This window comes from Acipenser ruthenus, chromosome 5 (assembly GCF_902713425.1).
Source record: "Acipenser ruthenus chromosome 5, fAciRut3.2 maternal haplotype, whole genome shotgun sequence".
Lineage (NCBI taxonomy): Eukaryota > Metazoa > Chordata > Actinopteri > Acipenseriformes > Acipenseridae > Acipenser > Acipenser ruthenus.
The window spans coordinates 59,075,489-59,219,667 of NC_081193.1; positions in this window are offsets into that span (position 1 = coordinate 59,075,489).

Consider the following 144,179-nt stretch of genomic DNA (forward strand, 5'->3'; position numbering starts at 1 on the left):
ATCATAGAGGTACAGTGTAATGTTGGTGCCACTATTCTGCATCCATCTCCTACTAGACCTGCATAAGCAGTGCCCAGATATACACGACCCCCCAACACACTGGCATGGCAGCGGACCTTATACACCTAGTGGACCATGATGATGGATGTCTCTTGTGTTATCTGCAGAGTTGTATGTTGTTCGTCTTAACTGATGATATGGTTGCTTGTGTTGCCTTGCCCCTTCCACTGCTTGTAAAGGGGTGGGAGGGAATGCAGAGTTATGGTTAAAAACTTTTTGTCATTTTAATATCAATCCTAACTGATGCAGTAACAAAGTTTTTTGTAAAGAATTTCCTTCCTTTTTGAGAATTTATGTATAGCTAGAAAGCCTGTATTTTCTATTATAGAGCACAAAAATAAAAGTGACTACATTTGTAAACTTGATTAAACACATCACAGGTGTCTATATGTTAAACACTAACACAGGTTTATATATAATACACATGATTAGTTTTTCTTCACCTATTCACACAAAGTGTTTAACAATCTTAGCCCCACCCCCTGCCGGCACTGCGATTTACTGGGCTTTGGTGCAAGACTGTGAAGTAGTCGCCACCCCCCCCTGCAGCACAACCAAAAGAAAACCTTTAGAAAGTAAGTACATCAGCAGCAAAATCTGAATTGGTCAAAAATGTATTATTTTTCAACAAAACATATTCTAGCGTTATTTTAAGATGACTGTGAACAAGACAGCAATCAATCAAGTAACTGTATATTCAAACATTTTAATAAATCAATTGTGTAAGATGAATCATTTTGATTAATAACTCGATTTAGTTAATATTGAAACATATTAATAGGTTCAAATTAGTCAAAAAACGTATTAATCTTAAGCATCAATTGGATTTTGTAATTAATGTTATCAAGTACAAAAGTGAGTAAGAAAACGTTTCTATAAAAAAAAACACATGTGAACGTCAAAACCTAGCCTACAGTACAAATTCATTTGTTACAACTCATAAGCAAAAACATAATTCTATGAATAAACTTAACAAATTATCCCAAAAGCATGTATTTTTTTTTTTTAAATAATGAATTTTAACCATAAGTTGGTAATATTCAAAGTTGATGGAATTTTGTGAGGCAGGAAGACTCAGACATATTCAGCTTGTTCAATGAGGAACATAAACAGATTTTATTTAGCCTTTTGGCTGACAGCCATTTGGGGATGCTGCTTGTGTATTGTGGAGATTTTGTTTAGACAGAAAGTTCCAAGCAGTAGTTACATCACATGTAATAAACTATAACATTAATATTATGGGTCAAATATAGAAACACATCTCGCTACACAGTACAGACCATCGTAAATGTAGGCTTTGTTTATTGTATTTTTCCAGTATTGCATGTACAGGTGTAATGTATCTATTAGAATACAGTGAATTAGGAGTACAGCTATGGCCCAAAGTTTTGCATCTCCCTATATAATTGAATAATTTTGCTTCACAGAGTCGAATGAAGCCTGTGGAATAATGCTACGTTAACATACTGAATTACATACCGCTTTGTAGTTTTCCATACTGAACAAAAAACTGTGACATTTAAAAATGTGACATTTCGAAATCCAGCATGCCTTAAATACTACTGTACAACTATTATGGCTTCCGGTAGACTTTTGCGATGTCATTCTGTAGTTTCTTTGATTACATGATGTTAAATAAAACATCTAAATTATCTTAATCTAGGCTTTAAAAAAATTGATGCTGTACTATCTCTCTTGGCAAAAAAATTAAAAATATGTAAAAATGTAATAGTTGATAGTTTTCAAGCGAGGACGTTTAATTTTACTACAACCATTAAAATATTTAATATATAAAATGTAATACGCTGTTAGCATTTTGGCTGTTCACACTCATGAACAAAAACTAATAAATTATGTTAGTATAAAAGTATAATTAATATTAAAAACAAAAAAGTTTTCACCAGTTTTCGATCCACTGATCTTTGGTGTGTTATGCGAACGTGCTAACCTCTACAAGACTGGCTCCAGCTTGATGCCCGCCCCTTATTATTAGCCAAGGACCTGGTGGCAGTTAATGGTTGTTTTTTCGGTTTTCACTGGAAAAATCAAACAAACTAGTCCCATATTCCAGTAGAGGGAGTTTCAGAGGAACAAAATGAGGGGTCTCTTGTAGTTATCTTGAACAGAGGCTGAGATATCAGCAATTCAAATGTAAGGGAGGTACCTCACGCTGCTGCCCCAGGAAGTGCTGTCTGTCTCGGGCAAACCTCCCCCGAGGAGTCGGCGGTCCACAATCATTTTTCGCCAGAGTACATATTTTTTCGCTAGAACGAAAGAACCTCACAAAGAAATTACATTCTAAATTCATTTTTCACCAGAGTACTTCAGAACAGCTGCTTTTTTCGTGAAAACAATTCCTTTTTCATCAGACGAGTGGTGAAAAAAGATTTTAAAAGGTAAAATAAACACATTTCCCACTCACAAAATGAAGACAACGTTGCAGTCAATGTTATGGAGTCCCAATTATTAACAGACATGTAATGGTTTTAAAGATATATGATTTTCAGGCAGTTTTTTTTTTTAATTGAAAACAAAATGTTGGCCTCACGAACAAATATTTTTTTCTGATGAAAGAGGAGTAGATCCTCCCGAAAAATGATATTTTGTCGTGAGGCCAATTCCTTTTTTGAGATCAAACATCTAACTGCAAGAGCTGTACTGAGCACGCTATTACGTTATAGACTGTCGCAATAGCTACTGTAAATTGAGCCAGCTGAGTTTTGACGGCAGTCGCAAAAGAAACATGTGCGTCTGTTTGGTTGTAACAGTAAAGTGCCGTTCCTGATCACTAAATTCTGTCTTGTGAATACATAACAATGGCATCCAAGCAAAGCATTGGGTGCAATTTCTTTACCAAGCAGGACAAAACTGAATTTGCAAACTCTGCCAAGGAAATGTTTCATTCAAAGGAGGAAACACACTCACTTAATATGCGCCACGTTATTTTATTTTTATTTTATTTACTTGCTTATTTATTTTTACATAAAGGCTACTTATTTTATCTTTTTTGATAAGAAACTATATCTGTGCAATAACTGTAGATAAAGTATTCCGTATTACAGCGTTTCTCAACCGTTTCCACCTCAAGGCCCACTTAGTTATCTGGCCCACGAGTGAAGGCCCACACATGTGATCAGAGCCTCGTTAGCACCCCCACCAGGCATAAATACATTAAAACTCTGATTTCTCTATTATTATTATTTTATTTTTTTCTTAGCAGGCACCCTTTATATTGATGTGTTGTCTATTATTTTGCACTAAATCGAATTGTACAATAACTTAGTTTGTAAATCCTCACAATAACTAAAATATATTTTTTATAGCTACTTAACAGCAGTTAGACTAAATTTAGTCTTTGTGACAGTCACAGTTGAAAATCCTGACTCACACAGGTGGTGGTGTACGGCAAAATAAACTTGATTGCCCTCTCTTATAGTTCTGGGTATTCACTTCCCACTGAAATCCAAAAAGTAGCAAGGTCAGCTTTTGAAAACTGGAGTTTTAGGCTGCTGTCAGCTGATAGTTCCATCAGCTGGGTTTCCAAGGCTGTTAAGAGGGCAACGTCTGAAGCAACAGGATTTACTGAGAATGCATCTCTGCACATTCCGTGCAGTTATAATATCGAATTTTGTTCCCCATAGCAGCACAACGGAATATCCACTAGAAACTGTCTTCAGGGCATCAGATGATTCTTAAGGGTTAGGTTTAGGGTCAGATATTGGGTTAGGGTTAAGGTTAGGTTTTAGGGCTGGGGTTGCTTAAGGTTAGGGTTGGGGTTGGGTTAGGGTGGGTTGATGTTGGAGAGGTGCCGAGTTCAGGAAGTGAAAGGTGGGAGTGCTTGGCAAATGCCTTAAAATCTGCGCTGAGGACAGTTTCTAGTGGATATTCCTTTCCGCTGCTTCCCCATAGAATTAAGTGTCCCTTGCTAATTGTGCATGTGCAGAGCACTCTTTTTCCAGTCACTACACGTGCTCTGCTGATTTTGTCAAAGCAGGTTCACGGCGATTCAGCAGCTCCTGTGGTAACGCACAGCGGCTGCCATCGATCAGCAGCTCCTGAAATAAACACACAGTGAACTCCATACTTTTTTAATAATGCACCAAAAATACACAACATAACATTGAAAGAGTAAATTGAAAAGCACAGAAGTTGAAAAATGATCGCATTAAATCGACAAGGCAGCAATGCAAATTATTAGAGCTGGGCGTTTATTAAACATATGCTTACAGTGCCTTGCATAAGTATTCACCCCCCTTGGACTTTTCCACATTTTGTAGTGTTACAACCTGGAATTAAAATTGATTTAATTGGGATTTTTTGTCACTGATCTACACAAAATAGTCCATAATGTCGAAGTGGGGAAAAAAATCTACATATTTTTCAAAATCATTTACAAATAAAAAACTGAAAAGTCTTGATTGCATAAGTATTCAGCCCCTTTGCTGTGACACCCCTAAATAAGCTCTGGTGCAACCAATTGCCTTCAAAAGTCACATAATTAGTTGAATGGAGTCCACCTGTGTGCAATTAAAGTGTCACATGATCTCAGATTAAATACACCTGTTTCTGGAAGGCCCCAGAGTTTGTTAGGAAGCATATCTAAACAAACAGCATCATGAAGGCCAATGAGCTATCAAAACAAGTCTGGGATTAAGTTCTGGAGAAGCACCAATCAGGGTTGGGTTATAAAAAAATATCCCAAACTTTGAACATCCCCCGGAGCACCGTTAAATTCATTATTGAAAAATGGAAAGAATATGGCACAACCGCGACTCTGCCTAGAGAAGGCCGTCCACCAAAACTCAGTGACCTGGTAAGGAGGGCATTAGTCAGAGAAGCAACCAAGAGGCCAATGGTAACTCTGAAGGAGCTGGAGAGATCCACAGCTGAGATGGGAGAAACCGTCCATGGGACAACTATAACCCGGACGCTCCACAAAGCTGGGCTTTATGGAACAGTGGCAAGAAGAAAGCCATTGCTGAAAAAAAACCCATATCAAATCCTGTTTGGATTTTGCCAAAAGGCATGTGGGAGACACAGCAAACATGTGGAAAAAGGTTCTCTGGTCTGATGAGACCAAAATTGAACTTTTTGGCCTTAGTGCAAAACACTATGTGTGGCGCAAAGCCAACATCGCTCATCACCCTGAGAACACCATCCCCACATTGATGGTGGTGGCAGCATCATGTTATGGGGATGCTTTTCATCGGCAGGGACTGGGAAACTGGTCAGGATTGAGGGCAAGATGGATGGAGCCAAATACAGAGAAATTCTAGAGGAAAACCTGTTTCAGTCTGCAAGAGACCTGGAACTGGGGCGGAGGTTCACCTTCCAGCAGGACAATGACCCTAAACACACAGCCAAAGCTACACTGGAGTGGTTTAAAAACAAGAACCTGAATGTCTTAGAATGGCCCAGTCAAAGCCCAGACCTCAATCCAATTGAGAATCTGTGGCAAGACTTGAAAATTGCTGTTCATCAACGGTCCCCATTCAACTTGACAGAGCTTGAGCAATTTTGCCAAGAAGAATGGGCAAAAATTGCAGGATCCAGATGTGCTAAGCTGGTAGAGACTTACCCAAAAATACTCACAGCTGTAATTGCTGCCAAAGGTGCTTCTACCAAGTATTGACTCAGAGGGGTGAATACTTATGCAGCCAACAAATGTCTTTTTTTTTTTGTTTAATTAACTTTTGTGTCACAATAAAAAAAAAATTACACCTTCAAAGTGTTAAGTATGTTGTGTAAATCAAATGGTAAAAATCCCAATTAAATCCATTTTAATTCCAGGTTGTAACACTACAAAATGTGGAAAAGTCCAAGGGGGGTGAATGCAAGGCACTGTATATAAAGACATGATCTTTCATGATGAGTCACATATCTTTGTAATTTGCCATGTTTGTTTGTAATTATGTAATTGATTTATGTTTGAATTGTTTGTATTTAAGGTATTTTTTCTTCTTGTACTCTCCGATGAAAGCAAAGCTGGCTGAAACATAGTACTTTCTTTTTTATGTAACAGTTAATAAAATAGTGTCCTTTACATCATGAGTGTTGCACTTTTCGTCTCAGTTGTATATGTATTTCAGAGCAGACATTTATAAACACATTATTATTATTATTATTATTATTATTATTATTATTATTATTATTATTATTATTATTATTATTATTAATAATTTATTTTTTTAATTGTAATATCTGAGCTTTCTAAATAAATGAAAATTTGCCACCACACTGCTTACAATGTTTGGAATCACTTATATTTTTATGTCATATGTGGTAAAGTATGGGGTAGAACAGCAGAAGGGAGATATATTGGTCCCCGTATCGCCAGGAGCGTATACCCCATGTGCCACTGCAAGTGCAGTGGAGACGAGAGATGTAGTTCAGAGAGACAGAAAACTAAATCTCCCAGAAGGCAATGGTCTAATGAGGCCAATTTGGGTATAACAAATTAGTTAATTGTACAGCTCGTTACAATTAACTAATAGGGGCTCGTATAAAAGACCAGTGTAAACACTCCTTTGTTGGTGGTGTTAGCACGGGGTGTGGTTGTAAACACTGCTGAAGGAAACAAGGAGTTTTTGTAGCTCAACTGGAAATAAAGGTAAAAACTAAAAAGATATAGCCTCCTGGTTTAAGAAGCAGAGCAGGAATTAGTCTTCTCCTTTTATAGACAGCGATTAAATGAGAGAAATCACCAAAGTTAAGGTAGAGCTCAGAGAGAGCTAGGTTTTTGTTTGAATTTTGTACACAGTTTTTTTCTTGTTTGGATTTAAAGGGCCAGTCGCCCTATTGCCGTGTTTTGGACTGAATAAATAAAACACTTATTTACTGCATATTACGTGTCAGTAGTCTGCCTACAACCCGGAAATTACAGAACTGCGTGAGGATAGCAGCCTCGCCATACTACCAAAAGGGGGCGCTATCTCACATGGTAAAACATTTTGTCAAAAAGATACATGTTTATGTATATATATATATATATATATATATATTGATTGTAAGATAGCAGGGAGGGGGTTAATATCCTCCGTGCATGAAACCCATGTGCAAATGCACATGGGTTGAATGTAATTGTTTAATTTAATTGTTTTATTGTTTAATTATTTGTATTAATTGTTTGATTAGTAATTATCCCCTGCACCTGGCTATCATTGTAAATTAGAGCCAGGAGCAGGGTATTTAAATGAAGCAGCCAGTCTGTTCAGGGCTGCTGTGTAGAAGGAGACAGGTAGTGTGTTCTGTGTCCAAGCAGTCAATGGAAAAAGTAAGTGTTTTGTTAAAACTGTGTGGTTTATTTTTGTGTATGCCAGGTAAACGGCTTAGCCGTCCTGCAAGCTAGTCAGGGACCAACATACTGTGTAGTAAGCGCTCCGAAGGAGCTAGGTGTTTGTTTTGTTTGTTTTTGTGATAGAGAGAGAAAGGATCGATGCTGTAAATCTCCCTCCAGATTAGAAAGGGCGCTGTGCAAGGGGGAAGGTAAGCTGCCTCCTAGATCTGCCTCGGTGGTAAGTGGAAACTGGAAGGTAACCATATTAGGAGGGGCGTGTAGCTGCAAGTACTCAGGACGATTCCATTGCAGTCAGATGCGGGGCAGCCCTCTATTGGAGAAACCAGGCGACGCGTTGATTGCAGGGAGTTGTTTTCTGGGTACAAAGGGGAAGCAGCTACATCAGTACCTCCCCTTGCGCTGAGACAATAATTGACCAGCCGGAGCTGGTGTATGTTTGTTTGTTTTGTTACGTGTTTGTTTTGTGTTTTCGTAGAGGAGCAGGAGGACGAGAGGCTGTCGCTACCAAGCCAGCACTAACCCCAGAGCACTCCCCTCATCACACAGCACAACACAGCACAGCGCACGCACCACAGTCCCCTTTGGAGAGAGCACAGTTTAATGCACGGAGGATTGTGGTTAAGGAGTGTCTTTTTGTTTGTTATTTTTGAAACATGGACCTTGTTTTGTTTTGCCCTGATTACCATCGCTGGTATCAGGGTGTATTATTTTCCTGTTTGGATTATTTTTGTGGATATTTCTGTTCTTGTGTGGATTATTAAATTACTTATTTTGGGAGAATACATTTGGACATTTGCAGTCTTTTGCACCACATCATTCATCCTGTCACAGTTTTGTTTTTGTGTTTATTTATTATTAAAGAAAAATAGCGCGTCAGCGCTGGAAAACAACATTTCTGTGTCCTGGGTCAGTGTTTTTAAAGGGGCAACAAACCCGAGTGTATGTGTGTGTGTGTGTGTATATATATATATATATAATTTCCAGCAGGCATTTATAAACACTGCATAGCCTATAATGTGATTCTTGTATTGAAAAATAAGGGGAAAACATTTTTCACAGCTAGATATGCTGTATTGCAGCCATGGCAAATGGTCCCCCCTAGGAAGTGCACCTTCTAGGGCACTTGGAAATGCAAAATGCACACTCTTCACTTATATCATTCCAGCAAGCATTTATAAACACTGCATAGCCTATAATGTGAATTTTGTATTAAGAAACCAAGGGGAAACCATTTTTCACAAATGCAATATACAGCATTTCCCCTTGGTTTCTTCTTGCCTTCATCAGAGAGTACAAGCAACTGAAGAAAAAATACCTTAACCCTTTGCGGTCCATTGTCGGACTGGGTCTGACATTGCAATTATTCCTCACAGGTCCTTTGTCGGACTGGGTCCGACATCATTATAGCAATGCAATAAACAGATGTCTAGTCGTTTTTTCTCCGGAAAAAGCCGAGAAAACCATTCAATTGCCGAGTGGGAGCGACAGGAGCCGAGACAAGTCGGGGGAAAAAAAAAAAAAAAGCCTATCTCATGAATAGTCATACATGGTATCAGGTATCAGATAACGGGGCGGTCGTAAGTAAACAAGTTGGCTGACTGAATCAGCGCACAGAAAACACGGACATTTGCAGAGCTTTTTTGAGATGTTATAGTAATAAAATAATGACTTGGATCGCATTATTGAGGAGTTTGGTGATAAAACGAGTGATCCGGAGATGATTGATCGGTATGTACGACTATTATTATTATTATTATTTATTTCTTGCATAGGTGAACGCTATAGCAAACGAAAGGGTGGGGCGGGGCTGGAGATGCCTAGTGCGTGCTTTGTTGATATGCAGGGCCATTTAAACCTGTTTGACTGTGAAAAAAAATACTTTTAAACAGCGCGTCTAAAATTAACTGCGCGTGTGAAAATTAATTAGACCTGGCGTGCCTGATGCGCAATTAATAAATGGACCGCAAAGGGTTAAATACAAACAATTCAAACATCAAGCATGTGTTTTATAGGATTGCCAGCTCTGGGCATTTATTTAGAAAGCTCAGATATTACAATGGAAAAAAAAAAAAATAATATTAATAATAATATTTGCATTGCTGCCTTCCCAGCTAACAATTTATCGTTGCCACACCATTACACTTTGGTTGTGGCAACGTTTTGGTAAAACACTGCAGCAATGTTCAAACCGATGGTTTGTTTTATGTTGCCACAACATTTCATCATAACGTTATGGTACAGCATTCTCACAGCCTTATGGCAACATTCAGATATCAATACAAACAAGATACTGAGCTTTTGTTAATGACATTTATTTTACACTTTACATTTCTTGTTTTATGGAATTCCAAATCATTAATCCTCATTGTCCTCATCTTCAGAGTTGATCTCCACAGTGGCTTCTGAGGCGGTTGGTGTCTGAAAAATATAACAAAGTGTTTTAACTTGGCAAGAGGGGAAGAGGTTATCATTTTTACACTTGTCCAAACACATGTAATTTTTACTGGTTTGGAAGGGGCTCTGACTTTTTTTTACGTCCGAGAGCGTGGTGCACAATTTTTAATTTGTGTTAGGAATTTCCCCTCCCAAGGCTTATAATTTTTTTAATTAACATAAACAAGTTTTGTAGGTTATATATTTAAACCACCTTTCCTGCATGTGACAAGTAGGTTTATATTTGAATGTCTTTTACCTTGTTCTTTCTTCCTGCTTTGTTTGGTGCATGCTTCAGTGTCTTGCCGATCTCTAACTCGATTTCTGATATTTTGGCCTTGGGGTGATTTCTCACACATGCTCCTAAAAGGGAAACAATGTAATCTGAATATTATCTTTATAATAATGTGCATTTGATAAACAAATTATCAAAACAATTTCTTGTAGAGAACAAAACTCAAATTAAATATTCACTGATGAACTATGGTGTCTAATAGCGAGTGTAAATTTTACTGAGTGCCCCACCTCATGAACTTAAGAATAATGTTTCTAAGACCTGAATCCTTCATAATATAAAGAGCATGTAGTTTATCCTTGTGAGGAGACCACATTTGCTTGTGTATGGATACATCAAACACCATTAATCTGCCAGAAAGATAACCCATTTGTTATATTAACATCAGTCTTAAAGAAAGCAACAATGAGTTTAATGCTTTTCCTTTGGCAGGGGGAGCACTTTCAGATATCTCCACATCTTTTATATTATTGACAGTGCATCACTTCGTAAAGCGTCCTTAACGTCACACTGAAAGGCGCTCTTTGATTGGCTTAAATTTTCGGAAGTACAGAGTGAAGTCATACGCACCTGTATCAGCCATCCACGTCATCACACCATCAAGCCGCTCCAGCCAGCGAAACTGAACAGGAACATTCTCGCATCTTCAATGAAATAAAATCCTGGGGGAATTAGTCCTTGCCTTCACCATCTACAGAGATGTGCTATGTTCAGCATACTCAAACCGCAGACAAGAATTGGATTATTACGAATTCTATATAGTGGAGCTATCCGTCAGATATGAAGGAACCATGTTTTTGATTACCACAAATCATTTTCAGCAAAAGAAGCAGCTATTTTGGCAACCATCAACCACATCATTGACTGGGCACAACCTGATTTAGGCCGATTCAAACAGGATTTTCAGCGGTCTCAGAGCCAACTCATGCGGGGTCTGCGCTTCCACTGGCCACTCAACCTCTCTGCCTAAAAGCTGTCATAGCATCAACCTCCTCCAGATGAGCAGCCTGCAACACTCCTCCCCATTTCTCTAACAGAATCTCGATCCCTAACTCCATCCATTCTTCACCACCACCCGAGCAATCTACAAGAGAAGATACATTCGGGCAAAGAATCAGATACGCAGGAGGAAAGCAAATATGTAACAATTTCAATTTCGGTATCTGCTTGATGAGGCAAAAACATCTATATGTGCAGCTTCTGCAGGGATGCCAATTCAAAAGCCATCTGCCCAATAGCTCCAAAGTGACTTTCCTCAACACTCATAGTCTCCACTCCTATTAATATTCCCAAATTGAAACAAACTTCTGGATCATCCAGATAAAATATTTGTCAACTATTTACTTGACAGACTAAAAAACAGGTTTTCAACCGGACTCAGTCAAATCCCTGCCATCTCCTTTCAAAGCAAAAACCTCCATTCTGCTACTCAAAAGCCCAAGACAGTACAATCTCTTATTCAAAAAGAATTATGGTCGGCCCATTTGCAGCTCCCACATTTCCAATATTCAGGATTAACCCCATCGGCATCGCCACTCGGAAAATGTCAGGAAAAAAGCGCCTTATCATTGCCCTGTCAGCACTACGGGGATCAAGCACCAGCAGCATCATTCCTCATCAATTCTCTCTACAGTACATTACCATATCAGATGTAATTCATTCAATTAAAATGGTATTTCACCTGTTCGGAATATGCAGGAAAAATTTTATTTTTCTATGCAGTTACCTTTTGGCTGCCGCAGCAGCCTGAAAATATTTGATACTCTCTAGGAGCCTTTATGCTGGATACTTCTCAATTCATATCATGTTCCATTTCTGCTCTACTTGATGATTTTCTCTTATATATGATATCTCCACCCTCAGATCCACCAGCAGAAGCAATCACCGGTCTTAAAAGTTTATTTTCAGAGGTTGGCGTCCCCCTTTCAGAAGAAACAATCGGCCCCCTTCATTCACTGGAATTTCTAGGAATCATACTGGACAGAAAAATTTGAAGCTAGCCTCTCTGTATCTAAACTCAATAATATTCATTCCCTTATCCAGAACTTTCAGATCATTAAAACAATCAGAAATCGCGCACTACTCTCGTTGCTTGGTTTGGCAATTCGCATTATCCTTCAAGGTCGGACATTTATATCTGGATTACTCTCGCTTTCATCAACAGCAAAAACTTGGACCCTACATCAATTTTTCATCAGAAGCCAGGAAAGGTCTGCTCTTATACAGCAATGGAATGGCCTGTCCATGTTCTATGAGGATTTCATTTCAGCACCGCACAATCTGGATTTATTTACGGATGCTTCATTCACAGGATTTGGAGGTCTTTTAAACAATCGATGGTTTTCTAGTGCATGGCCACTAGAAATCGAAAACCTACCACCGCATCTAAAATCCATAACTCTTCTCAATGTACCCAATCGCGGTAGAACACCTATTGGGTCATCTTTGGTCAAAGAAATCAATACTTTTGTGATAACAAATCTACAGTTCATATTATCAATAAAGGCTATTCCAGTTCACCTTTTATCATGCAATTACTGCGGCGATTAATATGGATTTCAGTATCAAATAATGTTCTAATCCAAGTGCGCCATCTACCGGGCATTGATAATAATGCAGCTGACGCACTTTCTCGTTTACAGATTTCCAGATTTCACAGTCTGGTCCCTACATCTCTGCCAACTCCAGCAGCGACACCCCAGTTAAACCAGCTAATTTTTAACTGAATCCAACTAGCAGCGAACTTATCAATACAGTACAAGCATACATGGCTGCAGCACTTGCCCCTTCTACCAGATCTTCTTATTCCACCGGCTGGACCACCTATCTGACTTTCTGCTCTCAAAGCAAGATTAATCCGACCCCATTCAACCAGGACTGGATTATGGCTTTTATACTGCATGCAGAGGACTCTTTACATCTTGCACCAGCTATAATCAACCACATCAGCAGCAAGAGCAAAGATTAATCAGCATCTAATAAAAATATGGGGCGCTGGATCTCATCAGCAGTTGAATCATACATACGTTCTTCCCCAGAGATATCTGCACGTGAGTCTATTGCTAGTATTTCCGGAGTGGGGACGACCCTTCCGCCTGGGCCACCAAAGGTTTCCTGCTAAAAAAGAACGTTTCTTTTTTCCTTTCCACTGAGTGGAGGGTCTTCACAGTCAGTAGGAAGCCAGTTTCTAACCTTCATTTTTGTTAAATGTTTTCTTTCATGTTCTTTCTTAAATGTATGCATTGGCAGTCCTCTGTTTGCCTGCACATATATAAGAGTCTTTAGCGGGGAGCCCGGGGTCCATTCTTTGTGGGGTTAGTGATCTTTCTTTCACCAACCCTTTGGTTAAGCTCTGCTTCCTTTACCCCCACAGAAGGGTTCTCCATGAGTCAGAGGGGACCCCTGGCCAAACCCATCCTTTTAGCATCTCATGATCTATCACTACCCTCGCTGTCTGAGGGGCTAAGCGTATTCTTGCTAAACCTTGCTGTAGGAGCTCTACCTTCATAACACAAGGCTCTCTTCTCATTTCAGGTTTTCTGGGGGTGAGTCTCCATCCTAGCTTTGGAAGTCTATAATTCATCTCATCGAGGGCAGCTCTCCGAGCCAGAGTTTCCCCTTTTCTTCCTTCCTTTCAGGTTCTCAAGCCCCTATTATGTGCAGGGCATCTCTCCTGTGTGTCCGGTCCCCAAAACTGTGGGGACCCCCCTTCTATATTTTATGTGCAGAGGATCTCCCCTTTGTGTCTGGTCCCCGAAACGGCGGACACCCCTTCTTTATGTTTGGCCTTAGCAAACGGCAGGCCCTCTCTTATATGTTTCAGTCTTTGCTAACTCTAAGAGGTAGCCTGGGTCCCGCCCCGTGAAATGTAGGCTGCCTTGTCTGGTGACCAGTCACCGCAGCAGCGACATCTGCTCACTCTAGTTCTCTAAGTCATCAGATTGTCTTACACCCCTCATCATCTGTGGAGTCTAAAAATACAAGAGTATTGCAATATTTCAGGGATGAAGTATGAAAACTACTAACCTAACTTTATGTAGGGGCAAAAAAACCCTGAGATCAAAAGCTTACACTCAGGAAACAATATCCTGGATTCTAGGTGTTGTTTTAAGTATTGCTCATTTGATTGCATTGTTGTTGACAAAGATCTTCAAATACAACTTAGCAAGTACAGCATCCACAGAATGACTTTGCAATATGATAGTACATGTATGTGGAATTAAGATGCACTCTGCACATAGGCCATCTTTACCAACAACAATTTAGTCAATAAAGACTAGACCTAGTCAGCACAGGTCACACTTATACTCATATACTTTACTGTTAAGTAGCAGCACTTTACAAGGAGAATATTTGTCTAAATATCACATCAAGCTTTTGAATGAACTTTGCGTGATCCGAATCAACGATGATTGAAGAAGCAATTATACTATTAGAACTTACTACTGATGGTTTCTGATGTACTTGGTGAGTGTGGTACAGTATATAACAGTGCCTGCTGATGTCTTTGCAGGTTTGGTCCTATCTTCATCAACTTTGTCTAATGTAATTGTTAATAAAACAGAAACAAGAAATTGAATAGAAAAATACACTTTAAGGCACACCTCCATATACATATAAAAGTAGACAAAAACTAATTATTTCAATGACATACATTCATGCAGTTTATAAAATCTTACTTACACCATCCACCTTCTCCAGCCATGTGTAGTGGACCACCTCCATAGCCTTCTCCCTCACAAACTCTACCACGACAAATTCTTTGACGGGCATCTAAATCATCAAAAAAAGCAAAATCAGCTTCAAAATTTATGGACATTGCACTGTGTCAGTTTATATTATTTAGAATAGTGTTTACATGTTATTTTGGAACTGTATCCTAGTTTCAAGATGCAGCATAGCCATGCAACTTATTATTAAATTAGTTAAAAACAAATCTAAACAAGTTAAATTAACTTACTGATTACAATTCATGGAGAATTGCCAAGAACACAGCCTGTGTGCCATGGTGCTCTTGAACCATCATAGCCTTTCTGTTGAGGAGGTTTTCCAGCAGATACTTCATCTGAGCATTCCGTGTATGAACACGATACACACCAACAATTCTGGAACCACATGGCTGCACAAAGACAGGCTGGGGTCTCTCATACACCCTGCACAAGAACATCCTGTTCTCTTCATCTCTTCTCTTGGTGACAGCCACCACCCCACAGCAAGATGAGCCATTCATGATGCAGGTGTTGTTTGGATGGTGCATAGAAATTGAGCTGGACTTTCCTGGTGCTTGGAAGTTCTCAACTGCATCAAGCTCACCTATTCTCTTGACCTTCTGGGCTAGCGGGTTCTTCCCTGATTGTACCATCCTCTTCAGCCACTGATTGTAAACTGGAAAGCCCCACATGCATCCAGGCTACCAAATTCCTCCACATCGTCCGCAATGTGGAGCATGCTGTGCACATTGTACACCAGAAATTCTGGACCATACCTTTCACGTCCTCTGGTGATGAAGAACACCAACAATGGATGGGCATACTCTAAGTGCTCTGATGCTAGCCTGGGGCAAACAAGGATGCACATAGCAACACTGAATGCCATGAAATGCTTGTACAAGTCTGCCCTTAAAATGTCTTTCAGCACAAGTTTTCCAGTGTACAGCATGAATTGTCTCAATTCAGTGGCCTTCCACCGATCAATCTCTTCTAAAGAGCTTGGCTTCCATGCAAAGATGTTTGGGACACAACTTTGTAGCTCCATTAACCTTGTGTTCAGTTGAACAATCTGTTGTGCAGACATTCTAACGGTTTTGGGTCCCCTCTCCCAGAGCAGAATCTCCCGTTTTTGAACTCTGAGGCATTCCAGGTGCATGTAGTCCAGAGGAAACTGCTTTATCATGTCTATCTGCAGATTCCAAAAGGGAGACACACCATGATGGTGTTCTTCCTGAGCCTGATCTCTGAATGACTGATCAGTCTGACAAACAAAGTTGATGTCTTGGTAAGTCATTCTTACCAACCACACACCTCTGTCACAACCAAAGTAGCCAGAATACAACTTGGTGAGCTTTGACAATGACCTAGCAGGTGCATCACAAGCAATACGCCTCAGTTTCACTGGCACTGTCTGGCCAGCACACTCCAAACACTGTTTCATTACTTGGTCCAAGTCTCTGACAGTGTCCGGTAAAAAGTCTAAGTTGTTTGGTTTTGTATTGCCGCATGTGAGTGCCACTGGAAAAACCTTAATATGTTTCAAATGAATTGCACACAAGATTGGCCATGTTGACTTTTGGGTGCTTTTAAATAGAGGCACACTATGTTGAAAGATATTTCCAGAGCATCCATGTTTTTTCTGGTTTCTGATGGATATTTCTCAAAGTTCTTCACCAATTCTTTCACACCAAAGTATACATATTGCATTCCTGATTTGATCTCTGTTGGCACATCTGTTACAGTTTTCAGCAATGTTCTAGTTGTGGTGGGCAAACTGAAATTAACAACCCATTATAACTGTATATACAACATGCAAAAACAGGTTATTACTACCAGACTGTATATATATATATGCATTTTTTTAATTTCATACATGTGTAACACTGTACTCACTGTAGTGTAATTATAGCCTAGTGTGTGTGTGTGTGAGAAGGGAGAGTATTAAAATCTGCATACCTAGTAGAATTGAAAAAGCAGCTGAAAATTGAGTTTGTATAATCTCTGACACAGCTCCAGTTGCTGGTTGTACAACAAACAAAAAGACCTTCATTATAAACATGTACTCAATACAGCTGGACAATCAATGCATTACACATTTATGTTATGAAGGAAAAACCACCATGCTTGCAATGATAAATTCAACTAAATCTACACATTGCATGTATTTTTTGGTGCATTAAAAGAGAAAATGGACACACCATGCCATATTACATATTTCTTTAGAATTGACTCCATGGATATCCGTGCTTTCTGATACAAACATGCACTGAGCTGTACTAAGGCCTTGTCAGTTTGGAACTTGTGCTATATGATTGTATTGGATGTATACCTTTCTTGTATATAAAGTGTTTTTGAATCAAGAACCATTAGTTCATTGGCTCATTGGCTCAGCTGTCTGTCATAGCAAAGCGGGCTAAATGTTTGGTTTAATTTACTTTAGATTTATTTCATTTTTTTCTTTTCTTTTTTAATTTGGGTTTCTTCTTAACAGACTGGGAGGAATAGTGCAATTTTTTACCTGAAAATTGCACTGATATATATGCATTAAAAAAATCAATGTACAACATCGATTGGGGAAGGGAATTTCATTGTTTGGGAGGATATTGTATATTATTAGGAAACAAAAAAATGGCTGACAGACTTTTTACTTTCGACTGTGGATAAATAAAACAAGCAAAGTCAATTAATTCACAAAACATTGATAAAACGTTGATAAAGTGTTTTTAAAACATTTTATCCACAATGTTTGTCCAATACCTAAACAAGACATTTACATAATGTTTTCCTACATTTATATAGCAGGGTTTTTGTAAAACGTTTTTGCAATGTTATTTCTGACATTACCTTATTACAACCTTCCAGCAATGTTGAACACGTCGTATAGAATTATTATTTTATTGTTTGTTTTTTAGTAGGCGGCACCGGGATGCTCCAAGGGATGAGGCTGTGCTCCAACTACTTTATTTTTATTTCCCATTGTTTGGGTTCAATGTTTTTGGAAATCTGTAAGATTTTGTATTATAATAAAGGTGGTTATTTTGTCTGCAACTGTGTGTGTGCGTATATATGATCTCCTACCACAGCTGTATAGTACCTCACATGGGGGAGAAAGAAAAAAAAATTCCCATGAGAGCCTAGAACTTCTGGTGGAGGAGGTTCTTAAAAACAAGCCGGATTTATTTGGCCCACAAAAAATAAATATTTATTTTAGAAACAAATTGTGGGACCAAATTACACACAAAAAATAAATACACTAGGGTTCACCACCATCAGAAAATGATGCAAGGTACAAAAGATGTACTATGACCTACAAGAGAAGGTAAAAATAAAATATTAAAAACTGAGGCAGGGGTACCAGGGTACAGGGGGTGGAACCCAGCCCTGCTCTCCACTGACCACCACTGAAGAACAGATCCTGTCCACCTGGGATGTGCGTGCTCTAGAGGGGCTTGGTGGGATAGGCATTGCAATGGAGGGTAGGTGGAAGTCAGAAAACAAAAAGAAATTTACAAAACTAGTGAGTAGTTACCCTTCATATAAAGGTTATTGGTTGTCCATGAAAAGGGGTCTGGCTACTGATTAAAGAACTTTGAGACACATTTGGGTACTTTAATGAACTGACAAAATATAAACTTTTGTTTTCTTTTTTCTTCTCATATAAAACTAACATTGACTGTGCAGCAAACTGATCCTGGACAAAATCTGATGGCCAGTGTCTTGCCCATATTTAGTCACAGCCCCTGAACCCCATTCCCCATTTTATTCTCCACTTCATTAATGGGATGTGTTCATGATAAAAAAATAGAAATTTAAATTAATAGGAACAAAAACCAAGTAGGCCCGGAGGCACCAGCGCTTGGTTTGCAACCTCACACAAGATCCTCTCATAGGAATGCTTAAGCATTCTTTAGCTTTAGCTGGCAGCCATGACTGATCTGTAAAACAAAAGTGATAAACAATAGAAAATACTTGCCCAATTATTATGTTTATTTATTGGAAAAATATTAACATAAAAGACCTTACCTAAAAAAAGTAAACATATCAAGGTAAAAGACAAGTGTTTCCACTTGAATAATCAGATTATCAACTAATCTCTACACACAAGAAGGAAAACTTTGAAATATTGAATGTATTAAAAAATATATAATAAATCATTTAAAACTATACTTGTACTTATTATTTTAGGTGAAGAGGAGTTGGATGTTGAGTTTTGATGAGACAATGTTTTTTGCTGGAGTTGCAGTGTTGTGGGGAAGGAGATGTAGTTGCCTGCCCTTCTCACCAAAGATTCTGTCACTTGATGAACCACGTGTGACATGGTTCCCCCAGTCTCTGGAATGATCCGCACATATAGAAACCCATTGCCAGTTGGATCTTAATGTGTACTGGCAAGGCATGGCTTCTAGCAGTCTGGCTTTTCAAAGCCCAGCTTAATTCCTCGCACAGGTTAAAAATTACGGCTGAATCAAGTCTGAATCTTTTTACCTCCTCATCGGGCATGTTTAGGAAAGAAAACCTTTAAAAATGCTAGGATGGATTTGCCGCAGTCTCGCTGCTTTGTTGAGCCCGATTGTTGTCAACCTGTATTGCAGCGGTGTTCTCTAAAACTGCATTACCTGCCAACGCTGCAAAGCCATTGGATTTTGCGTTGTCTGCTGCCATGCCCCATCCATGTTTCCTTTGTGTTTAAGAGGTCAGAAGTAGTGTTAACTCTGACTGTGAAAACTGTCCTTCTTTACTCCAAAAACATTTCATGAACGTGCATTTTTCGACTTTTATAGTCAATGAAATGCAAATTAGAAAAATGAGTGCTTTTACCAAACTTTTGGGTTGTGGAAAACAGTTGCTTTTTGGTATGAAATGATGTCACACAGTTGTTGGGGAGAAAGGAATGTGGCAAAGTCATAGCTTGACACTACATAAATTACAGGAGGTTAGGGTTAAAAACCTCTGATTTAGATTAATTTATGTTGGTCTGGATTTTGTTTGGGGGTTTTTTTAATAGCACTTTGGATTGGCGATGCCTCAGAATGACACATGGAGTCAGGTTTCAAAAGAAAAGGTGCAAACATGTTTATTTACACACACAGACAAATGGTGCACAAAACAAAAAGACTGTCACTTTAAAACACAAAGGCTTGTTCACAGGATTTAAAGCTGTATTACAGTAAAGATATGGAGGGTCTGCTAATAAATAAATAATAAAATAATAATAATGGAGGATTTAAAACAGAATTGCAAATTGTGGTGAAATGTAAAAAAAATGGCTGCACACACAAACCCCAGAAGAATGTACCCGTGACCATAAGGATTTTGTTGTGGAACACAGCAAAGGAAAGAAGGTACAACTTAAGTGTGCAAGTACTGTCAAGTTACTACTTTTAAAAAAAAAAAAAACACTCATTTCATACATCAAAAATGAAAGCCCCGAAAAAAAACGATTTACATAAAACTCGAAAATAGCTAAAAAATAAGCACTGAAAAATAAAATGAATAAACACCGAAAACCAGAAGACCTAAGTATATATATAGCTTGTGTCTTACAGGTTGGGGCTAAGTACGGTAGCCGAGAAGTGCGAAGAGATAGCCATAAATTTCAATTTTATGCTAGAAATGATGTTTTTTGTTTTTCTTGGGTACAGCATGGAAATATTAAAAATAGACAAAGGCATTTGTTTCTGTTTCACACTGCAGCGTTATTCAAACTCCTTTATTATTTCATTAAACTGATTGCTGGTTTAGTTAAAATGACCATATTTATTAGAGAATCAATTTCTGAGATATAAATAGATAAATACTGAGATAAAACAGAAATATTGTTGCACTGATAATATTGTAAGTCTCGCTGACTCGTAAATATGGTGGCATTCACCAGAACTTTGCTGTACCCCACCCCCCACAAATTTCTGGCATAAAATTTAACTTCCAGCACACCCTTTCTAAACGATGTAGCTGCAGTTTTTTAGATGTCACCAACCCTTTCTTTGATGTTACGACCCCATTTCAGCCCCCTGATTGCAGCTATATATTTGTGTAGATTTGTTACACACAAATTTAAAACATACATATGTGTTCTTAGTATGTAATACTATTCACTTAAATATGTAAATATGTCACTGTAAAGCAATTATGTGTTTGTTTGTGTTTTTTTTACTTAAAGGTTTGTGCTTTTATGTGCATTTTATTAGGGGACACTGCACACATTCCCAACTTTAAATCCCAGAACTCCTGCTAAATCTCATGTGAAAACAACACAATCTTTTATTTTATATACCATAAATTCAGGTTTGCATATACCTTTCATCCTACTTTAGCACTGTGTGCGACAACCCTTTGGCCCAAGTTTTCATGTCGCTCCTCCATAAATCTCAACTGGTCCCATGTAAACTGGAACACTGCCATTAATCCCAATCCTGTATTCCATGTAAATGAAAAAAATAAAGAACAGAACACCAAACTCTGATTCACAGAGGAAGTGTTAAGGTCAAATTTAATATAAACTTTTAAGCTAGAAAATATGAGATATGAACAAAGATATTCACGTATTTGTTTAATCTTAGAATAAAACTGTCCTTTTTTATTTTGGATGTAATGTGTAATTCAGACCCCACTAACTAAGAAAGTCCATTATAAAATAATAATAAAAGGCATATAGCTAATTCCATAAATCCTACATTTCATTCACTCCATTCGTTATGTAGTTCACATGTGTAGTTTTAAAAGAAACACATGTTATAGCAAATCAGAATAGGTTAAAGAAAGCTCTCAGTTTCCATACCTTACTTTCAGGTAGTCTGGTACACTTGTACTTTCTGATCATTTCAAAAAGGCAATGGTTTCAGGGTCAAAGCATGAGGGAAAGCAGATGGTGGGGGGTGGGTGCTGACTTAAGAGCCCTATACCTTGGCTGGAGTGGGGATGTGACGTTTCTGCCCAGAGAAGCCACCTCCTCCTCTTCAGCTAGCTCTGTGGGATCCTTACTGTCCTGAAAGCAGATGGTAAATGTCAGATGAATTACAAAGAGGATGCCTTATATTTGATTTACACTCTTATTCAGAATTGGTGTTTTGGTGTTTGTTTAATGCTGCCTGCGGTTTTCATTAAACGAACAAACAAACAAATAGTTACTGTAGGAACATTTAAAAAATAAAAATATATAGAACAAACAGAAAGTAAAACACATTTACACTTTGTAACTTCCTTAGTTAAAGGAAATGCATAGTCTTAATAGTTTATTTTCGTCTTTAATATATTAAATACTGCAAAAATGTTAACATATAAAAATGTAATTGCAAAAATAGACAAATTATACAAGAAAGACTTGGAACTTTTTTTAATGTATTAATCTTCAATTCAACAAAATGAACAAAGGATGGAGAAATGTATCCCAAATAGCTTTGTAATGTTGACCTTTTTAATTTTTATTACTATATCACATATTTTTACATGTGAACTGTATAGTACAATGTTATTGTAGTTGTATTCTAGATATATTTATAATTATTTATGTAATCAAGGTCTGCACTCCAGTCTTAGGAACAAATGATTCTCCAACACATTTTCTCTGTTAACCCTACCTGCTATTAAGACTTTTGTTTTCTAATATACTTGATAGCTCACCATGTGATGCATTTTCGAGATAACTGACCAAACTAAAAGTACTCTCCTTCCAATGCTACTGTTGCTGGAACCTTGAGATTAAATATACAGCCCGACCCCCCCCCTCTCTGTTTAGGCCAGGCAATGGGCCCCACAGGCTGGAGGTGGCAGCTCAGTCACTTTGTGAAGTGGAAAGTTTAATGAAGTAGCCTGAGAGAGTATGGAGGGGATGGTCGTCACTGCACAGATGGCTCTTTGTCATTGCTGACACCTGCCATCTGCTTGTTTATCTAAATGATGTTGGAGGGGTACTGAGAGCCCAGTCTACTAAGCTGCCTACACCAGCTCAGAGTGACCTCCAGACCCCTGTGTCAGACAGGTCCAGAGAGTTTGTTCTTTCAGCTCAGTAGGTTTCCATTTTGTGTTTACAGCCTCTTCACAGCTTTAGAAATGCAAGAGCAGCTGCCTATGCCTCAAGCTTCTCATACAAACATTATGAAACAAGAAGGGTCATATTTTTACTGTGTTTACATACTAGGAGAATGGCTCTCCACACTGCGTTTCTATTTTGACTTTTCCACTTTCACTGTCAATCAAACAGATACTTTCAGCAGTTCAATAACACAAATGTTTTTATTGGATTTACAAACTAAAAACAGTCGCATCAGCCTGACATTAAGCACAGAACCCTGTGCCAAAAGTCTGTTAATCATTGTCTAGATTAGATGCTGTGTGTGCTTGCACTAGGAGGTTTGCTGTTAAGACATTATAAAACAACTTTAAACACGGCAGGCTGGGTGGCTCAGTGGATAAACAACAGATAACAACATCCAGAGAGAGAGTTGTCCAAGAATGAGTATAGGTGCCTGTAGCGCAGGAAACACCACAAAACATGCATTTCCCTGATGTGTCTCATGCTACCTAAACTCAAAATCTGGAGCCTATCCTCCAACAAGTATTTGTACTGAATGAATAACAACTTTGAGTCAGGCATTTCTTGCCTATTTGACCTGCCTCAGAACTTAATATCTTAAATTCTGAGTATATTCCGAGTGGTTCAGTGCAGTTGTACCAAATCTTATCCATTTACTACCAACGCAGAAAGACTAGGTAGGACTTTTGTTCTTCATTTTAGCCCACATGCTGACTATCTATTCAGGAATATCAATTTAATAAGCAAGGCACCAGAGTGGGGTTAAACTCCCACGCCATGTCTTTTTACCTTCATTCGTATGTCCCTGTGCTTTTAGATTATGTAGTTATGTGCTTTGTGAAACATTTGATTAGTTTAATTGTGGCACTAATCAGATAAATGTATTTATTTAACCAGGATATTTACTCATTGAGACCACAGGCTCATTTATTATGGGAGGTGAAAGTAACAAAAATTAAATAATGAATGACAATTCATTAAATGTTAAATTTAAGCAAGTATCGAATATTGAATTTTAGCATCAAATAATAAATACTAGCATTAAATATTAAATTCATGTATCAAATGTTAAATTTTAACATAAAATAATAAATTCAACATTTTGGGACTTAGTGCCCCATTATCACACACAAAGGGTTTGATTGATATTGGGTGTATTTACGGTGAAAAACACAAGGAATACCAAATAATACCGCCATAGACGAAGATATTGTTAATTGTCTAATTTGGTATCTCCTGTGTTTCTCACTGTTAGTACCAATCTTGTGTGTGTACTGTATATAAAAGAAATATATAAACAAATATCTGTAAACAATAACGTTATATGTAATACATTATGCATTTTTAATATCATTTACACGACTTGTGTTTATTCCAGACATAACAGCACAAACCACAGAGCAACAACATTCGTGAAAACTTTCGTGATAATTTACTTTAAACTTTCAAGTTTTGAAATCCAAAAAATATATAAAAAATAGGCTACTTTGAAATCGGCACAATCATTTATAAACAGGTAGGTCGCATAGTTAATACACTAAGCATTAATTAAAGATTGTTTTAACTGTGCATGTTCAATGACGTTTTTAATGAAAACAAACTATAACCGTGTGGCAATGTGTCCCGCCTCTGTGTGCATTTCTGTGTATATGTTGCATGTGGTGTGTAACGTTGGTGTATAGAGATCGCTGCACGGGATATAAATGGGTGTGTGCAGCACAAGTTATTTAAAATGTATAATTGTATTTGGGCACGGGATTGCACTTCACTTCACGTGCATTTAAAGTATATAATATGTGAGCACGAGGTTGCACATAATTAATTCACGTGCTGGGATTCAAGTGAATAATTAATTAGTAATTGAATCCCGGCACAACAGTATATATAGATGCACATTTCATTCACTCGGGGTTGTGTGTTCGGTGTGTGGAGAACGGGTGTGGAGAGAAAGTGAAGTGAAGTGAAGTGAAGTGAATTAAAATTAAAAACAATTGGTATTGTGTGCTGGTAGGACCAGCACGATACTTGTTTCGTTATATATACTCACCGTGTTTGTGTGTCTGTCCATCCACCATTTAAGTGTTAGTCTGTTTTGTTTGTCTGTTTTATTTGGCCTCAAGCGCCGTGTCCTGTGTTTTGTTAAAACCTTTTTATTTATAATAAACCGGCGCAAGCAAGTGTCTTCATCATTTCACCTCATCTGTCCTGTCTGTGTTATTTATCTTCTGGTTCTGACGTCACCACTCAGCCAGCCGTGTGACAAACTGATTATACACATCACAAAGAAATCATGCCGTCCCGTCGAAAAAGTTAATAAATGACTGCAAAATGCAGCCTACAACTGCAGCGCGTGCACATCACTCATATTTTACCTGACACGAGCAAAATAAAAATTAGACGCGCCTGTGTGGGACGACCTCATTTTACGCATGCGCAATGAGCCAGGGGATACAGGTTTCTGAGGGGGTACTGAATTGGTTACAACACCGGCAAACTCACGATGTAACTCAGAAATAACTTAAAATAAAACTTCCACCAACGGGCCGTTCGCATAAATTCCGCTTGCCTCTGAATTAATCAAAATACTTTGAAGCCACTCTAAAATATACAAAACGGTATCATCACTGGTATTAAGTTTCTAGCATATTTCTCGCTAGATACATTTTTTGTCAGGCGTAGTTCTGTAGCTGGGTCGCTACGTCGGGCCTAGCAGCACAGCCATGTGAACATAATAAAATAAAATAAAAACCGTTGTAAAAAGTTTTTTTTACATACAAAACAGGTAAAACAAGAAGACCCTTTTTAATTTCTACAGGCGGCACAAGACAGCTACCATATTTCAGTTTGAAAATCAAAGCCTCTCATTGGCTGAACAGGTTAACAGGTAACAAGGAGGAACACTGATCTCCCCGATGTGGAAGGGGTGGGAATGGACGGGGCAGATGGGATTGATTGACAGTTTGCAAGTGCACACCGAATGGATAAAAAGCACATTGAATGTATAAAGCTGATATTTAATGTTTGATGCTAGTTTTTAACATTCGACTGTTGCATTTAACATTCGATGGTAGTATTTAACATTCAATACTTGCATTTAATATTCAATGTTGAATTTGTTATTTAATGTTAAAATTTAACAGTTGATACATGAATTTAATATTTAATGCTAGTATTTATTATTTGATGCTAAAATTCAATTTTCGATACTTGCTTAAATTTAACATTAATTAATTGTCATTCATTATTTCATTTTTGTTACTTTCACCTCCCATAATTTACAAGGGGGTCCTGGAAAACAATAAAAAAGACAATTGCAAAGTACATACACAATAAAACATCTGTGGTTCAGACTTAATCAGAAGCATAGAGAGATCAAAGTACACAATAAATAATACATAAATGTTAATGTGGACTGAAGGAGAAGCATGTGAACTATATGAAATATATGAACCTTGCTGACTTAAGAATTATTTCAGACTGCAAATAAAATCTATAGCTTTCTACTCCCTATACAGCAGTTAGAATAAGTTGAAACTGAAATTCTGTGTCTGTATAATAACATGGACACATTCACTGAAAATATCCAGCAAACAAAATCTCAGAGCAGCTGTGTAGAGAAGGTTATAAAAAAGAAAACACTGGCACTGCCACCTTGCTAACACCTGATTTCATTGAAATTGTGTACAACAAGCAGGCTTTCTTATTCTAATGATCACGCTTCCACATTCTGACCCCAAATGTTAAAGGGATATAAGGAAAATGTCCTTTTTCTACTTCAGGGTCTGTTTCCAAAAGATAAATGTACAGCTGTAATTTCTGCCTCATCTAAAATTGTGGTTTTATATTTTACTAACATTTTAAAAATGAACACTTGCCACAATTGTAGAGCGGGCAGAGATCACAGTTGCACACCCACGTGGTCATTTGTAGAATCACTGCACTTCAGAAATGCATCTTTTATGTCTTTTTTCAGAATCAACTCTAACCATATCCCATTAGTTAGTAAACCTGGTAAAAATGTATCTAAGAAGAAAGAGCAAACGAAGATTATACCATGCACATAGAATAGGATATCGAACATGTAATAACTAAATACAGTATAGTAGTCTATGGCTAAGAGAACACCCCTCGGGAAGCAAGCGAAGTGTTCTCTAAGACAGAGTTGACCACTGGACACAATGGGGTATATTTTCAAAGGCGACTAAAGGCTGTAGACACGTCTAACTCGGCATTTTAAACGTTGTGTCTAGCGTCTAGTGTAAGAGCTATATTCTAAAGCGTCTACATTCCCACGTTCATGTCCTTAGACTCTCTGCCCCGTCTAACAGCGTCTAGTCTGGTTTTAGCTCATTACCATGTTTACATGTGATTTTCAAACATTTAGACTCTGTCTAAACAGTCATTTAGTCATTAAAGTTAGACCTGCTCCAATGGCGTGTAGAGCATGTCTACAAAAAAAAGGGGATGTTCCGCGCAAGGCAAGAGCACAATGGCAAGAGCACAATGGCAGATCTACTATTAGAACTGGTGTGTGTTCAAGCTGCTCGGAGGAGAGCAAGAAGACTAATTGAGAAGTATAGAGAAAGGGTATATCGTCCTCGATTGGCGTATTTAGACATCCCTGAGGAAGAAGTAGTCAGACGCTTCAGACTCAACACAGAGGCTATAGTAGATCTGTGTGAAATACTTTCCAACAGAACAGAACGTGGACATGCGTTACCTATAGCAGTAAAGGTAACAGCTGCTCTTAGATTTTATGCCACTGGGGGATTTCAGAGACTGATCGGACATATATGTGGTGTGAGCCAGTCGGAAATATCAAAAATAATTACCGAAGTCACAGATGCCTTGGTGAAGAGAGCGGGACAATACATACGTTTCCCAAAAAATCCAGATCAGCAACGTGAGGTGAAACATCAGTTCTATACAAAGGCAGGATTCCCACATGTCCTATAGACTACACACACATTGCATTACGTGGCCCTTCAATCAACGGGAATTCTTAAACCGTAAGAGTTTCCTCTCCATCATTGTCCAGATGGTGTGTGATGCAGATCTGAAAATAACAGACGTGGTGTGGAAATACCCAGGGTCATGCCATGACTAATGGTACATTTTGACTGGGTCAGATGTGGGGCAATACATGGACTCTGAAGAAGTGTCTGGGTGCTGGCTCATCGGTAGGTATACAGAAGCATATGTTTCTTTTTCTGAGTGCGATTATCATATGATTTGTTTTATTTAATTGTTGTGATATACAGGTGACAGTGGCTATCCCCTGAAACCCCACATGATGAATCCCACAACTCCTGCTCAGGGGAGATACAACACAGCTCCGAAAAAGTTTGTAAAAGCATGACAGCGAGTTGCACAACATCGCAGCCATCCGCAATATAAATGTTGAAGATGACCCAGAAATAGCAGACGTGAGGCAAGAAAATATGAGGGCTATACAAATTAGAAACAATGTAATTGCAAATGTTTTTGATATTTAGTTTAATATGTTTGGGTAGTAATAGATAACATACCTACCAAAACATTTTTTTTCTTAATGAAAATAAATAGGCAAATGTAATATATTTCATGGACTAGCCTTGTAAGTTCATTTAATTAAATACAACTAGCCTAGAGGAAAGCCCACACATAAGAGTACAGTACTACAATTATTATAATAAACACCAATATGGCTTCAATAACATTATAATGGCTTTGACATTTTGTATTGCCATTTCTTAATTATGACTCATATTTGCCTTGAATTTTATGTTCATTTGAAAGTGTTGTAAATAGTTGTCCTGGAAGGTGCCTGCTGCTGTCACTTGCAAGAACACAGTGGAAAGCTGAGAGTGTAAAGAGATGAGAGTTGATGAGAGGGAGACAGGTGTGTTGTAAATATCGAGTCAGAATCATGTATTGATTACTGAAAAATAATTAGGTTTGTGTGTATATAGTTAATTATACGTTAATTTATTTTCCCCAAATTTGCATTTTCTGCGTTTTCTCAACACTTCATCACATTAGTTTTTGGAATTTACCAAAAATTACATTCATGTTTTTATTACAGGAAATAAACGTGGCAAAATCAGAACAGTACAGTCTTGATAATGCGATCAATAAGCACGAAAAAGTCCTCAAGTAAGGACTTGCAAAAAATGTTCATTCAAATTAAGTTGCACTCTAACATAAATGTATTTTCTCTGTCCCTTGCTGTATTGCATGGGGGAAAAAAATGCTGTACTTTTAATAGTGTTCCAATGCAATTCCAATCCGATGCTTTTTATTAAATACCTGGAGAGTATCGTAAATGAAAACGTGAGATATTTATCTAATAACAAAACAAAATCTCAATTAAGAGAGTCATTACTAAATGATAAAACATGTAACAAAACGGCTCATGACTCCTTGGTCGCACTCCCTGGTGTTGAAAAACAAATTCCATATTTATTTAGTTTTTCTGAGGCTGAGTCTGGCTACCTTTTGAGCAGAGCATTCGCCTTTCTCATGTGACGCGATTCTTTTGAATGTAGTGGGTTTGTCAGCTCACTTTGAGTTGCAGTACCAGAATTACTGCTTTCGGTGGACTCCCTTATGGCCACAGTGAGGGATTTCATTGCTGTGACCATTGAGCTTTGTAGTTCGTTCAGCTCAGTAAGATTCATGTTGATGTTGCACAGAATCTCATTCTGATGCTGCTGTTCATACAAACATGAGCTTACTGTCGTACCTATGTTGGCTAATGATCTGGATAAGGATGTTAAATGTATAGTTTTTAATTGTGTGTGGTGCTCTAACAGATATGTCGCAATGTGCTCTTCATCAGGAATGGGTCTCTGTGGGGTGGCTATTTCTTGAATGTCAGTTGAAGGGGGGGGACGTGTGGTTTTCTGGGGGGTCTTCATCCTCGTTGGGAACATCGTCGTGGGATTCCGGTCTGGTGGTGGTTTCTGTAAATACAGTTTCTAATACCAAAATATGAATTTAGTGATGTGCAGTATAATCTTGTGGCAAAGTGGTAATGACGTGCAGGTGAGTGCAGTGCAGAATAATTACACAGACAGACGCTGGTACAGGTGCAAGGGTGTTTATTTATTTTTGTAAATGTCCAGAGCCTCAAGGCAAAACCTGTAAATAATAATAGTGCTGGAAGTGATGCAGCGGCGTGTATCACTTCTAATTTATAATCCCGCGGGTTTGACCCGCAACCCCAAAGTCCCGTTCCGACACCCACACTAAACACGAACACAAAAGACAGTGCGTGATTCAAGTGCTAAAAGGTGCAAACACAAAGACAGTTGGTAGTGAAAGGTGAGTGGTGAAGTCCGGGTTTTTCGCTGGCCTGCGGCTGCAGCTCCGGATCGTGCTCAGTAATCTTCTGTGACAAATAACACACAAGACACACAGTGTTAATACACAGACACAGAACACTCACGGCTTATTCACGGTACGGGCTCCTTCTCGGTTATTTAACTTAACCATATGCAAAGGAACAGATCACTCAAGCCATGCCCCCTATTTATACCCTCGCCCATGACCCCGAGGTTAACGAGCGCATCCGCTCCTCCAGTCCTCGGATGCCACGCCGCTTACCGTCTGGGTCACTGAGCTCGGGTGCCATGGCTCTGCCCCCTTCCGAACTGACCGACTTCCATCTACCCTACGGAATATATTGTCGTGCCATTTCATTAAGGGTACTCTGTTCCTCGTATACCGTGCTCTCACAGGTCGAGAGGGAGATCTAACACTAAGACTCATTCGATCTTTGTTACATATCCCACCGCTCAGAGTGGAGCCGAAGGAACACTCGGCTAAACCTACCTTTCCCATTACTCCCCCCTCCCGGGAAAAATAATCCGCATTTTGGTGGTCTTTCCCTGCACGGTGTACCATATGGTACATGAAGGGCTGCAATGCCAGATACCACCGAGTTATCCGGGAATTGCTGTCCTTCATTGTGCTTAACCACTTGAGTGGGGCGTGGTCAGTGACAAGATCAAATGAGTGTCCCAGCAGGTAGTATCTTAAAGAGTGAGTAGCCCATTTAATGGCCAAACACTCTTTTTCGACGACGGAGTAGTTGCGCTCCCGAGGGAGCATTTTTTTACTTATATACAGAACAGGGTGTTCTACTCCGCCTACCATTTGAGACAGGACTGCACCCAAACCGACATCCGAAGCATCGGTGTGGAGGATGAATCTCTTAGTGAAGTCTGGAGTGATGAGAGCAGGGGCCTGGCAAAGTCTCTGCTTAACAGTATTAAACGCCCCCTGACATTCTTCTGACCATTTAATTAAATTTGGTGCGCTCTTTTTGGTGAGGTCAACTAAGGGATTAACCACTGTGGCATACTCGGGGATAAAGCGGCGGTAATAACCGGCTAACCCCAGTAGCGACCGCACTTGAGCCTTGGTTTTGGGGATTGCCGCGTCTACCAAGGCCTGGACCTTGGAGACAACGGGTTTCACCCTGCCATTCCCCATTACAAATCCCAAATATTGTGTTTCTCTTTTGGCAAACGCACATTTTCGCAAGTTAGCTGTCAGCCGGGCTGCCCTTAGAGACTGAAGGACGGCTGTGATCCTAGCCAAATGCTCTCGCCAGGTGGAGCTGTAAATGACCACATCATCAATATACGCTGCCGCATATTCACGATGTGGGTGTAAAACCTGGTCCATCAGTCTCTGGAAGGCAGCAGGCGCACCATGTAACCCAAACGGCATGGTTGTAAAATGAAACAGCCCCTCTGGTGTTGAAAATGCAGTTTTCTCTCTAGACCTACGAGTTAACGGGATCTGCCAATATCCCTTCGTCAGATCCAGAGTGGAGATGAACCTCGCCGTCCCCAGTCTATCTAGGAGTTCGTCGACCCGAGGCATGGGATACGCATCAAACTTGGCAATAGCGTTTACCTTGCGGAAATCAACGCAGAAGCGGTTGGTGCCGTCCTTTTTGGCCACTATCACAATTGGACTGCACCACTCGCTCCTGGAAGGCTCAATCACCCCAAGTTCGAGCATGTCCCATACCTCTTTGCGAACGCCACTCCGTCGACTTTCCGGGATCTGGTAAGGTCTCTCTCGCACTGTGACACCTGGGGGAGAGATAATGTCATATTCAGCGAGGTTAGTTCTACCGGGCGCGTTAGAAAAAACATTGCTAAATTCCTCAATTAACCTACGTAGTTCACGTTGCTGATCAGGAAGTAACTTTTCCCCCATCGAAATGTTCTTTGTGCTAGAGGGTTCTAGCTCGGGCCCTAAATCATCCTCTATATTGCCTGGGGCTATAAATAACACCTCTCTTGCCTGCCAGGGTTTTAATAAATTTATGTGATAAATTTCTTTTTTGTTACGGCGATCGGGCTGTTTAATTTCGTAATTCACCTTTCCTATAGCCCGAATCACCTCATATGGCCCTTGCCATTTAGCACATAGTTGGATTCCGCTGAGGGAAGTAGCAGCATTACCTTGTCTCCAGGTCGAAAAGTTCGGATTAATGCATTTTGATTGTAATGCTGCTGTTGTCGATGCTGAGCCGATCTGAGATTGTCTTGGGCCAAACGACCGACCAAATCTAGGCGATCTCTCAGTAGGAGCACATGCTGCACTACATTTTTGGACGAGCCTTTGTGCTCCTCCCACCCCTCTCTCAACAGATCGAGAATGCCACGAGGCTGTCGGCCGTACAAGAGCTCGAAGGGGGAGAACCCTGTCGAACTCTGCGGCACCTCTCTCACTGCAAAAAGGAGGTAGGGAAGAAGCGATGCCCAATGTTTTTGCTCCTGATTCACAAATCGTCTCAGCATCGCCTTTAGAGTCTGATTAAAACGTTCCACCAAACCGTCCGTCTGTGGATGGTAAACCGACGTTCTGATGGGACGTATTTTTAGTAATTTATATACCTGCTGTAGCGTATTTGACAAGAAATTAGTTCCATGATCAGTCAATATCTCGTTGGGGATCCCTACTCTTGCCATAATCTGCACTAGTTCTTTGGCTATCGCAGCAGCACTAGTGGACCTCAATGGAACTGCCTCTGGGTATCGCGTTGCGTAATCTACCACCACTAATATATGCGTATACCCGGAGTCAGAAGGTAGCAAAGGGCCGACTATGTCCACTGCGATGCGTTCAAAGGGGGTGGAAATAATCGGCAGTGGGACCAAAGGGGCGGGGCGCACTCGACCCGGCGCTACTCTCTGGCAGTCTGGGCATGTGGCTACATATTTCGACACTTCTTTATAAACACCTGGCCAAAAGAATCGAGCCAATATCCGTTCCCTTGTCTTGTCAACTCCGAGGTGCCCCGCAAAAGGGATATCATGCGCCAGCCTCATGACCTCCAGCCGACAAGACGGGGGGACCAATAATTGTGTTACAGGATGTCCTGTGCCCGCGGCCAGGTTTACCCTATATAGTAATTGCCCCTTGATAATGAAGTGTGGAAATACTAGTGCCCCAGCGCCTTCAACATCCTTACCTTCAATGGACTGGACCTGTCCCCGAATGTGCACCAGTGATGGGTCATTGTCCTGCTCCCACACTAGGTTCACATTCGAGTGCCACATGTCCGGTATATTGAGCGGGGCGGGAGTAACATCTGCCCTTGATGGCCCAGTAACCTCGCCCTCTCGGTCACACTGCGTTCCGACCCCCTTCGACTGACGTTTTTCACCGTTATAACAGGCTCCCACCAGCCCCCAGCCTTGTCTCATTAACGCTCCCTCCCATTTCCGCAGCCTTCTCTCTTTGTTTGTTTTTTTCGGCCGGAACAGGGAAGAGAACATTTCCGCTTGAAAGGGAAAAACATTACCAATTATTTCCCCTTCTACTTTTTCTGCCACATTTGCGTGTATGGCCGGGACTGCCCTTAATTTCAATAAATCTTTATAGTTGGGCCAGTCCCGACCCAGAATAATGGGATGTGGTAACCTTTCCGCTACCCCAACTACCAGGGAACGTTTCATCGGACCGACCGATAAATATGCTTTTACTGTGGGGTATATTGCCGTGTCTCCATGGATACAGGAGATCGCCACCTGACCTTGTGGCTGCCACACCATACCGCCCAAGAGAGATGCTCTAATTAAGGTCTGACCACACCCTGTGTCCACTAATGCATGGGTCTTCACATTTCCAAAAATCACCTTAACAATACAAGGCCCCTTCCGACCATTTTTCCCTTGCTTACCCGCTTCAGGTGCCAGATTACAGACGGCCACGTCACACTCCATCGCAGATGGGCATGACCTAGCCTGATGTCCCGGCTGGCGGCACCTAAAACAGGTAGGGGGAAAGGAGGGCACAGTATTAAATGGTCTGTCCCGCTGCTGGTATGGCAACGGGGCAGGGGCAGCACCTCTACCCCAGCTGGGGGCCAACCTTGGTCTCCATGAAGAGGAGGCAAAGTCGCCCATTGGGGTTGGTGCTCTCGGAGGTCGTTGACCCGGTCCTGGTGGTGGGGCTGATGGAGCAGAGAGAGGAGGTGGGGCTCGGCTGCTCCGTTGAGGTAGCGGGGTGAGTAGCCCGGTCTGGGCGGATACCAGGGAGTCCTCGAAGTCCTCAGCGAGCTTGACTGCCTGTTCCAGGGTGTCGGGGTTGTGGCGCCGTATCCATCCTTGGGTCTCGGCGCCGACCACATGACAAAACTGCTCAATAACGATGGCCTCCCCCATCTGGGCAGTTGTTTTTAGCGCCGGGGTGAGCCAGTGTATCATGTGGTCACAGAGCTTCTGCGCGACCACCCTGGGGCGTACGTTCGGGGACCTCCTGTACTCCCTGAACCTCACTCTGTGTGTTTCCTCCGTAATATTCAGACGGCGGAGAATAGCCAGCTTTACCAGGTCATATTGAGCGGCGTCGTCATCCCCCATTGCCTGGTATGCTGCCTGCGCTTCCCCAATCAGGCAGGGTCCCAGCTGGCTTGCCCAGAACTGTCGGGGCCATGACGCGGTGGTAGCCAGCCGCTCAAATGCCACCAGGTATGCCTCTGGATCATCATCCGCCGTCATTTTATGCGTCCTGGCTTTGGGCGCTATGAAGCCGCGTTCCGCTGATGCTGTGGGAGGTATTGCCAGCCCGACCCTCTCGATCAGCGCGGTGTACCTCTCCTCTCTCCGTCTTTCCTCCCCCTCCCGTCTGCTGTCCAGCTGCTCCAGCAGCACCGACAGTGTTGCGTAGTCCATATCCCACTTCTGACGACCACGTGTGGCAAAGTGGTAATGACGTGCAGGTGAGTGCAGTGCAGAATAATTACACAGACAGACGCTGGTACAGGTGCAAGGGTGTTTATTTATTTTTGTAAATGTCCAGAGCCTCAAGGCAAAACCTGTAAATAATAATAGTGCTGGAAGTGATGCAGCGGCGTGTATCACTTCTAATTTATAATCCCGCGGGTTTGACCCGCAACCCCAAAGTCCCGTTCCGACACCCACACTAAACACGAACACAAAAGACAGTGCGTGATTCAAGTGCTAAAAGGTGCAAACACAAAGACAGTTGGTAGTGAAAGGTGAGTGGTGAAGTCCGGGTTTTTCGCTGGCCTGCGGCTGCAGCTCCGGATCGTGCTCAGTAATCTTCTGTGACAAATAACACACAAGACACACAGTGTTAATACACAGACACAGAACACTCACGGCTTATTCACGGTACGGGCTCCTTCTCGGTTATTTAACTTAACCATATGCAAAGGAACAGATCACTCAAGCCATGCCCCCTATTTATACCCTCGCCCATGACCCCGAGGTTAACGAGCGCATCCGCTCCTCCAGTCCTCGGATGCCACGCCGCTTACCGTCTGGGTCACTGAGCTCGGGTGCCATGGCTCTGCCCCCTTCCGAACTGACCGACTTCCATCTACCCTACGGAATATATTGTCGTGCCATTTCATTAAGGGTACTCTGTTCCTCGTATACCGTGCTCTCACAGGTCGAGAGGGAGATCTAACACTAAGACTCATTCGATCTTTGTCACAAATCTATAACACAATATTACGAATCTGAGTTGTTGGTGCAATTCACATGCAATCATGGGGCAACATCACAGAGTCAGTGAGTTTACAGACTTACAAATGTGGCCCATTTTTAAAATTATCATTCAGTGTTGTAAACGTGTGTGGCAGCGATCGAATGACGCTTGGTGTTAGATCTCCCTCCCGACCTGTGAGGGCACTAGATAAAGGGAACAGAGTACCCTGGACTAAAAGGCATGACAATTTATTCCCGTGGGTAGGTGGAAGTCGGCCGGCTAGAAAAGGGACAGAACTACGGTACCCGAACTCAATGACCCGGACGGGAAACGGCGTGGCATCCGCGGATTGGAGAAGCTGATGCGCTCGTTAACCAAGGGGTCATGAGGGAGGGGGTAAAATAAGGGCTTAGTAAAGTAATCTGTTCCTTTGTAAATGGTTGGATTTGACCTTGAAGGAGTACCGTGCTGTACTAAAAACCGTTTGTTTTGTGTTGTTAAGTGTTGGCTGTAACTGTTGTTTGTCTTTGTAGACTACCAGTAACACAATCCGGAGCTGTAGCACAAGCCAGCATTAACCAAGACATCACTTTTCACCCCTGCATTTCACGAAGTACAGTAAATCACATCACTAGCACCTAATTTCACTCACTGTCTTGTGTTTGTGTTTAGTGTTGGTGTGTGTAAAACCTGGACTTTTGGTTGCGGGTCAAACCCAGGGATTATAATTATGAGTGATACAGGCTGCTGCTGTATGTGGCAAAGTGCCCACCCCTTTATGTTTATGTATTTTTCATTATTATTATTATTATTATTATTATTATTATTATTATTATTATTATTATTATTGTTGGTGTATTGTATTTTTATGCAGGCAGACAAAGCTTATTTGAGATGACGGCGAAAAGCTGTGCGCTTGTTTTGTTTATTTATTTAAAAACCTCGTGCAGACGGTGACCATCTCCCGAGTTAATTCATTGATTAATTATTGCTAATCGGGAGATGGTCACCTGTATAAAAATTAGCAGCTTTCTGCGCTCAGGGGAGAGTGTTAGAGGTGAGAGTGTCAGAGGCGAGACGTGAGTCTTTCAATTAGGAAATAACAATTCTGAAATAACAATTGCTAGACATGCTGGTTTGTTAACCAGCGCGATACTTGTTAGGGTTAAGGTTTGTTTGTTTGGCCAACGTGCCCTTTTGTTTCTGTCTTTTGTTTAAATCTTTTGTTTTATTATTTAATAAACGTGCCGAGCACCGGTTCCGCTTCAGTGTTGACCAGCCCTTCTTTGTTTTTGTGTTGTTTCTTCCTGGTTCGTGACGTCACTGCAACCACTCTGCCACATATGGTGTCCTGCGTGGGATAACGCCTCCAGAAGCTGGACCAGGACAGCAAAGTGCTTTTTTGTTTTTTGTTTTTTTTCGAACTTTTTTTTTTTTTGGGGGGGGGGGGGAAAACTAATAAAAGAATAATAATAATAATAAAAAAAATAGGGAATGTGAGGAAAGAGGAAGATGGGCAGAAGACAACCTCCCCAGCGTCCAGCGCCCAGGAAGGAATACTACCGCCTGGTGGAGATGGCAAGTTGGTGCCCGCTTTTTGAGGAGAAGGGCCATTCGATCCTCAACTGCCCCTGGCCAGGAAAGGAGGAGGGACAACTGGAGGGCAACTGGAAGGCTTGCCTCAGCGTGCTCGAGGCCGAGAACCTGTGCCAGGCCTGCAGGGAGCAGGGCCACTGGGTGGTCGGCTGCCCCGCTCTCCAGTAGGAAGAGGAGAAGGAGGAACTAGCGCCCAGATGGGGGGGGGGGGGGAGAACCACGAGCGTCCAGCGCCCAGACAGGGGGACCGTGGGAATCCAAAGCCCGAGAGGAAGCTGTCCCTATCTCCACCAGCAGAGGAAGAATGCCTGATGTCCCCATCTCCACCAGCAGAGGAAGAATGCCTGCTGTCCTCATCGCCACCAGCAGAGGAAGAATGCCTACTGGTTTCGCCTTCAGAGCTGCACCCGTCCCCTGCAAGTGAGGGAGAGCCGCACCCGTCCCCTGCAAGTGAGGGAGAGCCGCACCCGTCCCCTGCAAGTGAGGGAGAGCCTCACCAGTCTCCTGGAAGTGAGGGAGAACCGCAGCAGTCCCCTGCAAGGGAGGGAGAGCCTCACCAGTCCCCTGTAATAGAGGGAGAGCCGCACCAGTCCCCTGCAATAGAGGGAGAGCCACACCAGTCTCCTGCAATAGGGGGAAACTACACGCTGCTCCCACCTTTGTCGCCAGGAGACTACACGCTGCTCCCACCTCCACCGCTTCCACCACCAGAAGGAGAGCAGCAGAGCTGCCTCTGCCTCCACCACCTCCACCGGCAGGAGCTGAGCAGCAGGATCTGCCTCTGTCTCCGCCACCACCAGAAGCAAAGCAGCAGGAGCTGCCTCTACCTCCGCCACCTCCACTAGCAGAGGGTGAATACCTGCTGGTTCCGCCTCCACCAACATGGGAGGACGGCTTGCCACTCCCACCTCCACCAGCAGAGGGTGAATACCTGCTGGTTCTGCCTCCACCGACATGGGAGGACTGCTTGCCACTCCCACCTCCACCACCAGAGGAGCTGGAGCTACCTCCACCACACGAGGGAGAGGAGCTGCAGCTCAGTTTGTCACCTCCCGGGGATGCCTTCACGTCACCGCCCGGGGATGCCTTCACGTCACCGCCCGGGTATGCCTTCACGTCACCACCCGGGGATGCCTTCACGTCCCGCCCGGGGATGCCTGCCTCGCTTCACACAAGGGTGCCTGCCTTGCTTTTCCTGGGGTTGCCTGCGGCTCCGCCTCGCCGGTGGAGCCACCAGTTGCAGGGTACGAGGGAGAAGTGGAGCTCCCGCTGCCACCTCTATGGCCAGGGGCTCCCCTCCCGTTCGACTCCCGAGGGACCGCTGCTGCCGTCGCCACCCGAGGGATCGCTGCTGCCGTCGCCTCCCGAGGGTCCGCTGCTGCCATCGCCTCCCGAGGGTCCGCTGCTGCCGTCGCCTCCCGAGGGACCGCTGCTGCCGTCGCCTTCCGAGGGTCCGCTGCTGCCGTCGCCACCCGAGGGACCGCTGCTGCGTCGCCTCCCGAGGGTCCGCTGCTGCCGTCGCCACCCGAGGGTTCGCTGCTGCCGTCGCCACCCGAGGGACCGCTGCTGCCGTCGCCTCCCGAGGGACCGCTGCTGCCGTCGCCTCCCGAGGGTCCGCTGCTGCCGTCGCCTCCCGAGGGTTCGCTGCTGCCGTCGCCACCCGAGGGACCGCTGCTGCCGTCGCCTCCCGAGGGTCCGCTGCTGCCGTCGCCACCCGAGGGTTCGCTGCTGCCGTCGCCACCCGAGGGACCGCTGCTGCCGTCGCCTCCCGAGGGTCCGCTGCTGCCGTCGCCACCCGAGGGACCGCTGCTGCCGTCGCCACCCGAGGGTTCGCTGCTGCCGTCGCCACCCGAGGGACCGCTGCTGCCGTCGCCTCCCGAGGGACCGCTGCTGCCGTCGCCTCCCGAGGGACCGCTGCTGCCGTCGCCTCCCGAGGGTCCGCTGCTGCCGTCGCCTCCCGAGGGACCGCTGCTGCCGTCGCCTCCCGAGGGTCCGCTGCTGCCGTCGCCTCCCGAGGGTCCGCTGCTGCCGTCGCCATCCAAGGGTCCGCTGCTGCCGTCGCTACCCAAGGGTCTGCTGCTGCTGTCGCCTGGGGTCGCCGGAACTGCTTCGGAACCACGTCGCAGGGGGTCACTGTCAGCCCTGCTTTGCCGCAGGAAATACTGTGGCCAGAACCCCACAAGGGGGAGCTGCCAGCTATAAAGAAGGGGGGGGGAGGTCAGGAGACCAACCTCACAGGCAACCGGGCGGCTGCAAGATTGCCTTGGCCTGAGGAGCTGGCCTCTGCAAGGTCAGCCTTGCCACTGCCAGCAGGAGTGCTGACTGCATTGCCCATTGTGGGCCAATGGACGCCTCCGTGGAGCATGGAGAAGACTTTTGGAACTTTAAGGGGGTAGGTGGCCGTTGAGGCCATGTGTGCTGCGCGTAAGGGGGCGGCGTATGTGGCAAAGTGCCCACCCCTTTATGTTTATTTATGTATGTTTTCATTATTATTATTATTATTATCATTATTATTATTATTATTATTGTTGGTGTATTGTATTTTTATGCAGGCGTACAAAGCTTATTTGAGATGACGGCGAAAAGCTGTGTATTTGTTTTGTTTATTTATTTAAAAACCTCGTGCAGATGACGACCATCTCCTGAGTTAATTCATTGATTAATTGTTCCTAATCGGGAAATGGTCACCTGTATAAAAATCAGCAGCTTTCTCACTCTCAGGGGAGAGTGTCAGAGGCGAGACGTGAGTCTTTCAATTTAGGAATCCGAAATAACAATTGCTAGACATGCTGGTTTGTTAACCAGCGCGATACTTGTTAGGGTTAAGGTTTGTTTGTTTGGCCAATGTGCCCTTTTGTTTCTGTCTTTTGTTTTGTTTAAATCTTTTGTTTTATTATTTAATAAACGCGCTGAGCGCCAGTTCCGCTTCAGTGTTGACCAGCCCTTCTTTGTTTTTGTGTTACTTCTTCCTGGATCGTGATGTTACTGCAACCACTTTGCCACACTGTATCACGCCAACATTTTTTATTTACTGGTGTTTGCCTTCAGGCTCTGGACATTGTTATTCATAAATAAAAGACCCTTGCACCTGAAAGCAATTGTCTGTGTGATTAATCAGATTTGCACTATACTCACCTGTATCCACTCACCACTTTGCCACACGTGGTTGTCAGAAGAGGGGTGGACTACACAGCACTGTCAGCGATGCTGGAGCAGCTGGATAGCAGACAGGAGGCTAAGTAGAGATAGAGAGAGGAGAGGTACACGGCGCTGATCGAGAGGGTCGGGCTGGCGATACTGCCCACAGCAGCAGCAGCAGAACCTGTTATGCTGGCTCCGAAGGCGAGGACGCATAAAATGACAGTGGAGGATGACCCAGAGGCATACTTGGTGGCGTTTGAGCGGCTGGCTAACATGGCGTCATGGCCCAGAGAGTTCTGGGCAGGCCAATTGGGACCCTGCAATGATTGGAGAACCACAGGCAGCTTACCAGACGATGTCTGATGACGACGCCGCTCAATACGACCTGGTAAAGCTGGCCATTCTCCGCTGTCTTAACATCACGGAGGAAACCCACCATATGAGGCTCAGGGAGTATGAGGTCCCTAAATACACGCCCCAGGGTGGTCGCGCAAAAACTCTGTGACCACAAGGTACAATGGCTCAACCCTCCTCTAAAAACGAGCGCACAGATGGGTGAGGCCATAGTGATTGAGCGGTTTTGCCATGTGGTCGGCACCAAGACCCAAGCGTGGATACGGCGTCACAACCCCGACACCCTGGACCAGGCAGTGAAGCTCGCTAAGGACTTCAAGGACTCCCTGGTATCAGCCCAGTCAATGTGATTTTGGGAAATGTGAAAACCCATGCATTAGTGGACACAGGGTGTGGTCAGACCTTAATTAGAACATCTCTCTTGGGCGGTGTGTTGTGGCAGCCACAAGTTCAGGTGGCTATCTCCTGTATCCATGGAAACGCGGCAACATACCCCACAGTCAAAGTATATTTATTGGTCGGTCCGATAAAACGTCACCTGGTAGTTGGGGTGGTAGAAAGGCTACCACACCCAGTAATTCTGGGTCGAGACTGGCCAAACTATACAGAATTGGTGAAATTAATGGCAGTCCTGACCACACACGTAAACGTGGCAGATAAAAACGAAAGGGAAATGATTGGTAATGTTTTTCCCTTTCAAACTGAAATGTTTTCTCCTCTGTTCCTCCAGAGAAAAACAACTAAAGAGAGAAGGATGCGAAAATGGGAGGGAGCATTAATTATTATTATTATTATTTCTTTCTTAGCAGACACCCTTATCCAGGCGCCCTTTAATGAGACAAGGCCGGGGGCTGGTGGGAGCCTGCTATAATGGTAACAAACGCCAGTCAAAGGGGGTCAGAACGCAGTGTGACTGAGAGGGTGAGGTTACTGGGCCATCAAGGGCAGATGTTACTCCTGCCCCTCTCAATATACCGGACATGTGGCACTCAAGCACGGACATAGTGTGGGGCCAAAATAACGACCCGTCACTAGTGCACACTTGGGGACAGGTCCAGTCTATTGAAGGTAAGGATGTTGAAGGCGCTGGGGCGCTAGTATTTCCACATTTCATTGTCAAGGGGCAATTACTGTATGGGGTAAACCTTGCCACGGGCACAGGACAGCCTGTAACACAATTATTGGTTCCCCCGTCTTGTCAACTGGAGGTCATGACGCTGGCGCGTGAAATCACTTTTGCGACAAGGGAGCGAATATTGGCTCGATTTTATTAGGTAGGATTTCATAAAGATGTGTCTTAATATGTAGCCACATGCCCAGATTGCCAGCGAGTAGCACCGGGTCGAGTGCGCTACCTTCTAACTCCAGGTATACGCATATATTAGTGGTAGTAGATTACGCAACACGAACCCGGAGGCAGTTCCATTGAGGTCCACTAGTGCCGCTACGATAGCCAAAGAACTAGTGCAGATTACGGCTAGAGTAGGGATCTCCAAGGAGATCTTGACTGATCATGGAACTAACTTCTTGTCTAATACGTTACAGCAGGTATATAAAATATTCAAAATACATCCCATCAGGATGTCTGTTTGTCATCCACAGACGGACGGTTTGGTGGAACGCTTTAATCAGACCTTGAAGGCGATGCTGAGACGATTTGTAAATCAGGAGCAAAAACATTGGGCATCGCTTCTTCCCTACCTCCTTTTTGCAGTGAGAAAGGTGCCATAGAGTTCAACAGGGTTCTCCCTCTTCGAGCTCTTGTACGGCTGACAGCCTTGCAGCATTCTCAATCTGTTGAGAGAGAGGTGGGAGGAGCACAAAGGCTCGTCCAAAAATGTAGTGAAGCATGTGCTTCTACTTAGAGATTGCCTAGATTTGGTCGGTCGTTTGGCCGAGGACAATCTCAAATCGGCTCAGCACCGACAACAGCAGCTTTACAATAGAAATGCATTAATTTGAACCTTTCGACCTGGAGACAAGGTAATGCTGCTGCTTCCCTCCTCAGAGTTTAATAAGGATGTGTGACTGTCAGCTGGCTAAATAAATCACTAGCTGATCAGTCATGCATCCTCACGAGGTTTTAAAAATATAAAACAATAACAAATACGCGGCGCTTCGCCAAAACATAAAACATAAATCATAATATAAATAAATAACAAACAAAGGGGCGGGACACTCTGCCACACATGCCCCCCCTTGTGCGCAGCAAATATGGCCTTTTTGGCCACCTCCCCCCTTAGTCCCCAAAGACCCGGTTAGCAGTCCAGCCACAGGAACAGGGGAAGCAAGGTGTCTCCGGGGGCAGCCACGGCGGGATATCCTTCTCACACCCAAACAGCTGTAGCGTCCTCCGGCCAAGGAAATTTTGGGGGTGGAGTTATTGTTGGGTCACCAGACGAGGATTATAATCAATAAAACCCGTTTCCAACTGGATTACTTTTTTGTCCCTTAGCAATACGGTGCAATATGCTGTAAACTAGCCTCAAGTAGCATCTGTTATGGGTACCTACCGAGGACAAAAGAAAAATGCCGTCTGTGCCCCAAAATGTATTAAATTAGCATAGCTGGGAATTCGTTGCCAGTGGCTTTATTATTGCTGCAGGCTACCAACAGCACCTGGCTTGAGTGACCAGCTAGAGTTGAACAGAAATCTCTTAAACCTAATTCATTGCGCAATATTTGTTTTAAAAGAACAAAAAAACAACATGAAAGAAAAAAAAAACAACTGTTGGTTCCACGAATTAGTTCAAAAAGACTGGTATTATTGCGGAACAGAATCACAATGTCTGTTCACAAGTTTCGTACCGGTACAGCTGCAGTATGACTCAGAACAGTTCGAGTGTGGATAGGTGGATCGGTATGACAGCAGAATGGAGTGAGACATGCGTACACTACGTCCACGGTATTCCTGTAATGAAATATTATGTGAAATCCCTTAAAAAATTGGCTTAATTGATCCAGAATTCACAATTGTCTTATTTCATTATATAAAAAATCCTTCTCCAATAGTTTAATTAAATAAATATTACGAAACGGCAATAAATTAATACAGGGGTTTGTTTTATTATGTATAGTTTATATATATATATATATATATATATATATATATATATATATATATATATATATATATATATATATATATTTACACAGAAGTTGCAGTAGTAGAAACTAAAAACATATAAAAACAGAATTTAATACCAATAAATCCAATTTTATGATTGCACCTGTCTGCTCTGTACTGTGTGAAGCATTCATCTCTGTTTTGTGCTTATGCACCATCTCTGGTACTGCGTTCAGAAAAGGAATTTTCCTTATATCACCATACCACAGGTTATGTTTCTCATCAAGACATTCTGGGAAAGAGTAAGGCCCTGTCCACACTATGCCTTTAAACCGTATTAGTTGCCTTTAAACTGGCTTAAAAGTGCTAAATATGGTTAGCGTCCACGCTACGCAGCGTTTAATACCGTACTCAAGAACCAGCCTCCAGACCACCTTAGGGGGTAGTCTTGAGTCCAGTTCTAAATTAGATCGCATCAGGTAGTGCAGTTTATCAGAAGTGTGGACGCTGTAATAACAAACTACATTTTTTGTGTATCCTCCAATATGTTGTGATATGTTTGGCTAAATACTCAGAACAGGCACCTGAAGGACTTGCTATCAGTCCTTAAAAAAAAATCTGTCCGCATATCTCTGTTAAACTAGTGGGGAAAATAACAAAAGCACAACGTTAAATTAGGCGATTGCAAAAATGAAATGCAAGTTAAAGTAGGATCGGGGATGAACAATTCACGTAATTGGTCATCTCGGAAATAAAATTAAGGGGACCAGAATTAGGTTCAGGCAAGGTATGAAAGTAAAAGCAAAGATTGTATTGTAATTAACATCAGTTTAATTCTGAAACATAATCAGCTCAATTAGTTTAAAGGGACGTCACTAGATTAAAAAATAAAACCCGAAAACTCTACTTGTGTGTGTGTTCGCAATACTTGTTTTATTTCTTTATAGCAATATCGACCTGTTAATATAGAGCATAACACATTTAAAATAAAATACAGTGCATGGTGGGATACTATCGTATTAATTTCCACTGTTCATTGCACTGCTAGGAACTGTAACCAAACTATTTTAATAGTGGATGTAGACATTAAGCCTGATTAACATGAAACAATACTTTAGTGTGGACGCTTTGAGCTGGATTAATTAACACGTTTTTCGAGTTCTCAGTATCGGTTATGTAGTGTGAACAGGGCCTTTAACAGACTTCACAATTTTTTAAATATTTTTAAACATTGATACAATCTGCTTAAAGCAGCTCAATCCCACACCAGTGGAGTATCTGCTGTAACAGAAGATCTTTGTATATGTATCTATATAAACCATCTTAAATGTGGACAGGTATGTCGCAACAGTATTGGTCTTGTACTGGTGTTGAAAAGTGAGTTAGGACAGAAAGTGGTATCATACGGGTATATTCTAAATTGAAACAAATTTTTACCAGTATCATACAAGTGTGAACACAGCTTTACACAACGAAGTCCCAGAAAGTCCCATGTGGATTAGCATCTACTGAGAAATGTGTTGAACTCATATACTGGATCCCCATTAACAACAATATATATATATATATATATCAATTACCGTTACTACCGTTACTAGTGTTAATGAAAGAACTACAGGCTGTTTGGATAAGTCCGATGCAGGCAGATCGGTAACTGGTGTTCGGAAAACTGGAAATCAGAGTCCAAATAAAAAGAACAATAGAAATTTGAAAATATTTCAGACATTTTAAAGTTGTTATAAAACACAGTATTGTTTGAACTACCGAAGTGCGGCTCTGTCCTGAATTTCAGCAGCACCACTGGATTGAAATGTAAGCAAAGACACTCAAGACATTCAAAACTAGTACCGGTAATTTTATTATTTACGCTAGATATACCCACGCTTGTGGTATAACTTTTATATATATATATATATATATAAGTTATACCACAAGCGTGGGTATATCTAGCCGCACTAACCAAGGGGGCATGGCTGAAGGAACAAAAGGGGATGTGGCTGAACGAACTGCTCTTTGTTATGGTTACGAGAGAACCGCTGAAGGACTGTGATATACCGTGAGTGTTAAGTGTTTGTCATACTAATTGTAAACGTTTGTTCTTGTTAGACGGCTAACACGAACCAGGAGCTGTCTTATAAATAAATCATCATTGCACCGTGAACGTTGTTGTTTGTTATTCCTTGAGCACGACATCACCTCTACATCTGTGCACTGCAAACCAGTTTGCCACATCGTCCTTCTGGGGAACTGTGGCAGTGTGCCCTGCCCCTGTGTGTATTTCATGTTTATATGTTGCGTGTGGTGTATTAATATTGGTGTATAGGTTCACGGGATATAATGTGGGGTTATGTAGCATGAGTGTTATAAAATGTGTATTTGTATTTAGACACAAGGATGGCACAATCACTTCACGTGCAGAGTAAAAGGGATATTTGTATGGAAGCACAGGAAGTGCACAAAGGAGTTCACATGCAGATGTACCGAGATTCCAATCGAATGATTGATTAGCAATCCAATCTCGGTACAGCTGCATAAAAAGAGTCAGCTTTCACGCACACAGGGTTGTGTGTTCGAGAGTGGAGAACAGGTGTGGAGAGGAGAAAATTAATAATTAAAAAAATAAATAACAATTGCTAAGCGTGCTGGCTTTTAAACCAGCACGATACTGTCCACTGTTTGTTTTTAGTGTTAGTCCGTTTTATTTGTCTATTTGTTTTGGCTCAAAGTGCGTGTTTCTTCCAGGGCTGATGTCACCCATACAGCCAGCCTGTTTACAGTCCCCAAGTTTCACATCCCTACCATAAGTGGTTTCGGAGAAAACTTTTTTTTTTTTTTTAATTGTCCACAATATGTCGTAAAATCCAATATGGCTGCCAAACCATGTGACAAATCGCATTCATTCAGCTGTGGACATTAGTTCCCATTGGCGTCTACAACTCTGTGAAATTTCAAGAGTTTTCATGCAACAGTTTTCATTTTATGCAACTTTTAAGGTTTTGTTGACGGGGAAAAAAAATAACTATAATTTGCAAGCAACTTTATGGCTTCCAAGGAGTTATTGTGAAATTTAAGCATTTTGATTGGTTGAATAAAGCATATATGGGTTCCTACATGTATTCCGTGGTAACCATGACCCTATCTGCACTGTCTAAGGAGTTATAAGCTAGTTTTTCATTTGACCTTTGAGAGGTCAGAGGTCACGGGCGAGGACATTTTTTGATAGAGCATATATGGGTTCATACATTTGTTCAATAGTAACCATGACCGTATCTGCACTCTCTATGGCAGCAGTGTGGAGTAGTGGTTAGTGCTCTGGACTCTTGACCGGAGGGTCGTGGGTTCAATCCCAGGTGGGGACACTGCTGCTGTACCCTTGAGCAAGGTACTTTACCTAGATTGCTCCAGTAAAAACCCAACTGTATAAATGGGTAATTGTATGTAAAAATATTGTGTAAAAAATAATGTAAAAATAATAAGATATCTTATAACAATTGTAAGTCGCCCTGGATAAGGGCGTCTGCTAAGAAATTAATAATAATCTAGTTTTACATTTTACCTTAATGAGAGGTCAAGGGTCAAGATCAAGGTCATTTTTTAATAGAACAGACTTTAATTCCCATAGGCCTCCACTACTCTGTGAAGATTCATGAGTGTACAACATTCTACCTTAGATAAATACTGAAATAAATGCAAATATGTGCAAATTGACCACAGCTGAAATTTGATTGGCTCACAGTGGCCATGTTTTTTTTTTTAATGTAGCGACTTGCCTTGAACAAACTTGATAAACAACCTTGCCAAGGCTATGTATGCAAAGTTTCGCTTCAATTAGCATAACGGTTTCAGAGAAGAAGACGTTTGAATATTTTTTGACAAAGCCAATATAGCCTCCGAACCATGTGACCTATGACCTTTGTTTTTCGCTCTGACACAACTTCCCAAAGGCCTCTACCACCTTACCATGTTTCATGAGTTTTCATACAACGGTGCTGAAATATGTGCAAATTGACCATAGCTGAAATTTGACTGGCTCGTGGCAGCCATGTTCTTTTATGTAGCGACTTGTTTTTTTATGTAGCGACTCTCAGGAGTTATAAGCCAGTTTTACATTTGACCTTTAGGAGAGGTCAAAGGTCATGGGCAATGACATATTTTATAGAGCATACATGGGTTACTATATGTGTTCCATAGTAACCATGGCCCGATCTGCACTCTGTAAGGAGTTAGCCAGTTTTGTATGTTGATGATGTCATCCAATGTGGCCACGATGTTTTTTATTGTAGCAACTTCCCTTGAACATTGTTTAAAGACAACCACACTGGGATCATGTGTGCCAATTGTTGGTTCAACTGGACTAGCGGTTTCAGAGACAAAGGTTTTTGTAGCCAGTTTTGTATGTTGATGATGTCATCCAACGTGGCCACCATGTTTTTTTTATTGTAGCAACTTCCCTTGACCAAATCTTAAACACAACCATACTAGGATCATATATGCCCATTTTTTGTTCAATCGGACTAGCAGTTTGGGAGAAGAAGATCTTTGTAGTTTGTGATTATGACATCTGTATCACGTGATTTTTACATCATGTAGCATGGCCGCCATACCACACAACCTATCAGCTTCTTACGAACACCAGTTAATCCAGGACTATCCCTCAACAAGTATACCAACTTTCAGGACTCTGCAATAAGTGTTTTCGAAAGACAAATTTTTACATTTAGGTAAAAAAAAAAATTCAATCCAATACGGCGACCAAACCATGTGACTTACGACATACAGTATGTTCAATTAACATCTACCAACTTCCCATAAGCATCTACCATCCTACCGAATTTTGTCAGTTTTTGAGAACTTTTGGCGGAAAGAAGAAAAAGAATCCCAGGAATAACAATAGGCTTCCAAGCCCTATGGGCCTGGTAACCTAATAACTACACTTGCCAGCAACTTTACGGCTTCCAGTACCAGTACCAGTACCAAACACTTTAGCAAATAGTGAAGAATACCAGTAACAGTACCAAACACTTTAGCAAATAGTACAGAATGCCATTAACAGTACCAAACACTTTAGCAAATAGTGCAGAATGCCAGTACCAGTACCAGTACCAAACACTTTAGCAAATAGTGCAGAATGCATACATGGGTTACTATATGTGTTCCATAGTAACCATGACCCTATCTGCACTGTCTCAGGAGTTATAAGCCAGTTTTACATATGACCTTTAGGAGAGGTCAAAGGTCATAGACACTTACATGTTTTGATAGAGCATACATGGGTTACTATATGTGTTCCATAGTAACCATGGCCCGATCTGCACTCTACAAAGAGTTATTAGCCAGTTTTGTATGTTGATGATGTCATCCAACATGGCCAACATGGCCGCTGTGTTTTTTATTGTAGCAACTTCCCTTGACCAAATCTTAAAGACAATCACACTAGGATCATGCTTGCCAATTTTTGGTTCAATCAGACTAGCAGTTTGGGAGAAGATCCCAGCTTGGAAGCCTAATAATAATCCCAGCAATAACAATAGGCTTCCCAGCCATTCTGGCTTGGAAGCCTAATAATAATAACAATCTTCACAATAGGGTTCCACAGCAACTTCGCTGCTTGGCCACCTAATAATAATACGTAGGCAGTCATTATACACAAGAAAAACCTTAATATGCATTAGTAGAAGCATAACAGTACAGCAGTTTTATATTTACAAAAACATTTTCGGTTCATCACTGAATAAAACCATAACACCATAAAAAACGAACTGGCAATGCCATGTTGCTGGTTTGTTTGGGTTTGTGGTCGTTAAGCCTGTTGCAAAGCAAATTACGCATTGGTGCAAATGACACGTATTACGTAGTGCACAAAATTGATGATTGGTCAGTTGCAATATCTTTGCACACTGCCTGCCTTCTGAAAGCTATTTTCTTTACGTAGAAAGAGGTAGCAGCAGCAGGTGTTGACTAGTTCACCCCCCTAGTCTCTGGATAAGTCGCTTTCTATAAAAGCATCTGCTGAATGACTAATTAATAATAATAATAATAATAATAATAATAATAATAATAATAATAATAATAATAATAATAATAATAATAATAATGTGTGTAACAGGTTTAAATCAATATATATGCAGTCAAAAAATGTTTAGCAAATTTAGATTTTTTGGTGGCCAAATGAGGCAGGCTGCACTTTCAGTGCTTAACACAACATAAAAACTTAGTGGAAACCCAGTTTAAGAAAGCTGTACGATATCAGTCCTATTTAAATGTTCATTAAAGGACTACTCCAGCTGTCAGCTGTAAAATGACACCTGGAGAAACAATTCAATTTAGCACTCTCAAAAAGAGGGACAGACATTGAACACATTTTAAAGAAAAAACTGTTTAAAAAACTGTAAATTAAATATCAATTGACGAAAAGAACCAAAATAAACTGTACAGAGCACGCCATTTAGAGCCCATTGGTCAACAAAGGCTATCATGTTGCCAGCAGACTCCGCATGGGTGTGCTCTAAAACAACCCGGGACCGGACCAGGGCCTAGGAACATGGCTCTGCAGTCAAAGAGACCGTCTCAGGCAATCTTCCTGGTCTAGATGGCCAGTCTACCAAAACCCAGGAGCAGATTCACCAGGAGTTCTCTCGCCTTGGTGGAGCCATGAACAGGGTGCCCGGAAATAAACAGGGTGGGGGAGAAATGCAGCAGGAGGTTCCTCAGGAGAAGAAGGGCTGCAGTCTGGCTCACAAAAAATAAATGTGGAACACCGAGTCAGACTGACCGCAGAAAGGGCAGGTGCCGTCAGTGAAGTGAAGCAGGAGCTCCCCTGACACGACAGCTCTGTGCAACACTCTCCATCCTAGTTCCCCAGTTCCCCTTGGGACTAAGGGGGAATAAAGAGTTTCCCACTGGGCTCTCACCCTCTGGGGGTTGGAGGGGCTCCCGCCAAGCGATGTCCCGGCGGGAGACAAGGGCTAGAAAATGGAGAGTGTGGAGCATCATCGCGTACAGGGATCTCGACACGGAGTGGAAAGGGGTTGAGGAGAAGTCTGAGATCCTGCGCAGGTTGTTCTCGAGGGGAGGCTGAGGAGGGTCCTGCACCTTCAGTTCTATAAGCAGGACCGGAGAGCTGGGGGAGGGGAGTGATGTTAGCTCTCCAGTCTTAAGGACCCCGTCGAGATACCTGACAGTCTAGGTGCAAGGCTGCTTCACATTCCTGGATCACGTGGCGGCCGCCCTGGTGGTCCACTGAGGTGCTCCTGTGGCAAGTGTATCTGGAGCCAGCCACTCTGATAGTTTGTGATCCAGGAGATCCTAGACTCTGGTCACTTTAGCCGAGACCATCTGCTTCCGCATCGCGGGGGATTCCAACATCTGTGCATGAAGATGGGGGTTGTGCAGCAGGGGCCACAAAATGAATGCTTCCCCCTCGGTCGGAACAGAGTCTTGGCTCACTGATAACATGCTCCAGGTCTTCAGCAGGTCCTGGTAGAAGACCAGAGAATTTAGGGAGAGTCGATCCAGAACAGCAGCCGGTCATAGCCCATGTTGGACAGTTGGCACAAGCGGAGGGAGGCCAGAGCACACCATTGCAGGGCCAGGTCTGCGTACAGGTATCTCTGCAGGGTCTGTAGGCAGAAGGTGTGCACCTGGCTCTTGATGCACACCAAACCTTGCCCTCCCTCTGCCAGGAGACAGAGGAAGGGCTTGATGCACAGCGCATATAACCTGTATCGTACTGACATGTGTAGCTTGATTCACAGGCTTGCAGAGATCCGAAATTTTAAAAAGTACCCTGTCGAAGCCGACAAGTTTCATTTGTTGTTCTGTTGTTGCTACCTGTAGCAGAACTACTAGAAAGTGTATTTTGAGAAGTGAAGGTGTGTTTACAGCACAGAAGTGGTACAGCAGACTAGATGCATTCTGTGATACTTACTGGAACTAACAGATACAAGTAATAGTCTTTCTATCCAATGGACTGTTAGAATGGTTTTTTTTGGCATTGTGACAGGATTAAAAGGAGTCCCTGTTGTAATTTGCCCTAACAATCACCAGCAGAGCTGTGTAGGGCTGACTGTGATTGGGTCAGGAGGCTGAACTCTGACCAGACTGGAAGTTCCAGGTCGGGCAGCCATCTTGGCCCAAGGCGGAACCAGGCGGCCGCCAAGTCCCATCATTGCAATCAGGTGTGCTGTGCTTGTCGATTGGCTGGCGTGGGGCAGCACGCTGATTGCAGGGCTGGGACGGCAGTATTTAGGCAGAGTGGTTTTGCCATTCGGTCTCCCTGTCCTGAACTGAAAACACGGAAGAGACACACTGTGCTTTGTTGTTTTGCTTTTACAAACCTGCTGTAATTCACAGAATCCTGAAGCTTTGGAAAACCCTGGTGGATTACCGCGGTGGAAAAAACCCAGGACTATTCTTTATTCCTCGGAAGGGAGCCAAGGAAACCCACTGCAGATGCATGGCAAAACCCTGTGCTTCCTTTGTTGTTGATTTTTGTAACCGCAAAGTTTTTGTTTACTTTTTTATTTGAAACCTGAGTTTACCATTGCTGGTATTCCAGGTAGTTTTCTTGTTTGTTTTCTTCAATACTGGACTGTTTATTTTCGTTGTGTGTTAAAATATAATCCTGCCCAGATACCATATATGTATATATATGATCTGTTATATTGCTGGTAGGGAACACCAAAACTGTCAGTATGAAAGAGGACACGGAAGAGGAAAGAAAAATGCAATTCAAGTGGGCACTTTTATTATTTTACGCCTTGAGCACCCAGCCATCCGGCATTTGAAAAAAGAAAATAAGTAAAAGAAAACCTGCCAACTTGGGCCCTGTCTATACGTTTTGTAGGCCCTATGCTCAGCCTTGCATGAGCTGCTCTCAATGCAAGTAAAAACTCAAACTTATTAAACAGAAACTGTTTGAGTCCAGTCCAGGTTTTCCCGGTCACCACCAGTTAACTAAAGTCACCTTTCTGAGGTCTCCAGGCACAGGTTCACTCAAGGTAAGTATCAAGTTCACAAGTCATTTGGTAACCCACAAGTGTCTGCGTAGTAACTGAAGTTTTGTTCCTTTCAGGTGTACAGGTAAGTAGCTCCAGATTAGGATCTATTTCCACAAGAGAAGTTGGCGCCCCTGTGGTCCAAACAGGAACAACAGGTAAGTTTAGGTTCAATTATTGCTACTCAGTCCTTTCCTTGAGTAATTCACCTTATTGTCCTTGGCAGTTGTTTTGGAGACCCCTACTGGTGAAGAACTGGAAACACCTCCCAGTCCTGGTTGCAGCATCCTGGCTGACTTGTCGGGTAATTATTTCCTGCTGAGATATTGTTTACTTTTTTTAAAATGCAATGTCCATTGGGAACAGGTCTGGTTTACTTTGTTCCAAACCAACAAGCAGCTTAAATTACACACAAGACGTACACATTTAACATGAAGATCCACACAGAAAGCAATGTGTATACAGTCCATGTAAATGCTTAAGCACAACTTTAAAACCGTGCAGCATTTAAAACAGTCCAGAGAACAATAAACAGTGAGCGTGCTTATGCAGTATTGTATTGTGACAGAAATACAATGAGTCTTGGTAGTAAATCTCCCTCCCGACCTGTGAGGGCGCTAAGCAGCGAGAACAGAGTACCTTGGACTGGCTGGCCTGACTGACCCTAAATATTTTTTGCTGATAACAGGCTACACTTTTCGCTATCAATCTGAAAAACTGACCACTGTGCGCAGCCACGTTTTCGCTCATGCTATTTTCCGGAAGCCGCATAGCAAACATGATCTTCTGTTCATATAAAATGTTGTGGTCTGAGCAGCACGGCTGCAGCGTATCGCCAAGTAGTTGTTTTGCACTATGTTGTGGAGGTTTTCAAAACTACCTGTAATAGAGACTCCGTGAAACAGACAAGTTTGAGTAAATGAGTTTAATGGTTTGCAAACCCGAGAACACTCTCAACACACGTGGTGTTAGAAAAAAATCGAGTAGAGTTCTGACTACGCAGAGTCAGTAAGCATAATATATACCTTGTAGCCTACAGTTATTGCGAGCCAATCACAGAAGCTTAGCTCAGTGTACGTTGGATAGCAACAGCTTGGAAGATTAAGATGAGACCAATCATATACAATAATAACAACTTATCTAATTTGCAAGCATGCTGTCAGTTGTACCTATTCTAACTAGGTCGGTGACATTTCTGAGAAGTGTCACGGATGCAGCTTGCGGTTACTGAATTATGACTCTTTTTAGCTAGTAGTCAGTATCTTTCCATCCCTTATATGGGCCGCCTGCACCTGCTACAAGAAAAGAGGAAACATGCACAATAACAATTCTTATTACTATATGATACCTAAATCTTACAACGCGAATTAACATTTAAACCTTAGCATGCCAAACCTAAACAATCCTAGCAGTAGCAACAATGTAATTATCCCAGCACAACTATTGTTTGAAAAATGCAACCACATACCAGAAAAAATAATTATAACCAGTGTTAGACTCGTATACAGTATGATGAATATGAGACATAAATGTAGCCTATAGTATTAATATTAGGTGGAGGGGTAGCGCTATACATAAGAAATAGTCTTGAAGCCCATGTGTTAAATCTGAATGAAGAAAACAATGCCGAATCAATATGGGTCAGAATAATGGCCACAAATTCAAAGGGCATAATAATAGGAGCATGTTAAATATCGCCAAATTCAGATGTTATAGATCGCCAAATAATCTGTTATACAATGACATTAGAAATGCGTGTAGCAAAGGAGAACCCATACTAATGGGGGATTTCAACTTCCCCATATAAAATGGGAAAACCCGATTGGGAGCACGACAGACAAAATTGAAATGGTGGAAATGATAAATGACTGCTTCCTAACACAATTTGTCAAAGCACCGACTAGAGGGGAGGCATGCCTTGATTTAGTATTTTCAAATAACGAAGACAGAATAACTAAAACAGAGGTCAGAGAACCATTGGCAAACTCAGACCACAACATGGTCTCATTTGACGTGAGTTTTAAAACCCAAAAAGTAATGGCTAAAGCTAAGGTTTACAATTTTAGAAAAGCAAACTATAAAGGTATGAAACAGAGACTAACAGAAGTAGATTGGAGTAAAATAGAGAAAACATCCACAGAAAAAGGATGGCTGTTTTTTAAAAAATGTAGTACTAGAGGCACAAAACAATTACATCCCAAAAGTAGTCAAATCTAAATCTAAAACAAAATGGCCAAAATGATTTAATAGATCAATTAAAAAAAATATTCAGCGAAAAAAGGCACCAAAAACAAAGTACACAGAAAGAGTACTTGGAACTGCAAACGCAAGTCAAAAATGAAGTTAGAAAGGACAATAGAGAGAGAGAAATGAACATTGCTAAGGAGGCTAAAACCAATTCTAAAATGTTTTTCCAATATTATAACAGCAAGAGAACATTCAAAGAGGAGGTTAAAAGTCTAAGAGATACAAATGGCAAAATCATAAATGAAGAAAAAAAATAGCAAATATATTAAATGATTACTTTTCACAAGTTTTTACAAAGGAGGATACGGACAACATGCCCCACATGTCGACCTGTTCCTATCCAGTTTTAAATAACTTTAGCATAACAGAGGCAGAAGTGTTAAATGGACTAAGAACTCTTAAAATAAACAAATTCCCTGGACCAGATGAGATCCTCCAAATTATACTCACAGAAATGAAAGAAGTTATTTACAAACTGCTAACCAAGATCATGCAACAGTCTCTCGACACAGGGGTTGTACCGACAGACTGGAAAATAGCAAACGTAATACCGATCACAAAAAGGGAGACAAAACCGAACCAGGTAACTACAGACCAATAAGCCTGACTTCTATTATATGTAAACTTATGGAAACTATAATAAGATCCAAAATTGAAAATTACCTATATGGTAACAATATCCTGGGAGACAGTCAGCATGGTTTTAGGAAAGGGAGATCGTGTCTAACTAACCTGCTTGATTTTTTTGAGGATGCAACATCGACAATGGATAATTGCAAAGCATACGACATGGTTTATTTAGATTTCCAGAAAAGTGTTGAATTTAAATCAAGGGAAGTAATGTTAAAACTTTACAATGCATTAGTAAGACCTCACCTAGAATACTGTGTTCAGTTCTGGTCACCTCGTTACAAAAAGGATATTGCTGCTCTAGAAAGAGTGCAAAGAAGAGCGACCAGAATTATCCCGGGTTTAAAAGGCATGTCGTAAGCAGACAGGCTCAAAGAATTGAATCTATTCAGTCTTGAACAAAGAAGACTATGCGGTGATCTGATTTAAGCATTCAAAATTCTAAAAGGTATTGACAATGTCGACCCAAGGGACTTTTTCGACCTGAAAAAAGAAACAAGGACCAGGGGTCACAAATGGAGATAAGATAAAAGATTAGGAGGCTGTGTGGTCCAGTGGTTAAAGAAAAGGACTTGTAACCAGGAGGTCCCCGGTTCAAATCCCACCTCAGCCACTGACTCATTGTGTGACCCTGAGCAAGTCACTTAACCTCCTTGTGCTCCGTCTTTTGGGTGAGACGTAATTGTAAATGACTCTGCAGCTGATGCATAGTTCACACACCCTAGTCTCTGTAAGTCGCCTTGGATAAAGGCGTCTGCTAAATAAACAAAAATAATAATAATAATAATAATAATAATTTATAGCTGCTCTGGCACACAGTCTCTCAGCCTAAGTGTACATGTAGGTTTCAATACTTGTTCACCTGACACAGTTTTTATTATTTATTTACTTACTCTGTACAGTACAATATGATGCTTTGTTACGCTTGTGAAAAGCTTGAAATGTTAGCTACGATCAGCCGTTCGGTGTGCATTCTGGCAGCTGTAGTTCAAACTGGAAAGCATTCCTAAATGATTGTAGTGTAATGATCTGTGCGTTTGTGTTGTACTGTACTTCTGTGTGTGTGTTTACATGCTGGGTGTGTCTTATGTCGTTCCCATTGTTTGTAATTGTGTTCCCTTCCAAATCTGTATTTCCCGCCGTTTTTTAACCCTCTCTGTTGCTGAATGACCCTAACCTGCGCGCAGGGGCATGGTATGTGTCTCCCCCGTGATTGGTCCCATCTGTGAGTCACTGTGTGTTCAGTGTGTTCCCATTGGCCCGAAGTGTGCGGTTGAGGTCCAATGGGATGTGTAATGTTGAATAAAGTAGCAGGGGCTGGGGTTATAAAAGGCGCAGTGACGCCCTGTTGTTGTTGTGTGTCATGGTTGCCATGGTTCCGGAGTAGCTGACAGGGAGCTGTGACCTGTGTGTGTGCGGAATAAAGCTTTTGGAACGGGAAACCAACATGTCTGTCTCTGTTGTTATTATTATTATTATTTATTTCTTAGCAGATGCCCTTATCCAGGGTGACTTACAATTATTACAAGATATCACATAATTTTTACATACAATTATATTATTTTTTACACATTATTTTTACATACAATTACCCATTTATACAAGGTAGGTAAAGTACCTTGCTCAAGGGTACAGCAGCAGTGTCCCCCACCTGGGATTGAACCCATGAACCCATGAAGTCCAGAGCCCTAATCACTACTTCACACTGCTCCTGTCCATCGTCAGAGAGGGAGGTGCTGCCCGCCTGTGCGCCAGAGCGCGTAGCCCGTGCACTGGAGAGTGAGACGGAGCAGTGGAGTGGCTGGAACCCCTACCCTTCCTGGATCCGGATGGCGGATGGGAGAACCTCTTTGAGGACCTGGAGGACCAGGGTTGTTGCTTCATCTGCGGTGAGTTCAGGCACAAAGTGGGGCTCTGTCCCTGCCAAGAGGGAGAAGAGCTGCCTCCCCGAAAACAGAAGAGGAAGAGGGGTGGCCGTCCACGGGAGTCAGCGAGCCAGCACATACCCCAGAGCACGCCCCTCATTGCACAGCACTTCACAGCACAGCGCACGCACCACAAACCCTGGAAGAGAAGAGCACATTTTCGTGCACGGAGGGCTGTGGTTATTGGAGTGTGTTTTGTTTACTTTTGTTTTGGCGTGGACGCTATTGAGTTTTGCCCCATTACCATCGCTGGTATTGTGGCTTATTATTTTTCCAAGTGGATTTATTTTATGATCTTTTTGTTTGTTAATTATTAAAACCTTTTTGTTATTAGAAGAATTCAGTCTGGACATTCACTTTCTACTGCACCACACCACTCAGCGTGTCACAGTTGGTGTTAGAAGAGGGATCTGGGATGGACGCCGCCGCATTGGGTGCGATATTGGAGGCACAGGAGCGAAGACAACAGGAGGGAATGGCGACCATGATGGAGAGGATGCATGCCATGTTCCTGGAAGCCAATCGGGGGGGACCGGCGACAGAACCAACGCCACCCTTACCGAAGATAAGGGTGGTAAAAATGTCGCTGGAGGATGATCCCGAGGCCTATCTGGTAGCCTTTGAGAGGCAGGCAACGGCAGTGCAGTGGCCTCGGGATTGGTGGGCTACCCAGTTAGGGCCCAATTTGATTGGGGAGGCCCAGGCAGCCTACCAAGCCTTAACCAATGAAGACGCCCTCAGCTATGATAGAGTGAGGCAGGCCATTCTCCAGCGACTCGACATCACTGAGGAAACCCACCGTCGCCGGTTCCGGGAATACCAGTGACCCCCAGGACTGCGACCCCGTGTGGTGGCGCAACAGCTGGTGGACCATGTGACCCGGTGGCTCTGCCCCGGCACCAATAGCGCAGAGCAGGTCACCGAGCTCATTGCCATCAAGCAATTTGTGAAGGTGCTGGGGCCAGACATGAGGAACTGGGTCAGTCGCCACCGTCCCACCACACTGGATGCAGCGGACAGATTGGCTGAAGGGTTCGAGGACGCTCTACCTGCCGCTCCAGTGGTTGCCCCACCTGCTCCTGCCTCCAATAGAGCGGCGACACCACCACCACCACCCCGTTTCACCCCCACTACCCACGGACCAGCACTGCAACGTCACCCCATGGGTGGCCTCCCTCCAACACAGTGTAGAGCGAGGGCGACCCCCAGCGGGGTAAGAGCAGAGTACCCCTCCCCGCTGCCAAACCGGCAACAGGACACGCAGGCTCCGTGGGCATCCTTTCGCACCACATGTTACCAGTGCCAGGAGGTCAGTCACCTGGTGCGGAATTGTCCAGCGGCCATGGAGTGTGGGGTAACCTCCCATTATGTCTTGACAGCACCAGGTAAGTCCAGGGGTAATGATTGGGAGGGGCCTTGTGTTGTTAATGTACGGGTTTGTGAGGTGAGCACCCACACATTAGTGGACTCAGGATGTGGGCAGACTTTAATTAGACAAGCTCTATTAAAGGGGGTACCTGGGTGGTCACGAGGGGTCGTGGTCATTTCCTGTATTCATGGGGATAACAAGGACTATCCCCTCACCAAATTAGATTTGACAGTTGGATGTCATGCCCGCCGCGTAATCGTGGCTGTGGCAGAGAATCTGCCATATCCAGTTATTTTAGGTCAAGATTGGCCACATTTTGACAGCATGATTAATAAAACGGAAAAGTTTTTTTTTCTCCGGTAAGACCATGGGAGCAGCGGGGGAAACTATTGGGAATATCTTTCCGCTGCACACCGATTTGTTCCACTCTCCATTTCGCCCATTGGGACCGACATGTGGACCTAGCGTTGGAGCAAAAGAACGATCCTTCGCTGGCCCACCTCTGGGGACAGGTTCAGTCTATCGAGGGGAAGGATGTAGAGGATAGCCGGCCGCTTACATATCCCCACCACATTATTGTCGGGCACTTACTGTATAGAGTATCCCAAGCCACGAGCACAAGTCAGATTGTAACACAACTACTCGTTCCCCAGTTTTTTCGACGTGAGATCATGCGGTTGGCTCATGATGTCCCTTGTTCGGGCCATTTAGGTATCAATAAGACTCGGGAACAAATATTGGCTCGATTTTATTGGATGGGAGTTTTTGGTGAGGTGGCGCGATAGGTGGCAGAATGCCCGGAATGCCAGCAAGTAGCGCCGGGGCGGGTTCACCCTGGCCCCGCTGGTCCCACTGCCCCTAATCTCAGTTCCCTTTGAGCGCATTGCTATGGACATAGTGGGTCCATTGAGCCAATCTGACTCTGGATATACGCACATTTTGGTAGTGGTGGCTTACGCGACCAGATATCGAGAGGCAGTACCATTGAGATCCACTAGTGCCGCAGCCATTGCTAAAGAGTTAGTGAATATTATATCGAGAGTAGGGATTCCAAAAGAAATCCTCACTGATCACGGAACGAACTTCATGTCACAATGTTTGAAAGAATTATACAAATTGATGCAAATTAAGTCGATCCGAACCTCCGTTTATCACCCGCAGACGGACGGTTTGGTGGAACGTTTTAATCAGACCTTGAAACAGATGCTGAAGCGGTTTGTCAACCAAGAGCAAAACCATTGGGCTAAACTCCTGCCTTACCTGATGTTTGCAGTGAGAGAGGTGCCTCAGAGTTCGACCGGGTTTTCTCCCTTTGAGCTGCTGTATGGGAGGCAACCACGAGGTATCCATGATCTTGTGAAAGAAGGGTGGGAGGAGCAAACAAAAACCTCTAAAAACATAGTCAAATATGTAATTATGTTAAGAGACCGCCTAGCATTGGTTGGTCGTTTGGCACAGGAGAACCTAAAACTAGCTCAGCATCGCCAGGAGCAACAGTACAATAAACAAGCACGTATTCTGACTTATCGTCCAGGTGATAAAGTACTGTTGCTACTTCCCACATCGGAATCTAAGTTGTATGCTAAGTGGCAGGGGCCATATGAGGTGGTTCGGGAAATTGATAAAGTAAATTATGAAATTAGACCCGATCTCCGAAATAAAACCGAAATTTATTAAATCAATTTGCTAAATCCCTGGAATGAAAGGGAGGCCCTATTTGTAGCTGGTGACAGTTTGGAAGAGGATTTTGGTCCCACTGTCAATCCACCAGCTACAACTCATATTCCGATGGGAGAACAGTTACTTCCGGATCAGAAATAAGAGCTCTACCAGTTGGTGGAAAGGTTTAAAGATGTTTTCTCTGACTTGCCCGGCAGGACTAATGTTATTTCTCATGCCATTATTACTCCACCAGGGGTCAGGGTCCAGGAGAGACCGTACCGGATCCCAGAGAGTCGCAGGGTTCCTGTTCACAAGGAGGTGGAGGATATGCTCGAGCTTGGAGTCATTGAACCTTCCCGGAGCGACTGGTGCAGTCTTATTGTGATGGTGGGCAAGAAGGACGGCTCCACTCGGTTCTGAGTGGACTTTCGAAAGGTTAATGCCATCTCCAAGTTTGATGCATATCCAATGCCCCAGGTGGATGAGCTCCTCGACCGACTGGGTAAGGCGCTGTTGATTTCGACCTTGGACCTGACGAAGGGATACTGGCAGATTCCACTGACTCAGAGCTCGAAAGAGAAAACTGCTTTCTCTACCCCAGATGGCTTGATCCATTTCCGTACCATGCCCTTCGGGTTGCATGGAGCTCCCGCCACCTTTCAGAGACTGATGGACCAGGTCTTAGCTCCCCATCATCAGTATGCCGCCACGTACATTGATGATGTGGTGATTTTTAGCTTCACCTGGAAGGAGCATATTGTTAGAGTTTCAGCCGTCCTCCAGTCTCTGCGGGAGGCAGGGCTAACAGCCAAGCTGGGCAAGTGTGCATTTGGCAAACAGTAGACCCAATATCTTGGCTACATTATGGGTAATGGCCGGGTGAGGCCGATCGCCTCCAAAGTCCAGGCGCTGGTGGAGACGGTGATCCTGAGAACCAAGTCACAGGTGAGATCACTACTGGGGTTAGCCGGCTATTACCGCCGATTTATCCCCGAGTATGCCACCATAGTTAACCCCCTGGTAGATCTCACCCGAAAGGCTGCTCCAAAAATGGACAGGGCAGTGTCAGAGGCATTTGATTTGATTTGATCAAGAATCGACTCTGTCCAGCTCCCACTTTGATTTCACCAGATTTCAGCAAAGAGTTCATCCTGCAGACCGATGCCTCCCACATTGGTCTGGGGGCGGTCCTGTCCCAAAAGGTTGACGGGGTAGAACACCCTGAGCAAAAAAATGGCTCCTAGGGAGATTAACTACTCCGTCATTGAGAAGGAGTGTTTAGCCATCAAATGGGCTACTCACGCTGTTCGCTATAACTTGTTGGGGTGTTCTTTCTCTCTTATCACTGATCATGCTCCTTTAAGGTGGTTACATACGATGAAGGGCAATAACGCTTGGATAACTCGGTGGTATCTAGCGCTGCAACCCTTCCACTATAGAGTGAAACATCGTGCGGGTAAGGAGCATCAAAAGGAGCATTGTGCGGGTAAGGAGCAGATTTTTTTTCAAGGGAGGGGGGACCATTGGGGAATGTAGAGTTGTCCGAGTGTTCCTTTGGCATCACTCTGAGGGGTGAGATGTGTGATAGAGAGAGAAAGGATCGATGCTGTAAATCTCCCTCCCGATTAGAAAGGCCACTGTGTAAGGGGGAAGGTATGCTGCCTCCTAGATCTGCCACCTCGGTGCTAGGTGGAAACCAGAAGGTGACCATATTAGGAGGGGCGCGTAGCTGCAAGTACTCAAGACGATTCCATTGCGGTCAGCTGCGGGGCAGCCCTCTATTGGAGAAACCTTGGCGACGCGTTGACTGCAGGGAGGAGTTTGCTGGGTACAAAGGGGAAGCAGCTACGTCAAAACCTCCCCTTGCGCTGAGTTAAACAAAGCGACCGGCCGGAGCCGATGTTTGTGTTTTTGTGATTACGTGTTTTGTTTTGTGTGTCAACTGTGGCAATGTGCCCCGCCCCTGTGTGCATTTCTATGTTGTATGTTGCGTGCGTTAATGTTGGTGTATAGAGATGGCTGCACGGGATATAAATGGGTGTGTGCAGTACAAGTTATTTAAGATGTAGAATTGTATTTAGGCACGAGGATGGCACATCACTTCACGTGCATTTAAAGTATTTAATATGTTAGCACGAGGTTGCACATAATTAATTCTCGTGCTGGGATTCAAGTGAATAATTAATTGGTAATTGAATCCCAGCACAACAGTATATATAGATGCACGTTTTACTCACTCAGGGTTGTGTGTTCGGTGAGTGGAGAACGGGTGTGGAGAGGAGGTAAACGATAACAAAAAGAATAATAATAATAAGAAGAAGAAGTGGTGTTTGTACTCACTGTGTTTGTTTGTCCCTGTTTGTTAGTGTCTGTTCGTTTTGTTTGTCTGTTTATTTTGGCTAAAGTGCCGTGTCCTGTATTTTGTTCAAACCTTTTTATTTATAATAAACCGGCGCAAGCAAGCGCCTTCATCATTTCACCTCGTCTGTCCTGTGTGTGTTATTCATTTCCTGTATCTGACGGCACCACTCAGCCAGTCGTGTGACACAACAGAGGAGCAGGAGGATGGGAGGCTGTAGCCAGCGAGCCAGCACATGCCCCAGAGCATGCCCCTCATCGCACAGCACTTCACAGCACAGCGTACGCACCACAAACCCTGGAAGAGAAGAGCACATTTTCGTGCACGGAGGACTGTGGTTATTGGAGTGTGTTTTGTTTACTTTTGTTTTGGCGTGGACGCTGAGTTTTGCTCCATTACCATCGCTGGTATTGTGGCTTATTATTTTTCCAAGTGGATTTACTTTATGATCTTTTTTTTTGTTAATTATTAAAACCTTTTTGTTACTGGGAGAATTCAGTCTGGACATTCACTTTCTACTGCACCACACCACTCAGCGTGTCACAGGGACCCACGCCACCGCTGACGAGCTGCCCGCTGCAAGCGCTGGAGGGTCCCGCGTCACCGCCAGTGTTGCTACTGTCGGCATTGTCCCTGCTGGAGTGCACCGTGCCACCAACAGCATTGCCACCCTTGGTAAAGGAGCCCCAATGGGGCAAAAGTCACTTGGGTTTTGGGGGTAAGAAGGGGGTTAAATGGGCACACGTTTACAGAAGCCCAGGGGCTACCAGAGGAGTTAAACGGGCGCCCCTGACCGAAGACCCAGCCTGGCAGAAGGAGGAGAGGCGCCTGCATCACAGCGCTGCCCGCTAAGCTACTTACAAGGATCCGGAGAGGAAAAAACGGACATGAGGGGAGAGGCGCTGTGTTTTAAGGGAGGAGGTGGCTGAGTTGCAGTGTAACGATCTGTGCATTTGTGTTGTACTGTACTTCTGTGTATGTGTGTTTATGTGCTGTGTGTGTAGGCGGAGGCTACCGAGAGGTCTCCTCCAAACGGATTCGCAGGAGCGAGAGTGGGCGGGGCAGTATAAAAGGGCTGCGGGCTTGATATGAGGGGGGAGAAGGAATTGGTTTATTTCTTAGCAGACGCCCTTATCCAGGGCGACTTACAGTCGTAAACAAAAATACATTTCAAGGATCACAGTACAAGTAATAATACAATTAAGAGCAAGATGCTGCAGCTTACTCTGTGTGTGTGTGTGTGTGTGTGTGTGTGTGTCTTGTTTACCCACCCCCATTCTTCTGCCTACCCTGTGCTATCTTTTATTATAAATAAACACGGGCTGTTACCCCCGTTTTCTACCACAACACTGCTTATGTCTGATTCCATAAGGGTACAAGCCGAAAACGCTACATTGGTGTCAGAAGTGACCTTATGGAGTCTTCTTATCTGCTCCCTATTTTACTGCATTTAATCCTGTACTTTAGAGTGCTGTATCTATCAAGTGTCATTTTATCTGTAGTATTTTGTATTTAATTATATCCTGATGTAACTATCACTGACACTGTTATCTGCTCCGTTATTGAATCGTATTTTGTCATATCCTTGTACTTGCTAGAACCAAAGTCATTGTATTTTATCTTGCTCTTAATTGTATTAATACTTGTACTGTGATTCTTGAAATGTATTTTTGTTTATGACTGTAAGTCACCCTGGATAAGGGCATCTGCTAAGAAAATAAATAATAATAATAATAATATGCCCAGTTGCAAACCATTTTTAACGTGTGGTAGTGGCTCCCAGTGTTGCAATGGTGGTCCAACTAGACTGACAAATATGAGTGAAGCTAGGTGCTCAGTAGTTATCCTGTTTCGTGCCAGTGTCATTATGAGGTTCACTATGCTGAACCCAAGCTCACAGTCTGCAGATGTCACAGGGAGAGTTTGAGCCACTGCTATCTCTGGTTGGAGTTTACATGGAATCCTACGTCCTTCATCGTCAATATAGTCCCAAAATCCTCCACATATGGCTCAGAAGTCTATGCTGAACCTGCAAAATCATTCTAAATGTTCATCACCCTCAGTCCATGGGGATTCAATAGCAGTCATCCATTTGTGCTTGTTAAAAACATCCATTTGTTTAATTAGGTCATTGAATTCATCAGTCAATGGTGCAACAGACGAGCTGTGCAAAGCCTTGACCGGAGATTGTCAGACAAATTATGGTAGAACTGAGGAAGGTTAATTCTTGTTTGCCCCGTGTTACTCTGGTTAATGGTAATTTATGCCCCCTTGAAAGATCCTTCTTTAATAGCTTCTAAAGATTTTTTAACATGTCTGCCTCGAGTGTCTTATTTTCTCAATTGCACGCACGGTTAGACTGATCACCTGGTAGTTCTTATTAGTTTTACGCCCACTGATGCTAAAGTGTACAATTTTCCCAAAAACCTTTCTGTACAGTTGTGACAGAAAGACAATGATTCTTGGTGGTAAATCTCACTCCCGACCTGTGAGGACGCTAAGTAACGGGAACAGAGTACCGTGGACTGCTTGGCCTGACACTTCGTTCCTAGGGTTAAAAGGAAGTCAGTCATTTAGAAAAGGGGCAGAGCTTTGGTACATTAACTCATCGACCCGGAAGGGAAATTATGTGGCAGCCGCGGATTGGAGAAGCGGCTGCAATCGTTTACCAAGGGGTCATGAGTGACGGTATAAGTAAGGGTCGAAGCAACATAATCTGTTCCTTCATTTTGGTTATTGCAAAAGAACCCGGAAGAACCTGAGGATGTGTATACGTATTGTGAGTGTTTGTTTGTTTGTCTAATTGTGTCTTGTTATTATTAGACAGCTAACACATTCCAGAGCTGTCGCCAAGGGCCAGCACAAACCCGGAACAGCACTGCACTTGACCTTCGAAGGTTTGGCGCACATTACCGAACCTTCAATTGTACAAATTTGCATAATCTAGTGGTGATGTCATCATAGCTACTTGTTTATATTTCATTGAAAATCCTATTATTTTACAGGTAATCCATATAAATGGAATAAAACATTCACATTTAGTTTAATCATACATTATATAGAACAGTAATCATGTTTTTATAATGTAAATAAAAATATACGTTGTTTATTTACATGTAATAGTTGCTGCTTGTGATATATACAGTAAGCTTGCACTGCAGCAGCACTAACTGCAGCTGACTTAGGCAAAACAAAACTTTATTTAACAGTCACCGTTCCAAGCAGGTTCAGTCACAGTAACATTTTACTACTATTAAAAATATTATTATTATTATTAATAATAATAATAATAATAATAATAATATGAATTTATGATTGTAAAGTGACCTCAGAGATTGGGTGTGCCTCCATGATACAGCAACAAATGCTTGCGCAGTTTCCATTCAACTTTTTTTTGGGGTAGTTTTTTGGTCTGGGAAAAAAAAAACCCAAACAGCAGAGGGGTTTCGAGACATTTCTTTCAATACAGCTTAGGCTATACAACGCTTTTCTGTCGAGATGACGAATGAAGAAATTTGCATCTGGTTAACATGAGCTGGAGTGGGGAGGGGAGGACGGTGCTCAGTTTTTGAAATTAAAATGATTAGTTTTAGCGTATATTTTGCATGTTTCAAACATATTCTACCATATCACTTCTCTTACACTGTCTTGTACACTAGGTATTTAGTACATATTTTACTGAAGCACTACAACCGCTATAGGTACCCTTCCATGCTTTGGTATAATAATATACCCTGCTTCATACGTGGCAGCGGCGCTATATAGTAGCTGCGTATAACGATTTGGTAGTGGATTTTAATACAACAACTTTTGTTTAAGTAATATGCATTATACAAATCAAAAGATCGAATTTTGTGAGTGACATTTAATGTGTGATTTATAGTATTCGCATTGTCAACAGAAAAAAACAAACATACAGTGCGTGAATGGTGTCTGACGAACCTTCGAAGGTTTAAAACAATCTTCGAATTCCTGGCTAGCGAACAAACCTTCGAACCTTCTAATACAGCCCTACATTTTACCCTATCCTGCGTCAGCCTCGTTAACCTGGACGTTGAATTATTATTCCTGTGCTTGACACTCGAGTCATCACAAAAATTCCTGGTACTATAAATGTTAGCTTGCGTGGTTCAGGGGGCGTGGAGCTGGGGGGCTTCTAATCTTCTAATCTTCTAATTTTCTTAATTAGTATCTATCTTCTATTTAAGCCCTGATCGCCTGCACCTTTTCTGTCTAGTGTTTCGTTTTGAATCCTGACTGGTAGTGTTACGCATTACTCTAAAAAAAAAATAATAATTTCTACGAAGACCATTGTTAAAAATTAAAATACTCGCAGGCTTACCTGCTTCCAAATGGAAAAGCCTTCAGCCTACTCCTTTCCTTCCGACTCAGACGAGTTCCTGCCTCCGACTCCTCCACCGGTCCGTCTCTGTCAGACCTCCCGCAGCTCCACTATAAAGATTGGACTACACCTAAACTACTGAAAGTTCTCTTTGAGAAGTCAATTCCCATCCCCGTTGGCAGAGATCGCATGTCCTTATTTCTTACTTATTGTGAAGCTTTGTCAGCCGAGCCGATTCTTCCCCCCGCTTGCAAGCTTCGGCCTCTTCTGCTACTCTCACAGCTCCTGTTCCTGCTGCGCATACGCAAGACCCTGCTCACGCAGCCCAGCTCCCCCTGCCAGCGCAGTCAGCGCAGCCACAGCATCTGCTGCCGCAGTCACTCACTTCGCCCGTCCCCTCCACCAGCGACGCCCCTCAGGTCACATTTAATCAGCTGCAAACTCTGCTCCAGCCCATTATAGACTCTCAGCTAGCCCTCAGTGCCCGTCTTGACAAACTGGAGAATCCTTCGGCTCCACCTGCCTTCTTCAGTACCCCCTGTTGCTCTTCCAGAGTTCAACCTCTCCTCAGCCACTGCAGCAGGTTCCTCTTCTCCCCGTGCTATTACCAGCCATTCTATTTCTCCAAAAATTAGGAAGCAAATTATTGAAGGCAAGGATGTTAATCTCGTTTCCATTCTCATCGCTTCTTCTGAGTTTTTGATTCACAGAGTGGTTGACTGTGGAGACGTTTCAGTCACTCTAAAGTCCCGCGACCCACATCTTCAAAAAAGCCTTTCTGTGGGAGAATTCGTCCTCACTTTCTCCATCTATCGTGACATTCTCTGTTCTGTTTATCCACACAGATTACAGAAGCCAAATCAGTATCTCTTCCTGGTTGCTGAATTGTCTGTGCGCTGTGGGGGCACCTTGTTCTATCAATACCACCGCGCTTTCTCAGCCAAAGCTGCTGCCACCCTCTCAGCTGAAAACGGTATTGTGGATTGGTCCCGTTCCGACCCAGATCTTTTCACCTGTATCTTCAGTGGAATTCGCGCCAACGCCTGCAGCGCATGTACCTCCACAGCACACTCCTCTCACCTATGCCCTAAGGCAGCAGCTAGTTCTCTTCAACCCATTCCTCGTCCCTTGCCTTCTCTTCTCAGTTCAAGACAACTTGCCCCTGCTTCCATCCATGCTTCAGCTCCGCCCACCAGATCTCAAGCCCAAGAAATCTAGGCCGTCCCATTAAGTTTTCAGGCGGCAGGCAAATATGTAATAACTTAAATTCTTCTGTCTGCTTCAACCGTTCCTGCAAGAACCTCCATATCTGCAGCTTCTGCAACAACGCCCACTCCCGGTCCATATGTCTTCTTACAGCTAAGAGACAATCAAAGCTGCTTCAGGTTTCTACTCCTATCAACGTCCTGGCTCTCACTAATGCGCTTCAAAATCATCCAGACAAGCCGTTCGTCTCCTATCTAATTAATGGACTTACAAATGGCTTCTTCACTGGCATTTCTCACGTTCCTTCCGAGTCTCACATCTGTCAAAACCTCCGTTCTGCCATTGCAGAGCCACAAGTCGTCAGTTCCCTCCTCCAAGCCAAAGTCGACAAAGGCTTCATGGTCGGTCCCTTTGCAGCACCTCCCTTCACTACCTTTCGCATTAATCCCATAGGCATCGCTACCCGCAAGTATTCTGGCAAGAAACGCCTCGGGGCGGTTACACACGCAGCATTAACTCCCTCATTTCAAGCGAGGAGTTCGCTCTTCACTACATTAAGCTCTCAGATGCCATTCATTCCATCAAAATTGCAGGTCACGGAGCCTGGCTTGCCAAAGCCGATATCTCTGATGCATTCAAGGTTATGCCTATTCATCCTTCCCTCCGTCACCTTTTCGGAGTCTGCTGGGCAGACAAGTTCTATTTCTCCACCCAGCTCACCTTCGGTTGCCGCAGTAGCCCAAAAATATTTGATTCCTTGTCAGAAGCCCTCTGCTGGATTTTGCTCAACACCTATCATGTTCCCTTCCTCCTCCATCTAATGGATGACTTTCTGCTTATTTCCCCCCCTTCAGATCCTCCAGCCCAAGCAATTAATCAGCTTAAGACCCTCTTCTCCTTAGTTGGTGTTCCTCTTTCTCAAGAGAAAACCATCGGCCCTGTCAACTCTCTGGAATTCCTCGGCATTACACTCGATACCGTGAAATTCGAAGCCAGCCTGCCTCCTGCCAAACTCAATCGCATTCTCTCACTCATTAACAATTTCCAGATCTCCTCTTTCATTAAGAAGCGGGACCTCCTCTCTCTCCTCGGTCATTTTAATTTCACCATCCGCATCATTCCTCAGGGCAGAACATTTATCTCACGTCTTCTAGCCCTCTCATCAACTGTCAAGAATATGAATTCTCACGTGAAAATCTCAGCCGAAGCCAGAAAAGACATAAATATGTGGATCAATCTCCTTACTAACTGGAACGGTCTCTCTCTATTTTATGATGACTTCATTTCAGCCCCTCATGATCTTGACCTCTTCACCTCACATCTGAATGGTTCTCCAGCACTTGGCCCCCTGAAATTCAGCTCCTTCCCCCTCAAGAGAAATCCACTGCTCTCCTAGAAATATATCCAATCGTAGTGGGCGCTGTCCGCATCATTCCTCAGGGCAGAACATTTATCTCACGTCTTCTAGCCCTCTCATCAACTGTCAAGAATATGAATTCTCACGTGAAAATCTCAGCCGAAGCCAGAAAAGACATAAATATGTGGATCAATCTCCTTACTAACTGGAACGGTCTCTCTCTATTTTATGATGACTTCATTTCAGCCCCTCATGATCTTGACCTCTTCACCTCACATCTGAATGGTTCTCCAGCACTTGGCCCCCTGAAATTCAGCTCCTTCCCCCTCAAGAGAAATCCACTGCTCTCCTAGAAATATATCCAATCGTAGTGGGCGCTGTCCTCTGGGGTCACCAATGGTCAAGGAAATCAATCCTTTTCTTCAGTGATAACAAACCCACAGTGCACATCATCAACAAAGGATGTACTTCATCCCCCCTCATTATGCGCTTGCTCCATCATCTCATATGGTCTTCCTTATCTCTCAACTTCTTAATACAAGCCCGCCATCTTCCTGGTATCCATAATAATACTGCTGATTCTCTCTCTCGCCTGCAGGTATCCAAGTTCCGTCAGCTGGTACCGTCTGCTTTTCCAAACCCCCTCCAGACCCCACAGTTTCATCAGTTGCTTCTAGACTGAACCCTACCCACCTCCTTCAATCTGCTCAAAACTACATGTCTACAGCCCTTGCCCCTTCTTCAAGAGCTTCTTATTCTACAGCCTGGTCAGCATTCTTAACCTTCTGCGCTCATAATCATATCCAACTAATTCCCTTCAATCAAGACTGGATCCTGTCCATGCTAAGGAATCTCTCCATCTCTCTCCAGCATCCATTAAATCTTATATTTCAGGAATCCAATATCACTACCACATCATGTCCGTGCCTTCCCCCGCCATCCTCTCCATACCAGTAGTTCATCTGACTCTCCGCGGAATCTTCAAAAGCTCCCCCCTCTGCTGCACCTTCCCGCCTGCCCATATCAACAGACATCCTCCATTCACTCATCTCTACTCTTCGGAAAGGTTGCTTCTCCCCCTACGAAGATCTCCTCATGGAGACCATCTGCCTCACAGCCTTCTTTGGTTTCCTCAGAGGCTCAGAATTCACAGTTCCTTCAGCTTCAAGTTTCCCCGCAGCGGGTATTCGTTTACGTGACCTCTCTTGCATTTATAACTCCTACTTCATAATTCGGCTCCTTACCTCAAAGACAGATCAACTCCGGTGTGGTCAGTTCATTCAGCTCTCAAGGATTGAATCTTCTATCTGCCCTTCTCAGGAATGTCAAGATATCTCTCCATCAGGAAACCCTCCCCCCCTGGACCCTCTATTCATCGATTCTTCTCACTCTATCGTCACTAGTTCTCAGCCCACCTCTCCACCCTCCTCTCCAGAGCAGGCCTCCCTCCTCAGCTTTATACTTCCCATTCATTTCGTATAGGCGCAGCTACCTCCTCCACAAGGGCCAGCATCAACCACAGCCTGATCAAGACCATGGGGTGCTGGTCGTCTTCTGCAGTAGATTCTTATGTTCATTCATCTCCCTCCGATATAGTTGCAGCCCATTTTAAAATCGCTAGTATCCCCGGAGTGGGGGCTACTTGTCCACCAGGGCCACCAGAGGCTTTCCCCTAATCAGCCTCAAGGGGTTTTTTTCCTCTCCACTGAGCGGCAGGTATACACATAATCACAGACTACTAATATAATCACTAACCATCCCTCTGTTTGTCTCGTTTGTCCTTCTGCTCTTTTGTTTATGTTATGCGTTGGCATGTGCTGTCTTTGTTTGTCTCACAGTGTGGGAGATTTCGTGAGGTGCCGGGGGTCCATCCTTTGGGGGGCAAGTGAGTCTCACTTCCCCGACCTCAGGGCTAGGCATCCGCCTCCCTTACCTGCAGGGGGGTTCTCACCATGTGAGTCAGAGTGGACCCCCAGCCACACTCTGTTCTGTCGCATCTCCTGTGCTTATCTTACCTCACTCGAGGCTCTGTTCTATTCTGCCTCTCTTTCAGGACATGTCCACTCGTGCTGAGTCCCATACTAACCTCTATGCTTTGTCCTTATTTCAGGTCCCAGGCAGTGTGACATCTCGGCCAATCAGTGGTTTTATGAGCGCCCCTTACAGAAGTCTCAGATGCTGGGTACCTCTCTCTCTCATCTCCTCTCGTGTCCCGGCCTTCCAGGACCGACTTCCTCTCGAGGGGCGGCTCTCCGAGTCATAACCCTCGTATGTGTTTTCGGTTGCTGGGTCCTTCGCTCCTGGGATGTGTCAGTATCGTCGCCCTCAGTCAGCGACCTCTTTTCTATCCTGTCTTCGGTTGCTGGGTCCTTCGCCCCTGGGATGTGTAGGCATCGTCGCCCTCAGTCAGCGACCATCTTTTCTATCCTGTTTCGGTTGCTGGGTCCTCTGCCCCTGGGATGTGTCGGCATCGCCGCCCTCAGTCAGCGACCATCTTTTCTATCCTGTCTTCGGTATGCTGGGTCCTCTGCCCCTGGGATGTGTCGGCATCGCCCCCCTCAGTCAGCGACCATCTTTTCTATCCTGTTTCGGTTGCTGGGTCCTTCGCCCCTGAGATGTGTCGGCATCGTCGCCCTCAGTCAGTGACCACTTTCTATCCTACTAACTGCTCCTTGCTGCTTCTTCTGCCTTATCCTTCACCCCAGCTCACGCCCCGTGAACCAGCAACTTTTGAGTTACTGTTTCTGATAGTAGAGCACTTTCAACACCACTAAACAAATCAAAAAATTGTTCTAAGCGAATGGGTATATATCTTGAAGGGAATTTTGCCAGGAGCCAATGCTAAAATTTGGTGGACTTTGAGTACAAGCAGTGTCAGGACCCCTTCCTAAGCCTGTTTCTCTCAAGGCTTTCAATATTATTATTATTTATTTCTTAACAGACGCCCTTATCCAGGGCGACTTACAATTGTTACAAGATATCACATTATTTTATTTTTTTTTTTACACATTATTTTTTACATACAATTACCCATTTATACAGTTGGGTTTTTACTGGAGCAATTTTAGGTAAAGTACCTTGCTCAAGGGTACAACAGCAGAGTCTCCCACTGGGGATTGAACCCATGACCCTCCGGTCTGGAGTCCAGAGCCCTAACCACTACTCCACACTGCTGTAGTTGAGAATGATGTATTTACAAAGATTACTACAATAGATGCACCAACTATTCTTTTTTTAATATTGAATTAATCTTAAATAGTTTAGTCACTCAACATTCTACAAAAGCCTTAAATGTATGTCAATTGTTATTAAAAAGAGAACATTTCATTATGTTAAAGATGGAAGCTGATTTAAAACGTACCTCTCTTAAATGTCTGGCTCCATAAACTATGCATATTCCTGGTTTTTAATCTCATGACTTGTTTTAAAGTTTTAGTCTTTGCACCCAATGTGATGGACAGTACATCTTGCAATGTAACATCCGTCATAGCAAAATAAAGTATTAAGAAGAAGCAAAAAATTAAGTACCGGTACATTTAGCAAGCTGTTAGTCGCCACAAATGTGCTTTGCATTTAAATGTAAGTGTAAATGTAAATAAGTGTCTCTCTGTCATACTTTAGCTGCAATAAAACCTTTTGTGAAAAAAAACATGCTAGACGTTACACAACTGACTTACAGTTAATAAATAAATAAATAAATAAATAATCCAGAAAGGAAAATATTATTTTAAAAAAGCAAAAAACTTTTACCCAATTAGTCGCAAATGATCAGTTGAAATAATATTCTCAAAACAACCTTGGGAGTAGGTCAAGGTATATGTGTATTTTTCAATTTTCACTTAACTTGTTCATCTTAAAGTGTAAATTCATAAACTGATGTATAATACATGGTATACTGATGGTAATATCTAGATTTTACATTTTGACTGTTTGGACCACTTTTCATGGTTTCGCCCAGAACCGTGCCACTTAATTAACCTGGTGTATTTTTTACTCAGACGTTCTAAAACGCCTGACTTTATTCCCAACATGATGCTTGTATACAATTAAAACTGCTTTATTAGATATTGTAGTGGATTCATCTCTCTAGACAGACATTTTTATGACCATCACATTTATTTTCTCATTCTCACAATTGTTTTTCTCATTTGTCTTGCAATCCTGTCGATTTTTATGTGCTCAACAGTCTTCTCGCTATGCAAAATGCGGCCTACATCAATATTGTTTGCAAGCTAAAGTTCAATTAATGACAGGAAGTCTGTGTATGGCCTATTCATTTGTGTACAACTATATGCAGTCCGAAACACTTATGTAGTTGAAGCAAATAACTCCTTTTGTTGCTGTAGAACCAGTGTTTCTAATTCCCTATTTATTTTATTTGTCTAGAATTTCTCAAGCTTTAATATGTGCATCAGACATCTTGTGCTTATGTATTTTTTCCACAGAGATGATAGCTTTTCAGACTTTGAATTTCCATGACACGGTACAATTCCTGAACTCCATTCTCTGGAAATGTCTGCCCCCTGTGATGTTAACATTCCCAGATTGTTTACATCTCAACATGTGCTGCATCCGAGACAGCCCTTTGAAGGAAACAGCCATGGTTAGTTTGAAGAGAAATTAGCCTACTGCCTGGAGTCCCAGCAGTCCAGAATCCACATAACTGACACCGAACTTGGCTGATCTGATGCTTCACCCCAAGTGGAAGCACAAGGTTGCTTTACATCTGGTGTCATGTTCGCATCTTTATGTAGTTTTTTGCAAGTAGCAATTTTGGTTTTCACAGGACTGAAGAAGTCTTGAATACTCATCTTCATCGCATCACTATTATGTTATTCAAAAGCAACTAAATTAACTCTGTTATTCGACACTGCACAGTGCTGGAGAGGCAGAAATAATGAGTCAGTGACGTCACATACTGTAGTGAAGAACGGCCCTTCCTGCTTTTGATTAATTAAGAGACCACTGCAAAATTATCAGTTTCTCTGGTTTTACTATTTATAGGTATGTGTTTGGGTAAAATGAACATTTTTGTTTTATTCTATAAACTACTGACAACATTTCTCCCAAATTCCAAATAAAAATATTGTCATTTAGAGCATTTATTTGCAGAAAATGACAACTGGTCAAAATAACAAAAAAGATGCAGTGTTGTCAGACCTCGAATAATGCAAAGAAAATAAGTTCATATTCATTTTTAAACAACACAATACGAATGTTTTAACTTAGGAAGAGTTCAGAAATCAATATTTGGTGGAATGACCCTGATTTTCAAGCACAGCTTTCATGCGTCTTGGCATGTTCTCCACCAGTCTTTCACATTGATGTTGGGTGACTTTATGCCACTCCTGGCGCAAAAATTCAAGCAGCTCGGCTTTGTTTGATGGCTTGTGACCATCCATCTTCCTCTTGATCACATTCCAGAGGTTTTCAATGGGGTTCAGGTCTGGAGATTGGGCTGGCCATGACAGGGTCTTGATCTGGTGGTCCTCCATCCACACCTTGATTGACCTGGCTGTCTGGCATGGAGCATTGTCCTGCTGGAAAAACCAATCCTCAGAGTTGGGGAACATTGTCAGAGCAGAAGAAAGCAAGTTTTCTTCCAGGACAACCTTGTACTTGGCTTGATTCATGTGTCCTTCACAAAGACAAATCTGCCCGATTCCAGCCTTGCTGAAGCACCCCCAGATGAGTCCAATTTTCAGCTTTGCCCAACACCTGGTCGTCTAATGGTTAGACGGAGACCTGAAGAGGCCTACAAGCCACAGTGTCTCGCACCCACTGTGAAATGTGGTGGAGGATCGGTGATGATCTGGGGGTGCTTCAGCAAGGCTGGAATCGGGCAGCTTTGGCATGAATCAAGCCAAGTACAAGGTTGTCCTGGAAGAAAACTTGCTTTCTTCTGCTCTGACAATGTTCCCCAACTCTGAGGATTGTTTTTTCCAGCAGGACAATGCTCCATGCCAGACAGCCAGGTCAATCAAGGTGCATTAAGAGACCACTCAAGGGACAGCCTAATAGTGGCCTCTTAACACAGGTGGTCTTTTAAAAGAGGGCCCATAACTTATGAATTTGTATGCATTTGTCTCTGACATGCCTTCCTGTAATTATGTATGTATGTTTTAAATACACTGCAAAAGACTAGAAGATGGAATATGAACAAAAGGAAGTACTGTAATTTAATGACATTCATTTAGATAAAGCAAATTATTTTGTGAAAGTGATTGTAGTGGGTAGGACCCGTTTGTATTGTGTATCACCTGACAAAGGAATTTTGCTATTAATCATGGGTGTTTCTGACTGCGCATGACTGAAAACAAATGTTTGGGAGCACTGGCGTGGCAGTTTGCTGTGTTTCTGGGTTTAAACCTACCGCCTATTTGGCTGACTGGTGAGGAAAAGATGATTGACCTGCTGTAATAATATACGGTGATCATTGCAGAGTAGGGTGAACTGACTGGGAAGTGTTTGTGATCGGATGAAAATAATCTTTAATCAAACCGCGGTATCGAGCACACTCACAGTTTCTCCTATATGTATATATTAAAATATATATATATGTACATATAAAAAATACATATATATAAAACTGCAGTGTACAATATTGAAGGCATATGAAAGAAAAGTTTTTTTTTTAAATGTACACAATTTTTTTTAAAGATTAATCTTTTAAAAAAAATGTGTGTACATTTTAAAAAAAAAACCCTTTTCTTTCACATTCATGGTTCATGGTTTATTATTTCACATTCATGGTTCATGGTTTATTATTCCACAGTTCCAAAAGCAGGTCAGTAAACAGGTAAGGGTCAGGCCACAAATCAGGTATTCAGTCTCGCACAGCTTTCTCTCTCTCTCTCTCTCTCTCTCTCTCTCTCTCTCTCTCTCTCTCTCTCTCTCTCTCACAGCACAATGCTGTCTCCTACTCCTTCACTATCTGAATGGGGCTGTCCCTTTTTGTAGCATACAAACGTCCAGTCATTTTGACATCATTTCCTTACATGGGGCTGTCTGGGAAATGCAGTCTCCCCAGGTCGTCCATCTTGTTTTGGGTAATGTGAGGCCATAGTTTGCCAACAAACTTGCCCTCACGTACCTCCCATTAATGACCCTACCCCTTGTTCTGTTACAATATATATATATATATATATATATATATATATATATATATATATATATATATATATATATATATATACATACAGTGCCTTGCATGAGTATTCACCCCCCTTGGACTTTTCCACATTTTGTAGTGTTACAACCTGGAATTAAAATGGATTTAATTGGGATTTTTACCATTTGATTTACACAACATACTTAACACTTTGAAGGTGCAAAATATTTTTTATTGTGACACAAAAGTTAATTAAATAAAAAAAAGACATTTATTAGTTGCATAAGTATTCACCCCCCTGAGTCAATAATCAATGCTGGTGAACAGCAATTTTCAAGTCTTGCCACAGATTCTCAATCGGATTGAGGTCTGGGCTTTGACTGGGCCATTCTAAGACATTCAGGTTCTTGTTTTTAAACCACTCCAGTGTAGCTTTGGCTGTGTATTTAGGGTCATTGTCCTGCTGGAAGGTGAACATCCACCCCAGTCCCAGGTCTCTTGCAGACTGAAACAGGTTTTCCTCTAGAATTTCCCGGTATTTGGCTCCATTCATCTTCCCCTCAATCGTGACCAGTTTCCCAGTCCCTGCCGATGAAAAGCATCCCCATAACAAGTTGCTGCCACCACCATCAACGTGGGGATGGTGTTCTCAGGGTGATGAGCAGTGTTGGCTTTGCGCTAAGGCCAAAAAGTTCAATTTTGGTCTCATCAGACCAGAGAACCTTTTTCCACATGTTTGCTGTGTCTCCCACATGCCTTTTGGCAAAATCCAAACGGGATTTGATATGGGTTTTTTTCAGCAATGGCTTTCTTCTCGCCACTCTTCCATAAAGCCCAGCTTTGTGGAGCGTCCGGGTTATAGTTGTCCCATGGACGTTTCTCCCACCTCAGCTGTGGATCTCTCCAGCTCCTTCAGAGTTACCATTGGCCTCTTGGTTGCTTCTCTGACTAATGCCCTCCTTACCTGGTCACTGAGTTTTGGTGGACGGCCTTCTCTAGGCAGAGTCGCGGTTGTGCCATATTCTTTCCATTTTTTAATAATGGATTTAACGGTGCTCCGGGGGATGTTCAAAGTTTGGGATATTTTTTTATAACCCAACCCTGATTGGTGCTTCTCCGGAACTTTATCCCGGACTTGTTTTGATAGCTCCTTGGTCTTCATGATGCTGTTTGTTTAGATATGCTCTCTAACAAACTCTGGGGCCTTCCAGAAACAGGTGTATTTAATCTGAGATCATGTGACACTTTAACTGCACACAGGTGGACTCCATTCAACTAATTATGTGACTTCTGAAGGCAATTGGTTGCACCAGAGCTTATTTAGGGGTGTCACAGCAAAGGGGGTAAATACTTATGCAATCAAGACTTTTCAGTTTTTTATTTGTAAATAATTCTGAAAAATATGTAGTTTTTTTCCCCACTTCGACATTATGGACTACTTTGTGTAGATCCGTGACAAAAAATCCCAATTAAATCCATTTTAATTCCAGGTTGTAACACTACAAAATGTGGAAAAGTCCAAGGGAGGTGAATACTTATGCAAGGCACTGTATATATAAATTGCTTTTATTTCCGTTTAGTATGATCCCTTATTTGTATTTTTGTTTTATTCTCAGTTGTTTTGCGTGTAAGGCTAATGTCAGTAAAATTGTTATGGTTAAAGTGAACTAGAAATGTAGCTTTACTGGTTCAGTAAATCATTTGGTTATTTAACTGGTACTTTGCCTAGTGGTTACAGTTAGGACAGGTTGTAGGAATTCACTTTATAGTGCATGTATTTGGTATTTCTTTTTGTGGTTTAATTTGTGTGGTTTGATTTATTTTATTTATTATTTCTATTATTGTTATTTTTATTGTCAGTGATAGTACTGTCCTGATTCAGCTTTGGCAAAGTTCACCCTGATCAGACTATCTGAGAATAACTGTGATTATTTTGAAGAGTTTTTTATAATAAAGAGGTTTGTATAAGCACGATTTCAAATTGCACCTTTCTCTTTGCCTCCATTTAATTGAAGAGGACTTGTCGTGGGGAAGATTGTAGTTTTGAGTGGACTATGTATTCTAATTTAGAGGTCCCTCTGCTCTATATAAACTGAGGGTGGCAGAGTCATAACACTACTGGTAAAAGGTCTGTGGCAATGTGGCCACGCCCTTGTGCATAGTTTGTGTTATATGTTGTATGTTGCGTGTGTAAATGTTGGTGTATAGTCATTGGTACACGGGATATAAATGGGTCTGTGTAACACGAGTGATTTAAAAATGTAGATTTGTATTTAGGCACGAGGATGGCACAAATCACATCACGTGCTGGTTAAAATGTAATGTGTGGTCACGGGAGTACACTTAATTCACGTGCTGGGATTCAAGTGAATAATTAATTAGTAATTGAATCCCAGCACAACAGTATAAATAGATGCACGTTTCATTCACTCGGGGTTGGGTGTTTGGTGAGTGGAGAACGGGATTGGAGACGGAGGTAAAGAGAAGAATAAGAATAATAATAGTAATAATAGTTAAAGTATCTGCTCACCGTGTTTGTTCGTTTGTCTGTTTACTGTTTAGTCCGTTTTTTGTTTATATATTTATTTTGGCGTAAGTGCCGTGTCCTGTTTTGTGTTCTGTCTGTTTTAAACCTTTTATTTCGTTTAATAAACGCTGAGTGCCACCATTGCACTCAGCATTACTCATCACCACCGTCTGTCTGTGTGTTTCTTCCAGGTCTGACGTGTCACCACTCAGCCAACCTTGTGGCAGGTCATTGTTATAGTAAGTGTGTATTTATGCCTATGTTGCCAAACAATGAATATGCTTGCATGTCTGCAGGTCACACAAAATGTTTTGGTCCTGTCTGTGAGCCACTGTGTGTGCACGTGTTCTGTGTGTTCTCTGCATTGCTCTCCTCCCACTAACATATGGGATGGAGCTAAGCTATAAGAAGGTACTGCACACCGTTCAATGTTGTTGCTGTTCTGGTTGCCATGGTTCTTGTGTGTCGCTGTGAAGCTGGCAGAGTGGTGGTCTCTGGCGGGTGTGAGAGAGCGTCCGAAATAAACGATTACTGGAACCAAGAACCAAGCGTGTCTGTTTACTGCCTCCTGCCTAAAATGCTACAGTATGTTTATTGATTACAGATAAAAGCCTGCTAAAATGGTTACTTAATACAGGTTTGAGTCCATTGTGGGGTAAGAGCTAATTGTGGTCACTGGTCGAGTTAGATAGGTGATCGCTTAATACAGTTAAATAAAAGCACAGATATCATAGGTAGGAATTTAAAGTGGTCACTTAGACCAGGTGGTCACATGAGCAGGTTTGATTGTATATGTTTTTTAGTTCATTTGCACAACTTTTTAGCATGAGAAGGCGATTTACCCCCCATTGTTAGCCATACCATGTTTTGGCCATTTACTTCCTATAGTGTGAGGTATGTGTGTGATACGTGTGACAATGGAGAGAGAATTTGGAGTTTCTAAACTTCATGTAAACCAAGCCAATAATAGTTGGCTGAAAAAAATCCTGTAAAATGCTGTGGCAGGGTGGAAACCCTGCAAGTGTAAATAGTGTTTTTTTTTTTTTAAAGTTTGGCAGGGAAATCCATTGTTTTGGGAGAGGAGTTTTTGGGAGTGTTTGCACTGTGTTTGAGACGCCCAGCCTGAGCAGTAGTATCTGTTTCTGTTTAAACTGTTTATTTTGGACTTGTTTCTTTGTTTTGTTTTCTGTTATTGTATAATAAACGTGTGCAACAGCGCTTAAAACTGCAGCGTCTGTCTCTGGGCTTGCTTTCCTGCCGCTGACCAGCCTGGACCATAACACTACCTTGCTACAAATGCTTAAAGAATAGTCATAAAATCTTATTATTCAAACTCCTTTGAAAATGCTACGTGTGCTAGGCAGGCTATTCTTAAAATGTGTAAACAATAGTATATCCCGCATGTTCATTGCCTTCATATAGGATTTGTAAACTACTTAATTGTTGTAAAAATAGTATTTCCAGGTCAAAAAAAGTGTTAAACCAAACTTACATTAATGTAAACCCACGTACCAACTTTTAAAACACATTTTAGAGTATATTAAAGGTCTGATGATTCTTGTATTCTTACATCAGGTACACACGTTTATATAATCAAACGTTTTCAATCACCACCTGTTGAATAAAACCAGTGATTTAGGAGAAACCCATTGTTATTTCTTACTTAGTAAACCAAAATCAAAGCAAAACCACTGCTTTTGGTTTTTAAATAGTTAACTCTGTGTTTAAGATTGGAAGGGTGGTCTCAGGATATGGGTGGGACATAACAGCAGTAAGGAAACGCTAGTTCACAGCTCATTCAAAGAGGAAATGGGCACAGATTTGAAGGAAATTGTTTTCTGTTCCTGACTAATCAGATGGGCAGGGCAACACTCAACATCCAACCCTTTCCCACAACTTTGGGTTGCTGCATTGCAAAAATAACAAAACACAGAACTCTTGAAAACAGAATGTGAAAAAATGAAAAAATAATCTTTGGCAGGGCAGGAGCCCTGCTGCTGTAAACAGTGTATGTGTGGGAATGTTGGTGATAATTGGGGAGTGGCCACATGTATAACAGTACACACAATCACAGCAAACACTCACCCCAAACTCCTCCAACAAAAATAATTTATGTGTCCTTTTATACATGTGGCCACTCCCCAATTAGCACAAATTACCTAACTGGGGAATGGCCACACCTGTGATTGCTGTCAGGGATAGATTTAACCCCATCCCTGCCAACCTTACATTCCCACACGCACACGACTTACAGCAGCAGGACCTGCCAAAATCTTTCTTTCTCAATATTAAAATGATCTCAGTTTTGGTCATGTTAATCTCTCCAAACATTATTGAATATTTTATAACAGATAAACTATACAACACTTGCATTCCCTGTTCTTAATTATCCTAATACTCTTGTGAAAGGCTGCAATGGTACTGCTGGGAGTTTAGGCCAAACCATTGATATCCCTGTTCGAAGATCAAAGTTTAATGAAGGTGATACGGAATGCTTAGACAATCTGGCACAGGATTTCACCTTCCGGTCTGCAGAAATTGCCCTTAATTATGAATGACCACCGACATCAGTTAGAATCAGATGGAGGGGAGGCAGATGATAAAGACTTTCAGAACATTTTAGGAAAGATGGACTTGGTCTTGAAAAGATAGGCTATCCAATAGGATTCAACTTTGGTGGCTGAACCTCATCCCTCCAATTTATGTTATTGAATTCAAGGTTTGTGTTCGGTTTGACAGCATTTCTGTGGATGTTCAAATTATAATGTTTTACTGTCCCCTTACCATTTTATGATGTTTGTAATCGTACCGAGTGGTTCTTATGCAATTACTGTTTTTTTTTTTTTGGGGGGGGGGGGGGGGGGGGGGAGTTGGGTGCTAGGACTGTGAGTTAAAGAGCTGCTCTTCAAGTCTAACTGTCTGCTATAGATGTGTAATATAGGCCAGATCAGCTCAAGTGAGTTTATATTAATAAGTACAGTGCCATATATTGTAGAGCTGTGTATTGTCAGACAAAAGGAAAACACATCTAAAGTGGCTCATGACAAGATGTTGCTGGTTCTTACTTTAAATACACTTTGGCTGATTTTGCCTGTGTTACATATGTCTATGGCATGCAACTAGCACTCACAATCAGCTCTTGGACTCAAGTGAAGCACCTTATGACACTTAATAAAATAATATCATAGTATTTGAATAATTGCAATAAGAACCACTCAAGATGGTAATTAACTTTAAACAATACAGGTATAATACAAACATGGAACATTTGTTGGGTGCCCTTTCACTCAAGCTATTGAAGATGTCCTCTTATAGACTTTGCTTGTGAGAACAAGATAAGCTGCTTTGGCGGTTGATCAGAAAAAGCATGACAAAACGTAGCCATATTGACTTTTTCCCCTTTATTTTTTTATAAAACCCTGCAAATTGAATTTTTGCAACAGGGGACTTGATTTCCTTCAAATGTGTCTCAATACTGTCCCAAAATTGTTGGCATGCCTCAGTTAGAGTTATTTATTAATAGATTAAAAAATGGACACGTTCCATACACATACAGTCAGGAAAGGGAATACATTATTCCAGGAATATGGATAAAGCTGAAAAAAAACCTGCAAAATTTATTTAGCTTATCCTGAGGAAAAGATGTGGTACTAGAGGGGGTTCCCGTCTTCCTGTGGATATTTAAATGGTCTGTTTACTTCATTACTATTGTAACTAGAGATGAAAGTCAACCACACAAAAATAGAGCGCAGTGTGTATTTAAGGAAGGAAATAGAAACTATATAGAAAGGCTTATTTTGAATAATTATTCAACATTAATCAAATATTTGTGTTTCTGATGGTGCAAGTCCCATCCCATGTAAACAAAATAAAAACTACAGCCTTGCTTGAGCCTATGTGGACATTAAAACTGGACTTTTGTTTTAAACACTTATTGCATACCTATTGTGGATGTAAATTGTAATTTTAACCAATGCAAACCTCTGGTATAAAGAAAAGAGAAAAATAAAATAAAACTATGTATTTACCTGTAAATGTGGAGGGGTGGTGAACCAGGTTGAAATATTGAAAAATGGTTAGTAATTTAAAAAGAACTGTACTGAATGTTGAAAAACTGAATTCCTGAATTCAGATATAAAAGGGGGAGGTTGGAGAGAGGAGCTCATTTTCTTTTTAATAAATAGAGAGGAAGAGATAGGGAAGTGTGTTCTTGCCCTGACTCAGCATACATGCTGTTTTTTTTCTTTTTTTAAAGAAGCCATAATTAATCCTGCACTCAGGATTTTTTTTTAGTTTATTTTCTTTAAAAAAATTTCATTTTGAGTTTTGTTCTGTTCTTTTCTGTTTGCCTGAAAAAAATAATAATACAAGATTTTAGGGTTGTAAACCTAACTTCTGTTGTCAGCCTGCTTTCCTGCATTGAACAACCAAAGACCTTTTGGCTAACTCTACATTTAGTGGCAGCGGACGGATCAGCCAGTGACTAGCAGGAGCCGCGCAATTGACCATCTTGACAAGAAGTGACGTTTGATTTGGAGAGTGGCAGTAGTCAGCAGCATGCCAGCAAAACGTCCCTTGAAAGAGAAGGCGAAGGAGAGTGAAGGCGGGGCGATGTGACGGAAGAGACCCAAGCTCCAGAGCAATCCACATCCGGCAGCAGAGATCTGGGAATGGCAGAGCTTGTCGGTAGAGAGGAGAGAGGAACGGATGGAATGGGAAGGAGCAAAACAAGAACAACAATGGAAAGTAATGCAGCATCAGTTTACGCAACTGCAAGAGGAGTAAAGTGGAGTGGCCAAGCAAGGCAGGAGGAAGAGAGGACAAGCAGAGCTAGCAGCTTCAGTGACATCAAGCAGTTTGCAGAACCAGGGAGAGAACCAATGTTTGGTTGGAGAGGGCCTGTGTTGCCAAGATTGGAAGACAAAGAAGACATTGAACAGTATCTGACTACCATTGAACAAATAGCTATGGCTTGTGCGTGGAAAAAGGGAAACCAGGCGATATGGCTAGTGCCTCTACTCACCGGAAAAGCTTGTAGTGCATTTGTAGCTATGAACACTGAAGACTAGGGATGTCACAGTGTACCGGTTTTACGGTAAACCGCGGTATAAACTGCCACTGTTTTGAAACAGCAACCACTTTTCTATACCATGAATACCGATTTCACACGGTTTAAGATGATATGGGTGTGTTTTTTTATTCACCGTTTGTCCATTGGTGAGCCACTGTCTTCATTAGAACTAACTAATGAACACAGACATCTCAAGTTCTGAAAACTGTCATGCATGAGATTATCCGAGTAGGCTATTAAATAAGTGACGTCATATTTAATGTAAACCACCCTACTAAACAATGATCGCTAGCAAATGTGACTGTCAGTAAATGAAACACAAATACTCGAAAATATCAGCAAGAACAAGCACTGTAACTTTTCATCACTGCCTTCCTATTAATTTACCAAACCAAAGAAGTAACAGTAGCTATTATCTATCATATCGGTCAAGAGAAACTATTGCTAGGTAACAATTTGCTTCTCTTAACTAATAGGATGCCGTCCAAACTGATAAAGATGAAGAGGGTATTCATTTGCAGTTGTCACATCCTTACCCCCTATCGTTCCAGACTAAGCCCAGAAAATGTATTTCTTTAAATAGCCATTTAAAAACGGATTACAAAGAAATGACATTATACCGCGGTACGATGATAACCGTGGTATATTTTTTGCCGGTTACCATACCATCAAAATTTGATACCGTGACATCCCTACTGAAGACACAATGGAATATGAAAAAGTGAAAGAGGCCATATTGAAAAAATATGAGATTGACTCAGGCACTTACCGTCAGCGGTTCCAGTCCATGGAGGGGAGGTCTTGCAGGGAGAAACACCTCAGGACCTTTATGTCCATTTAAAAGAACTGTATAAGAAGTGGATCCAGCCAGAGAAATGGATAAAGGAGCATGATCCCTCTACAGCCATGGAGGCTGCTCGGCTAGTGGAAGTTTTCATCTCGGTGCATAGAGGTCACAAGATCTACCCATACCCCCGAGTGATGACCATGCCAGCACAGTGTAAGTCTGAGGGGCTGGAAAAGGGTCTTGGTCCTGTTGGTAAAGTTCATACATCTCCTATGCATACTGGTAAATTTGAGAAGAGCCGGGTAATATGTTATAATTGTGGAGAGGATGGCCATATTAAGCCGAGTTGCTCTTTGAGGAAACCCAAGACAGTGAATTTTAGCTATGTGCCTGGACCTAGTCCAGTGGTTGAAGTTACTGGATACAGGAAGTTCACAGACGTTGGTGAAGGAGGGATTAGTTCTCAGGGATTGTTTTAATGAAGGGGCTACTTTGGGAATCAGGTGTGTCCATACAGAAGTGAAAGGCTACCTGTGGCAAAGTGGTTTGCAGTGCACAGGTGCAGAGGTGATGTGATACGTAACAGAAGATAGACAACAAAGTTCACGGTCCAAACAGATCTTTATTTTGTTTGCAATCTGGGTCGTTTTAACTATAAATAATAATCCCAGGCAATACACAGCAATGTGTATTGCACTGCTTTAAACAACTGGTTACAGTCCCAAAATAATAAACACAGTATAACACACACAAAGACACACACACGATCACAAGTCCAGAGCGAGTGCTAACATTCAAGTGTTGAAATTCAATTTATTTGTGTATAGTTGTGAAGTGTTGTCCAGGTTGGTGCTGGCCTGTGAGCGTCCTCCCATCTCACAAGCCTGAGGGGGGCAGGCTACCGATCCTGGAGAACAGAGACCAGCCCTGTCTCTTAACCGTTTTATTTTCATCCTTGAATTGTTAAATTTTTTTTACAGATATTGCTGACAGATGACAAGGGTGTTCAGACTACATTTTTAGTTCTCTTTCTGAACGGTGGTTGCAGTCTGCCGCAAAATACCATGCCGTTTACTAGCTAAACCTTGATTTATACTAAAATATAACCTCTTACTATACAATTTGACAGATGTTTTAAAATGCAGTAATTATTTTTACTATAGAGTCGTCTGTTTGTTTGGAACCACCCAGCAACTTTCACAGAGGATGTGACCTCACACTAAAGAAGCGTATTAGCTCTACCTGAAACACCTGTGCTTCCGCCCTTCCCAAGATGGCCAACGCAACCAGACCCTACGATTAAGGCATGCGCCATCTTGGTTAGGTCAAAGGAGTAGCTCCCTTTAGTGTCTCCACCTGTCGGGAGGCCAGATTTCACTCCTTTTACCAGCCTCCACCCTGCCACAGCCTTCACCCTGCTACAGGTATGTTAATATGAACAATCTATATGTGCGATGAGCTCCAGAAAATGCTGTCAGCTTAGTGATGATACTGCAGACAGTTTTATCTTCTGTCTGTATCGTTCGGTTTGGAATTGGATGTATATGATGGTTTCGGTTTGGGAAAATCATAACCGTTTCATCCCTGTCTTACTCCTTTAAGAAAGTATATAGTTAGATCTTTGAGTTACGTACACTGCCCTCCATGTATCTGAGAATACATTAAAGCTGTCCCCATTAAGGAGGGGATAGGGAGAAGAGACTATTGAAGATGTTATATTCCAAATAGGTTTTCCAAAAAAGTTTGTATGTACTTTCCACTGAAATTATGGCCCTGAAATTTATAATGGCACACCACTGTAAAAGTATAGCAAAGTGTAGTAAAGAATTGTAAAAACATGGTGAATGTACCACAAGTAAGTATGAGTCAATTAAGACTTAGAGTATCGTCAACAGCTATCCCAGTAATATATAGCCAGGAAAATATATTAAAAAATACTGTTGCACTTTAAAACAAAAAACAAAACGGTGGTTCTTGGCTGCGTTCAGTGCTTTATTTCCACATTATTGCATTCAATTTCCGTTTTCATGTTCTTTTAAACATTCTGGTGGGGGAGGGTTGGGTGTTAATGGCTTCTGACCAAAAATCCTAGCAACGTCACTGAATAAGAGCCTGAGGAGAAGCTAGAGAATGTTTTCTGTTTTCCAAATAAGAGAATCATTGAACTCGCTGAATAATTCAGACTATAGGGCAGTATGAGCAAACAAGAATAATTCAGTGGTTTCTGGTATTTTACTTGTGCCAGTTCTCAGTATTTAATGAAATTATATACCATGTTTTTTTTAGTTTCCAGCATTCCTAGTATGGTCAGTAAACAAGGAGTCAGGAATATATCTCACAGTCCTGTTGCTTTCAAAAAGCTGCAAATTAGTCCTATTTTAGTGTTTGCCATATTTATTAACTAAGTCCTATATATAGCATTGGTTTACACATACTCACAGTAAGTCATTGACATAATAGAAAGTTCTAATATTAACTGCTTCCCATATACAGTTATAGTCAGTAGTTTTTGCCAAATATTCACCAGATTGTATGTGGAATTAGAAAAGAAAATACACAGAAGAAAAAGACAATGAAATTAGAATGTGTTTTGAAAGAAAGTCACCTGCTGAAGGTGTGAATAGGAAATTCCATTCAGTTTATAAAACTTTTCTTAAAAAATGTCCTTGTAACAGGAATGAGAGGGGCTGTTACAGTTCTCTAAGACTGAGCTCCCAGAGACACTTCACCTCCTGGTGAACAACCATTTGTTACCCACGGCTGCATCCTTCAAAACAGGAAGCATTACCAGGACATTAATGTATCTCTAATTGCTGTTTTCTCTAACCATGAAAAATGTTTAGTCATACATTAATCTCCATTTCCACAGACATAACGTTTTTTTCCCCATCTTAACTTTACTGTGATCAGTCAATTATTATCAACTTTAATTAAAGAAAAAACATTTAAATAAGCATTTCATTTTACTGTTTACCCCAGTCCCTTCCCTTGTTATTCTTTCCAGGTTGTTACTCTATAGTGCGGTTTCAGACTAGTTCCTTTAGTTCATTTCTCATGTGTAGGACCTGCCACAGGAATATAAACAAACTTGACAAGTTTAAACTATTGAATAATGAGTAAACATGCACATAGTACTTTCATTTTAGAGTAACATTGTATTACAGTAAATTAATGCATGTTCAGGTTTCAAGCTATATGTTGCACCACAGATACAGACTTAACATAAATTGATAATATGATCACTGAATAGATAATTAATTTAAATCATTGAAATCGCTGAATAATTAATACTATAGGGCAGTATGAGCAAACAAGAATAACTCAGTGGTTTCTGGTATTTAAGAATAATTTAGTTGTTTCTGGTATTTTACTTAGACAAGGTACAAATGAAAAATTACCTTTCATGAAATGTGGAGTACTTCCTTTATAAGACAATCATTATCGCACGCCCTGGGTGCGTTGTGATGCACGAGGAAAAAAGAAGAAATGTATTATGTATCTTCCACTGAGAAAAAAGTCCCTGAGGACTGGTTCATTGTGACATATATTTTTTACTTTTTTTACTTGCCATAAACATTAAATTGAACATTGCCTTTTATAGTAGGGAGGATTCACGGAACAGCCAGCCACTGCACTGGCACTTGGGGTCGACATCGAGGGAGGGGCTTCTGAGTGTGAGGCCGTGGAGGAGGAGACGTCTTTTTGTAAATCCTACTCCAGGTTTACGGTCTTCAAGAGAAGCTGACCAATCATTTCGGAGGCTGTTTTTACACCGATGACCGGTAACCAAAATAATACTGGACTATAAACCAGCATTAGATAATATGTGGACAGCAGTGCCTTGGATTGAATGGTTTGTGTAACGTACTGAAAGTCCAACTTGCTCTGAAATGTGAGGCATCATGTTTCCAAGGTAATTAACACCACGGTTGATTTCATTGAAATCTTTATGTTTTTTTTTTTATTTGCTAAACAACAGGGTCACAAACTCCAGACCATTTTTATCTGTATTGATGACAAACAATTTCTGTGTCAGATTGTGCAGTCCCTCCCGTCCGTGGCGAGCAAAATAGAATTGTATGTCGAACCAGACCTTTTTAAAAGCCCAACCGCTGTGTCAGCAGAGAGAGCAGGAGAGATTTGAATTTTGTTTAAATCTGTTTCTGAAATCGGAGGGGGGTGGTTCTGCTTCACTCTCATTAAGAAATTGTTCAAATGACAATCCTCTTAAAAGATCAAAATTAACTTGTGACTTGTTAACTTGTCACTCATGTTTAATTATTATTATTATTATTATTATTATTATTATTATTATTATTATTATTATTATTATTATTAAGGCGTAGTAATTTTATAGATCCGGTAAGTAAATAGGTGTATGATGTCCTAGCCATGCGGTAAGTAAGCAATAAGACACGACGGGGTGTTGGTTGTGCTAGAATAACCACACGCCTAGCCTTTAGTCCCTGGAAGTGCGGTTATTCTAGCACAACCAACACTCTGGAGTGTCTTATTACGCTTATAAAATGGGTTACTAGTTTTTAGAAATAAAGATATAGACACATTTTTATTTAAAAATGAACATAGGCTTATTTTTTCTAAATATATTACTACGCTAGGAAAAATAGTTCCAATAAATGTAATAGTTCCAATTAATTTAATAGACAAATTATTTTTAATAATAAATTAAATCAATTCAAATAAATTAAATAAATTATCTGAATATTTTCAGTATTTGTCTCTTGAAGTTGCCTGTACCAGGAAATGTAATTTTCTAAATTAAATGGCTCGTTACAGTTGGACCGATTGTGCAGTCGGTGGCACTGTTTAGTGAGTAGGGGAGTTTGTTCCTGCCTTTTGTTTACAAGTTGACGACGGAACTCCAGAGAGGATGTAACTCCAGGACTTCCTGTCTTTCTCAGCTTGTGCCCAATAGCTTCTTAAACTACCTTATAAAATGGGTTGGGAGATAGATATCTGTGTCCTGAGTACTGATGACTTAAGTTTGTTTAAGTCTGTTTGGGATACCGCAGGGTGATGTTGTGACCAGATTTCCCAGCAAACGAAATGTGGTGCAGAATAAAATGCTATTTTTAGATCTTTTATACACAAAATACTGGTGCCCAGTTGCTTAATTCCTTCTCTATTTATTTCTGTAGAAATTAAAAACGACTCCCAATAGATGAAAAGATTTGTATAGACAAACAGGATACCAGCATTTTATTTATATTAAATCCCGGAATTATGTTTGTTCTTGACCAGCTGGACAATGTACACATTAAAGTTATTTAGAGAAACACAAAATCAGATGGTTTTGCTGTGATAATGTCCTCCATTAATAACTGTGTGGCTGCTGAACCTTTCCGAAGTCTATAGTTTCTAACCTGTGGAAGTGGGGCCCCAGGAAGTGCAATTTCTGGCTTCTGAAATTTCTGCTCTAGAACCTTCCTTATCCCATATGATTGGGTGGATATTAATACAGCTACAACTTGTAACCCTGTTCCATCGTAGACCTTTTTATTGTATTTCTTAATGTTAATTTCGATCAGAAACTGCAATAAAACGTTTGAGTTGTATCCGATAGTTTGTCTTTCATTTTAATATTGATGGTGTTTAAAATGTACCGGCGGTTGCAGGTATGAGTATAACCACGGCGGTTCTAGTTTTGAAGTAGTCCATAAATGTACAGTGTGCGTGTGTGTGTGTGTGTGTGTGTGTGTGTGTTGGGGGGTGTCTATGTTTTGTATGGCCTTTCTGATGGAGATTACGTGAGATTAAGTCAGAACAGGATCTTGACTGCTGAAATCTCGTGAGCCACAAGCACGATTCCTGCTCCGGTTTACATGGGTTTTTACAGCTATTTTTATCTTGAGAAAGCGATTGACTCTGCCCTTAAAGTTGCACTGCCAAAAGGACGTTCTTTTGCTGTTTCACGATGTATTCGCTGACAACGTCACACAGTCATGACCATGGGTGGGATTTGGGACCAAAAAGTGGGGGGGGGGGGGGCAAAAAAAAAAAAAAGACTTAATTATTGTAAATATCTCTTGTGTGTACTATACTATATCACACAGATTTACTAGCATTTTTAGACACAGCGTCATCGCGGTTATATGACACTTTTACTGCCCAAATAAAAAAACTGTAGTTTACATCAAAGAATATATAATTGTGGGATACAATGTTACAGTATGCCATTTGTGAAGCCATACTTGGGCCAGTTATGAAACCCTAAATACATTAATTATTTAAATATTATCATTATTGAAAATATATATATTTTTTTCTTACCTTAATGAAGAGGAAGACGACGTCCGCTCACATTACCAAGAAAATCAAAGTTATCGATCACGCGGTCCAAATCAATTGGAATGTCCCATTCTATATTTACACACTAATCCAAAAAGTCTTTCCTGTCCGATTGTGTTTCGTTTCTAGTTTTTTAGTTGATGAAGACAGGAAAAGTTTTGTTCACTTTTTATTATTATTTGTTTATTTAGCAGACGCCTTTATCCAAGGCGACTTACAGAGACTAGGGTGTGTGAACTATGCATCAGCTGCAGAGTCACTTACAACTACGTCTCACCCAAAAGATGGAGCACAAGGAGGTTAAGTGACTTGCTCAGGGTCACACAATGAGTCAGTGGCTGAGGTGGGATTTGAACCGGGGACCTCGTGGTTACAAGCCCTTTTCTTTAACCACTGGACCACACAGCCTCCTTGCTGCACTACTCATGGGTATTGTGAGGAAGAGTCGAATGAGGCTGTCCATGTTACCCAAGCTGTTTCGAAGGTTTTGTTCTTTAAAAAATGCCAGTCGGTGTTCAAAGTTATCCATGGAACTTTCTTTTCGAGCATTTTATTGAATACAGACAACTCGGCTGTTAATTCCTCCTTACAAGTGATGTAGTTTTTGCAAATCAATTCCAAATGAGACTCCTTGATGCTTTTAGCAGGTGTTGTCAGGATGCTGTTAAGCGCAGTCAGGGCCTCCATGTCGTTTTCCTTAAAAATCATGAACTTTTTCGGTTTCATTTACAGGATGTCCACCAGACTTTGCATGAATATATCTTTGCCTTGGCAACTGCGGGCCTTGATAGCTATTCTTAGTGCATATGTCACTTACGTAGTTCCACAACTCCAAGAAGAAATCTTCAGTTCTCATGGACACAATTGTTTCCATCGTAGCACAAGCCATATCCTTAACAGAGGCGTAGTTGAGGTTGGATGACTGCAAAGCTTTCGAAAGTGCATTGCACTGTGTTAGAACTCGCCGCATCAGTAGGCATGAGAACAGAAAGTGAAAGTTGGTAATTGATGCCATTATACCATTCACTTGACCTACCAGTCACACATCATTTTCAGAAATTTTAGCCAAAGCTGCAACAACTTGATCTAAATTATCGAGAAGGCTTTTCAGTGCTTCAGAACAACAGCTCCATCTTGTATCACCGAGGGATTTTAAAGTTGTAGCCTGCCCATAAAGTTCACCATTCTGTAAAGCTTCAAAGGTGTGTAGCGAAGACACATTGCTCATCATATGCCGAATTGCTGGGACGCTGCTACATACACCCACAATGCAGAGATTGAGAATATGCACGTAACAGTGCACGTACACTGCTAATGGGTTATCTTTTAAAATACGAGAGGCAACTCCACTATAAGCCCCCCTCATATCTGCTGCACCATCATAACACTGGGCTCTTAGCTTGTCTATATCAAGATCAAGAATTGACAGCGTGCTTTTCAGGAGCAGCATCAATGATTCGCCGTCTGTTTTTGTAGTTCGGTAGAAGCCGACAAAGGATTCCTGCACTTCAAACTCACTGCCAACGTATCTGAGGACAACTGCAACCTGTTCATGTCTACTTATATCCTGTGTTTCGTCAGCGATTAAAGCGAACATGCCTGCATTCTGTACACGTTGTGTGATTTCACTTATTATTTGGTCTTTCATTACTGAAATCAGCTCATTCTGATGTTTGCCCTGAACGTAACTGAAGGATTTCTCCTGCTTTTTAAAAAAGCCATCAATAATAGGGTTGTCATTTGCTCTCAGTTCCCACGATTAGAAGACCCCGGACTCTCATCATGGCCACACAGCGCAATACCGGCTCGTCCACACAAAATTAAACTTTGACACACAGCTTTTAATTATTGCCTGTTTTCCTCAACTAGCCTGCAATGTTCCGAATTTATTTTAGAAGCAACGCTACTGGTCTTTCGGGAATCTTTGTCAGCAGAATGTAAGCAACTGCCCCCCCTTGTCCCCCTGTAATCCCGCCTATGGTCATGACTGTAGATTCGATTTTCAAGTGCATGTAAACCATGCCAATGTCTTGTAATTTGCCCAAACATCAATATTTTTTCAACAAAACTTTCAGGAAGTATTATAAGGTCCCTCAGGTCATATAATACCACATTTTTATACATGTATCTCTAAGCAGAAAACATAATAAAAAATACTTAACTTAAAGAAAAAATACTTTTTTAAAAAAAAGCGAAAAGTTTGTATAGTTCATGAAATACTTTATAATATTCCCCAGAGTATTGTGAAAAAAACTACACAATTTCCAAGATGCTACTGTAAAAAATAGATTTTTAGTGAATTTTGAGATTGTGAGATTCTGAGATTGCCACCACTAACCTTCGACCAGATATTGTCTTGTGGTCTGGATCAGCACGCCTTGTTCACCTGGTATAGTTAACAGTGACTTGGGAGGATGCTGTAGATGAGGCGTATGAGAGGAAGAAACTGCGGTATGCTCAACTAGCCACTGAAGCGGAACAGCGAGGATGGAGAGTCCGGGTTTACCCAGTGGAAGTGGGTTGTCGAGGATTTGTGGCACACTCTACAACCCGGTCTCTCAGAGACGTCGGATTCAGTGGCCAAGAGTTGCGTCGCACAGTGAAGAACTTATCTGAAGCAGCAGAGAGGAGCAGCAACTGGCTGTGGTTGAGACGGAAAGATTCTGGCTGGGGATCTCAAGCACAATAGAAAGAAAGAAACGCTGACGTACAGGTAAGTAAGCTGGGCTGAGTTGAGTGGGGGACGGAGGGGGATGATGCTGGGACGCCAGAATCACCGTCAAGCCCTCTTGAGGTGTCGTGGGCTAGTCGACGAAACACTGAGGATGGAAGGTGCCCACTTGAAGACCCCAGAGATGTACCCTACTTAGCTCAATCCAGACGGTTGTCATGCTGATGCGCTGGGGAGGCCGCACTGTGGTTGATCCCCGGAGCCAGCATCGCAGCCGTTGTGTGTGCTGATGCGCCAGGGAGGCAAAATAAGCTGATCCCTGGAGCCAGCATTACACTTTAGCCATTAACACCAGACAGAAGGATATCTACATCATCATATGGAAGGAAACGTAAATGGATGGAGACACATATGGATCACATTAGTTTACTGTAAAGTTACGTCTTAGTTGGTGCTTATCTTGGCGAGAGCCGAGTTCAAATCAGCATGAAGTTTTAACATCTACTCTCGTGTAACGGAAATCATTTATAGGAAGAGACTCAACTGCAGCCACCTGGGGGAGCAGCCCACTGAAAAATGCTTGGTCCTGAAAGGGTTAACAAAACAAGTCTCGAAACTCAAAATCCACCTACACCAAACAAGTATCATGCTGGTCCTTACAGCATTAGTAGTTGTTTTCTTTTTTACTTTCTGTTTCGTTCTCCTGGCTCTCTCTCACGTACCTCCTCTCTGTACACCCACACCGTTCAGCAAACGCTGCAGGTTTTTATACATGTGGTCATCTCCAGATTAGTATAAATGAATCAATCTGGAGATGACCACATTTTGCATGAGAGTTTTTAATATGTGACAGGCAGCCAATTTGTCAATAATCATCAGCTGCCGACCACGCATTCTCACGAGCTGTCTGGCAGAGACGAGCTGCTAACATCGCTTCTGCCAGACCCCATTTAACTGTACAATAATACATTACATCACCCATTCTTAAACCCCAAACAATACATTTTAAATCACCCAATACATCCCAACAATATATTTATCAGCACTGTTGCCAAGTATAAAAACAGACTGACAGCTTTCACCACCATTTTTCCCATTCATTTTAAACAGAATTGCAATATTTGCAGCACTGTTTCTTCTTTCTGTATTTGAGCTCACTCGGCGCCTGGCCAGCAGGGTTTGCTGTAGTGTGATGAGAAGAAACAGTCCCTAGTGGTTTTCCCACCCTAATCCACGGGAGCGCCAGAGCCAATGCGATGCTCCCTACGGAGTCTCCTGCTTACTCACACAGCCAGGATGCAAACCTGCACTGTAAGACTCACCCTGCGCACCACACGGCTGCGCTTCTACCAGATGAGCCCCCCCAAGCAAAAATGTTGTAAGCATGCATTGAGACTGACTGCATATGATCCTCTTCTCTTTTTACAATAGATTGTAAGGCTATGGGATTGGAGTCAGACTGAGTTGGTCAACGTACAGCAGAAAAGGTTGCCATGCTTTGAAGAATTTTTCCATGGACCCCCCAAAAGTCTGATTACAGTGGGCGCGGTAGCGTAAAGCGGTAAACCATGCGGCAAAAAAAATAGAATCTATCGTTTTGAATGGGTGCAATTACACTGAGCGCGGAACGGAAAACCGTGTGGGATAGAAACCAGAGCGTTTTTTGGATAATATCGCGCAGCAAATTTCCATGTAGACTAATCAACTGAAGTGTTGTTGTGTGACGTTATCTGCACTATGTACAGTGAGAGATGGAGAACGAAAGACTGGTTTTCAGGGTGCAAATATGCCCTCAACTGTATGATACGTCCCGTCCAGATTATAAAGATCCGCTAAAGAAGCAAGACACCTGAGACACCATAGTGGCCAAACTAGACATGTCAAGTACAAATATTTGGATTTGAAGAGCAACAGAAAACATACACTGTATAGCGTACTGTGTGCGATAGACCTCCAAGCAAAACAAAAAGAGGTCTCAATAATGACAGGTTTTTTGTAAAGGTTTTTAAATTATATTGTCATAAATCTCTTGGATTCACCGTGCCAGGTAAACAATTCAGTCATGCAATGCACACTATCTTTATATGGTGCAGAATAACATTGTTTGGTTCAACATTAAAATAAAAACCTGGCATTATAATATAATGTGATGTATATATAATATATAACGTTTATTAATATAAATCTAATGGTCACTCTGGAGAATACTACACAGGTGAAAGTTTCTGCATGTTTTTTTTTTTAAATAAAGAGACATACACAAATATAACATACAGAAATATATTTAACCTTTATTTCTTGACATCCTTCATCAAATTCATTTTTTCTTAACATTAACATGTGATAATACATTTACATATACCGTGAGGTTTCCCGCCGCCAGTGTAATATGAAAAAACACTGTTTACTGCTTACCGCTACCGCTCCCACTGTAATCAGACCTTAAGAGTGTATTTCAGTTTTTCCAATTTTAGAAAATATAGAAGATCCCTAATCCAGTGTACGTGAGAGGGTGGGGGGCAGCTTGCTTATAAACCATTGAGAGGGCGGGGGGTGATGTGGGGGCAGCTTGCTTCCAAACCATTAAAACCAGGCATCTTGCTAACAAGGTGGCAAAGGCCAGGGTAACTCCAAAGAGAGCTGTTAGTGGGGAAAGATAAGTGGGTACTTCCAGAACTGTAGACAGTGTCTCAAAAACAGAAGACTAGAATGGAACCTGCCTTTCACAGGCCCAATACATATGTATGAGTGAGGCAGGTTCTTGTTTGCACCTGTCACAGGTGGGGTCCACACCTGGGTAGAATTTAGCCAATCTGACTTTCGACAGATGTAACCAGTGTATGGTTTTGAATTGTTTAGCCCATGTTGGGCGCAAATTGATGAGTAGTGTATTCTACCAAGAATGGGTTCCCACACTTCATCTGGGCACTCAAGGCATATATCCTGCTCCCTTGCAGTTTCTGATAGGGACGGGCAATGCAAAGATGACAATGACTTATTTTTTTTATATAATTCCTCTACAGCCGGGTTTGAAATTAAGCAAAGGATTAATATGGGATTCAGGGGTGGGGAGGGGAAAGGTTGAGGTCCTATTTTGTGCAAAGTCATGGATTTGAAGGTAATGAAAAAAATGAGTTTGCGGTAAATTACATTTTTGAGAGAGTTGATCAAATGAAGCAAAGGTACCTTCAATGTATAGGTCTTTGAGACAACGAGCCCCAGTAAGATACCAGATGTTAAAGGTCTTATCATCAAGGGCGGGTGGAAATAAATGATTTGGTTGGTGCAGACATTGGAAGTGATGGCAGACTGAAGCACCTTCGAAACTGAATCCAGGTTCGAAGACAGTGAATAACAAGTGGGTTAGTGCTGTACTGAGAAGGAGAAAGGGGAAGGGAGGAACATAATAGAGCAGACACAGTTGATGCTTTACAAGATGCTTCTTATTACGGATTACGGATTACATATTACGGGTGTTGGCTGCCCAGTGGTACAGTTGGAAGTTAGGAAGACCCAGACCTCAAGCTAGGCCTCAATCTCTGAAGATAATCTTTCCGGATTCTAAGGCTTTTAGCATTCCAAATAAATGAGGAAATAAAGTTATAAAAAAGCTTTAGAAATAAAGACTACACTGAAAAAGGTTAAGACATTTGGGGCGTATACTCATTTTGATAGCATTGACCCGACCTATCAGCAAGAGAGGCAGCATGGACCAGCGTATCAAGTTTAGTACGCTCTAAGAGAGAAGTAAAGTTCATCTTAAAGAGTTTTTTTAATAATCAGTTGACTGAAAAACTCAAATAGGTAAAGTTTTCACTGGCTATTTTGAATGTAAAGTTGTTAAAGTACATATGCACTGCTGCAGGATTAACTGGGAACAATTCACTTTTATGTAAGTTTAGTTTATAGGCTGAACATTTTCTGAACTGTTCTAGAGTGGAGAGGATGTGAGGGAGGCAGGGTCAGAAACGTATAATAGAAGGTCGTCTGCATAAAGGGAAACCTTTTGTTCCCACCCTGCTCACAGTTGCTATGCAGGGAGATAGAGAGGGGTTCAATTGCAAGTGCAAAAATAAGTGGAGAGAGTGGGCAACCCTGCCTGGTGCCACGACAAAGTGGAAAATGTTCTGAGAGAATATTATTAGTCTGTACAGAGGCCAGTGGAGAGGAGTATAATAGCTTAACACATGGGGTAAAATTTGGACCAAAACCAAACCTGTGGAGTGTAGCAAAAAGGTAGTCCCACTCAACACAGCCAAAAGCCTTCTCTGCATCAAGAGAGACTGACCTCTGGGAGTGTAGAAGGGGAAGATGTATAAATAATATTTAAAAGCCTCCGGAGGTTGAAAAATGAGTGCCTTCCCTGAATAAGCCCTGTTTGATCAGATGAGATTACAGAGGGAAGAACTGACTCAAGGCGATGGGCGAGGCCCTTGGCAAGGATCTTGACATCCATGTTTAGGAGGGTGTCACAAATGGCTGAGTTAGGTGGAGGTGTAAAAATAATAAAGTCCATACAATGGTGTGGTTTTCCAAAGTTTTCTTTCTTTTCCTTTCTTTTCCTTTATTATTTTAAATTAGTGCTGATCCATTTATGGTCCTACTGACAATGGTAACCAGGACAGAACAATAAACAAAAGAAAATGTAAACAACAAAGTAAAATTATCTAGGCTCTGGGTGTCCGGCTTCCTGGTTATTTGTCTCCCTTTTAGAGCAGTTTGTTCAAGTCTGTCGAAAAATCACAGTTAGCATTTGTTTTACAAAAAATCCGTCAGCACCTCTCCCATACTTCTGTGTAGTTTCAAGGACCAGCCTCGACTGCTACAGAACAGCCCCCTTTATGTGCCTCGGAACGCCCCCTAATCAGCGGAGCACCAATCAGTGTTTTAATCGCCTCCCAATTCTGTGAGTTTGCAGCACATTCCGTGTTGTTGTCCTCAACAAAGATGGTGACCGTCCTTTCAGGACTTCCACCCCAAAGGCAGAACTGCCGCATCACACGATCCCTGTTGGGGCCTTCTAGGCTGGCTCACAGCCCCCTGGCAGCTGGGAGGGAGGATTACAGCACGGGATCGCTTTACCTCGTCACAGAGGGAAATGGGACAATATGAGCCACAGTCCAGGGGGTCTTTGTTCTTTTTTTAATAGAAGTGTAATATATGCTTCATGTAGTGTTGGAGGCAGAGTTGCGTAAACAGAGAGTTCGAAAACACCGAATTCAGAAGTGGAGACAGTTTGGAACTACATTTTTTAAAGAACGCTGTGATGACTTACCGCTCTTCATTGATCTAATTGCAAGAGTTATCGGCTCCTCTAGGCTGGCCATGGAATCTGGATCTACAGTGGGGATGACAAGATTTTCAAAGAAGGAGTGGGAAACTCTGATGTGTATAGAGAGGAATAAAATGTTTTAAACTGGTCATTGATCTCCAGCTGATCTACTGTGGGGGCTCCTGTTTTGGTGTTAATTTGTGTAATAAAATAAGAGGCTGATAATTGGTGGAGTTGAGCCAGTAGCTTGCTGGCTTTGTCTCAAAATCCATACACTGCATGACCAGATTTAACCAATAGCTATTCAGCCTGTCTTGAAGAGAGAAGATCAAATTCACTTTGTAACATTACACGCTGTTTATAAAGATCAGGAGTAGGGGAGCTGGCATATTGCTGGTCTATAAATATGTGGTCAGTTAGTTAAGTAATTCTCTTATTGCAGCGTTTATTGGCTTAAGCAGAGTAAGATATTATTTGGTCTCTCAGATATGCTTTGAGTGTTTCCCATAGGGTGGCTGGATAATTGTCTGGGGTGGCATTGTATGGCAAAGTGGTTTGCAGTGTGCAGGTGTAGTGGTGATGCAGTGCTCAGGAATGATAGACACAAATACAGTTCACGGTCAAAAACAGCTCTTTTTTCAGCTGGGTTGCTTGGTTTGCAACCTGAAATAATAATACCTGGCTCTACACAATGATGTGTATTGCACAGGTAAACCACGGGGTTCAGTCCCGAAATAATAACAGTAATCACACACACTTAGTACACACACACGATCACGTCCAATAGTGAGTGCTGCTATTGTAAGTGTTGCATTAATACAACTGGTGACAGCAATGGTGTAGAGTGGTCCAGGATGGGTGCTGGCTTTTAGCTCCCAGATTAGTTAGCCATTTACAAATGACAAACGTAACAGTTTAGTAGACATACAAAACAACACAAAACATTCACAGTACTTTTTCTCTTGTACGTCCTTTACAGGTCTTTCGGTAACGATAACAAAGGAACAGATTGCTTAGCCACATCCCCTGATATACCCTCAGTCACGCACCCTTCAGTAGCGAGTGCAATCACGTATCCTCCAATCCATGACTGACATTTAGACACGTTAAGGCAAGGACTTCTGGTATTGCGACTCCACCCCCTTTCTGGATGGCCGACTTCCAACTGACCCTGGAATGAACTGCCAAACCATCCAGTCCGTGGCACACTGTTCCTGTTATATAGCGCCCTCACAGGTCAAATGACAAGTTATCTTTTTTGAAGTTTGGGATAATGAACATGTTAATATCAAATTTGTCTAATTAAATAAAAGTATACTCTTTTGTGACAGAAGAGTATACTATACTATACAATGATGCTTGGTTGTAAATCTCCCACCCGACCTGTGAGGGCGCTAAGCAGTGTTCTTTGGAGAGGCTGGTCTGACAGCTCTTTCCCAGAGTCGGGAAGTCGGCCAGTTTGGATGAAGGAAGGGAAGGGAAACGACGTTGCAGTCGCAGATTGGAGAGGCAGTTGCACTCGTTTACCAAGGGGTCATGTGTCACGACATAAAAGGGGACGGAGAATCGCAATCTGTTCCTTCACATTGGTTTGGTAAACTAGAACCGAGAAGGACTGAGAGAGACCCTGTGAAAAACAGTATTGTGAGTGTTGTGTTGTGTTTGTTTGTTTGTCTTGTTTGTCATTGCTAGATGGCTAAACATGTTTCCAGCACTAAGCCAGAACATCACTTCACCACTGTCACTAAATAAACTTGTATCACCCACCACGAGCACTACTGTGGGGCGGATATCGTGTTTATTATTTGGGAATGTAATCCCGTTAGTGCCTACCCTGTGCAGTACACATTGTTGTGTATTGCCGGGGATTATTGTTTTGGTCACCAGACCTGGATAAAAGAAAAATAAAGTATTTTCCAAACCGGATTATAAATCTCTGTGTGTTTCATTACTGCACTGCATCACCCCTTCACCTGCATCCACTCAGCCACTTTGCCACATCTTCAGGTTTTTTTAATTACTTATGCAAAATTAGATTAACTAAAACACAAGATAATTGATTGATTGCCTAACTGATCGGTATACTTGTAAAATCTGTGTAATCACTTAAATTATTAAAGATGATTTGATTGTTCAAGTGCCATTAACCTGTTAATATTGAAATTGCTGATCGATGTTTTAGATCTTTTTTATATAATGATTATTCCATGTTTTATTGACTAAATAAATTATCTAATTTAGACACATGTTTAACTAATTGTTAAATTGATTAGTATAAATGCAAAACCAACCTCTAATTCACAATTAATATGAACCTGATGAAGGCACATTAGTGTCAAAATGCGTTGTTTGTTTGTCTGTCTTACACCCATGTTTTTAAACAAATAAAGAGATTTTTTTGATGAATACAAGAGCAGGAGTCAGGTATTGAATCCTTCTGAAGAGGAAAAATGGTGAGAGTGAGAGTAACCCTATAGAAACTCTTTTGGTAAGCCATTAAAACTGAATGTTTGGCTCAAAGACTTTTTAACCTTTGTATTACCGTAGAGACTCTACCTTCACTACATACAATTACCTTATACTGGTCAGCACCTCTTCAATAGTAAGCATTGCAGTGCACAAATGACTCACTTGCTATAATATATATGCATCAGCTGCAGAGTCACTTACAACTACATCTCACCCGAAAGACAGAGCACAAGGAGGTGAAGTGACTTGCTCAGGGTCACACAATGAGTCAATGGCTGAGGTGGGATTTGAACCGGGGACCTCCTGGTTACAAACCCTTTACTTTAACCACTGGACCACACAGCCTCCTACATACACACTAGGGGGGTTGTATATATAGATAAAACATCAGCATGAACTCAAACACACCTCTAAACCGATAATTCACAGCTACTTATTGCGAACTTTTAGTTCCATCAAATACTAGCAAATACATAGCTATTTGTTAAACTGTGGTTGTATTTTCTTCGCAAAGAATTTCTCTGCAGCTTTTGGTTTTAGGAATACCTGGTCTGTCCCATTGAAGGATATACAGAGTTGGGCCAGATAAAGCAAGCCGTACCGGACCTCAGCGGCCCACAGATGATATGTCCGTTTCATGATATCCACACAAGTCTGGGAAAATGTGAACTCGGCTTCCTCGGAAAGTGAGTTTATCCTGTTGCCTCGCCAAACTGAGAATCTGTGGACCTTTAAGATCATGGCTCTCAGACGTTCACTCTCCCCTGGCTTCGCTCCAGATATGCAACGGGCCCTATCCAGAGAGGGTGGGGATTCCAGGCCCAGCGGGCCAAGAACTTCCAAGAAGCACTGGAATCCCAATGACATGGAGATTGTCCCGCCTCAAACGATTCTCCAGGTCATCCATTTTTTCTCGGAGTTTCTCATTTTCACCCAATAGGTTAGTGCAGTTTGTTTCCAGGGAGCCGAGATGGGCATCGATATTTGTAACTGCTGCTTCAGCCTCACTCACTCTCTTGCAGCAAGATGACAATGCGGTCTGCAATGGAGCAATTGCTGATTTTTTTCTGCTAGCAGAATTTCAATCTCCCCTCTAACAACTTTCCTTAAATATATAATACAACAAAGAATTTAAATAATGTGTTATCTTTCATTGACTATATCAAGTTTTTTTATGTTCTACATTTTCTTTTTCATGACTGTTTTTTATTATGGTAAATTACCGTGCTTATTTAGGCACTCTATTTGACTGGGGAAAGATACCGCAGGGTTACTGGAGTTCACAAAAAAAAAAAAACGGTAACCTTTTCACTTCTTTTTTAGCTTAATTATTGAGCTTATTGCTTCATTTAAATTGTTTTCTTTATGTTAAGTTTTCAGGGCATTTTGTTAATGCACGTCTATTTTTGTTTTTTGCTATTCAACATTTTTTGAATGAAACTGTTCATTTTAACCATTTTTTTCTCACACATGTTTGGTCACCATCATAACTGTTGCATGAAGCCTTACAGTACAATAATATGACAAAAAATAGACTGAAACCCAGATTTATTTTTCAGATTTAATTGCTCAACGATGTTTCTCAGATTTAACGTGTCATATAGATTTATAGACTGATTTTAAATGTTGAATTTATAATACGTGTTTTCAACATTTAATTATAAATGACATCTGAAAGTACACATTTCAAAACTTTTAAGAATGTGTTTGTTAACATATATGTATTTAGCTAAATTGACTTTTTGTGGTTAAATGTAGGAAAAAATACACGATTTACATTAAATCCGGAAAAAACAACCTGTTAAAATATAAAGTTAAGTTTTAACGTTTTAATGTGTTTCGGGGTGGGGGGGGTGGGGGGGCAACAAAATGTATGCTAAAAAGTTTGCGCACCGCTGGTCTAAATCACTGCAGGAAGAGCGATTTAAAAAAAAAAAAAAAACATAACAAGAAGTGCTGTGCCTTTTCAGTTCTGTACCACGGCTTGGATCATTATTGCTATGTTACCTGTTTGACAATGTGGGCAATAATCGTTGTACTAGAGCAGCCATTTTGAAAAGAGCTTTGAAAGAAACTTTAAAGTTATAAGTGTAAAAAGATGTCAAGATGTTAATAATAATTACAGGTACCTTATTTAAACAATTGTAGCAACATCTGGTGAGGTGTAATGCTATTTTTTCGGAAACCCTACCCTACTACGAGTCAAAGGCAATGATCTGAAACAGTGTATAAATGTGTGTAATGTGGTGTGCTGAATAAAGCCAATGTCCAGAAACAATACAAAACAATAACAAACACAAGCTTCGGCTTCCTGATCACGTGTCAGCGTAAGGGGCCGTACTCCCATAGCTGCGCCCCCTTTGTACTATCAAACTCCTCTCTGCGATCAGCCCGGTGCCATGGTCTATCCAATCGCTGCCTGCCCAGCAGCTGATCACAATGGAGTCATTGAGAGCACTTGCAGCTACGCGCTTCCTCCAAGATGGCCGACCTACGGTTTCCACATACCTTTGAGTCAGCCCGTCTATAGGGAAGCATACCACCAACCTTACCTAGTGTCCCTTCTGGTTAGAAGGAAGATTTATAGCTCAAACCCCTTCTCTCTCTGTCACAATGTGTCACGTAAAAAAATACAAAAAAAAACCCACTGAATGAAGAGGTCTTTAAGCCCCTTGTACTGTATGCTTATTTTTTCCTATTTGATTAAAGAAGATTGGTACGGCCTTCACTTATAGTAGAAAGTTGCGTGAGGTTACGTCACAAATGGGATTTTCACAGCTGAAGTCTTGTAAGGCGATTTACTCACCCTTTAAAGTCAATGTTTTAGACGCCCACTTCCTATGGAGCATGGTATGTGCGTGCTACATCACATAAATAATGACTGTGGGGAGAGACAGACAACTTTCTAAGCTGCGTGGAAACCCGGCCATTGTTTACACTGGCGTGCATAGCAGAAGAAACTCTAATGACTTTACTGTAGCTTAGCATAGGAATTTTTTTATTGATATAGTGGTCTCTGAAATCCCTCCTGCAGTTTTTGTATTTGCAAACCAAGCAACTTGTCCTACCCAGCTAGTGCATACTCCATTTCCTTCTCCACCGAATTTTGTAAATAATTAGCAAAAACATAAAGAGTAAGTTCCTGACATTTCTGACAGCTCTTGGCAGCCACACACACAGGCCTAGTACTGCTTGCTGGGCAGGAGACTTCCCTGCAGTGACACACAAAGCTAATTCTGCCACATACCTTTTCACAGAAAAAAAGGGAATCCAAGTTTGTGCTGCTGTATATTAAAGACATGCCTAATTTATATAAGTTCTTAAACTGGATGTTTTTACTGTGATATCTCTAAAATTCTATATCATAATAATCAGGTGACCAGATGTCCTGATTTAGCTGGGACAGCCCCAGTGTTTCATCAAAGGTCCCAGTGTCCCGACATTTTGCTCACAATCTTTAAAAAGTCTCGGTTTTCAGCCACTTTCTATAGTGCAACATACTCTAAATACCTTTTGTCAAAATAATGTAAATAACTGCTTTCAGTTTATGGCACGTGCAGTAAAAATAAAATAAAATAAAAAGCAAGGTACTACTAGGGTAATCAAGGACATTATTTTTATAAAGTGATTAACACAGATATACGTGCATTTTCCTCAGTGCACTATGTGTTTTTATTTAGTTTATATATTCAATATGAATCTACAAGTGTGAAGAAAGAAAAATGACAAAACGTAATTTATTTTTAATGATTTAATGTATTATTATTATTATTATTATTATTAATATTATTATTATTATTATTATTATTAATATTATTATTATTAATACTACGACTATACTACTACGACTACGACTACTACGACTAATAATAATAATAATAATAATAATAATAATAATAATAATAATAATAATAATAATAATAATAATAAACTCAATATAAAATTAGCAATACGTATATAACACAATATGGCAAGTTAAACTAATTAGCCACAAATTACACCCCCGGGAGTGTACAGAAATTAGCTAGCTGCATAAAAAAAAAAAAAGATAATACTAATAGTGAGAGGATGGGTATATAAATAACCATTAAAATGTGTGGTCCAGTGGTTAAAGAAAAGGGCTTGTAACCAGGAGATCCCCTGTTCAAATCCCACCTCAGCCACTAACTCATTGTGTGACCCTGAGCAAGTCACTTTACCTCCTTGTGCTCTGTCTTTCAGGTGAGATGCACTTGTAAGTGACTCTGCAGCTGATGCATAGTTCACACACCCTAGTCTCTGTAAGTCGCCTTGGATAAAGGCATCTGCTAAATAAACAAATAATAATAAGTTGATGCATACAAAAAAAATGTTTGTTGTCTGAAACTGAAAACAAGCTTTTTTGTTTCACATAAAAAAAGATCCCCCAGCATGGGATGCATATCCACAGCCATGCAGTGGAGGTAACTCTAGATGTGAAGAAACATGATAAAGACATTCTTTAGTGTATCCAAATCTGGGGATATGGAAGTGATTGTCTGTCGTTCTGTAAGTACATTTGTATGTTACACTTACATTTTTACATGTACACTACATACTGTCAGTGTAGGTCATTGTGATATGATTTTGCATGATACTCATATCTCTAGATTTGTATTTATAGGGGTATGTATGTTACATGGGTGAGTCACAAACTGAATTGGCTATTGGATGTTTCTAGCTGTTATAGTCAAAGTAGAATTTGATCCAGTAAGTGCAAGCAAAGTTACAAGGAGCTTGTGTCATTAAAAAAAAAAGCTTTATTAGGAACTACAGTACAACAACGACTATGTTTTTTTGGCAGCTAAATGTTAAATGTAAAAGTAAAGACTACTACAGTCTAGATTAAATAATCACCCTGGAATTACATTAGTAATATGGAGATAATCCATTGAAATGAAATGGAAATGTTGACTAAACAATCTAATTGCATTGTGCTTGGAGAACCGTCATCTACAAAATATGTTTTACTAGAGCTTTAACTTGTCTGCAGTCTCTTGATGGGTATTTCCTGCTGAAGGTTTACTGACCAAAACAAATGTCACCTTTCCCCCATCAGTTTCATCACGTATTTTATTAGCACATGTTTTTCTCTTCACTACACTTCAGCAAGGTTTGGGGGTAGTAAGTGTCAGGGTTTAAAATACCAGACAATGTGCTGAAACAAATATAAAAAATACATTTAGAAATATATACCACACATAAATCTGACTGTCGTTCATATATGTTTAGAATGTAGTTAATGTCGTTTTCTTGGCTAGATATATTTAAAATATATTATACTTGTTTTTTGGAATATTATCATTCATGTTAAAAGATATTAAAATATATAAAATCTTGTGTTTTCCAGATCAGGTTGATAGTTATTTTGTAAACCAAACTTGATTATATAAGTCTGTATGGACCAGTGGGTTTATTTTTAAAAAAAAACTTTTCAGTTCAGGAGGCTGGAGGCAAGCTCAGTGTTACAGCGTTATCCCTGCTCTGTTGATAAATATCTGACCCTGTCCTCCTATAAAATTACTTCAACAAGCAGTCTCCTCCCACCCACACACAACTGTTGCTGCCTAGTGACTCAGTGTGTGTTATAATCAATGTAGTCAGGCACAGAGCATATCAAGCAGGCCAGTAAACTGTGTTCTGTGCAGTAAAGCAAGCTATGTACAATATTTGAGAGAGGTGAACTTTTATCTTAATTTTTTTTTTTTTAATTCATTATAAAACATTGAAAATCCTGTTCCTTTACCTCTAGTTTCCTCAAAATAAAATACTGAATGAAGTCAAGTCAGATTTGTATGCAGGAATGTAATTATTTAATCTGATTTATAAGCTGTCAAAACACTTCTAATGAGGTGCTTTCTAAAGCTTCTTTCACACTGGCATGCTCTACCCATGTCAGAACCTACCAGAGTCAGGACCCGGTGTCATGCGGGTCGGGTATGCGATTTCACAGTGCTTTTGATAAAGCAGGGTTGACCAGGGTGACAGACACAAGTACACAATGAGCGTATTAATGCCCTGGAAGCAGCTTGTTACGGACGCTTCCATCCAAGCTTCTCTGGATTGAACCATTGGCCCGAATGTTGATTACAGCAAATGTTTTCTTTGTCTCAAATCAACAAAAATATGGCTAAACAGAAATGTTCCTTACGGAAGTGAAACCTTCACGCAGGAGTCGCTGTTTGCTATTGAATCGGCTCACAAATGGCTATCATGCATTTTGTCTCGCTCGAACCCGGGTCAAAGCATGTCGACCCACATCCTGAGGTGGGTCGCTGGGACCAGGGTGAACCCGGGTACGACCCAGGTATGTGGTTTCACATTACGAGGGATTGTGACCCGGAGTGCCAGCATGAAAGAGGCTTAACAGTAGCCAGAGTCAGTAGAATTAAAAAGGTTATATTGGGTTGCATTATTATATATAATTGGTAGAGATTGGGGTGATTTAGCTGGATGAATATTGTTTATTCAAAAGAAAAATACAGGTTTCTGATGTGAGTTCTGGGAGCAGCTAGGAAACAAACAGATGTGGCACAATGACACACAATGCCTGCTATGATGCTGTATTTGTGAATTACTGTTTATGTAGAGTTGATTATATTTTCTTTGCTTCTTTCAGATCGGTTGAGTTATTTTGTGGGTGGATACCTTTAGGTCCTAGTGCACTTCCTATGTGAAACTCATGTCAGCACTTTACAATGAGAAAATATATGACAAACTGTCCATATCAACTAAGAGCATTTCATGGCTCTTACTTATGGGATTGTGCAATATTTATTTTATATGCATAAACTAGAAACATTACTGTGGTTCTAAGGAAAGTAATCTGAATTTGTCCTGCCATACATTTTGTCTGTTGATCACTCTGACCTACCACTGTTACACTCCCTTCCTGCCAGCCTCTGACATTCTTTTGTTGTTTTATGAAATTATGACAGCTTTCAGTATTAACAGTAACAGAATGTCTATGTGTATTCATCTTCACTCAGCTTCTAAAAACATTTTTTTTAAAAGCAAAGATAAAAATAAATAAATAAAGACCCCATTATCCATGTAACATCTAGGACATAAAGAGATATAAAATAAAAAAGGTTTCCATATGTGACAGGGTTTCAAAACAAGTCACTGTTGTCAGCATGTTGAATCACTTTAAGATTTTCAGGAAACTCAAAATTAGATACCATGAAACCTTTTTTTTTCAAGACAACTAATTATCACATTAGTTGTCTTGAAAAAAAGAAAAAGTCTTCCATTAAGACTTTTAAAACTCACATTTCATTCTAAGTTCCAAATACTTAAAACAGATCGCCAGCCATCTTACTTGAATGAAATGTTTAAAGTGTTGAATGCAAGCCACAAAAATGTAGGAAATAAATACCAAATGGCTGATAACGACCAAGAACAGAGTGTAGTGGACCCATCACATAATTGATTAATAAAAAGTATAGACTATAAATGAAGCCTTAGCAAGACCACTTTTAATATTTCAAATTTTACTTTACACTTAGCACAGAGGCCAGTACCAGATATCACATTTGAAAGACAAGTGGAGACAAATTCAGGTGGGTGTAAGGGATGGGTTACTAAGCCACTTTGTTGCTTCTGATCATTGGAATCCTTCAAAAGCCACCTGGATGCGGTAATGTGAAAAGGTATCTATTAGAAAGCAAGGTGCATTGATGCGGTAATGTGAAAAGGTATCTATTAGAAAGCAAGGTGCATTGATGTTTTTTTTTTTTTCTTACTGAATTGAAGGGTAATGTAACTGTGTGGTATTCTTACACACAGTAATTGAGGGGCTGAGTATTCTTAATACAAAAAAATTAAGGCATGCCCAACATAAACAACAGACAGGACTGTAATAAAAGTTGTATTATCCCCTGTAGGGTTGTATATCCTTGGTGACTACTGTAGTTGAGGCAAACTTACGTACATGTCACATTATGTCACACATGAGATATTTTCGAATATTGAATATCAGAGATCTGATAAAAGTAACTGTAGCCGTTTTGCACTTCCATTAACTACATAGGTCTCAAATGTGCAGTTTTGAAAGAAACACTTGTTAAAATACAGTTATTCTTGGGTTATCTGTTTGCACTTGCACTTCCATTGTCATTTACTGGTCAGTATAAATATTGCCTAGTCAACTTACAGGGTTTTGAGGACACGGGTACATCACGATAAGCATAAAAGGTTCCTGCAAAACTGCCTGTGAGGCGTGTGAGTAATAATGGAATGTCCAGACAGTAATTTACGTGCAACCAAATAAAATTTGTTTTATTAATATTATTAGTTACACGATAAAATAAAAGAAAACGAAAAAAAAATGGTGTGAGGGAGGGGGTGCTGGAATAATAATAAAAAGAAGGGTTCGGATACTCCTTAGTCCTCTTCACGATATCCCCGGACATAAAAAGGGATAAAACAGAAAAGAAAACGTTAATGTGTTTTCCACCCCCATGCTAACAAAATAAAAACAAAACAAGCCAACACTTAGTGTCTCCCTCAGGCCTATTCACCCCGCCTATGCTTTTCAGGACCAACCCCGAACACAGAAGCACGTTCCCTTTAGTTTGCAAAGCCCCGCCCCTGTAGTCAGTGGAACACCAATCCCAAACTGACAAGTGTCCTTACAACTCACTTGACTCAAGTGGCCGGGATTTACATACTCGCACTTCCGCCCCTCACCAAGGTGACACCCCTCATAAAGATGACTTTCGTCATGGTCACGAGACCTTGGTAAGGGAAGTCCCGAGTTGGCTTGATGCCTTCTACTGTCGGGAGGCTGAATTACAGACCGAGACCCCTTTGACTCATCACACTGCCTTATAGGTAGAAATAACATGTTAAAATAGGAAGTCTGGGTTACAGAATTAGAACATACTACATCTAATGTAATGTTCTCTGAGAACCAGGTGAGCTTTATCCCTGGATCATAAATTCAGGTATATGTTGGATTATATAAATTGATGCATTTTATGTTTACACAAGAGTCTCAATCCATATTATAATATTCCATTGTGGCTAACATACAGTCAGAGTTGTGTAGTAAGCTGTCACTCATAATAAATAAATACAGGAGTGCTTCCCAGGGGGAGTGGGCTTGGTTGCTGTGACTTATCTGAATAAACAAATTATAAGTGAGGGGATACTTTATTAGAATCTGTGAGTATATGGAAAATGTGTGTCACACATCAATGTCTTACATAGAACAACTGTAGATGTAGGTCAAGGTTATATTTTTTGTGATAATAAGATATCATATTTTGTAAATATAACCATGTTGTACATATCTGTTTTTTGTTTTCTCAAAACATCGATGGAGACTTTTAGATTCTTCCCTTCCAATCTACCGTCTCATAATTTCACGCCTTTGAATTGCATTTTCCGCCATCTGCTTCTTATTGTTCTCTATCGCCCCCTGGTCCCCCTGCTCACTTCCTTGATGAGCTTGACTTCTTCCTCTCTTCTATCACCACCTCTATTCATATCGTTTTCTTAGGCGAATTTAACATCCCTCTCTTTTTTCCTTTTTGACTCTTTCTCTTTCCAACTCTCCCCCTCTCCTCCTATTCACAAAGCTAGCCACCAGCTGGACCTGGTTTTCTCCAGAAACTGCTCTCCTCCTTTCCCAACTAGACCACTTTTTCATCTCCTATCATCTTCTGCCCTTTCCCATCCAACTCTACCCCTTCTCTCTTTTTGCCGCAATCTCCACTCCCTTTCCTCAACCACCTTTACTTCCTCTGCTGTCTTGCTTCTTCCCCCGATTGACTCACTATAACTCTTCTTCTCTCACCACAACTCTTGACTCCTTTGACTCCCACATCTCCCGCATCTCAGAATGCCTCTCGGCTGTCTCAACTTGGACTCACTCTCACCACCTGAAACTCAACCTCTCTAAATCTGACCTCTACTTTCCTTCTGCTTCCTCCCTCCTTTGACCTCTCCATCTCAGTATCCCTCGACTATCACTCTCTCTCCTTCTGCTAAAAACCTAGGTGTTCGTGACCCCTCCCTCTCCTTACTCAATACATCTCTTCCTTGACACACACTTGCCTCTTCTTTCTTGCCAACATCTACCGAATCTGTCCTTTTCTCACTACTTATTTTACCCAACTCTTGGTCCAAACTCTTGTACTCTCCAGAATGGACTACTCTAACTCTCTCCTTGCTGGTCTCCCTGCATCGGCTATCCGCTCATTCTAAATTCTGCTGCTCGTCTTGTAGTCTCCCAACCTCCCTACTCTCATGCTACCCCTCTGCTTCGCACTCTCCACTGGCTACCTATCTCTGTTCGCATTCAATTCAAGACCCTTGTTCTTGCCTACCGCTCTTTTCACCACACTGCCCCTTCCTGCCTCCAATCCCTCGTTACTCCCTACACCCCCTCTCGCCCTCTCCACTCTTCCTCTACTGGCCGACTGGTCATGCCTTCCCTCCACTCCATTTCTTATGTCCTTCATGTCTGGGCAGTCAGATCCATGAGAACAAAGTCTCACACAGTGAGGTTATATATATATATATATATATATATATATATATATATATATATATATAGATATAGATATAGATATATATATATATATATAGATATTTCAGTTTTTTATTTTTCTTAAAAATATTTCCCAACATAAAACCAATGTCACCTTACAATAATTGATTTTGAGTTTCAGTGTTTTAAAATAAAATATCAAACAGAACGAAATTTCAATGTACCATTTGTAATTCAGTAATATGAGAGAATTGGTCAGGGGTCTGAATACTTTTGCAAGGCACTGTATATGTATACAGACGTGCTCAAATTTGTTGGTACCCGTACAGCTCATTGAAATAATGCTTCATTCCTCCTGAAAAGTGATGAAATTAAAAGCTATTTTATCATGTATACTTGCATGCCTTTGGTATGTCATAGAATAAAGCAAAGAAGCTGTGAAAAGAGATGAATTATTGCTTATTCTACAAAGATATTCTAAAATGGCCTGGACACATTTGTTGGTACCCCTTAGAAAAGATAATAAATAACTGGATTATAGTGATATTTCAAACTAATTAGTTTCTTTAATTAGTATCACACATGTCTCCAATCTTGTAATCAGTCATTCAGCCTATTTAAATGGAGAAAAGTCACTGTGCTGTTTGGTATCATTGTGTGCACCACACTGAACATGGACCAGAGAAAGCAAAGGAGAGAGTTGTCTGAGGAGATCAGAAAGAAAATAATAGACAAGATTGGTAAAGGTAAAGGCTACAAGACCATCTCCAAACAGCTTGATGTTCCTGTGACAACAGTTGCAAATATTATTAAGGAGTTTAAGGTCCATGCAACTGTAGCCAACCTCCCTGGGCGCGGCCGCAAGAGGAAAATCGACCCCAGATTGAACAGAAGGATAGTGCGAATGGTAGAAAAAGAACAAAGGATAACTGCCAAAGAGGTACAAGCTGAACTCCAAGGTGAAGGTACGTCAGTTTCTGATCGCACCATCCGTCGCTTTTTGAGCGAAAGTGGGCTCCATGGAAGAAGACCCAGGAGGACTCCACTTTTGAAAGAAAAACATAAAAAAGCCAGACTGGAATTTGCTAAAATAAATATTGACAAGCCACAATCCTTCTGGGAGAATGTCCTTTGGACAGATGAGTCAAAACTGGAGCTTTTTGGCAAGTCACATCAGCTCTATGTTCACAGACAAAAAAATGAAGCTTTCAAAGAAAAGAACACCATACCTACAGTGAAACATGGAGGAGGCTCGGTTATGTTTTGGGGCTGCTTTGCTGCGCCTGGCACAGGGTGCCTTGAATCTGTGCAGGGCACAATGAAATCTCAAGACTATCAAGGCATTCTGGAGAGAAACGTACTGCCCAGTGTCAGAAAGCTCTGTCTCAGTCGCAGGTCATGGGTCCTCCAATAGGATAATGACCCAAAACACACAGCTAAAAGCACCCAAGAATGGATAAGAACAAAACATTTGACTATTCTGAAGTGGCCTTCTATGAGTCCTGATCTGAATCCTATCGAACATCTATGGAAAGAGCTGAAACTTGCAGTCTGGAGAAGGCACCCATCAAACCTGAGACAGCTGGAGCAGTTTGCTCAGGAAGAGTGGGCCAAACTACCTGTTAACAGGTGCAGAAGTCTCATTGAGAGCTACAGAAAACGTTTGATTGCAGTGATTGCCTCTAAAGGTTGTGCAACAAAATATTAGGTTAGCGGTCCCATCATTTTTGTCCATGCCATTTTCATTTGTTTTATTATTTACAATATTATGTTGAATAAAAAATCAAAAGCAAAGTCTGATTTCTATTAAATATGGAATAAACAATGGTGGATGCCAATTACTTTTGTCAGTTTCAGTTATTTCAGAGAAAATTGTGCATTCTTCGTTTTTTGTGGAGGGGTACCAACAAATTTGAGCACGTCTGTATATATATATATATATATATATATATATATATATATATATATATATATATATATATATATATATATATACACAGTAGAACCTCATTTATCCCCACCCCTTTCATTCGCGACCTCAATTATCCACGGCTCCCTGATGAGTTTTATCTTTGAAATACAATACATTATTGCTAATGTAGACTTACTGCCCGCTGTGCACACACACACACACTAACCTGTGGAGTCGACGCCAAGACAGCAGCGCTACAGATGTCAGGATTCATGTCTTGGTATGAACAGCAGAAGGATTCTGTAAAATTAGTTCTCCTGAGGCAGGTACTTAGTGAAACCCAGCAAACATATTTTGCCTCACTGAAACAAAAGACTATGATGGACTTTGTCAAGGTTCAAAGAATGACTTGCAGCAGTGAATTGTTTAAAAAAGCTGTTACGAAAAGAAAAAAAACACTTATGTTGGTCCGTATTTTGTTGAAATGTAAGACAAGTTTAAATCACACAGCAGGCTTATTTAATTAGTTGATTTTTTAATTTATTTTATTTTATTTTTTAGAGAATTGTATTATTTAATATTAATGCGTGGAATAAGTTAATGATAATACCTTGAGATATTTCTAGCTGCTAGCCACACGACTTAGTTTTCAGGGAAATTTAGAACTCTGATGGGCTTAATAGCTTATTCCCGTCAGAAAATGTCTTATGATCTGGTAGCTTTGTATTTTTTTTTTTTAATATATTTTTTACTTGTATTTTTTTTTGGTAACAGAAAAAGCTAGTTAAGCGGGGTTGGAGGTGTATCGCATTTTGAAAAGATTTGGCTAGGAGTAACACTGTCAAAGTAAACTAATTTTAAAACATTCTTCTGTCTAATATATTTTATTGCATAAATCTCCAGTAAACACTAATTTGGTTTACATTACTAGTTTCTGTATTTTATTCATGCATTCTAGTCACATGCAATGACACCTCATTTATCTGCGGATTTCACACATCCGTGGACCTATGTCCCCCCAAGTGCGTGGATAAACGGAGTTCCATTGTACAGTGCCTATAGTAAGTATTCACCCCCCCTTGGACGTTTTCACAGTTTGTTGTGTTACAACCTGAAATCTTGATGCATTTAAATGGGATTTGTTTTCCTTTGATTTACACAACCTACTCAACACTTTGAAGAGGCAAGAGAATTTTTATTGTGAAACAACAGTTGAAAAGTAAAAAAACTGAAATGTCTTGGTTAGATAAGTATTCACCCCCCTGAGTCAATACTTGGTAGAACCACCTTTGGCAGCAATTACAGCTGTGAGTCTTTTTGGGTAAGTCTTTACCAGGTTTGCACATCTGGATTGTGCAATATCTCGAGGGAGAGGAGCTGCAGCTGAGTTTGTCACCGCCCGGGGATGCCTTCACGTCAACGCCCGGGGATGCCTTCACGTCAACGCCCGGGGATGCCTTCACGTCAACGCCCGGGGATGCCTTCACGTCAACGCCCGGGGATGCCTTCACGTCGCCGCCCGGGGATGCCTTCACGTCGCCGCCCGGGGATGCCTTCACGTCACCACCCGGGGATGCCATCACGTCACCACCCGGGGGTGCCTTCAAGTCATCGCCCGGGGATGCCTTCACGTCACCGCCCGGGGATGCCTGCCTCGCTTCGCCCAAGGATGCCTGCTTCGCTTCGCCCAAAGATGCCTGCCTCGCTTTGCCCAAGGATGCCTGTCTCGCTTCGCCCAAGGATGCCTGCTGCCTCGCATCGCCCAAGGATGCCTGCTGCTCCGCATCGCCTGGGGTTGCCTGCTGCTCTGCATCGCCTAGAGTTGCCTGCTGCTCTGCATCGCCTGTAGAGCCACCGGTTGCAGGGTACGAGGGAGAAGTGGAGCTCCCGCTGTCGCCTCTGTGGCCAGGGGCTCCCCTCCTGAGTTCACATCCCGAGGATCCGCTGCTGCTGTCGCCTCCCGAGGGTCAGCTGCTGCCGTCGCCAGGGGTTGCCACCAGCTCTGCTTTGCCGTCGCCTAGAGGTGGTTTGTTGCTGACCTCTGGAGATGTGCTGGTGCTGCAGGAGCCAGACCGGAAGCCATTAATGACTCTGCTGCCAGTCGGTAAGCTAACAGCCTTTCCGCTGTCAGCGAGGCAGTTGCTGGTTGTGAAGAGGGGGGAGGAGGTCAGGAGACCACCTTCCCCAGCAGAACTTTCGCTGACAGAGATACTGTGGCCGGAACCCTACCAAATACGTGTAGGAAAGGAGAAGCCATACTAATGGGGGATTTCAACTTCCCCTCTATAAAATGGGAAAACCCAATGGGGGGCACGACGGACGAAATTGCAATGGTGGAAATGACAAATGACTGCTTCCTAACGCAATTTGTCAAGGCACCGACTAGAGGAGAGGCATGCCTTGACTTAGTCTTTTCAAATAATGAAGACAGAATAACTAAAACAGAGGTCAGAGAGCCATTGGCAAACTCAGACCACAACATGGTCTCATTTGAAATATTTTTTAAAACCCCAAAAGTAATGACTAAAGCTAAGGTTTACAATTTTAGAAAAGCAAACTACGAAGGTATGAAACAGAGACTAACAGAAGTAGATTGGAGTAAAATAGAGAAAACATCCACAGAAAAAGGGTGGCTGTTTTTTAAAAATGTAGTACTAGAGGCACAAAACAATTACATCCCAAAAGTAGACAAATCTAAATCTAAAACAAAATGGCCAAAATGGTTTAATAGATCAATTAAAAAAAATATTCAGCGAAAAAATGCACTTTACAGAGCGTTTAAAAGGGACCAAAAACAAAGCACACAGAAAGAGTACTTGGAACTGCAAACACAAGTCAAAAAGGAAGTTAGAAAGGCCAAGAGAGAGATAGAAATCAATATTGCTAAGGGGGCTAAAACCAATTCCAAAATGTTTTTCCAATATTATAACAGCAAGAGAACATTCAAAGAGGAGGTTAAATGTCTAAGAGACACAAATGGCAAAATCATAGATGAAGAAAAAAAAATAGCAAATATATTAAATGATTACTTTTCACAGGTTTTTACAAAGGAGGACACGGACAACATGTCCCACATGTCGACCTGTTCCTATCCAATTTTAAATAACTTTAGCATAACAGAGGCAGAAGTGTTAAAGGGACTAGGAGCTCTTAAAATAAACAAATCCCCTGGGCCAGATGAGATCCTCCCAATAGTACTCAAAGAAATGAAAGAAGTTATTTACAAACCGCTAACCAAGATCATGCAACAGTCTCTTGACACAGGGGTTGTACCAACAGACTGGAAAATAGCAAACGTAATACCGATCCACAAAAAGGGAGACAAAACCGAACCAGGTAACTACAGACCAGTAAGCCTGACTTCTATTATATATAAACTTATGGAAACTATAATAAGATCCAAAATGGAAAATTACCTACATGGTAACAATATCCTGGGAGACAGCCAGCATGGTTTTAGGAAAGGGAGATCATGTCTAACTAACCTACTTGACTTTTTTGAGGATGCAACATTGAAAATGGATAACTGCAAAGCATACGACATGGTTTATTTAGATTTCCAGAAAGCTTTTGACAAAGTCCCGCATAAAAGATTAATTCTCAAACTGAACGCAGTAGGGATTCAAGGAAATGCATGCACATGGATTAGGGAGTGGTTAACAGGTAGAAAACAGAAAGTACTGATTAGAGGAGAAACCTCGAAATGGAGTGAGGTAACCAGTGGTGTAACACAGGGATCAGTAGTAGGTCCTCTGCTATTCCTAATCTACATTAATGATTTAGACTCTGGTATAGTAAGCAAACTCGTTAAATTTGCAGACGACACAAAAATAGGAGGAGTGGCAAACACTGTTGAAGCAGCAAAGGTCATTCAAAATGATCTAGACAGCAATTGGGCAGACACATGGCAAATGAAATTTAATAGAGAAAAGTGTAAAGTATTGCATGCGGGCAATAAAAATGTGCATTATAAATATCATATGGGAGATAGTGAAATTGAAGAAGGGAACTATGAAAAAGACCTAGGAGTTTATGTTGATTCAGAAATGTCTTCATCTAGACAATGTGGGGAAGCTATAAAAAAAGGCTAACAAGATGCTCGGATATATTGTGAGAAGTGTTGAATTTAAATCAAGGGAAGTAATGTTAAAACTCTACAAGCATTAGTAAGACCTCACCTAGAATACTGTGTTCAGTTCTGGTCACCTCGTTACAAAAAGGATATTGCTGCTCTAGAAAGAGTGCAAAGAAGAGCAACTAGAATTATCCCGGGTTTAAAAGGCATGTCGTATGCAGACTGGCTAAAAGAATTGAATCTATTCAGTCTTGAACAAAGAAGACTACACGGCGATCTGATTCAAACATTCAAAATCCTAAAAGGTATAGACAATGTCAACCCGGGGGACTTCTTTGACTTGAAAAAAGAAAAAAGGACCAGGGGTCATAAATGGAGATTAGATAAAGGGGCATTCAGAACAGAAAATAGGAGGCACTTTTTTACACAGAGAATTGTGAGGGTCTGGAACCAATTCCCCAGTAATGTTGTTGAAGCTGACACCCTGGGATCCTTCAAGAAGCTGCTTGATGAGATTCTGGGATCAATAAGCTACTAACAACCAAACGAGCAAGATGGGCTGAATGGCCTCCTCTCGTTTGTAAACTTTCTTATGTTCTTAAGGGGAGCTGCCGGCAACGAAGAAGGGGGGGAGGTCCGGAGACCACCAACCCCAGCAGCCTTTCCGCTGGAGAAACTCGCCCCGCTGCCAGTAGCAGCCGGGCTACTGGTAACATTGCCGCCCATGATCCCCTTAAAGTCCCTGTTCTTGGCCCGGGACTTTGAGCGAGACTATGGGGATTTTAAGGGGGGAGGTGGCCATTGAGGCCATGTGTGCTGCGCACAAGGGGGGGGGGTATGTGGCAATGTGCCCCGCCCCTGTGTGTATTTTTGTGTTTTATGTTGTATGTAGTGTGTAAATGTTGGTGTATTGTAGTTGGTACACGGGCTATAATGTGGATAATGAGCACGAGTGTTTAAAATATACCATAGGCATGGGGATTGCAATCACTTCACGTGCATTTAAAGTATTAAATAGTATGTGAGCACGGGGTTGCACAAATTAGTTCACGTGCTGGGATTCAAGGGAATAATTAATTAGTAATTGAATCCCGGCACAACAGTATATATAGATGCACATTTTACTCACCTTGGGTTGTGTGTTCAGGGCGAAAGAGCGGGAGAGAGTGAGGAGAGTAAATTAAAAAATAAATAAGAAATTACTACGTCATGCTGGAGGACCAGCACGGTACTCGGGCAGCAGTGTGGAGTAGTTGTTAGAGCTCTGGACTCTTTACAGGAAGGTCGTGGGTTCAATCCCAGGTGGGGGACACTGCTGCTGTACCATTGAGCAAGGTACTTTACCTAGATTGCTCCAGTAAAATCCCAACTGTATAAATGGGTAATTGTATGTAATAAGTAATGTGATATCTTGTAACAATTGTAAGTCACCCTGGATAAGGGCGTCTGCTAAGAAATAAATAATAGTAATACTTGTTTGCTTGGTGTTTGTCCCTGTGTGTTAGTGTCTGTTCGTTTTGGTTATCTGTCTTTTTATTTTGGCGTCAAGTGCCGTGTGCTGTTTTTGTTTAAATCTTTTATTTGTTTCATTAAAACACTGAGCACCGCAGCGTCTCAGTTTCACTCACCAGTACTGCCTGTCTGTGTGTTTCTTTCTGGCCTGACGTCACCCCTACAGTCAGCCTGTTCACAGTCCATTATCACGCAACTAAACTTTTCTGTGCCTATGCAGCAGTGTCGACAGCTTAAATGCAAGTATGATCTGCCAGTTTGAAATGTGCACAAAAAGACATGGCATTCATTTTTACTTAAATATGTTTGATGTAATAAAAATGTGTCTTTCTTTTTGCACAGGGATCCCTTTATATATGTATTTGACACTGAATTCCACATATCGCATTAGTAAAGAAGGGTTTATACAGCACTGTTTGACACTGAATTCCACATATCGGATTAGTAAAGAAGGGTTTATAAAGCCACGGCCAAACGTTTTGCATCACCTAGAATTTTAGGATTGAGACAAAAAAAAAACTATATGAACATTATCTTGATTTTTTATTTAACATCGTGTAATAAAAAAAATGGCAAAATGATATCTCTTTTGGCCATAGCTGTAGGTTAGTCCTCATTATCGGTCTAACTTATTCCACTTGTTCCGATTAGTTAAACCATTTACCGGTATCATCCGTTTGGTTTGCTGCAGTCAAGATTAAGTTAGTACAGATTTGCAGGATTTTCTAGTCTGCATCTGAGTCCACTTGATGTGGACTAAATCACTGGTACGCTGCAATTGACTTAATTGTGTCTAAAATATTGCTTTTATGTGTATATCTGAATAAACCACAGAATTAAAGCAAATGAGATTGTCCTGCTGGTTGCAGGCCCTCATTATCAACCAAGTAATTTGTGAAAATGCTGAATGCCTCAAAGGTTCCAACAAGTCAGCCTTGGTTCTCATCCAAGAAAGATAAACATACTAACTGCAGAGTGATGTGACATTAAATCAGTAAAACGTGCTCCCTCTAGAAAGTAGATGAAGAAAGCATTTAACTTTTTTGAAGGGTTTCTTTGCCAGCATGAAGGACAATTGTACGAGAAATGTGAGTACAACTGCCTGATGTTATTGATTCCAGTCAACAAACGGTGCAGTGTAATCTGTCTGCCTTTGTTCCGTTCACTTTGTAGAGTGTTCTCATTAGCCCCCCATGGACAGTCAACCTGTCAGCAGGTCTGCTCTCCAACGGCCTGACCTCTGACTCAAGCTCATTCTTGTACAAATTAAATCTAAAAACTGACAAATTAAAGCACACAGTATGCCTACTGCAGCATATTTCACAATTGCACCATGTTAGCATTAGTAGTTGCAAGTAAGAAGCATATATTTGTAGCAGTATCTAGCAGTATCATTGATTGACTTTACATTATTATTTTGATTAAGATTAATCCATCTGTTCTTGAGTGAAATTGGATTGCTTGGAAGAGAACATTTTTGGTTTCACTGCTCTTCTGCTTTTTGGCAAAGACCCAGGCTGAATAGGCTCTTTGGCTATAGAACATTTTTCCAGCTTAAATATTCACGTATTAACAATTATTTCTACTTTATCAACTCAATAGCAAACCATTCAGTATGTATGCTAACAAAACTAAAGAGTTTTGAGTTTTGATAATAAGACCTGTTTATTTTTAGAAATAATCTATTTTTATTTTTTCATTTACATATTTCTGTCAGTCATCAAAAGTTCAGAACTAGGTTGTTTTTGATGCAGGCCTGCAGATTTGATAAAACACACTTCTTAAGCAGTTATGAAAATCTTACACTTGAAGAATGCAAAATGTAAAACTTCCCTTACTATTAACCTGCATTGCCAAAGTATGATAAAAGCCATTTCAAATCCATGCAAGGCAGTAATAGTACCCCTAAGCACTTTTCACACTTAAATATCGATTTTATCAATATTATGAAAATAAATGTTTACAAAGTGTTTCAATATAAATTGTATTTCTAATATTTTATAGTGTATAGTATTTTAATTTATAATTAGAGTACTGTACTTCAACAGCATCAATATATTTTACTTTGTACTGTATTTTAAATGATAATAATTTAACCTCTCAAAAGCTAGATCTGACCAAGCTCCGGTAGAGGAGGCAAGTCAGTACATGCTCACAGATTAAACTCATTAGTGGTCTTTCTATACTGTTTTTCTGGACAGGCTTGCATGTTTTAAGAATTCACTTTCAATTTTAAAATTACTGGCAACAACACCAATACAAATATTGGTTTCATATTTTCTGTACTACAGTATGAGCAATATTGAATCTACATTAGGATACAGTAGTTATAAGACTCTTTCAAGGTACCTTTATTTGTTTCTTATTTTTCAGTCAACAGTTATCATGTGTTACAGTATTGTAATATCATGTTTATTTTTAAATGATATTACAATACTGTAACAGGACAGCTGAGGTTGGTGACGTTAGGCCAGAAGCAGTACTCGGGTGCAAAGCGTACTGCGGCGCTATTTTTATTTTAACACAAAAATAAATAAAATAGTTGAACATAATTGCTCACAGAGCGAAAATAAAAAGGCAAACGAAAACAGGTCTCGAACACAAAACAAGTACTGTGCTGGTGCTTCCCAGCACTGGTAGCATTTGTTTACTTTACTTTTTGCTTTTGGTTTTGTTTTTAATCCTCCTCCGCTCACTCTCTTGCACACGTTCCTCCTTCCTGAACTCCCACCTGGAACAGAGAGAGCTGCGGGCTTATATATTGGTTATATATATATATACAGTATAAAAAACAAATTAATCACTTAATTAACTCGGGAGATGGTCACCTTCTGCATGAGGTTTTGTGCTATGCTGCCAAACAATAAATTAACACATGGGGCTTTTCTTCTGCCCTGCCACATATCCCACCAATTGTGCACAGCACACCTGGCCCCAAACAATAAATTAACACATGGCTTCACACAGCTTTGCTGTCATATTTATAAATAAAATAAATCATAATATTACAAAACAAATACAAACTATACACAGGGGCTTTTCTCCTGCCCTGCTACGGGTTTTCATGTGACGTCACATTCTCTTCCGCCGCTATATTGGCGGTCAAAAGGCGCTGCATATCAATGTAAGACAATGTCGGATTATTCATTTTATTATTATTATTATTATTATTATTATTTACATGCTTAATTGTATAGCTGATTTTTTCATAAAAAATATACACTTAAATGGGATTACATTCAAGCGGGATTGGCGATTCTTGTCCTTTAAAAAAAATCCTTCATCGTGAACAGAATCCTAAAGGCACTGCATTGTGAATGACAATTTACTAAGCATGGCGGTCATAGGCAGCGCGTGAGTCTTTTGTTTGGGGAGGCTATTCCACACTTTTCCCCCTGCATTTATTAAACCCAGTGATGTACAGTAAGATACACACACACACAAGTGTGCACCAAATTTAATTAAATGGTAAGGAGAATGTCAGCATTTTCAACAAGGTTAGTTCTACCGGGCTAGTCAGATAAAACATAATTGAAATCCTCAATTAACTTACGCAGTTCTTTTGTCTGATCTGGAAGTAACTGTTCCCCCATTGGAATGTCTCTGGTGCGATACCTCTACTGTGCCTAAGGCTATAAATAAGGCCTCCCTTGCCTGCCAGGGCTTCAATAAATTGATATGATAAATTTCATGTTCATTATGGCGATCAGGCTGCTTAATTTCATAAGCCTGAATCACCTCATATGGCCCCTGCCATTTAGCACACAGTTTCGATTCAGACTTGGGAAGGATCAACAGTACTTTGTCTCCTGGCCGAAAAGTTTGAATGTGTGCAATTTGGTTGTACTGTTGCTGTTGCTGTTGCTGAGCCGATTTGAGATTGTCCTGGGCCAAACAACGACCAAATCCAGGTGATCTCAGAGTAGGAGCACTACATTTTTGGATGAGCCTTTGTGCTCCTCCCACCCCTCTCTCAACAGATCAAGTATACTGCAAGGCTGTCGGCCATACAAGAGCTTGAATGGGGAGAACCCTGTCAAACTCTGTCAAAAAGGAGGTAGGGAAGAAGCATTGCCCAATGTTTTTGCTCTTGGTTCACAAATCATCTCAGCATCTGCTTTAGGGTCTGATTAAAACATTAAACATTCCACCAAACCATCCGTCTGTGGATGATAAACAGATGTCCTGATAGGACGTATTTTTAATATTTTGTACACTTGCTGCAACGTTTATTATTATTATTATTATTATTTATTTCTTAGCAGACGCCCTTATCCAGGGCGACTTACAGTTGTTACAAGATATCACATTATACATTATTTCACATTATACAGATATCACATTATTTTAAGACAGGAAGTTAGTTCCATGATCAGTTAATATCTCTTTGGGGATCCCTACTATCATTGGCTATTGCAGCGGCACTAGTGGACCTCAATGGAACTGCCTTCGGGTATCGCGTTGCATAATCTACCACCACTAATATATGCGTATACCCGGAATCAGAAGGTAGCAAAGGGCCTACAATATCCATTGCAATACGTTCAAAGGGAGTGGAAATTATTGGCAGAGGGACCAAAGGGGCGGGGTGCACTTGACCTGGTGCTACTTGCTGGCAGTCTGGGAATGTGGCTACATATTTCGACACATCCTTATGAAGTAAAATTGGGCCAATATGCGTTCTTTAGTTTTACTGGCTCCCAAGTGTCCTGCAAAAGGGATGTCATGTGCCGGCGGCATGACCTCCGGCCGATAAGACGGGGGGAACTATCAATTGTGTTACAGGCTGTCCTGTGCCCGTGGCAAGGTTTACCCTACATAATAATTGCTCCTTGATAATTAAGAGTGGATATACTAACTTGCCAGCGCCTTGACATCCTTACCTTCAATAGACCGGACCTGTCCCCAAGCGTGCACCAGTGTGGAGTCGGTCTCACATGTCCGGTATATTGAGAGGGGCCAGAGTAACATCTGTCCTGGATGGCCCAGTAACCTTGCTCTCTCGGTCACACTGCGTACCAACTCCCTTTGATGGGCGTTTGATACCAGCTGAGCTTTCTCCCACCAGACCCCAACCTCATCTCATTGATGCTCCCTCCCATTTCTCGATCCATCTCTCTTTTTTTGTTTTTCTAGGACAAAAAATGGGGGAAAACAATTCAGCTTGTGAGGGGAAAATATCACCAATCATTTCCCCTTTCCTTGTTTCCGCCATGTTTACATATGTCGCCGGGGCTGCCAATAATTTCACCAATTCTTTATAGTTTGGCCAGTCTCAGCCCAGAATTATTGGGTGTGGTAGCCTTTCCGCCACCCCTACCACCAGTTGCCATTTTATCGGTCCCACCGATAAATATACTTTTAGAATGGGGTATGTCGCCGTGTCTCCATGGATACAGGAGATAGCCACCTGACCTTGTGGCTGCCATGACACACTGCCCAAGAGAGCTGTCCAAATGAATGTCTGCTGGCACCCTGTGTCCACTAATGCATGGGGTTTCACTTCCCTTAAAACCACATCAACAATACAAGGCCTCTCTCTCGCTTACCTGTTTCCCCCGTGATGTTTAATCGGTGGTGAATGTCCAGATTTACTAGGTCGTACTGGGAGGTGTCGGTGTCTGTCATGTCCTGGTAAGCTGCCTGGGCTTCCCCGATCAGGCAGGGTCCTAACTGGCTTGCCCAGAACTCCCGAGGCCATAACACGGTGGTAGACTGCCGCTCAAACGTGACCATGTATGCTTCCGGGTCATCCTCCGCTGTCATTTTCTGTGCCCTCATCACGTGTCCTGTCGGTGCACTTGGCTGTACCACAATCCCCACTCTTTAGATCAGTGTTGTGTACCTCTCCTCTCTCCTTCTCTCCTCTGTATCCTGTCTTTGGTCCAGCGCCTCCAGCAGCGTGGATAATGTTGTGTGGTCCATCCCACTCCCACACCACGTGTGGCAACGTGGTTTGCAGTGCACAGGTGTTATATTTAATTACTTATAATTATGTACCTGTAACTTATCAATGCAATGTGTTGTATGTTATCTGTTGCAGATGACAGTGGCTATCCTTTAAAGAAGTGGCTTCTGACTGCAGTGACTGGTCCTACAACAAGAGCTGAGGAAAGATATAACAAGGCACATAGAAAAACAGGAAGCAAAATAGAACGTAGTATCTTTGGTATGCTTAAGAATCGCTTTGGTTGCCTAAAAAAAGAGAACAGAAGTCTACAATACATGCACAATACATCAAAAATTAGAAATGTCTCACACATTTTGCAGAGGAACAGAAGACAAATACCAGCTTTGGAGGACCCAGATGTTCAGCCTAACAGAGATCAGCCACCCATACAAGCCACACAAATCAGACATAATAGAACATGTATTTTCATAAAAAGCACTTGTCATCAGATGTGCACAAATAAAACATACACAAACAACACAGATGCATATGTCATGTACTGGTCATTTTTCTTTAAATTACAATACATACATTTTTATTTTATTTATTTATTTATTTTAAGATCTGAATGGCTCCACTGCAGAACCACAGGCGCCCTATTGGCCACAGGGGTCGCTGGTGTACGGTGAACCATGGATTCCCCTGCCGACCTAAGCTCTCCCTACCCGGGCGGCGCTCTGCCAATTGTGCGCTGCCCCCTAGGAACCCCCGATCACGGTCGGCAGTGACATAGCCTGGATTCGAACCTGCGATCTCCAGTCTATAGGGCGCATCCTGCACTCCACACGGAGTGCCTTTACTGGATGCACCACTCGGGAACTCCAACAACACATGCATTTTTTGCCAATTAGCCAACATTGGTGCCTTACAAAAAACATTTCTCAAATCTTTTCACTCCGGTCTTTCCTCTTTTTTCAAATTTTCTGGCTTAATCAATTTCAGTGAGCTTGGGAAAGTTATCTTCAGGCTATACACATCTGTGCTTCCTGGGAATTTTTGTTTTTATTTTTACTTATTTTTAATTGTGAAGTGTTGTTCTGCTCCATTTTACGTTCACGTATAGCATTTCAGTGTGGAAACATCAATCCAATAACTCATAGTGACTACTTAAAAATATAACGTAACTGTTTTGCATGCACATAAAATATTATTCATTATGGAGTGGGGCAGTAAAGTGCCACTACTATGAATGGTAAATTTCAACGTAAATAACATACAGAACTTTCAACGTAGGTTATTAAAACCTTTACTCTGAGTAATTTACCAACTTTAGAAAATCAGGCCCATAGTGTTTAAATTGGAGATTAAATTACTCAATGACCCAAAACCTTAACTACAAATAAATGTTGCTGCTTTTGCAGCATCCCCCACCATCGCTAGTCGTATGGCTGAAGTCTTCAGCCTGCACCCTGCTATTCCATTTATATATATACTGCCCAGGGTTTCCACGCTAACTACTTACGCCCCCCTTAGGGCCGTCGCTAGCAATAAATAATAATAATAATAATAATAATTTCCATTCAGGCTGTCTTCCTCAGCCTGGCTTGCCTGTCTGTTTCCTTTGCTCCAGACGCTGGCGGTTTATTATGGTCTGTGTCGGAGTTGTTGACCAGAGCTCCCGCTGTCGTTCTTCCTAGATGGGCTAACCTGAGGAATAGCAGAGCATTATCTTTAGAGGTCAAGCACCCCTCAAAGCCCCCCTCCCGACCACTCAGAGAGAGAGAGAGACACCAACCCTCACCCAACCTCTCCATGTCACTGCCATGATTGACAGGGGAACCCTACAGGGCTCCCGAGCTCCTCCTGCAGGATCATGCATGCATCAGAGAGCCAGCACAGATCTCGCTCTGTTACAGGCTCACTTTGGTATTCATTATTTACACCAATGTTTAGATAAATACTTGAGGTGAAATGTCTGCCAACATCAAGCTTAGGGTTGGGGTACTGCCAATTTAGCCGTTAGGATTCAATGCCAAGCTGAGTTACATAGCTATATGCCTGTTTGTGGTATATTCAAATAAAGAAAGAAATAAAAGATAGAAAACATATCTTGCCTGTAGAATAAATGAACAGTCATAAAGATAAGCTGTTCTTAAAATATACTGTAGGCAAAAATGTATAGTAACATACAGACAGAGACAGTCTGCTTGATTATGATACAGTTATTAATATGTACTTAAGAAGGAAATTTCTAATCTCACATACATAAAGACAGACAAACAGTCTCAATAAATCCAAAATTATGACTTTATATAACCAGTGCCAAAAAAGTCTTTAGCAAGGTTTGTCACAATTGGACAATCAGTTCTCTAGAAATAAGCAGAACTCTAAAGTGTACCGTAAGTGTGTACATGCTGTATGTACTCCAGACCTTGTATACCGAAAAGCATCAGTTACACAGTAAAATCATTTTAGGATTACAATTATGGCACCACTATTCTTTCTAATTTTGACCAAATAAATGAAAAACATAACTGTGACAGCTTTTTTCTATAAAGTAAAATAACTAAACCTTTACACATTGCTTATTAATTCAGGACATTTATTTATTTAACTAACAAACTTGGAAAGACAAATATAGCTCTCTTCTAGTTTGTTGGCTGAATGCCTTTTTGTACATTAGCCATCACAGAAATATCATCGCTTAATGACGGTTGCATTTTGCAAATTGCACATTGAATTGAACCCTAGCCCCTCAGAAGCCCCCACATCTTCTGATGGTTGTTTCAGGTGGCTGTTTTTCTCCTCTCTATTAATTAGACATTTTAATTGATTAAAATATGGGACATTCCTCTTTCTGTTTCATCGTCCACTGCTTGTAGATATGCATCTGCTCTCCTGGCATTGTCTCCAGTAATGGACATGCTGATCAAAAAGCCAGGGGGTAAATGAAGCCACTGATACTTCATAAATGGAACCGTTTTACAACGCACCCACAGACAACAGACATGCATTCACATTCACTTACACGCACGCACACACACAACACACACGCACACGCATTCACATTCACTCACATGCACACACACATTCACATTCACTTACACGCACACACACACAACACACACACACATTCACATTTACTCACATGCACACACACACGCACACGCATTCACATTCACTTACACGCACACACACACACACACAACATACAGGCACACACATTCATATTCACTCACATGCACACACACACATTTTACTATTATAACCTACACCATAACCACACACCCCTTGCTCATAAGATTGAAAGCCAACAGTAATCTTCATCAAGAAAAATGAAATCTGAATATTTGAATAACAGAAGCTAAGCTGTAAGAGCTTTTTTGATGGATAGAGTGCAATTAATGAACATTCCTCACACTTATAAATGCTATTTATTTATTATTTTTTGCAAATTTATTCCTGGCCAGAAAATAAATAAATGAAACATACATATTGTTGTTGTGCAACATATACCAGTGAGGTTGCCATTATTAACATATTACATGACATGTATAAAAAATGTATTGAACTTTCTATTGTGTTTCATTTTGAGACCCTTGATACTGTCAAGTGCAACTTGTTAGTAAGTCAATTAATGATAAAATGGACCTGGGAACTGTATTTATTGTAAGACATCTTGATCCAAAAAGCTATAGTTATTACTTTCACTCAGCTTTGGAAAGATTATTTTAACTTCTGTGTAAAATACTCCTGAATGATGAAAGATAAACTACTGGAATTTGTAGCATTATCAGTGTGTTTTCTTTGTGGGGTTTATAGCCTAGCCTTTGACTTTAGAAGGAACAATCTACAAACATATCCATTTCTTATTTGACATAATGAGAATGCGCTGATGGTCTAGAAGTAAAATATTTACTAATATTGTCTATATTAGCAATTGATACAAAGTGTGATTTACTGCATGTTGCCAGATTTAGGTTAAAAATCAATTTTTGTCCTCCACACGTTTCTTAACAACTACTAAAATATTTCATGCAAGTAAGCATTTCCCCGTGGCTGTAACTCTTTGCATTGCCTTGTGAGCCTTTTATGGGTGGGGTGCATTTTTTTCGCTATTCATATTCACTTTGTATCAAAACTGTGTGTCTGGTTATTTCCACAGTTTTCAGAAGAGAGAGCCGGCCTGGTACGTCTGTCATATCAGTGTGAGATGCCAGTACAGAACTGCAGTTTCCAGGGCAGAAGCATAGCAATGTTGGATATCATATTAATGTGAGTGCTAGCCATCTGGCCATTGGGACATAAAGCAGCCACAGTGTCTATACCAGTCTCTCATTCCAGGAGGTTTGGAGCCGATGAGAAGAACCCTAGAGTGTTCCTGGCAAAAGATCTGCACGTCGCACTAGACAAAGAAATCCACATATCTTTCAACCCATAACCATATTATATGAATGCTCCTGTTGTACACTGCAAACAAACAGTGTAAGCTAAGGATAATGATAACATATCTATCTATGTATCTATTGTTTAATGCATGTTGAAAAACAACAATAAAAAAATGGAATAATCCTATTATGTACAACATTCTTTACACATTAAAATTGATTTATAGTAGACATCTAATTGATTTAAGGAACCACTCAGGGGTAGATGTGCTAAGATGGGCCAGCCACAGCGCAAACATACCACAATGTGTATTTATGTTGCAACAATTTGCAAAGTATACATTTTGTTGTATGTACTAAGAGAAAATATGTTAATAAAGAGAGCCACAATATATTAATTTAAATATTTGTTGAGTCATCTTTGCGAGATCTCTAACATTGCATTGAATAAATAATGAAATGCAGTTTAATCCCATCAGATTCTATAGTGGGGCCCCCACCTTCACTCCCAAATAAAAAATGTGTTTCTGTCAAAAAGCGTTTCATAATCATACAGTAGCTCCGCACTAAAACAGATATGTTTGTCCAACATACAATAAAATCGCACACACATACAATAGTGCTCAATTTATTTTAAATGTATAAATTATTGCGCTGAAATGTGTTTTGGGTACATTATAAAAATATATAAATCTGTACAGTATGAATACCTAGTGCACTTCCTTTTTACTGTAGCCTGTAGGCTACTGGTAACACAGAATAAATCATGCTGCTGCATTGTACACATTGATGTACAATGCGAATAACAGATGATTTAAAATTGAAACTAAATTATTTTAGCATTTTTAAATTATTCACTATTGTGGCGGAGTGTCCCGCCCCTATGTATTATTATTTGTATTTTTGTTTGCGGCGCAGGTAAAAGCGCCGCGTCTTTTATTATTATATTTAAAAACCCCGTGAGGATGCATGGCTGATCAGCTACTAATTATTTAACTAGCTGACAGTCATGCATCCTTACCAAACACGTGCAGACTCTGGCCGAGGGATAATAAGATAATTAACAACTAGTTAATCCCTCGGCCAGAGTATATAAACCTGCAGCTCTCTGCACTCGAGGTTGGGTGTACAGAGGAGAGTACGGGGAGCGGAGAGAGCGAGTCACATTTAAAAAAACAATTGCTAAAACGTGCTGGATTCTCCAGCACGACACTTACTTGTTTGTTTGTTGATTCGTTTGGCCCTCGTGCCCTTTTGTTTTGTGTTTTGTTGTTTTGTGTAAATCTTTTGTTTGTTTATTAATAAATACGCTGAGTGCCATTGCACTCAGCTTCAACCGCCCATCCATTGTTTTGGTTTCTACTTCCTGGTCCGTGACGTCATCACACTCACCACTGCCAGCCAGTCTGTCACAACTATGTAACACAATTTTTGTTCCTGGGTAGTAAGTGTTATTTCCTAATTGCTTATGCCTCAAAAGTATAGAAAATGGCTATTATTCCCCACAAACTTTGCTTTTGTGACCAGCACAGTGATATTTTGAAATTTACCCATTTTCCAGAACATTCCAGATAGATTCAGTGCTGAGTAACCTTGGATTAACTTCTAGAACTTTCTAGAACTTTCCAGTAATATAAATAGTAGTATAAATACAGGGGCCTTAAGCCCACCAGTTCAGTTTAGTTCCAGCTGCCTAAGTGGATACATATCTGCATTTTTCTGAGATGGCATCAAGAGGCTGCAAGCATCCGGCAGACGCATTTTGCTATGTCTGCGGCCAATTTATCAAGACAAGAGCGAAAAAGTACTCTGTAATATTATTATTATTATTATTATTATTATTATTATTATTATTATTAGTAGTAGTAGTAGTAGTAGTAGTAGTATTATTATTATCTTGGCCTACTTAGTAGCCTACACAATTAACACAAAATAGGTCATGGTGCCGCATTGACAAGTTATGATACTTACAGGAGGACAGTCAATGAATTTCAAGGGACCAGCAACAAATTTTGCATTATACCACTATTAAATGACAGGGACCGCAAATTATTAAAACAATTTTTATTTAAAACTTAGAACATAACATGTAAAACGCAAGTGTGTAAAAGTGAAGAGAGGGGGTTGCACAGATCTTTCACTAGACCTGCCGCTATTTCTCGGTATATGTATTTATTTTGTGTTTCTCCTTAGAGTGCACTATGGATTTGAGTTTTTGCTATGACAGCGCTGCTTTCTTGCTCTCCCCAGTTCACGCCGTGGATGTCAAAACAAAAAACAACATTTGTTTCTCAAGTCGTTCTTCTCTTTTTGTGACACTGCAACGGCACTGCAGCTTCTTCCTGTTTAGATTCTGTGAGGGAGGAGCCGAGCGGCCCTCACGTTGTGCGTGAGCCGTCCTGAAGTCAGGTGAGTTTAAACTGTCTTTCAGACCGACCTAAGCTGGCGCTGAGCCACGTCTTTAGTTGGCCGTTTGTAGGACAGCTAAGAGTAGGCCGTGTGTGTTTACACTGCAGAAAAAAAGACCTGAGATGGCCCAAAGCTGTCCTAAAAATGGCCATTGTAAACGCACCACAAGAGATCTACAAGTGCAGTCTAAGCAGGTGAGTCTTGAGGAGGTGGTGAGAGACGGAGCAGTCCTGAAGTTCTCCAGTAGCTGGTTCCACCACAGAGGGGCTAGGGAAGAGAAGGAGCGGGCACGAGAGGATGGAGAGTGGAAGGAAGGCATGACCAGTCGGCCAGTAGAGGAGGAGTAGAGAGGATGAGAGGGTGTAGGGAGACATGAGGATTTGGAGGTAGCAGAGGGAAGTGTGGTAAAAAGAGCAGTAGGCAAGAGCAAGGGTCTTGAATTGAATGCGAGCAAAGATAGATAGCCCGAAGAGGGTGCAAAGCAGAAGAGTAGCATCAGTGTAGTGAGGTTGGGAGAACACAAGACGAGAAGCAGAATATTGAATGAGCTGAAGGGGCGGATAGCCAAAGCAGGGAGACCAGTAAGGAGAGTGTTACAGTAGTCCAATCTGGAGAGTACAAGGTGGAATAAGCAGTGAAATAAGGACGGATTCAGTCAATGTTGCTAAGAAAGAAGCGGCAAGTGCGTGTCAGGGAATAGATGTGTTGAGAGAAGGAAAGGGAGAGGTCAAGAACACCTAGGTTTTTAGCAGAAGGAGAAAGAGTGATAGTCACAGGATACTAAGATGGAGAGGTCAGAGGAGGGAGAGGAAGCAGAAGGAAAGTAGAGGAGGCCAGATTTAGAGAGGTTGAGTTTGAGGTGGTGAGAATGCGTCCAAGTTGAGATAGCGGAGAGGCATTCTGAGATGCGGGAGTCAAAGATGGAAAGGAAAGGAAGATCTGGGCATCATCAGCTTAAAGGTGGTAGGATAAGCCAAAAGAGATGAGAGAGTAAGAAGAGGAGGGGTCCCAGGATAGATACTTGAGGTACACCTGTAGAGAGGGGCTGAGGAGAAGAGAGAGCCACGGCAGGAAAATGAAAGGAATGGTTAGAGAGACAGGAAGAAAACCAGACAAGACAGAGCAGCGCCTGAGATTCCCAGGTCGAGAGGAGAGGAGAATAGCATGATCGACAGTGTCAAGGGCAGAGGTCAAAGAGAATTAGAATGGAGGAGAAGGAGGCAGCCCGAAGAGACTCAGTTACAGAGAGGAGGGTGGTATCCGTGGAATGTGCAGGACGGAACCCGGATTGATGTGGGTCAAGCAGAGAGTGCTCGATGAGGAAGGATGCAAGCTGGTGGTGGACAGCTTGCTCAAGAGTTTGAGAGGAACGGCAAGAGAGACACAAGACAATTTTTTTTGTTTTTATCATTTAAACCTTTTGTGCACTTCCAAAAAACACCTTTCTTTATTTTAATTTTTAAACACTGCAGTTAAACCTATATATATATATATATATATATATATATATATATATATATATATATATATACACACAGTATAGTGCTACTTCTAAGTTGCTACTTAAAAAATATATATATAATTTAAAATACATACATGACTCTACAAATATCAGTTACATAGGATGTATCATTACATCAGGATTACGCAAGCTAAACAATTAATTAGTTATTATACACATTATAAATCATTTAAAATAAATTAAAGAATGGCCTCTTACAGCATTACCATATTAAACTTTCTCTTAATCCTCAAAGGAGGAATAATTATTGCTGCAAACAAATGTACAGAAATACCTGACCCTGCTCTCATCAAATTCTGCTTCCACCATCTGTTGTTTTTAATTCCTCTTCAATATTTGTGTGTGCTACCCTCCTTGTCCCCTTAAAATGTTCCCTTTTACCCTGCACATGAATGTGTGTTCTGCTGGTGCTGCCTGAACACTAGCCAGGAGGCATCTGTTGCTTATAGTCCTGACAGCATCTGCTACTATTTCTCACTTTTCCCAACATGCTGTGAGATATAGTTTCTCCCAAAGGTGTCTTTGTATGCACCATTGTCAATTCCATCATTGTCTGCCATGGTCTGTTCCCACGATGCAAAGGAAGTTATTGCCACACAGAAACCTTTAACATTTGCATTCTGTAATTTAAGATATGCTGTACTGGTATCTCAGGAATATCTTTAATTAACACAATATTTGTAACATTAAAGTCAAGATTTAATTTTATGTACTTGAAAAGAAGACTGACACAAGTATTTTCAGCTAAAACAGACAAATAAACAAATATGACAAATGAATAACACTTTTATTTATAACTGGGTATCCATAAAATATCCATCATTTTTCAGATATGGCTAACAAGTCTTAAGATCTTTACTGACTGCCATACTTTATTTGGCTAGTTGTTAAAAACCCTCTGGTATTAGAAATAGAGACCAAGCCTCCTAATGGACATAAGCGTCTCTAGCTGTCATCCCGCCTTGTGTTTCTGTCAGCCTGTTAGATTGTCAAGAGCTTCTCCTGGGAACTTTCACCATGAGAGATTCAGAAAAGCCTGGTCTCCTGAGAGCTACTTTTAACTCCTGACAATATCCACAGTGTCAAAACAGAATAGCACACCATGGGGTAGGGTAGAGAAGACACAGCAGATGTTAGTAATAAACTTGGTTCACAGTCTCAACAAGGTTATTGGCCAGTGAATCATCATCAAACCAAGCCAAGCTGGGCCAATGCACAGTTATGGAATTCATGCTGCAATAATATCACTTTGCTTTTATCTTTTAAACAATGATATATTGAATTTACAGTAACCCTTTATAATAAGTGATAGCAATTCAGATGCAATTATGAATGACACAAGATTTTTATGGTGATCATAACAAAATCATTTTGTATTCTTGACAAATTCCATAATCATAGGGGCAGCTGCCATTGAAAAACAAAAATAAGTCTCACCTTTTTCTCCCGCTATTTTGTTAGTACTTTCAGGTAGTGTGGGTTTCCATGTAGTTTTCTTTTAGCCTGAGAAATTCTCCTTCCAAATGCAAATAACCTAATTAATATTAAAATATGGAAGGATATATTTAAATATTCCTGTCTGAGTTCCAATTTGGCCTTGTGTGACTGCTGATGTCGTACAAATTTCTTAAACTGGGTTTCCACTAACTTTTTAGGTTGTGTTGAAGCACTTGCAAGTGCAGCCTGCCTCATTTTGCCACCAACATTTTTTTATTAAAAAAAAAATAAAAATACAGGAAAAAAAAAACAAACGAGATAGCATTACACAAATACAAAAACAATACAACAAAATAAAAACATTCTATAAGAAAACACTGTGTACTATTTGCTGAGTATAATTTGTTAAACATTTTTGACTGCATATATATTTACTATAAACCTAACACGTACATATATAATAGATACAAGTTTTCCTACAGAGCCATAGCTTCAGCAATTCTGATCCTTATAGCCTATGAACTGAGCTAAAATACGAACACTTTAGGTTAATGATATAAAAATGGCAAAATATTTAGTAAAGTACATTTTTTTAATACTGGTAGTAAATCCATATAGGCTACCCTACTTGCCCACATTTACCACTTATAATAATAACACTACTGTACTACTATATTATAACAGGTTTTGTTGTCTTTTACGGTTTGTAGTATCTTAGACCTCTGTAAACATATAACCACACAAACACCCCAAAATATTTTAAGACGTGTAGCAGACAAAAAGTTATATTAAAACATATATATGTTTTGTGATTGATGACTACTGTGATACTCTTACATCAATTTCAAAAGTGCTGAATTGACGATCCGCACATACTGTGCTCATAGGGGATGAACCCGAGCATGCTCTGTATGCCCACCCAACTACTATAAGGTTGTGTGCTCTTCAAGAACGTCATGTTGCAAGTTCAAACCACGACTACTACTGGGAGGTCACACTTTTCTGGACCTCCTCGCCCAGCAATTTAAAACTTAAAAAAACAGTTCTTTAAACCTTTAATTTTCTAAATCTTTTCATTTGTCTAAAGTAGTAGTGCACCTTTTTTGTTGAAAAGTTTTTCACTCTGCAAGTGCAGGAGGGATTTTCTTTGTTTTATTTATGTCTTCTTTTTTAACAGTTATTTTATTTACTGTATATTTATATTTTACATGAAAATGTATTTTATTTTTGCTTTTATATATTTTATTTTTATACACCAAACTGTTTTTATTTTTTATTAATATATCAAATTAGTTTTTAAACCCCCATTTCTGCTGTGTGCAGAGTGGGGGAGGGGCAGGCAAACAAAACAGGCCATGTGCTTTAGTGTGGGGGAGTGAGAGTACACTGTCTGTGTGTTTGTTTGTTCTGTCTGTTTCTCTTCCCTTTTCTTCCTTTTAGTTATTTTGATTTTTTTTCTCTACCCTTTGGCCTTAAAGGAACTGCAGGGAAGGAAGAGAGAAAAATTAAAAATAAAAATCTTTGTCTTGTGTTTGTGTTAGTCTTGTATGTGTGTGTGCCCCTGCAGTGTAGATGGTTTTGTCTTGTGTTGTGCGTACCCCTGCTCTGTTGATTTTTCCAGTGCAGGGGTGTGTGTCTAAATTTGGTATTTTTATTTATTAAAAAATAAGTAAATGACTTAAAAAAAATGAATACATGTTTGTATTTGTGTTGTGTGCATTATCGCAGCAGGGATACCAGCTTATGAAAGTAGAAAATAGTAGCATGTGAGGCAGGATGTTTTTTTAAGGCCAGTGGCTGCTAGCCCCTAGAAATTAAAAGGTTCTTAGGTTTAGACTTTGCTGTTCAATCTATAATTTTGGTAATTGTAAACACACAGCATTTAGAAATTTAAAAACCCAATAAAAATACTTTTTTTTTTTTTAACACTGATTTTTATTTTTATTTATTTTTTGTTTGTTTTGGAATTTTATTTATTCTGGATTTAAATATTATGAAGATTAGTTTTAGGATCTCATAAGTGCTATCAAACCTGGACTGAAATATTCAATCTCAAAACTTTATAAAAATAACTATCAAAATAACAATACCTCCAAAAGATTTAACAGAATGTTTTTTTTTTTAAATTTAAATTTGTACTACTCTGCAACTATCAAAACAAAAAATGCGGTGTAGTATCCAATAATTAATTAATTATTTAAAGCGAGTCAAACCTCAAAACCCAATTGCACAAACATACTGTAGACAGAATTCCATCAAAATGGCCTCTTCCAGGTCCATTCCTATGATTCATGTAGAAATGCCAAAAAAATCTGGGGGGGGGTGTCCCGAAAAAGGGATGTCATGCGCCAGCCTCATGACCTCGGACCAATAAGACTGGGGAATCATTAATTGTGTTACAGGCTGTCCTGTGCCTATGGCAGGGTTCACCCTATATAACAATTGCCCTTTTATAATTAAATGTGGATATACTAGCCACCCAGCGCCTTCAACATCCTTACCTTCAATAGACCGGACCTGCCCCCAAGTGTGCACTAGTGTGGAATTGTTTTTCTGTTCCCACACTAGGTCCTCGATTCGGCCCCACTTACCCGGTATATTGAGAGGGGCTGGAGTAGCCTCTGCCCTGGATGGCCCAGTAACCTCGCTCGCTCGGTCACACTGCATACCAACCCCCTTTGTTTGGCGTTTGTTACCATCAGAGCATTCTCCAGACCCCAGCTTCGTCTCATTGATGCTCACTCCCATTTTTCGATCTGTATCTCTCTTTTTGTTTTTCTAGGATGAAAAGTGGGGGAACACAAATCAGTTATAAAGGGGAAAATCTCACCAATCGGTTCCCCTTTCTCATTTTCTGCCAGGTTTATATGTGTGACCGGGGCTGCCATTAATTTCACCAATTCCTTATAGTTTGGCAGGTCCTGGCCCTGAATTACTGGGTGTGGTAGCCTTTCCACCACCCCTACTATCAGGTGATGTTTGATCGGTCCCACCGATAAATATAGTTTTAGTACAGGCTATGTTGCCGTGTCTCCATGGATACAAGAGATAGCCACCTGACCTTGTGGCTGCCATAACACACCGCCCAATTAAGGTCTGCTCACACCCTGTGTCCACTAATGCATGGGTTTTCACATTCCCTATAACCACATAAAAAATACAAGGCCCCTCCCGACCATTTCCCCATCGCTTACCCGCTTCTGATGCCAAATAACATGACTGCATGTCACACTCCATTGCCGATGGCCATGACCTGGCGAGGTGTCCTGGCTGTTGGCACCTGAAACAAGTAGGAGGGGCAGAGGGAGCTAAGGTTACGTATCTATCCCGTTGCTGATAAGGCAACAGGGCAGGGACAGGAAATCTACCCCAGCTGCCAGTTTCATGGCAGCTTCCAGGGTGTGGAGATTGTGGTGCCTTATCCATGCCTGGATTTCGGCGCCGACCACATGGCAAAACTGCTCGGTGACAATAGCCTCGCCCATCTGTATCCCCCTCTTCTGGGCGGGGCAATAAAGTTTGTAATCCCCCATGATGTTCATGCGGCGGAGAATGGCTTGCTTCACGAGGTCGTATTGGGCGGCTTCGGCATCCGTCATGGCCTGGTAGGCTTCCTGGGCCTCCCCAATCAGGTAGGGCCCTAGCTGGCTAGCCCAGAACTCCTTTGGCCATGACTGGGTGGTAGCCAACGCAACCAGGTATGCCTCCAGATCATCCTCCACCGTCATCTTTTGTGCCAGAGTATGTGTTAGCCGTCTAATAAACAAGCCATTATAATTAGACACGACAAAACAATAGATATAATAGATTATCACTACCTTGTGTACTTCTCCTGTTTAACTAGTGAAACGTCTGCTTTAACTTTATATACATTCAATCTGTTTACTCCAGCTGTACGAGTTTTGTTTGTTCTTTTAAGCAACCGCATAATTTCAATGGACTGTGTTTTATTTAATTAAGGCTGGTTGCACGAATTTGATTAACATAAATGCCATTTAACTTTTACGGTTTGTGTAACCCTGAAATGGCTGCGACAGTCCTGCATTAAAATAAAAACCCAGACTTGTCTTTTTGTTTATGGAACTGGGACTTTGGGTTAAGGACCTGTATGTTTTCCAATACCAAAGAAGTAATCAAACCACACAGACAGTGGTAGTTTGTTTTATTTTTATTTAAGTCAGTCAGGACCCAGCAAGCAGTAGGCTGCAAGTGACAGTATTCACCAGCAGAGGGCGACAAGGGAACCCAAAAGAATGCAAAGGTGCTGTGGTAATCACAAGGACTGTGAGAGGGCGCTAAAGGAGCATCCTCACCTGTTGTTCCTGTGTGGACCACAGAGGGTGCCATCTTTTTGGTACCAAGTGAGATACTATTTGGAATACTTACCTGTTCACCTGAAAAAGGATTACAAACTTCATTACACGACAGCCTTGTGGATTATAAAAGTAAATGAACACGTGACACTTACCTGGTGAGACTTTTTGATCCAAGATCGGATCTACAGTTACCAGCAGCAGCTAGACGGAACCTGGACTGGTCTGCAATTGCTAAAGCAATACATTTTCCCTTGCAACGAGGAAAGCTCGTGCAAACAATAGAGAGGGTTGAAGAAGTGAGATTAGCGGGCAGGTTTTCTTTTGTTTATTTTCATAAACTTTTGGTTGTTCGGTGTGAACTGTAACCAAAGGAATAATAAAATTGCTTGTTCTTCAACCTCATATTCTGCCTCAGTGTCCCCTCTCATACTGCCAGTTGGCTACCACATTCAATACAGAACAAATTGTTCACAATATATATATATATATATATATATATATATATATATATATATATATATATACAGACGTGCTCAAATTTGTTGGTACCCCTTCACAAAAAACGAAGAATGCACAATTTTCTCTGAAATAACTTGAAACTGACAAAAGTAATTGGCATCCACCATTGTTTATTCCATATTTAATAGAAATCAGACTTTGCTTTTGATTTTTTGTTCAACATAATATTGTAAATAATAAAACAAATGAAAATGGCATGGACAAAAATGATGGGACCGCTAACCTAATATTTTGTTGCACAACCTTTAGAGGCAATCACTGCAATTAAACGTTTTCTGTAGCTCTCAATGAGACTTCTGCACCTGTTAACAGGTAGTTTGGCCCACTCTTCCTGAGCAAACTGCTCCAGCTGTCTCAGGTTTGATGGGTGCCTTCTCCAGACTGCAAGTTTCAGCTCTTTCCATAGATGTTCGATAGGATTCAGATCAGGACTCATAGAAGGCCACTTCAGAATAGTCCAATGTTTTGTTCTTATCCATTCTTGGGTGCTTTTAGCTGTGTGTTTTGGGTCATTATCCTGTTGGAGGACATCCATGACCTGCGATTGAGACAGAGCTTTCTGACACTGGGCAGTACGTTTCGCTCCAGAATGCCTTGATAGTCTTGAGATTTCATTGTGCCCTGCACAGATTCAAGGCACCCTGTGCCAGGCGCAGCAAAGCAGCCCCAAAACATAACCGAGCCTTCTCCATGTTTCACTGTAGGTATGGTGTTCTTTTCTTTGAAAGCTTCATTTTTTCGTCTGTGAACATAGAGCTGATGTGACTTGCCAAAAAGCTCCAGTTTTGACTCATCTGTCCAAAGGACATTCTCCCAGAAGGATTGTGGCTTGTCAATATGCATTTTAGCAAATTCCAGTCTGGCTTTTTTATGTTTTTCTGTCAAAAGTGGAGTCCTCCTGGGTCTTCTTCCATAGAGCCCACTTTCGCTCAAAAAGCGACGGATGGTGCGATCAGAAACCGATGTACCTTCACCTTGGAGTTCAGCTTGTATCTCTTTGGCAGTTATCCTTGGTTCTTTTTCTACCATTCGCACTATCCTTCTGTTCAATCTCCATTTAAATAGGCTGAATGACTGATTACAAGATTGGAGACATGTGTGATACTAATTAAAGAAACTAATTAGTATGAAATATCACTATAATCCAATTATTTATGATCTTTTCTAAGGGGTGCCAACAAATGTGTCCAGGCCATTTTAGAATATCTTTGTAGAATAAGCAATAATTTATCTCTTTTCACAGCTTCTTTGCTTTATTCTATGACATACCAAAGGCATGCAAGTATACATGATAAAATAGCTTTTAATTTCATCACTTTTCAGGAGGAATGAATCATTATTTCAATGAGCTGTAAGGGTACCAACAAATTTGAGCATGTCTGTATATATATATATATATATATATATATATATATATATATATATATATATATATATATATATATATACATACAATCATACTATAATTTACACACATACTAATGTCACTGTTTAATAAAACAAACCCAGTGTTGTTGTTTTTTTTTAATCTTGGTTGATATCCCTTATTCTGTTATTACTTCTTAGTTCATTTCTTCAAAATTGTACAGCATTTAAAAATGCAGTGAAAAGGCAGGGTGCAAGCTGACATATTTATTAACAAAACAGTTCGTATAACACGTTGCATGAATCTTTTAAATGTAGCGTTACCGTGCTGGAATTAGCTTTCATTTTCAAAACATCATGGTTGTGGTTGTAACTTTATAATTTATAAGGTCATACAATACAGGATTCAATGATGATGTGGCACACGTTACTTTTTTTTTTTTAATCGCTTTATAGGTGGGTATGATTTGTTAGTTACCAAAATCTCAGTCAGCAACTGAGACAGATAAGAGGATAATTTCGTACCACTTAATTTGCACTGATGAAACATAATCTGGTTATCCGTACTGATGGCATATCAAATGCTTGGATGACAGATATGGATGCATTCTTGTAGAATTTAAGAATAAAACAAAATACATTTCGACAAGGAATTGCAGTAGTTCCATTACTTAGTTGAGAACAAGGTGGTTTCAGTAAATACTTTCTGATTTAAATATACAGTGCCTTGCATATGTATTCACCCCCCTTGGACTTTTCCACATTTTGTAGTGGAACAACCTGGAATTAAAATGGATTTAATTAGGGTTTTTTTTCACTGATCTACACAAAATAGTCCATAATGTCAAAGTGGGGAAAAAAATCTACATATTTTTCAAAAGTATTTACAAATAAAAAACTGAAAAGTCTTGATTGCATAAGTATTCCGCCCCTTTGCTGTGACACCCCTAAATAAGCTCTGGTGCAACCAATTGCCTTCAGAAGTCACATAATTAGTTGAATGGAGTCCACCTGTGTGCAATTAAAGTGTCACATGATCTCAGATTAAATACACCTGTTTCTGGAAGGCCCCAGAGTTTGTTAGCAGAGCATATCTAAACAAACAGCATCATGAAGACCAAGGAGCTATCAAAACAAGTCCAGGATAAAGTTCCGGAGAAGCACCAATCAGGGTTGGGTTATAAAAAAATATCCCAAACTTTGAACATCCACCGGAGCACTGTTAAATCCATTATTAAAAAAAGGAAAGAATATGGCACAACCACGACTCTGCCTAGAGAAGGCCTTCCACCAAAACTAAGTGACCAGGTAAGGAGGGCATTAGTCAGAGAAGCAACCAAGGGGCCAATGGTAACTCTGAAGGAGCTGGAGAGATGGGAGTAACCGTCCATGGGACAACTATAACCCGGACGCTCAACAAAGCTGGGCTTTATGGAAGAGTGGCAAGAAGAAAGCCATTGCTGAAAAAAACCCATATCAAATCCCGTTTGGATTTTGCCAAAAGGCATGTGGGAGACACAGAAAACATGTGTCTCAAAACATATGGTCAGCAGTGTGGAGTAGTGGTTAGGGCTCTGGACTCTTGATCGGAGGGTTGTGGGTTCAATCCCCAGTGGGGGACACTGCTGTTGTACCCTTGAGCAAGGTACTTTACCTAGACTGCTCCAGTAAAAACCCAACTGTATAAATGGGTAATTGTATGTAAAATAATGTGATATCTGTATAATGTGAAATAATGTATAATATGATATCTTGTAACAATTGTAAGTCGCCCTGGATAAGGGCGTCTGCTAAGAAATAAATAATAATAATAATGTGGAAAAAGGTTCTCTGGTCTGATGAGACCAAAATTGAACTTTTTGGCCTCAGCGCAAAGCCAACACTGCTCATCACCCTGAGAACACCATCCCCACGTTGATGGTGGTGGCAGCAACTTGTTATGGGGATGCTTTTCATCGGCAGGGACTGGGAAACTGGTCAGGATTGAGGGCAAGATGGATGGAGCCAAATACAGGGAAATTCTAGAGGAAAACCTGTTTCAGTCTGCAAGAGACCTGGGAC